The sequence below is a fragment of the Hippoglossus hippoglossus genome, chromosome 15, assembly GCF_009819705.1.
Source record: "Hippoglossus hippoglossus isolate fHipHip1 chromosome 15, fHipHip1.pri, whole genome shotgun sequence".
NCBI classification, from domain to species: domain Eukaryota; kingdom Metazoa; phylum Chordata; class Actinopteri; order Pleuronectiformes; family Pleuronectidae; genus Hippoglossus; species Hippoglossus hippoglossus.
In genome coordinates this window covers 8729139-8845678 of record NC_047165.1, presented here as the reverse complement: position 1 = coordinate 8845678, position 116540 = coordinate 8729139, and the positions used below count along the sequence as shown (strand labels likewise).

General features: G+C 44.0%; 4 protein-coding genes and 1 long non-coding RNA gene across 15 annotated transcripts in view; 2 read left to right on the top strand and 3 right to left on the bottom strand.

The window, feature by feature from the left end:
- The window catches only part of bnip4 (BCL2 interacting protein 4), a 4012-nt gene extending 3413 nt beyond the window's left edge, over positions 1-599 (top strand). Inside the window, exon 6 of the mRNA XM_034608464.1 lies at positions 36-599. Coding sequence (XP_034464355.1) covers positions 36-78 — 43 coding nt within the window. The 3' untranslated portion in view covers positions 79-599. The remainder of the gene's footprint in view (positions 1-35) is intronic.
- A 74-nt stretch (positions 600-673) lies between these two features.
- On the bottom strand, positions 674-5555 carry ppp2r2d (protein phosphatase 2, regulatory subunit B, delta). Its single transcript, XM_034608463.1, has 10 exons — positions 5275-5555; positions 4979-5053; positions 4388-4485; positions 4108-4273; positions 3895-4007; positions 3632-3809; positions 3357-3521; positions 3031-3200; positions 2475-2566; positions 674-2380 (listed from the first exon to the last, which is right to left on the bottom strand). Exons 1-10 carry the CDS (start codon positions 5279-5281, stop codon positions 2101-2103), a joined length of 1344 nt encoding a protein of 447 aa, XP_034464354.1. The 5' UTR covers positions 5282-5555; the 3' UTR covers positions 674-2100.
- Positions 5556-18148: 12593 nt separating this feature from the next.
- Positions 18149-87246, top strand: LOC117775111 (transcription factor COE3). 8 transcript variants are annotated; one of them, XM_034607970.1, is made up of 16 exons: positions 18149-18943; positions 19275-19431; positions 19765-19828; positions 20167-20222; positions 22078-22151; positions 24055-24123; positions 58767-58848; positions 60992-61133; positions 65834-65964; positions 66134-66260; positions 77218-77306; positions 82325-82390; positions 82611-82782; positions 83173-83358; positions 83797-83964; positions 85331-87246. In XM_034607970.1, the coding sequence occupies exons 1-16, from the start codon at positions 18813-18815 to the stop codon at positions 85360-85362; spliced, it is 1746 nt and encodes a 581-aa protein (XP_034463861.1). In that variant the 5' UTR covers positions 18149-18812; the 3' UTR covers positions 85363-87246. The 8 variants fall into 8 exon arrangements, with proteins under 8 accessions (XP_034463861.1, XP_034463863.1, XP_034463860.1 ...); XM_034607972.1 differs by having other exon boundaries at positions 18150-18943; positions 60992-61109; XM_034607969.1 differs by having other exon boundaries at positions 18150-18943; positions 65831-65964.
- LOC117775113 lies at positions 22387-24111 on the bottom strand. Its single transcript, XR_004616183.1, has 3 exons — positions 24019-24111; positions 22535-22540; positions 22387-22414 (listed from the first exon to the last, which is right to left on the bottom strand). It is a non-coding gene; the product is annotated as an uncharacterized LOC117775113 (long non-coding RNA).
- A 7912-nt stretch (positions 87247-95158) lies between the features above and the next one.
- On the bottom strand, positions 95159-115357 carry mgmt (O-6-methylguanine-DNA methyltransferase). 4 transcript variants are annotated; one of them, XM_034608858.1, is made up of 6 exons: positions 115216-115357; positions 112452-112600; positions 103458-103618; positions 98910-99049; positions 95841-96001; positions 95159-95808 (listed from the first exon to the last, which is right to left on the bottom strand). In XM_034608858.1, the coding sequence occupies exons 1-5, from the start codon at positions 115261-115263 to the stop codon at positions 95873-95875; spliced, it is 627 nt and encodes a 208-aa protein (XP_034464749.1). In that variant the 5' UTR covers positions 115264-115357; the 3' UTR covers positions 95159-95808; positions 95841-95872. The 4 variants fall into 4 exon arrangements, with proteins under 4 accessions (XP_034464749.1, XP_034464745.1, XP_034464747.1 ...); XM_034608854.1 differs by having other exon boundaries at positions 95159-95802; XM_034608856.1 differs by having other exon boundaries at positions 95159-95798.
- Between the last annotated feature and the right edge of the window lie 1183 nt (positions 115358-116540).

The following is a 116540-nucleotide window of genomic DNA, read 5'->3' as shown; positions in this document are numbered from 1 at the left end:
CATTTAATTCTCTGCGTTTATGTTTCCTTTTTCAGGATATACATTGGGAAGCGTATAACCTCCCACAACACCTACTAAGTAGAAGTGTGGTGTCACCTTGATGTGACCATCTTGGCATGCCTTAAAATGGGAGCTTTTGGAAGATCTAGGGAGATGTGGCCATGTGATTTGAGAGCCTCATGCGGCCCCTAGGAGAGGAAAGGATCTGTCTTTGCTGTCTGTGGCTTCTGACACCTGAACACAACACTGACCAATCATCTGCCGCTTGCTGGTCGTCCCGGCCTGGAGACGACTGCTGCTTCCTGCTCCTTAAATCTGCAAATTAGGGAGCTGATATATATTGTTCGCCATTGTCTTTTTTTTTTTTCTTATTGCAATGAGAATTCACTTGAGGAGGAATTTTCATTTTATTTGTAAATTTTCAGATCAGGGTGTGGATAAACATTTTTTAATTAGCTCAGAGTTTGAGAGACAGAGCTTTTATCAACGATTTCCCAATCCATGCAACTGTAAACTGCAGAAAATCAAATGTTAACTTTCTATGCACAACTGTGGTCCATTTTGTTCAACGTTCACAATAAAAGCTGGAAACACACGTACTCAGTGGCCGCTGATGACTGTTACGCACACAACATGGAACTGACTTGTCAAAGGAGAGGATCACATGCAGATGAACACAATTAAAATTTTATTGAACTTTGGTCAAAAATAATAAACAAGTGAATACATTGCCACCATGTTAGGAATCAATGGACAAAGACAATGCATTATTATGTGTTTGTTTTTAATGTCATCAGTATATGTTTCGTGTAGTCAACTTTCATTTCGGCATTCACAACTACGGAGATAAGATCCACATTTGCAATACGCGGCTCAAATTTTGGGTGACATCCCTAATAATAAATGAATAAGGGCACATGTATGAGGCCTGTCTGAATTTTCCTACTCGTTACATGATTCGGAGGCACTCTGTCACAAACTGTACAGTGTGCAATTTTTCCTCTGTGTTTTTCATAGACAGCCACCTATAGCAGCAGTATATGAGGACATAACTATAAAATAGGATTTACAAATAATGCACATGAGGTTTGTAAAACGTTTGGGGACATAAACTTGTAGCTGTCACTGATCGAAGTAGGTATTAAGGCTGCAGATTCCCTTTGTCCTGGGCCCCATCTTGTGCCATGACGTTTCCGGCCTGCATCCTAAAACATGGTCAAAAACTAGAAAATGAATCTCTCGACACAAACACCTCATTGGTTGTCTCCAACAGTGGTTCTGAAACTGGCAGCCCCCCCAAAAGCGTATTTCCGTCACAAGTTTGCTTGAGATCTGCTCCAAAAAAATTAAAAGACAGTGGTCTGACTGAACATTTGTCCACCTCTCTACAACATAAAAACATGCAAAGCAATAAACATGTTTTAATACATCTAAATTTAAAAACACATCTGTAGTTTTAGTTTCTTTTATTATGTGGATGACAAGGTGTACTTGAGTAGATACAGTGAGTGAAATTATGTCACCGTATTGACAGGGGAGGGGGTAAAGTAAGAGGAGGGAGGGGGGGAGAAAAGAAACAAGTCCACTTTCCAAATTCAGGGCCTCTTCCACCAGTAGTTTGGCCTGAATACATGACCAATGGGGGAATGTTACAGTTAGGCTTATTGGCCATTAATCCGTGCTTCAGAGGGCCCGAAATCTTTGAAATGATGTTACAACTCTGACAAGACGTCATTTTAAGGGCTTCCGAGAGTTCTGCTGTTAAATCATGAAATGAAGGCTTAAAATGTCAACACAAACACCAACGTTCAAGAGTTTGACCTCTAGGGAGTGCCATTCCGTCAATTAGACCCGAATTGGGCTTTCTGGGTCAGGGGGGCATGTTGATTGCCCTGGTGCCGAAGGCAAAAACAACCTAAGCTCAGACTCAAAATAAAACAGGCCTATGGATCAACCTCCTGTGGCAAAAAAAGTAGACACGTGCTTTCGAATTCTTCACCAGGAGGACAACGAGGCTGTTTCTTCTTATACAGATAGACAAGTAGTAGGCTTAACTACACAGGTACGGTAAAAGCCCTATCCTCGGGAGCCCCAAATCTTCTAGTTGATTTTGTCCTGGAAAATGTACAAGTTGTTGGTGGCTGCCACAGCTATCACGTTATCTTTGGGGTGCCAGGCAGTGTGGAGGATCTTCTTGTTGAAGTCCAGGCTGTCCACGCTGATCTCATCCTTCTTCCTCTTGCCGCCGGTGGACACTTTGCGGGGTTTGAGCGTGGCCCGCGGTTTGCTGCTCTCCCGGGACGCCTCCAGTGTGATGTCCCGCCTGGTGTTGCGGTCAAACATTCTGAAGAAATTGTTGTAGGAGCCGGTCATGATGGCACTGATGGACAAAAGAGGACACTGATTAACATGACATGCTATAAAAGTGCCATATATCAGATGTATCATAGTGAGGGAAATACAAGAACACAGACCTGTCACTGCCATTCCAGCAGCACTCAAACTTGTCGAAGATGCAGTCGTTTTCATACAAGGAGCAGAGCTTACTGCGAAGGTATTCATGGACCTGAAAGAAAGCAAAGGACTTGAGCCTCATGTCTCGAATCACTAAATAAATAGACACACACAAACACAGGAAATGCTCTGGTTTAACACAACTGCTCTTAGATTAAACAAACACACCTGAGGTGACTATTTTTGTGAGTCACTAGGAGCATGCATGTCATTCATCAATTGGATCATATTTACTTCTGTATCTTTTCATTTCATAGATGTGAATTTAAATATATTTGAAATTAGGAATAAACATTAACAGCTACAGCTACACAGCAGCACACCAGACATTATTATATTCTTTGGGGGAAATACTAACATGTAGTCGAAATGACACTGTTAAAAAGGCTTGAACACAGAACGACCATTTCGTGTTTTTCCACTCATATAAGATAAATATTGCATTAAGGAGAGCTTCTCTTAGTTGTCACTTGAACAGTTGCATTTGAAAGTCACTGTATAAAAATGTCTATGCACCTGATACGTCTCCACTGGCCTGTTCTCCATGTTGAGGTCCCAAACTTTGACGGAGAGGTAGTCACGTGTCATCATGTAGCGTCCGCTGTGACTGAACTTCACGTCCGAGATGGAGGAGATTATCTCAGAGAAAAAGGATCGGCTGCTCGGATCCTCTGGCTCCTCAAAGACTTCAAAAGAAAAACAAAACAAATCAAATGTTATTTCAAATAAATCCTCAGGATGGGGATTAAAAAAACCTGAACGCAATCCGTAAACAAATTGCTTTACCACCAATCAAATAGTTAATTGATTAAACACTGCAGTGTCCCAGTTGAGCTACTCACACTTTGAGTGCCGATCGCAGAGTGCCGCCGCTCGCATGTCACACAGGCGGATGGTGCCTTTGCTACTGCTGTACACAAAAACATTGCATTGGTGTGGATGGCACTCAGCAGCTGTGATTACTTCTGTCAGTTCCTCCATGTTGGCAGGCTTGATGTCTACAATATCTGGGAACACGCTGTTAAGGAACTTCCAGGCTTATGTTTCACCACGACACTGTGCAAAGACATATTGACAACATATCTACTGTCTCCTTTCTGGAGAGGGAAAAGGATACTAAAACTTCTGTCTGTGATTTCCATGTGCCATAGATTTATTCTTAGGTCGTCTGCGGAGAGGTACGTTTCATGATCACTATTTACAGAAATGGAATTAATGTGATAGGTGTGCGCATTTGCAAAGATCCTCCGTGGGCTTGCTTCTACCATGAGATCCATTGGCATCAGCACTGGTACCTGGAGACATGCAACACGCACCGTTAGGACGAGATTTTATAAAACCCTCTAAAAGCCATGTTCATATGCAAGACAGGTTACGTACCCGTAAGGAGCTGATTCTAAAGGGGTCTCTGAGTCGTCCATCTTCATCTTTCAGGTTGTAACCTTCTGCCCGTTTATCTCTTTCACTTATTTTCCACAATTTGATAGTTTTATCTGACAGGAACAAAGTTGGGAATTTTACAGGTTAAACAACGTGATGGAGAGACACTTTGAAACTCTGATGTCACGTCAAGAAAACAAATCGAACTCTTACCATTTGTCGAAAGTAGAAAGTGAGCAGCATTTTGTTGGGGTAGCCATCTAATTTTATTAATCTTTTCCTCGATTTCTAAACTTTTCAAGTAGTCAAATTCTGGCTCGTGACTCTGAAAAGTGCTATAGACGTTGTACTCCCCGCGCAGGTGCGGACGATTCTTGGACTGAAAGAAGAAAACACATGGAAAACAAAGTGTCAACATCATGCTGCAGACACACAGAGTCCGGACGTGACTTGTGACACGAAGGTGAACCTTGTGTGTCGTGTGGGATCTCACCTCCTGTTCATGTTGAAATATCACTACTCTGCCTCCTTTGTCTCCAGTCGCGAGCAGCTCTCCAGAGTAGTTGAACTCCACAGTAGAGATAATGTCAGCTGGAAATGGACACACATGAGTCAGACCTCACAGCTCAGCTTCCTCCATGATGCTTCTTTCACATGATGCTGAATCCAGCTAATTCATTTTGAGTTCATGGGGAACGTGACAAGCACACGCACGACACACAACAAACAACACGCACCCGTTCATGTGTGAATGAATGAAAACACGCATGATGTCACTCGGACAATTTATGGACGCAGCACATTGACGTCATGGACACGGTCGCTCCCCTTTAATAGCTTAGCCGCCAGCTAGCATACAGTGCTAGCTAGCGGTGCAGTCACTTACAGGGGGAAAGGGCGTTTTGTGCAGCCGATCCACAAACACACTCACGACAGCCGTACTCGTACTCAATCACACCCGAGCATCCAGCTAACGTGCATCTCATGTGAAGCGCACACACAGCATCATCACCATCACACCACCTAGCTAGCTTGCCCCAGCGATGTAGCCCCTTAGCCTGCCAAGCTAGCGTTAGCCACGTACCTTCCGCAACATCCTCATCTATCGCTCCTTTCACTTGAGAGAAACACCACTGGAAATCATTACCTCCTGCAACCCCTGTGGAGGAGAGAGAGCACAGCGTCAGTTCGGGGTGCGCGGCTCGGGCTTCGCTCGGCGGCGGCAGCGACCCCCGCGACAGCGACACAGTTTGACAACTAGCACCGTTAGCTCGCCAGCGCTAGCCTCGGCTAGGCTAACTTGCAGTATTCAGGGCCATCACACACACCAAGTGAGGTGGATCCTTCTTCTCCCCTCTCCCCCTTCACAAAGCAGCTTACCCGCCATTGCTTCATTTAGCAGCTCTGGCTGAACACCGCGTCCAACAGCCCGATCGCACAGCGCAGCTCTCCGCGGAGGGGGACAGATAGCATCCACAATCAGTGTGAGGACTCGGATCTGTCAGGGACCACGGAAATTATCCGTGATTTTTTTTTTTTTTTTTTGCTTCCAAAATGGCGCACGGTACATGGAGAAATGACGTCATGCACGCATGCCACATCCTGGCTGCCTCCATCCTCCCGAGCATCGTTTCATCAGATCTGCATCCAGCGCCTGCTCGTCCTGTTTACACCTTTTAACTCTGCTGCTTTACGTGTTTAAAAAAAAAAACCCGACATGTTTAGCCTGTTTAGAGTCAGGCCAGCTGTGCTTTGATGGGGGGGTGGTGGTGGTGGCACATGTGACACATCTGGGTGCAGGCATAACAGCTGAAGCACAATAAATCCAGGACAAACAAAAACACACATGCAATGGAACCTCCTGTTTTTCTCGTGTTTATAGGTCAGTTAAGTGTCATACATGGGATTTGTATCATATGGATGACTGATGAGGTCTTTGTAGGGATGAACTTATGTTTACTACAATTTACAGGCTTGATCAAACTTAATTTTGTCTTTTTAAAAATGGTTTTGTTATTGTGGCTATTAGAAGTGAAGTGCGTCTTAACCCCTTTAAAATATAGAGGCACCCAAGCTTTGTTTTGTGTGGTCGTAGGGTGACATCTAGTGGAGAGAGCGGTGAAGATCAATATTGTTATATGTGTCGTTGGCTCATGTTCACTGTGTGTTGCTCTTCTGTGAGAAACAGGCTGAACTTCCTGCTTAGATCACAGTTTAAAGACAGAATCCAAAACATAAAACACATCACAAAGGATAGAAAACACATATGTATATGTCATATTTAAAGAAAACATTGGGGAGACGACAAGGCGCTCACCCCTGAAACTCCTAAAGTGTCTTAAGTCTCAAACACTTCACCCACCCCTCCATCAGCATAGTGTCGAGTAGATAATGAGTGCTTTTACATTTTTGGGTGAACTATCCCTTTAAAACTATAAGAAAAATCTGTAATGAAGAAGGATTGGATGAAAACATGTCTGACCAAAACCTTTCTGTTTGAGAACAGTTCCATAACAAATGTGAAACATTTTCATCTGAATTGTTACAAAAAGAACAGTTGGATTAAATATGTGGTTTAAATCTTCGATGGAAAGATCGTACAGGGTAGAACCTATGAATTAATTTAAACAAAAAATATTCCGGGTTAAGGACTAAACTTTACTCCAGGGCACATTCTCTATTGTACCATTCCAAAATGGGATAATGTAAGGGATTGTCACTATTTCTTTTTGGACATTTCACAGTGCTGCCAGATGCTTGTTGTAGTTTCTACCCAATTTGTCAATTTGTCTATAAAGTCTGATTCATCACAAGTATCGTATAAAAGTTAAAATACAACTATTTAGTTTCAGAGTTTGGATTTTGACATGTAAGGAATAACACTTCAACAGCAATTCATTTCTTTAACCCTGTATCCTGTATAAGTCTATAAGAGGAACGTCCTGCATATAAAATAACTTATTCATTGGTCATCTGAGACCTCTTTTAATTGAGATAGAATGTAATGGGTTTTAACCCTTTTCTATCTATCTATCTATCTATCTATCTATCTATCTATCTATCTATCTATCTATCTATCTGTCTGTCTATTTCTCTTGTTTTCATTACATGTTGAGTATTATTAAATTAGAAAACAAACTTTGAAGAATGCGCTGCTCACAATTTCTTTTTAAATAGTATGCATACTACACGTACACATACTTTTTCGGCACAAAATAAACATACAAAAATAGATGTTAATGCCGTGGTAGCTGCTTTAAGTCTTGTGCTTATTTTTGTGTAAACAGCGCTCCCTGAAGGGGGGGAGTTGTCAAGAACTGGGAGGAGATGGATAACCCACAGGGGCCGATTGTGCAAATAAATAAAGTCACATTGCAAAAATAATAAAAAAGCAAATTCTGATGAAGTGTGAGAATGTTTAATATCTGGGGCACATTTCAGTAAATGAACTAAAATAAGCAGGAATGCTGCACTGCATGTTCTTGAAGAGGCTGTTACTTCCAACGTAAAAAGTCAAATTACATCCTATATTTGTGCAGCTGCTTTTATCATCTTATTCTACTCTATCTTTTAACACCACAGTGACCTGAAAAGCGTTCATCAACAAATAATACTTTAAACCAGGCTCTGGATCAATACCTCGTACCGATGGTGTTATGTACATTGTTCTTTTATTTGTTCTCTGAGTCTGCAGATTGTCCTGGAGGTGGCAAATAAAGAGAATAAGGATGTTGTTTGAAAGAGCGGGACCAAATCTCACCAAAACCTTCTCTCCGGTATCTCCCAGGCTCCACATCCCCCTCATCACTCACTCAGCGTCCCTTGGGGAGAAGCAGAGCAGAGGCCTGGAGGTGAGCAAGACTACAGTATATCTATAGATCTATACTCTCTGTGTATATACTGTATATATATAAAGGTGGGTAACTTGTGCCTGCAGTATTGGTACGTACTGTAAGTTGTTTGGTGTAGGACTATTCATAGATAAGAACAAGCATGCAGAGGAATATGTTATAAAATTATTGATAGTGTTGAATTGTGACTTTAAACGCCCTAATAAGCTTGTATATTGATCCAATTTGTAGTTAAATACGTGGAAATGTAACCTTAAATTAAAATCGATGGTTTACAAGTGTTTTGTGAAACCGTCATTATTGTAAGAGCCCTTTAAAACACCATTGACTTCTACATGAGTGTATTTACACACAGCGACAAATGGGTTTACAGTGGTTTATACTTTGGAGCTTCAGCCTGTAAGTGGAACAAAATGATGAGACAGTATAGATGTTATTTGTCGGATTAACAAAGTAGGAAATGGACATGGTGTTTGTCAATTTTTTGTTTTATTCAACGATATGTTATTGTACATTTCTGTGTAAACTAATAGTATACAATCAAAAACAAAAGGAACTGTGTTCACCCTGATAATGTGAAGGAGAAACCTGAGTCTTAGGCCTAATTTGTGATTTAATAAACTACACAGCCAAATGGTTGTATACATTCCATTTTTCATATTTTACACAAGTGTGTGTAGAGTGAGTGTGTGTGGTGCTTTGCCGTAGCTTCATCAGGTATAAGGAGAGGTGTTGACTTTATTCCGAGCCTCCAGTAACACCACTGACTCTGATAGTTCCCCATCCCTGTGGGAATTCATTATAAGACAGCTAGAGGCTGCTTGTGGATGGTTACTGTGCTGCCCGTATGTTAACTTGTCGCTATCGCGCAAGGCAAACATGTGGTGCAGCTGCTTTCTCTGGCTGTGGGCAACCTGGAGAGATTGATTGGTGAGCCTTCTGTTTTATCCAGGATCAGGGCCACATTCAGTAGACACGGTGCCTCCGGAGAAGCAGCCATTTCCCCCAGAAAACATGGCTCATTACCAGCACAGACAAAATCAAGGTATATTGACTTTTTAACATCTTACAGCACACCTATTCCTCAGCCATTAAACAACAAGCGTTTGTTATCCTGGAAATCTTTCCTTTGTTTCACTCTCATGCAACTAAAGTCTGATTTTTACCGTGAGCTCATCACGTTCAAGTTTCTGTTTGATAATGACCTCATCTACGTGTTTCAGGTTGGATTTACACACAGAGGCGTGCACATAAATACACCCCCTGCAAACACAAACACACACACACACACACACACACACACACACACACACACACACACACACACACAAACATACCCTACCCCCCATCAGACAGCTTTTAACACAAACCATTGGCCAGTGGATGTGTCTGCTCTGCTCAGGGGCATAAGCTCTGTCCAGACCCTCGGTCTTAACTCACACAAACAAACAAACACTCACACACACACACACACACACACACACACACACACACACACACACACACACACACACACACACACACACACACACACACACACACAAACAGCAAAGACAAACACAATCAATTATTCAAGACTCTTGTTTTGGCCTATGTGTTTTTTTTCTTATTATTTCTGTTCTGTTGTTTCTATAGCATCCTCTGGCAAATTAAGCGCCAGGAGCCCCGATGAGTGAGATATGAGGCCCGATGACTTCAGGTCTGTGTATGTCTTTGTAATTTAGATGGCACGGCATAATTTGCATGCACAGCCTTCGACGTTGTGTGAGGGAGATTATCCTTGCGGCTTCCCACAGCCGAGGGTTGTCAGAGACCTGCTTGGAAGACAAACCTTTGCCTCCTTGTTTATTTCCCCCTTGAGTGGACATTTTCCGTGTGGTCATCCGGTGTAGTTAAACCTCACACTGAAGTGCACAAGTGATGAGTGTAAATAGTACACTGTCCTTTACTGGTTTTTTTATTACTTCTATGTCAGTTGTAGCTCTCTAGTAAGACCCCCGTATACCCTCATATGTAAGACACAGTGTATATCTGATATACAGGAGGCTGCTTCTTCAGTGTGCATATGTGTGCACTAGATGGCACTATGGCACTTATTATTCAATGCCAGTGGATGATTTCAATTTTGGAGGATGAGTGTGTGCTGCTGACAGAAGGGATGATCACAAACAGCTTGTTTTCCCCGAGCTGATGTCGATGGCATCATGAGGAACTCCATATGCATTTATTAATTAACTATTTTGACCTTTAAATACAAAGCAATTGTTTCAACTTCTGCAATGGGAGGTGAAACGTATATGAAAACAGAATGGGAGTAGTGCGGATTACCAACGTTTTCACTTTATCTCCATGAATTCTCTGACTTGACAGATGCACAGAATTTCCTTTAAAGGCTTAAGTGAACTTCGGAGAAAAAAAACCCCGTACCCTCCAGAATCAATGGAAACAGAGAGGAATCACATTGAGGGGATATACTGTATTAGAAGTGACTCCTCGCAGCGATGATGTCCTTGTAACGGATCATATTGTAAATAAGATGGGTTAAATTGCACTTGTAGCTTCCCTTCAAACAGTCAGGCTATTGTCTCGGGGGGGAAACGAGAGAGTGCCGCAGACTCTTCCTCTAATAACGACAATGAGATCCCAGCTCATAACATAGGCCTCCACTATATAGAACAAGTATTGGGGGCTTAGCAGCTAATAAAGTGGCAAGTCTTCAAATCCGTGTCAGAAGAGCACAGTGCCACAGGGACCCTTCATAACACTTGTATGTGCAGGTTCAACTGCAGTGTAAAGGTTACACATCCACATTGTACTGATCTAACCTGATGAGTTGCCGTAAGCCTCACAAATTTCAAGGCTGCGTTTCTTATTTAAAGAAGCAGAACTGAATAATTCTCTGGCTCTCTGAAGGATGACAGGCGCAGACGAGAGCGCGGAATGAATGTTTGAGACAAAATCTATTGTGTTATCCTGTGCGTGCGCGGAGCAATCGACACGTTTTTTAAATCTATTTGTTCAATTTTTTAAATGAACTTTCGCTTTGATTTGCTTCGTATATGATGAGCCTTTTTTTTTTCCAGAGGTTTTTTCGTCAAGGTGATTTTATTTATAATATGAACAAAAGTGGAAACACATATCAGTTGGGTTAATTGAATCACACTGCCATTTGAGTTCACAAAACACAGTCTCAGTAATTAGCCCTGATTGCCTCGTCTGTTCCATAAATGGTCTCCCCTGCTTTCTCTCAAGTGAACCTGTCCTTCACTCGAGCACAGACACTCCTCCAGCATTTCCACCCACTTTGTTTGTGGGTCTTTGATCCACCGTATTCCAGTTAAAGTTACACCCATGTGCTGCAAGTTGAAACTTTCAGCATTGTTGCTCAGGGGAACCTTATACCCGTGGCGCCTTGTGCTTTTGTCCTTCCCTTTAGCAACAGAACTCTCCTATGGTCCCGGACAAAAGACTACTCACGACACCATTTTATGATCTCTGTGATGATACCGTTTCCTTCTCTTGACTCGCATGTTACCTCCGTCTGCTCATCTAATCTGAAATGTTAACGTCAAAAAAAAAAGAAAAAAAGAATCATTAAATGCTCTCTCCGGAGACACAAAGGACGATGGAGTAAGAGAGGAGACCTCCTTTATTCTGAGATGCATTTTAACGGCAAACAACACAATCTAAATCGGCACCTTTTCCAATACATGCATAAGACAATAAAAGTGTAAAAAAAGTATTGTGTCGATAATTGAATCATAAAATCAAAAGTCTAATTTCATCTTTTTTCCAATTATATTGATGTGCACCATCAGGTGGACCGCACTCATAATGCTCTTTGTGTACAGTGGATGATTGTGTTTGTGCACACGTGTAAATTTGCTTGTATGTGTACTAGAGTTACACACGCATGTTGAGTCTAATTGCAGCAACATTACAAACCATTTCCTACGACAACAACGTACGAAACACTTAAAGGCGAGAGCAACAAATACGATATATTAAAGCAGAGTGTAAAGTGCTGCGATGTCTTGCCTCTCCAGTCTGTCTAATCACTATGTGAGTGAAACATTCATGGTACACTAGATCAGTTCAATATTTAATTTCTCAACAAAGACTACATGATGGAACAGATGCTCAAACTTTGTATGTTTCTCAGGAGAGCAAAACTCCCTTTCGTGGAAGCTATCGGGTACAGCGATTCTGATTGTGTACAAGCTTTGTGTTGACTTCTCTGGGCTCTTCACCTATGCACCAAACACACAGTCACGGATGAAAAACATGTTCAAACGCACTAAGTGTGCACTGTGAGTCACTTCTCAAGCCTCGGACTGAATACATCAATTGTTTACATCCAGGGGCACTGAAAAAAAAAAACAACCCCACATTAGTGATGCACCAAGTTGCCCTTTGCCTCCACGTCACATTTCAAGTGAAAATTTGACTTGACGTGTTTGCATAGGATTTCTTCATCTCCCCTTTAAACCCCTATGGGTGAGCTGAAGGTGAGGGGAACTAAGATTATTATCCCCCCGTTTCTCTGAGGAGCTTTTCTTTATGCACACCCTCACAGATGTCGACATTTGGTTAGGCGGTGTACATAGAAGCCCCAGATTATCTGCGGCTTCAGGAAGTCTGTTTAGCTAAAGTTAGGAGCGGTTACTTTCGTGCACCTTCCTAATTACCCTGGAGTTTTGTGACATGTGCTTAGTCATACATCTGCATTAACGAGCGTGTGAGAGAACCAATATTGGTGATTGAATATCGCCGTCCATTCAGAGCCACAGTCGTAATGATATTCACGTCAATAGGCTCCACTTGTGTAGACGCAGACCTAGTCACAGGAAGGGTAACAGATGGTGCACTATATGTCATAATGCTATAAAATCCAACAGGAATTGACAATTGAAATCCCACCCTGGAGTTTGCCTCTTTTAGCTTTGGCATAATCTTCTCAGGATTTCAATTGCAAAGTCAAAGAGAATAGTCTAGCACATGGGGACTAGTTATCTGGGGCAAATGCGGTCTAAGGTTGACAATGCAAAGGCTATGTTTATGTGCATCACACTTGCTATACTGAATGTTTCCCAGCGTGCAGGAACATCCTCCCCTGAATTCTACTCCTCTTCCCACGTCCCAGCGCTGCCGTGGAAAGTAGGCCAAGTGAGCACCAGGGCGTTGCTTTTTTAAGATGATCAGTTTGTCAGTGTGTTTTTGTGTGTGCTCGGGACGGCTATTCATGTGGCTTGACTCTGTAGAACAAAGAGCAGCATTATACAATTTGCAGCACTTCCAATGGCAAGGAAAAGAGGGAGAGGTTGGAAAAAATAGGGACAGGACAAGCGTGGATGAAACAAAGACAAAATCTGGCTTGTACTCTAATTCATTTACTTCCTCTTTTCCACCTCTTTGTTGCAGCAAAAAGGTCCCCTGCCAGTAACACTCCTCTGCAGGATCACACTGTACCGGAGCTGGCGTGGATTATTTTTAGCGATTGCTGTGCAGCTTTCACCTTGACTCTCTCCGTCTTGACATCATAATTAACATTTCTGTTAATAGTAGCACAGTTCAACATTAATAAGGATCTCTGGCTAAAATCAAAATTCAGAGTTGGAACTGGATTGCTCTTGCACTGCTCACATTCAGCACGAGACACCTTGCCAGGAAATCTGCATCTCCTTGACGATGGTGTAATCCCTGTGGAAGGAAATTAGAGGCACTGATGCAACATGTTGGAAATATACATTTTAATGTGACTTGAGAGTTTCCCTGCAGGTGGGGCAGTGTGGCTTCATACAGTTCAGCTGGCATCACTGGGGTCAACGGGCAAATTGAAGTTCTCCTGAGTGCTGAGGCAAAAAAAAGGCTGCAGCCCTCGTGCACACGCACACGCACGCCCTCCGCCGGACCCAAGGTTAAAGCTGATGACTCCGGTTTTTTTTTTTTTTGGAGGCCACGTCTTCGCAGGATGCAACATGTGCCCGCATCATGCCCACTGATGAGATGTGTAAATGACCTTTCGGAGACAGATATTTTCTTTCCTTCTCTTTGGAGTCTGGGCGTCCACATTATAAGTTAATATGCTGCGATTCAGGGCTGAATAATCAAATTCACCTCGCTTCCATCAGCGCCACTGAGAAATGTGCAGGCGGCGCGATAACTTTCTCTTAAATACAGAATTTCTGATGGGCCCACAAAACAGTGATGGACACAATCGAGACGGGGGGCTGCTGCTGCATGGGAGCGAAAGGTACCCTGGGTATTTGGTCATGTGTATTTTGGTCTAAATTTCCAGGGGATATTTTAGATGTTAATAGCCCTGAAGTGGTCTCGGTTTCTTATTTAATTTCTCTCGCCTTCTTTAAATGTAATTCGCCCACAGACTGCGCCGCGAGGCTCTAAACCGGCGCAGAAACTCTCTCATCATTTCCACAGCAGAATGGAAATGCAAATTGTGCGCACGGGCAATGCCCTTGACAGAACTCACCACTGCACACAATTAACATGAGCACTCAGAAGTTAGTGACGAAATGTGAGGTCACAGCAGCTGCGTGTCGTATATTATGGCTGGGCTGAATTGTTATTCTATTTATCATGCAGCCCACAATAAACGCTCCAAAAAGAGTGGACTCCAAACAAGAATGATAATAACAATATTATTAATAATAATTATAATTATAATAAATGTATTTATTTTGTGCATGTGAATGTAAAACACCAACGTGCACTCCTGCCCCTTAATATTTCATCTCGATAAATATGTATTTTTATGAAATCTAATTTAATTTTCTATTCCTGTGTGCGCTTTTTTTTTTTTTTTTTAGAACACCCCTTGCAAAAATGTATTTTAATTATTTGAGATAATTAATTCTGCAAATACAAACAATAGGAAAATATTTTTTTTCGGTGGGGCTTCATGGGGGTAAAGGGTGTATTCAGTGGGTGTTGGACAAACCCTATGCTGTGATTTAGCCATGTTTAGCCACAGCTGCCTCACATCGCCACAATGATCTCAAGTGTAACCAACGAGGGGCGCTGTCCGTCTATCAGCTCCACAACCAGGAGCTGACACGAGCAGCCCACATGATTGATCTCATCACTCGTGGCCGTTTGTGTTTTACTCCTATAATTAAAAAAATGAAGTGTTAAGTGTGTTTTAATGTGATATTTGAACGTGTCATATCGAATTCCGGACGTGCATTTATTAGGCCCAATAATGTATAAAGCAGCGCGTGGAAACAAAAGTTTGTAAGGTGGGCTTTTATTGGAAAAGGGAGACAATTTTCACATTAATTTAATTTCAGAAAATCCAACAAATTTTTTAATATTTTCTATTTCATCCAACTTATAAGAAAAACCATAGAAAATATTAAAACACAACTATATGTTTTCTTTATAAATGCAGCTACAAGTGACAAGAATTTTGAAACAATGGCTGTTTTCTCTCACATCGTATTTTTCTGCACGTTATTGCACATGTCACATAAACAAAAAACACACATGAATAAATAACATTTTAAGTTCAGCCACCTTCTCCCAAGTTTTAAAGGTATACAAACAATAGAATTTACAACGTTGCGTGAGTCGCAGTAAACAATAAGTGGGCTGTCTGCCTATTTGTTCCATATGGAATTTGAAATGATGCGTAACTGTAGGCGTATTTGATTAATATTTCATCGAAAAAAGATCACTTTAAAACAAGCCTCTGTGATAAAGCCGTGAGCGAATAAACTTGCGAGGTGGCTGCTAATAAGGTTTATGCTCCTTTTTCTTTATTCTTTTCTTTTTTTGCCAATCAATCCATTAGGAAACAATGCAGGTGAGCATATAATGAAAGTGTTTGTCCCAGCAAAGTGCATCGATGGACAGCTGGGCAGCGGCCGGCTGATTGACTTTGCCTTGACATCTGGGAGGCCCGCTGGCCCCTGGCACGCGTGTAGGCTGATGTCGCCATTTACATGCAAATTTAAGGAGATCATGAGGGCCTCGCCCCGTAAATTCACACAAAAAAGAAGACGTCACCCTCAATACGGAGGAGGCTCGTTCCGTCGAGACGGGAGGTCTTTAAGTCACCGTGTACTACATTTTTATTGGGAGCCACGCGTCCCGAGGAGTTTGGGTTTTTATATCACTGGACAGACCCAAATCTTTGGGGGTTCAGTCATTGTGGCCACTGAATAGAGGCATGAGATAACAGGCCCCTGTGTCATCAACCGGTCATTTAAACGAGCACTGAGCTCAGTGCGCACTGCGCGTAAAGACGCACAGATCAGGCAAAAACAGTTTGCACTTGTTTCCCTGCCTGTCACCCATCACTTACCTCCTGAGAAACACGGTTTTCATGAAAAAAAAAAGTGATAAATGAGAAAATGTGACTATGAGATCCCCCTAATTCCGTGCGCGTGCGAAGTCCCCACGCACGCGGCCACTAAAACCAACGGGGATCAGCGTCTCCTTTTATTTTGATGCTAACATTTCACCTAATGATGGAGAGCGCATTTTCCACGGTGTAAGCCCACCACGCAGATGATCCCACAGAATGAGCTGAGACGGATTCAGGCTCCGCGCCTCAGTGTGCGCAGCAGCTGACTCCCTCTCTCCACGTCCAGATGGCCCCTGCACACAGATTTGCATTCATTTTCCCTCTAATATCTTCTGAAATAGCGGGGCAGCTGCATTTGTTGTCAAATACGGTTTAAAACTCCCTTTCAGGACAGCATCGTTACCTACGTGACGGGTGTGGAGATCCATTTTCCCTCTCCAGTCAACAGTATCAGATCTAAGAGGATTTGTCTCAAAGTCTCCTAATTTGATAATCAGATTTAAATCGCCTTGGTGCGTGTAATCAGGGGTTAAGTTCTAATAAGCGACTTGAAACAGTGCAAAAAAAAAAAAAGCAGGTTGCAGTTCTGTGCAAAAAAGATATTTGCAATCTGTGCAGAACAGACAAAAACATTTAAAACATGAATGTCCACTGCTTTTATATAAAAAATGAAAAAGATAATTATTTAACAGAGGCCTATTTTGAGTTTTGCCTCTTATTTGTTTATTTCCCACGAATTAAAACTTTTATTTTTCTTAAAATATAAAAAAAAAGTTAAAAAATAATCCTCACCCTCATTTTGTGACTGGGCAATTTGGCAATAGATTGTGTAGAGGTGAAAGCAACAGCTTATAATTCACTTATCTTTGGCAGCAGCTATTAACCCTCAGCACCAGCTAGATAGATTGCTCAGGATATAGCACACATCTCTCTTCCTCGCACCCTCCTCCCCTCTCTCCCTCCATCCTCTCCTCCTTTTCACCACTAATGAACCGGATTGCCTGCTTGTCCCTCTCGGACAGAGTCGGACATGTAAGGCATCAGTTGGCTCTTTAAAAATGATTAAGATGTTTCTGATTATTGCAGATTTTTTTTTATATGTATACACAGGACGTGCATGAAATAAAGAAGACACACAAGCTTTTCCTGCAAGTTTGTTTAATGTCATGATAGACATGTAATGACTCTGTTGTTTAAAGAGGTCAGAAGATGTGACTTCATGTTCTGTGAGTGACTGATCACTCCTCACGTCAATAATATGGACGCCGCGAAATTAAACCCCCTGATTCCTCCAACTCTTTATATTTCATGCAGCACATAAATAAAACGAGCAGCTCCGCGGTTTCACAGCCACAGAACAAGTGGAAGTCATTGATAAATGCCCGGTGCAAAGTTGATGGGAATTAACAGATGAATAATCACGTCTGATGGCAGAAATCAGCCTGATGTGAATCACATTTTAATCACAGAAAAAAAAAATGAAGAGGCTTCAGCGTGCATGGAGTTAAAAGTGCACAATATAAAAAAATATATCTAAAAACAAAAATGAAGATGTGCCGTTATTGAAATGTGATTTATGGCGTGTGTGCCAAGTGATGCTTTCGATACATGAGTGAACAAACAAGTAATAACAGATGTAATCGAATAAATATATCAACACAGCTAATCACGGAAATTGCAAATCATCAGGCCAGCTAAAAAAAAAAACCAATCAGCAATAATCTTTGAATTTTAAATTATTATTACTCTCATGTATATTATTCTTTTTTTTTCTTTCCTTCCTCGTTATGTGCGATGGTTACAGGCGATTTTCCATATTGTTAAAAAAAATCAAAACTCACCACATATAGGGCCTAAGCAAGAGGGAAAGTGGAGCGAGTGAGTGCAGCCGAGCTGCGGCTGTTTGGGGCTGAGCGCGCACCGCGGAGCAGCGCTGCCCGACAGGAAGCGTCAGCGCGCCAAATATGGGCAAAGCCACGCCCCCGGCCGCGTCACACTCTGACAGCGCCTCTCCCGTGGGTCTAGAGTTTTGGCTCCCGGGAAAGATTTCAGTCCTCGGGGAAAGAGGGCTTAGTTTTGCATGTTCCCATCCATCCTGCACGACGCGAAAGGGCCCCTTATCCACCTCTCCTGTGTACGAGGAACACCTCCACTGGTGATCAGCCTTCGCCCGTGTTTGTCTTGCGGAGAAGCAGCAGCAGCGGCAAGCAGCAGCACCTTTTTTCTGCAGGAGTGGGGTTTTTTTTTTTAAACTCAACAAGAAGTCCTGAAGGTTTTGGATGCGGGTGCTTCAGGGATGTGGGCACTTTGAGAGCAGCAGCATCATCACCCGCGCACACAAACAACTGCCATCGATTTTTCTGTGAATAGCACGAAAAAAGAAAGAAGAGAAAAGACCTTTTAAAAAAAAAAACAAAGAGGAACACTAGCAAGAAAAAAAAAAAAAAAAAAAGGGGAAAGAACCTTGTCTATTGAACAATTCACTTTTGCAGTCTGTGGATATCGCTCTAACTAAGTGCAGCACTTTGAGAATTGTTCACATCGGACGGACTGAAGAGGGAGGCAAGACCTGTGGACCGGGTTTGTCCCTCGCAAGTGTGATTCGGCTTCTTATCCCGTGACAACAGCGACGCGCACCACACAAAAAAAGAAGAAGCAGCCCTGAAGGATAAACACGCTTGGACGTTTATTTTCCGCTAATTTTCGCAGGAGGCTCCCCTTTTCCACGCAAATTGTCCTAAATGTTTGGGATTCAGGAAACTATACCGCGCGGTGGGACGACGATGAAGGAGGAACCGCTGGGTGGACTGAACTCGGTCCGCTCCTGGATGCACACAGCTGGGGTGGTGGACGCAAACACAGCCGCCCAAAGGTACGCATGCCAAAAGCATCTGATTTTTCTCACGCATTCCCTCCTCATCATATCGACCCCTCAATCCCCTGAATACTCTGTATCAATTACGGTCTCCCAATAAATGCCCCCCCTTCGGCTTTTCCCCTTCTTTCATTACATGAGATTACCCATTATTGTGACAAATCAAGAAATCTCTTCTTCTCCTCTTCCCACCCGCCCCCCCCACCCCACCCCGACAACGTGCTTTCTGCATCTGCAATGTTTTCCTTCAGCTTCTCTCCCATCATCTCAGCTGCTATCCCCGGTGTCCGGTGCTTAACCGAGATGGTCTCTTGTTTTCTCCCCGCAGCGGTGTCGGCTTGGCACGGGCACATTATGAAAAGCAGCCCCCTTCCAACCTCAGAAAATCCAATTTTTTCCATTTCGTCCTGGCGCTGTATGACAGGCAGGGTCAGCCCGTGGAGATCGAAAGGACAGCTTTTGTGGACTTTGTGGAGAAGGACAAAGTAAGCGGGGCATTTTTTTTTGAAAACACACGCGAGCCTTTCCTGCAAAAAACATAATCAGCACATGCATCCAAATTGTAAAGCTCAGTGAAATGGCAACGGGTTATTGAGGGGGAGTCACGTGTAATATTGATTTATTTAAAGAAGAAGAAAAAAAGAGAGAGAGAAAACAGTCAATTCGTTGATGACACAGTCGTTTTAAACAGCTAAAGGTGTTCCTCGTCTTTTGCAACAATAAATATAAATATACATTTCCAAACACTCCAGACACGTGCTAATGACACACACAGTTGTTGATGTTGATTTTTTTTACAAACTGTTTGTCTTCTGCAGGAACCAACCAGTGAAAAAACTAACAATGGGATTCATTACAAACTACAGTTATTGTACAGCAATGGTGAGTTCAAGTGTCCATAATATTTCCTGCAAACCGTATTAGTTTACCTGCATGCACAACGCCACCTTTAATAAATATGTATATACTCATAATAATATTGCCACTGAAAAATATTATTATTATATTAATAGCACCGTCTGATAATTCTGCAAATGCAATAAGACTATACTCTATATTTTGTATTATGTGTTCCCAAACTTTTTTTCTTTCTTCCGAGGACTTTCTCTGCTATTTTAATTCATTGCCTGTAATTCCTCAAAATTCACAAGTGCTCCTGTTTTCTATTTTCTCTCCTCCTCTCTCTCTCTCTCTCTCCCTCTCTCTCTCTCTCTCTCCAGGCGTCAGAACAGAACAGGATCTTTACATACGGTTAATCGATTCCATGACGAAGCAGGTAAGCTGCTGTTGTGCACTTTAAACGCACCGTGCAACTCTGCTCACATGCACGATTCACTTGTGGGAAAAAAAGCTAAACTCCAAACACACGCCCGTTGCAAAAATTGTCATCACACCCCTGAGCTGCAAACACAAAACAGACAGGCAAATAAAAATAAAAATAAATAATCTGCAGTTGTTGCACAGACTAAAACTGTAATTATCGCTGAGACACGGAAGAGACAGGCTCCGGTGCTGCTGTTTACGTTGGGTCATATCAAATTGCAAGTCTCCAAAGTCAATTCTGCTCTGCTCGAGTTGGGGCTTCTTTGTAAGCTCAGTTTGTCCAACATTAAAAATTAAACGCTACGTCTGCTCCATATGATCTGATTTGACTTTTTCCTGCAAAGAGTCAGAGGTCAGCGACGCTCTAAAGATGATTTTGAAAATTATGCGTAAAAATGTAATATATAAATATGAATATTAATGTTTTTTTTAAGCAGAGGTGCATTTCTCTCACCTTCCTCACAAACATGCAAACTGACCTCAGAGCCCATGCTAATATATTTTTTATTGTTGCTTTTTAATAATAAACATTTAAAGTGAATTCTAACGAGGGGGAAATAGGAATTTATTCCAGCGGAGGGTTTGGGCAGAGGCTCCCCGGGATAGAGCCGTGCAGCCTGGGCCACTGGTCACATTCCTGTGCGAATGATCCGAGTCAATGATGCAGAACAAGCAATTTATGGATTTCTGTTTCTACAGCTGCAAATGGCGACATAAATCAAACCAATATAGATAATCGCCCTGTTCCTAGAAAAAATAGAAAAAAGAAAAAGGAAATAAAAAAAAACACACAACGGTTCAAGTGGAACAGATTTTTTTTTTTTTTTTAATAGGAGCAATTGCGACCTGGTTCAGATGTGTCACTTTTTCATCCCACATTGGCCTGAAGCGTGCCAGGAACCAAAAAAATAAAATAAAATAATTAGAGGATTTATTAGTGGCAGCGAAAACACAAACAAACGCCCCAGTTTATTTGTTTATTTGTTATTTGTCGCTGTTTTTATTTCCTTAAGTATTTAGTCAATACTGGGAGGCTGTGCTTGGTGCCGGCTCAGTGCGAGGGGAGGTAAAGAGTCTATCCTTAGACATGGGAGAAGGAGGGAGGGATCGAGGGAGGGAGAGAAGAGCGGCAGAACTGATAGCTCCACGCCATCTGTTTCAGCCAATGCTCAAAAATTACTCAACCGTACCGCCAGACACCGCTTTTTATCCACAGAAAGATCATTGTTAGCGGCTCAAAATAAACAACAGATTGCCCATTAACACTTTCCCCCAAATATCCCCAGATTATAAGCATATTGATGACACTTCTATTGGATCTCTCCTTATGAAAACCTCCCTGTCTGTCTGTGTGAGCCACGGGATATTATCCAGATTAATAAAAAAAAAAAAATTACAATTTATAATTATTATAAGCAATGCCATCACAATTCATTTTATACTCGTGATAATTTTTTAATACACATTTTTTTTTATTATCAGTGCCACACAAATTATTGCTGCTGCTGTTACAATTATAATTATTGTTGTAATTGTTTATTTGAGGAGATAATTGATGTGGGTATAAATTAATATAATGATCTTAACCACATTCTTACTCAGGACTCATCTAATATATTATGTTGTCCTAACATCATGTTTATTCCTGCTCTGATTTATCATTCTTTTTTTTGTGGTGTTCAGAAACAGCAGCTGTGTTCGACTAATTATTTGTGAATTCATGGGAACTAACATGTGTTTAAGAGATGACTGTGTTCTCACTTGATTTATTTTTATTTTTTTTATCCCCTTCTCATTTCCTTTCAAAGGCCATCATTTATGAGGGCCAAGACAAGAATCCAGAAATGTGCAGAGTTCTTCTTACCCATGAAATTATGTGCAGGTAAGAGTTTTTTATTTATTTTTATTCTATCTTTTTTTTTTGTGGTCTGTCCATTTTGCACATCCAGGCTAAAAGTAATTCCATCCCATTCAATAAGTAGAAGTTTTGACACTCATGATGTGATGCAGCAATCCAGGCTGTCCTGTGGTCCACCCACACACACACACTTAACACACACACATAGACACACACACACACACACACACACACACACACACACACACACACACACACACACACACACACACACACACACACACACACTGACAGACAGAGAGAGAGAGAGGGAGAGAGAGAGAGAGAGCTGCTGTCATTTCTAACTTTTGATATGCTGAGATTCAACTTTGATATGAATCTGAATGTGACAGTGAGAACGTGCTGACTGTCTCCTCCAGTGAAGGGACACTGCATGTATAATAAACAGTCAGTGACACAGTACATAAGTTATGTTTTTAAATTTTCACTGCATTTATCTCTCGTACATTTCAAGAACTGCATGTCGTCATTGATGCCTGCCAGAGACAATGTGCTCTCTGTTAAGTTATGCATAGACGTTGCATGTCATGTATCAGCTTTTCTTTTTTTAATTTGAGAGTCAGTTCTCGGTTGATCCCACCTGTCAACAATGATCAGCGAGCCTTTTAGCGTCATTTAACCACATAAATCTCAACCTCTCGTATTGCGCTGCTATTCAGCGGTGTCATTGATACTAAAAGGAAAAACGCCTTTTGTTGTTATTGTCGAGCTCAGCATGAGCTTTGTGAACATTGAATTCGGATACTGTCGGTTAACCTCTCCTTTGTTGCACCGGTGCATTGTTCAAGTTACTGGCTGAGAGCAAGTGCAGCATGAGAGCTGAGAATGATTTGTCTTTTTCCATGCATAAACTCATCACTCACGCTCAATTTATACATGCATCCATCACTTATTTGTGACACGTTGAATATGCTTGTGCTCTGGAGGTAATATATATATTTTTTTGCCGAGAGGAAGTGTGTTTTGCTGCTGAATAAAGAAGTACTTTAACTGCTGCCTATTATCAGATAAGTGGATATACATAATAAGGGCAGTTATAATAAGAATAATCATTTAATCTTATCTTGTTTTTTTCCTGCTTGTACAACAGCAGGCTTTGAATTATATATTTGCTCTAATACTTTGCAGCACCTTCGGTGTAAAACACATCTTTATTGCTGCTGCTGGAAAGTCATGTAAATCACACATATTTAAATAGCATGCGGTTGACTGACAGTAGCTTTGCACAAAAATCTTTGTTTTTCTTTCTGCACCATATGGCATAAATCAGTCATATTCTCACATGTTTATATGTTTTCATTTCACGTGGAAGCCGAGATGATGTATTTGTTTATTTTTTTGTGCGGTTTTGACTCAAGTTCTAATCAAAGAAGGGAAAAGGCAGCTAGCTATAGGCTCGGGGAGGAGATGCTTGAAACATGTGCTGGAAGATAGATTAGTGCTTTTGAGGCCATAATTGATAAATGCCCCGCAGAAATATTGGTTGAGGGTGGCACCTTGCATCTCCCTCAGAAATAGCAGCTTGGCAATTAGAGGTAAACAAAAGCTGAAGCTGTGAAAAGTGACTCCCCTGCCTCCTGGCCCAATCCCCACTCCCCTCCCCTCCAACACTAAGCCAAACAACACAACATGTTGTTTTCACCATTTTTATCAGCCATCAGCATCAATGGAATGGATAGATTGAGTGAAGGAAATCTCATGGCAATTTTGTTCCCGATATCAAAAACCACTCCGAGCCACTTCATAAATGTATGTGGTTTTGCGTGCATTATTTATTTATTTTTATTTATTTAGCAAAGTATTGCCTGTTCTCCCTCACACACACACGCACACACACGACTCACACATATGTCTTGTCTTCCTATAGCCGATGCTGTGACAAGAAAAGCTGTGGAAACAGGAACGAGACTCCATCAGACCCTGTGATCATTGACAGGTAAGGCGGCTCGTGAGCAGCTCCTTCTTCTGTGTTTGTGAACGAGGGGATGAGTAGATGAATGAGTGAGCGTGTGAATGACTCCGAGCGGGCACATGGGTGAGCTGGTGAACAAATGCTTCCCCTCCCGGTGTGCCAGACGGCCCAGTTGGGCTGACTTGCGTCCTCCGCGGCCCGCAGTGTGGGAACCGAGGGGTGAGCCTGTGTGAGCGGCTGAGGGGCGTCGTTCCCAGGTACCTGTGCACTGAGGGGCGGTCACCACCTGGATAGGGTTTGTTCAATCACAGGTGGCTCAATCACTGGAGGATCATGCTGGGAATACACCTAATTAGCTTAGGCAACTTCAGATTTATTTGGCTGGCTTCCTCTCTTTGTTTACGACAGTGATGCTTTACACTGTCAATACTTGTTTTCCATTGACTGTTTCCTTCGCTCAAGTTCGCTGTGAGCTTGACGCCATTAAAGTTGCGCTTTAGAGGGGATAAACATTTTATGTGGGCTGTTTTGTTCTGCACCTTCAGGAAAGTTACATCTGCCACGTTTATATTACCTTCATCACTTTCTAAAGAGGGAGAATAAATGGTTTTTCTTTCCGGCATTGGCATTTTTCTCACACCATGAAACTATATGTCCGGGTCAGTGTGAATATATTTAGGTGGGCATGCATGTGCGCGCACGTGTGTGTGTGGTGGATATAAGGGCGAGGTAGGGGGCTTCGTTTGAGCCTCGATCTCAATGTAACTCTCACCACGTAGTAGGGAGAGACAGCAATGCTAATGTTTGACTAGCCGGAATCACTGTTTGCTTAGTGGAGAATGCCTGGTATCTGACAGAGGGGACAACTCTCTTATTAGTAATCAAATAGGGCTGAGCAGTTGTTGCTGCCACTCCACTCCAGCGGCTTCTCATGCATCAGGAAGTAGGAGCTGGCTGCCCTGGGAGCCTGGATGGATTACCAGAGCTACTGCTGTCTGAACTCAAACTCACACAGACACACACGTAGATAAATGCAGATACACACACACGGGCGAGGGCACAAACACGCAGACAGACTGACGCACACGCATGCACGTCCTCATGCATGCTGCTTGTATTTTGCTCGTGCTGCTGCTCCGGCTGACTGTTTTTATTCCTCATGACAGTCACAGTGCCTGTAAGGAAAAAAAGTACTGATGTGTTCAGACCATGTAAGGTTAGAGGATTCTTTGTTTGTTTTATCTGGTGCCAAGTGGGCTGCTTAATTTATCAGTCAGGTGCATTTATCAGTGAAGTGCGAATATTAACATATAACTTGAGATGCCTAATTTCCGCTGCTTTCATGTTTGCTTTGTGTCGCTTGGCTGCCTTGTGCTGCTCAGGGTTTCGCACACCATTGTTCTTCAATCTGCCGCACAATACATGTAACATAAGTACAATAAGCAAAATGAATGCACGGAGAATTAAAGTCAAGAAGAGGGGTGGGAAAAAAAAAAAGTGCAGGGGAAAAAAGAAGCGGATGGATATTGTAAGCTCAACTGGCTCAGGGAGGGCTCGGATTTTCATTGTGATGAGTCTGAATAGGAGTGGAGTATCCCTTTCCTTGCACAATGAGCGGCTCTGTTGAAACACAAAAGCATATGTTCCTCATTAGACCCTCCCATTGTCTCCATGTCGTAACTATGAGCCCGTCAGCTCACCCTAACAGACCCACACAGGTTCCCAGTGGCTGGAGGGGGCTCGCGGAGAAGGGGTGCCTGTGAGAGGTTGCAGGGTTTAGCGTGAGTTACGGACGCGACCAGAGCACGGTGCAGGTTTTGCTGCGTAAGATTATTTACTGCAATTACCCGAGTGTGTCCCGCTGTGCACACGGGTACGCTTTTAGTTAAAGCTTCCATGTTTTACAGCCATTTCTGTTACATCTGTCATTTTCTCATGCACATCATTACAGGCACCTGTGCTGCGGTCACTGCTGGCAGAAACTGATTATTTCCAATTGAGTAGAACATAGTTGAGTGACATAAACCTCGAGGAGAGGTTTGATTGTTGAATCAGGCACGTCTCATCTGTCTACAATTACAGTATGAGAACCAGGGCTAGCACTGCCACATTTCCTGGAGAAACAGTAGCATGGTCGAACCTTAAGAAACAGATTTGGAGTGAATCATTGATGGCGTTCGTTCGCTGCAACATTTTCCCAGATGGCAAGAGGGGAGAGCGCGCACAGCTAGCTGGCATCTAGCGAGACATTAACTGGCGTTCCCATGGATCTGGCATATCCAACGGAGTTTGGGAAACTTATCATTCCAAATGTGTCCTATTTTCCTGCGGTCAAGCCAGACATCTGTTTACCCTATTTTCTCTCAGAGTTTTGATACAGATTTTCACTCAGATTTTTTGAAGAGGAAGGATTCGCTTAAAAAAAAAAAAAAAAAGTAAAAAAAAGAGAAAGTTGGTTAGATATAGGCCCAACAGCTGTCACAAAGTTTCAGCACTGCTTGGTCTTTAAATATTTCAGCACTTACATTTGATGTCCCTGCATTATTCATTCTCATTTTTTGGACGCAGAAAGTCCCTATTTTTGCTGCATTTTGGGCGCCTTTATATGTGTTGTGACTCAAATTTCAGTATCTGTTAAGGAAGTCAGTGTATTTTGCATTAAGTGCATTTGCATGAAAGTAAATCGTCCTCAGTAGCGTGAGCGTACGCTATTCTCTCTTCCCACATCAAACCCGATTAAAAATGTCAAAGTCTATTGCCGCTCACATTAGTAAAAGGAAGCAGTAATTTTTTTGCGACTGTTGCTATGACCGCAGCACTTTGCAGTTCAGTGTAATCATCTCTCCCCCTGTATAAATCCAGCAGTGCTACAGATGTCACATTTATAACTTAATGGTGCCTTAAAGTAAGTGGGGGGTGCAGGTTTATTCAGTCGGTATATTTGAGTCTTTAGAATTATAGTAATGAGGCACCGATATCTGATTAGACGGTTTCCCCATTTACAGTGCATGTAGTGTGTATAGTCAAACATAACTCAATTTCTGATGACTCTACTTGTCTGGTATCTGTCTTCACTCTCTCGCATATTGACTTTGTCTTCTCCAGTGTGAAAGATTAGATACATCGTCCGGGCTCGCGCATGGATTTTGTAATAAGACGGCACATGTTGTTGGAAGTGGAGGGAAAATGACTCGTTCTGTGCGTTGGGGGGTTCAGAGGTCACATTTTGCTCTGGGAAGCCGGGGCAAATTTATGCAAGCAGAACTGAGACGGACACACGGAGGGAATGAGTTATCAGTGTGTGCATTCTTCCCCGTGTATGAATTTTGAATTTAATGTATGTTCATGCAGTTTAACATCCCGTGTCAATTTACCCACGCCATTCAGATTCTGGACCAGATCTAAACATGTCAGCTCCATTTATTCCAGCGGCTGCGGCGCTCCCTTTCACTTCCTGTCACAAAGGTCAAAGAGCACTGACCTTTGGAGTGCAGCCCAGCCACTGAATAATTCATGACATTGACTTGTTTTTCCCCTTATTTTTTTCCCCTTGTCTCTTTTTTTGGTCAGCACACATGGCTGTGCTGTGGGAGGCTTTTATTCATTTAGCTCATTTATAAAGGCCTCACCACACCTGTTCGTGTGTTAATGCAATTAAATTTTGGCCTAATGTAAATTTTGCTTAGCTTTCCGTTATGTCCCTCATTAGCGAGCCTGTATTTTCTAAACGACCGCGCGTTATCGTTCATTTGCGGAACACCTACGAGGTCATTTCCCAGAGTGCACTTGACTTGTTGTCAAGTTGTTTACCAGAAACAAAAGGCTGCAGCCTTAGAACGCCTCGCGTGCGGTTCCCCCGGCCTTCTAAGAAACAAATCGGAAAATTTGTGCGCTCCCATCTGGTTTTTGCAAAACCGTGATTACCTCCAAAAGCTGAACAAATGCCAGTATTTATAAGGTCAGCCCTTTATGTGGAAATGTGATGTAAATGAGAATCAGTGAAAGGGGACATTAAACAAAATTAAATTCATTGTCTCCTTTAATGTCATTTACATTTTTGGCTAAGCCCTGGACTGTCAAAGAGGATTTCTGAAACCATTTTAATTGCACATCAACATTGGAAAAGAGGGTGTGTTTCTCGCTGAGCGGCTGTCTCGATAACCTGCGAGGAGAAGTCTGTTTATGAAGTACGTAAATGACATGTTTTCACTGCATCTGCAGAGGGGCAATTAAGATGGCACTCAGTAGGTAGTGTTAATCTAGCATTGTGCTCTCGCCATCCATAATGAAAATGATGCAGTGGATGGGGCCACTGTTGTTGTGATTGAGAGTTGATTGCTGCAGGTGTTTCTTCTGGATTTTTTTCGCGTTACGTTCCGCTGAGGGACCGGCGCTGCAGTGTTTTTCTAGGCTTTAGTGAGTCAATTAAAGCTGGTAACTTGAATAGGAAATGTTTTTTCCCCCCGTATTTACCCATGCGTGTACCACACCTTTAATTCGTGGCTCAACAATATGTCAATCGTGGCGTTTCCACTTCCCCCGGCCTCTGTAATTCACAAGACAGATGTGAGTTTTTTTGACGCCCATTGAGAAATGGGAGAATAAACTGGCCACCCCTGCCTAAATCGACATGATGTTTGAGTGAAGCCTGTCTCCTCCTGAGCCAGAGTAGGAAGAGCAGGAAGTGTTGAGAGCGAAAGCTGTACTTGGCAGCTCTCCTTTGGCTTGCACTTGCTGAAAAATGAAACCCAGACCCTCTCTGCAGCCTCGGAGCCAGAACCTCCTTCCCAGTGCTCCAACATCCAGCGTTGGGTAATACTGTTCACTAAGCAAAACATTACCTCAAATTATTCTCGCCCTGTTTTCTATTCCCTCCTCCCTCATGTCGGTTTTATCGCAGTTTGTAAATGTCAAGACACGTACAAAGACGCACAGTATAAATGATATTTTCCAAATTATGCTCACATGTTTGGGTTCACATGAGTGGCGGCTGAACGTAACGTGGTGCCTGACGTTCCCGAGGGAGACCCACCTCACTAGGGTAGGATTCCCCAGTGGCATCAGCTAATGGCAAGACTTGACAACAGCAGAGAAGCCGGGGGTGTTGTGTTTTACTAGCGCTGAGCAGGGGTGATGACTTTAACATGTGTGCAGAGAAAGACGGAGATGTTTGTGTGGTGTGTGTGTGCGCGTGTGTTTTCTGTGTGTGTGTGTTGGCGCGCTCCTGTGTGTGTGTGTGTGTGTGTGTGTGCTTTGCTAAAGAGAGAGGTGTGCAGTACGAAAGAGTGGCGCGGGCCAACAGAGCGACGGATTCGGCTCCAGCTTGACGGCAGTGAAAGACGAAACATGGTTCCACATGTGTTGAGAAAGAGCAGTCCATCTGTCCATGGAGACAACCCCTCCCCCCTTCACCACCCCCTTCTCTTTCCCTCTTTTTTCCTTCTCTTCCTCTCCTTCTCCTCTCCCCCCACCACTCTTTTACTCCCCTGGTTCACTGCTGACAGAAACAAGGCCAGAGCTGGGGTGATGGGATGAATGCTGGGCCAAGAGCAACACTGGACCTTGTATATATACACACAGTTGCACACACACACACACACAGTTGCACACACACACACACACATACCGAAGAGAAATAAGCGAAGGTTATGAAATTTGTTTTTTTTGGGGTATGTTTTTATGTGTTGCTGAAGTTTACTATCTTCAGTCCTAGTCACACTTGGGTTTAGCGCTGCGTTAATGTGACTGAAATGTGGCTGTGGGGCAATGCAAGTGATTTATTTTGATATTATGAAAGAAAACAATCTTTTAAGATTTATTCACTTTCCCCGACACGCTGCTGCAATAAGCCACCGCCGAGCAAACCTTACATTATTGAAATTAAATCTGAGGTAAATAAAACATGCCACTCTTTCTCAAATATTTAGCAGCTCTCTTTTATAATTAAACTTTGTAGCTGTTTTGAAGACGCTGTTTGGTTTCGTGAAGCATTAATGACGCGAGAGCTTTGTCGAATGGCTCCTGATTCTGTGAATCACATTTAGGTCACTCAGACCCGTGTTTTTTTAGCCATTTCTTCTGGTGAAAAAGGGTCTCCTTTCTTTCTCTTGGCATGTTCTCACTCCCATTCAATCCTTATTAGGTTTCCCCTAATTGTCAAACAAACTGTTGGGTCAACCTCAGTCGTATCTGGCCGTAAAACAGCACATTAGGCCCTGGTGAGGGATATATGTGGTATTTCATCGGAGACGGAGTAATGCTGGGGTTTTATGGTTAAGTACCAGTTCACGCCCACGCCATTTGTTTCACATTAGAGTGGAGGTTTTGTAAATCAGATCAATATGTTCGCTGAGATGTGATTCCTTGTCGGGATCTCCCGAGTCGTTCTTTCCTCAAGTATTTTTCTTAGGGGACTGGATGTCGATGCACACTCCTCCACTCCCCCTTCCCATCCTTCCCTTTCTCCCCACCTCGGTCAGTCCCTCCCTCCATCTCCACCTCCATCTATTTCCATTTTCTGAATGTAGCAATTTGTAGTGTGACACGGGCGAGATTAGGATGGGAAGCAGTCTGAAGATTTCATCGGACATGGTCCTGCTCCCACTGGTGTGAGGTCACAGGACAAAGATGCGGGAATTCGGGGAGAGGGTCATCAGTTACCTCGGGGAAACGAGCTGGTCTGCTGGCTGCTCTGTTGGCCCCAGGGGTGCCTGGGATGTAGCGGACGAGAAGCCCCAGAGAAAGAGCCCTGAACCAGTGTCATTTATTAAAAGTGACAAGTTATTTCTAACTATAGCTCTGTTTTTATTGTTTTACAATGCTGTCATTTGGAACAGTGCCCCTCTGTTCAGGAATCACAAACAAGTGATGAATGAACGAGGCGACCTGAGTTATTTTTTTTTTTTTAACATATACACATGCTCGATGCACTTTGGCGACGTGTGTGCCCTTAAATTATATTATGAATGTTGTCGGGCTGCTTGCATTAAACCAAATGTGCGAGTTTAATAAAGACAGACTGCATGATAAGCGTAATAAAAATATTTCACCATTCACCGGTTTTCTCCAGGACATTTGTTCAGCAAATGAATAACAGCTTTTACAGTATGAATCTGGAGCTGACCTCCGCATAATCAGTTCCAGAGGTTCTGCAGAACATGACCACACCACGGTGCATGTGTGCGGAGACAGCGCAGCCTCAGCGTCTATTTCAGTGTTTGTGTTGGTTTGACTTTTTTTATTCTGGAGGGGTTTTTTTTACATTTAAAAAAAAAACACAAGACTCACGCTAATAATGGAGTATTTATTCAATGTTTGACCATTGCTCTTCATTGAGGGTCACTGAGGTACTCTGCTCCCCCTCTTTTTTTTTTACTGCCTGCCCCAACTGTGTTAATGATATATGACAGAAATTTCCTTGTGCTGGTTCAGTGGCAAGAAAGGTCCTGGCTAGTCTATATCAATCCATCTGACTTATGTTCCCATGTCTTGAATTACCGCTTGATGGAAACCTGCTGTGGGCTTCTTTTGCCAATTGAAATCAGATCTCCTCCACTGCCTGGTGTGATATTGATCCATATTCAACACCCAGGCTGCCGATCGATCAGTATTGATTTACAATAAAAAACACTCCTCTGCTTGTTCAGCACCGCGATCGATACTTTAAAGCAAAAGCGAGAAAAAAAAAATTATAAAGAAGAGGAGAAAAAAGGTTGTTTTCCTAACCACACAGTGACCAGCTGCAATGTATAAAAAACATGTGAGGAGATGCTTCATTTCATTAGAGGACAGCGAGTTTAAGTGACCAAACCTTGACCACAGCGGCAAACCAGCGACCACGTCCGCAGTGAGCAATGATCCTCTCCCGCCATGTGAGACAAACCAATAAAAATGGTTTAACGGGATGACACTTCTATAAGGACTCATTTATTGAAGGAGGTGTGTCTGTTTCTGAATTAGTGGCACATCTGCACTGCAATGGGGAGTGCTAAAGCTGTCATATCAAATCTGTCTGAAAATTGAAATTGAATGCTAAAAGTGGTGGATCAAGCCCGAGCACTTCAGCTTGATTTCGCCGTGTTAACACGATGACATGATTTCCTGTGTTTTTGATATTAATTTGTGTCGCTTGCACACACACACAGGCACACATGCACACACTTGCCGCGCCTGTGCCTCCCACACGGCCATTATCGGGGCCCGGTACGACCGCCGAACACGCTGAAAAAAAAGAATAAGGCGACCCATTCAAGCTCCTGTCCAGATCCACTTTTCTCTCCGTCACATCTTAGTCTTAATCTCTCAGACTTCCTCCCCTCTGCCAAATAACCGTTCCCATCCAGCAGGTCCCAGCTTTGGCCTGGACTGCCAACATCTGAAAGTTATTATCCCCAATCTCTGACATCCAGGAGTTTACAGTTATATAATGATGGGGAAAACCACATGTCCCCAGAGGCAGAGAACATTTTTGAGATGCCTCCCCATCTGTTTTAGGGGGAGCTGCCCATTTTGGGCCAAACTCACAATGGCAGGCAGGCAGATTTTTTTTGGTAATCTTTTATTTTCTACCACTGGAACACACCAGTCTGGGAGTCATTATATGGGGTGATAAAGCAAATCCAATTGGGTCAGGTTCCCCTCCGCACAGTGCTGGTGGCACCGGCTCTCCCTGCCTCACTGCTCGTCCCTGACTGTGTAAGTGGTGGTTGTTTGTTTGTCCTAGAGAGGCTGGGCTGGGGGACTAATGCAAGCCCGGGGGCCAGCCAGGTCGGAGGCGACGGTAAACCCGAGCTGCCTGGTGTAGCAGTGCTCCCTCGCTGCTGGCTTGGCCTTGTTTGGACTGCAGCTCCGGTTTGCTTTCTTAGAGGGAAGCTGAGCCTCCGTAATCATTGAGCCTTTCGCTCGGGTGGGGAGCACTGCCGAGACCAGAGGGAGTGATGACATAGGTCCGCAGAGGCCTGGCCCGGTCCACCCTTGCTGCTCTTAGCATATTTATTTTCTCTTCTCATTGTATGGTTTGAATCACACCATATTATGTTCGGACCCTATGCACGTGCATAGGCACTCAGATGTGATGAGGTGGATGGCGTAAAGCTGTAGGTTTTGTTTTTACTAATAATGCCGGGGATTAGTGACTCGCTGACCTCAGTGTAATCTTTATTAGCCTGTTAACCATATACTCTCGTTATGAATAACTGATGTCGGAGCAGTGAATCAGACATGCAGATCAAAATAACACAGAGGGGGAACCTAACCAAATTGCATGCCTTTATTAAATCATCGCTAAACAGATTATTTAATATTATGTCTGGATAGATGCACGTTTCTGCTAAAATGCTCCAAAAATCTTACACCTTTAGATAATTGAAGATACCCATCTCTCTCCCTGGGCACTCCTCAAAAATGTTTTATTCAACATCACCACTCTGTTCTGTTTTGTTACGTTATTGAAATGGGTTGTCGATTCGAATAGAGTCAACCTGGTGGGCCAATCTCATTGTAGCCAGTGGAGAGTGAAAGCCATCTCTGCAGTGTAGGATCACCAGAACACACACAGAGATTGGACGAGGGGGGCAGTGAGAGCGCGAGTGCCTTCTCCAGATGGAGATCCCAGATATGGGGGGAAATGTCCGGGCCATTTTCCAGGGTTTCCATAATGGGAATCTACCCCTTGCTTGCTTATTAAGTTGTGCACACAAGGAGGAGTGAGGGGAGCGATGGAGAAGAGAGGAGATAAGGGCAGGCGAGGCGAGAGATGGACAACCTGTGCGCCGTCACCTCTCTGTTGTAAGTGTCAAGCAGACCCTGTCGGAGAAATCACAGGTCATGTGGATAGATGATTGTCAAAGCACCACATTGATATAAGGGCTTTCTTTTCCCCCCCCTCAGAGCCGTGGAGGCGCATGATAAGATTTGTTTTTGTTTTCTGTTGGAGAGGGAGAAAGTATGACATTCAGGTCAGGGAGGTCGGCGCTGGGGGTCACGGGGTCGCAGCCTTTGTGGTACCTGAGTAACCTCACATGGCTAAGCCATTTCTCAGGCTCCCTGAAATGACGGTAGGGTGCAGAGGGGAGGAGTGGTGGTGGCGGTGGTGGGGGTGAGGTTGAAGAGGTAGGCAGGAGAGTGATCTATCAGCGGCAGCAGCAGACATGCAGACAGCATGGCAGCTACTGCAGCTAAACAGAGTGAGACAGATAGGCAGAAGTCTCTCATACGTAACACCAGGAGCTTTAAGAAGACACTGCTGAGTGTTATAGATGCTTGACATTGACCCCTCAGACGGAGATGGTGTATTTATCAAGGTTGTAGGACAATGGTGTATTTGTTTGTAAATTATTTAGTTCACTGGGTGAAATGCTACTTTCCTCGCCACTTTTGTAAGATAAGAACCGACTCTTTCTTTTGTGCCTCGTGTCATCTGTTTTCTACAAGGCTTAGATTTTAGGTGATCATATTTTTGAACACTGTCAGTTCTATCAAGTCAAATCTGCTTTAAAAAGGAGAAGAGGGAAAAAAAATCTCTGAAGCTTACATTTTTCTCGAAGAGAAATATTTGTGTACAGATAGGCCTGTCATTCTGTGAAACAACATTCATGATTCTTTTATTGGTGCTCAGCCATCACCCCCTTCTCTTCCTCTGTGGGAAAAAAAAGGGCTAGTCTACAAAGTGGCTTTTTGTCGTTTGAGAGAAGTAAACTTCATCAGGTCGACGGCGAGGTGTGCTTCACATGTCACTCAGTCGAGCTCCCTCCTAATGAAATGCTGCATACAGATTTCTGCCTGCGGGCTCAGGGGGATAAGACCGTGGTAACAGAATGAAACAAACCCCTTCCCATTCACTTCACTCACACACAAACCCACACATACACATGCAAACACACACACACTCACACTCACACACACACTCTCTCTCTTGCTGGAGAGCATCCATGTGAGGAGATCCAAATCTGCAATTTATTCAAATATTGATATTTCTACTTGTCAGGAGAAAGGTGCCTTGAAATTTCCTCTGAGTACTGCTGTCAAAAAAATAGCAGGAAATATGTCAGATAATTCATAAATGGAGTTCAGCGCTGCAAAGTCAGTTGGGAACAGCAAAAATATATATGCTTGTCAATGAAGAATAGGAGCAATATTACAGAGCCTGCTACTCATTCTTCCATCATGTCAAGCAAACAGCTTTTGCAGGCCCGTAAGTGTATGTTTCTCAGCCTGTGTGTATTTGTGTATGTGCGTGTATATTTGTGTATGTCCTCGTGTATGTACATGTGTATGTATATTTATGCATGTGAATGTGTGTGTGCTTTGGCTGTGTTGTGACTCCTACTTAGATGTGTTTGTTATCTTTTTCCATCAAGACACCCCATTTCCCATCCCAGAGCAGCCAATGGGAACGTGTCCTTCCTTTTTTTTTTTAGCAGAGGTCCGTAACCGGACGCTGGCCTCCATGTGGTTTGAATTAGGGCCCCTGAAACTGTGAAGGACGCCTCGAATGACGTGAGGCACTTGCAGACCAAATTCCATTCTGCTGAATGGTGGAGAAAAGAGCTCTTCGGAATCCTCTGAGATTTTTTGGCTCGGGCCCGCCAGCGATTAAAATAGGGCGGAAACCAATAACTCAATGATTCATGGGGCAACGTCCCATGAAATCTCTTACCCCTTAGTCACACCCTTGTGCAAACCCAAACTAACTCGAACTCTGCTGATTAGTCTTTTTTCCAAAGTGAGAAAACGGGAAATTGGACAAGAGTCTTGTTCCCTTCTCCTGTTTATTGAACAGAACTTTCAACACCCGGAGCAGAACAGCCACTCCTCTCTCCCTCTCCCCTCTCGGCTAGGTACCTCCATTTTGACAAAGTGCGGCGCTTCCTGATGATGCATCGCTTGACCATGTTGTGCCAAGGCGAGACAGAATAGGACTCCACATATCTTGTGCGGTCATGTGATGCCATAGTTCATAGCAGCTGATGAGATGCAGTTTGGCACAGCTTGGGACCCATCTGGGAGATGCAGATACGCAGACAGAAGTATTTTACAGCAATGCATCTGCGTGCTTGAAGAGCTATTTAGCATATGCTGCTATACGAGAGAATTTTATTTGCTGTTGCCAGCTGCAGATTAGTCTTAATTTCTCAAATATCCGACAGAGCAGCTGATCCACAGGCGACGACGGCCAACTTTGACCAAAAGCTGTTTTATTTTATTATGATGTTGCAGCATGTTATTTAATATTTTACTTAATAACAGGGTGTATTTCCAATTTTTTCCGGCACCAACGATAACATTGTCAAGCAGAGCAGTACAGGGCTGCTGCCAGCGCCGGTTTGTTTCTGTTAGCTCCAGCAGAAGTCAAAGCCCATGCTGCTGCTCTAACTCAAGTGGCTGATATGTTAGGCCATCTAGGGCATGGCAGGCGGTTGACAGTCCATGCAGCCTGTCTACCCACAGGACATCTCCACACAGTGTGTCCACAGCGGGGCCAGTGCTGTCATCTGGGCCCACTATGGACCACTGCTCTGCTGACAGTGAGAGGGTAAACGTTTACCACCTCAATCCCCCATTAACTCGGTGAAGGCGCTTCGATCCTCTGTGAAAATAATGATATTGATTGGAGCTCGGCTCTACAAACGAAACGGTTGCAACTAAAAGAGGGATGGGCCCCTGCATTAGAATATGGGATTTTCAAGGATAAAAGAGTGTTTGGATCTTGTTATATTTTTCCTCTCCTCCATCTCCCTCCAGCTTTCCCCCACCTCCTTGTCTCCTCGCTCTCTGCATTTTTATGTGTGTGCATGTAGTGTGAGAGCCCGGGTGTCTCCTAAGATTACCCTCCGCTATCCCCGCAATCAAACAACAAATGACAACATCATTGCTCAGGCCTTTCAAAATACGACACAAAAAGTGTGTTGTAGCTACATTAACTTGCAACAACCCCCTAATAGACCCTTGTGGGTTTTGTATATCTCCCCCCGTCTCTCTCTCCTCTCTTCTCTCTGCTTGGCTGTCACATATCCACCCCCCTCACAGTGCGAGCCTCCGAGCCTCGGTGGAGATCAGGAGCTCCCTGTCGGAGGTGCTTTGTCACGTAGCCCAGGGAGCGTGGAACTCACCCAGAGCTGTTGAACAAACACAAGCACAGGGGCTGTCAATAGCAGCTCCGCAAACTAATTGCCTGTCAAATGAACCACCCTCGTTAAGCTGCCCTCACACAAACACACACACACTCTCACACACACACACACACACGTGCACTGTGACATTCATACGCTCACACATACACACAGAGCCGTTTTGATTCAAAGAGTAGTGATACCTTGTTAGAAGAAAAGACACGCGAGTGGCACTTCTCTGTTTGCCGTCTTGTTTCTGCAAGCGTTACCGGCGTGTGTAGTGCAGTCACCGTGAGATTGCCTTTTTGTTATTATTAAGGGGAACATAGCATCGTATAGTGAAGTTGATGTAATCCAAACACATCCCACACACACCCTACACCAAATCAGCTGGCGTAATATTTCAGTTTTTAAAAACCACTCATTAGATGGTAGCATAGCTCCATACGCCAAATGTTATTGTTTTTGTTTTGCTTTTTTTTTTTTTTTTTCTTCTGTAGTCATTAGGCGGTAGCAGTGGAGTGCCCAGCGCCTTGTCTGGGTGCCTGTAACAGTGCTGTCGGATTGACACAGCTGGGGAGAGCAGCTTGAGGCTGCACGCTCAGGAATACACAGGGGTGTTCAAAGCCCCTCTCTGAATCCTGATCAGAGCGCTGCCCCGGCCAACTGATGGCCTATTAAATATACATGCGCAGAGGTCAGAGCTGGAGGTCCCGGCTTCCTCCCAGCCATGTGCACTTAAGCGGAAGGGCTGGGCAACAATAAAACCTCCTCTCGCTCCAGCGAGCTCTCCCCTGACACCCTCACCTCCAGTGTGTACGTCAAGTACAGTGCTCACCTAGCGCTATATTACAACTGCCTTTGTGAAAAGGCCAAATGATGCATTTTTTACATGGTTATTATATATTTATATTCAATAACACCAAGGACCACTCTTGCGTCTGTCTGTCTCCAGTTTTTTTTCTATTGTCACTGATAAATAGCCTTGCTCGATACAAGCGTACACAGAGTTTGAAGTGAGTCCCTCGTCTTTGTAGTTCACCAGCGATTGAGACAAGAAGGTAGAGGGAAGAGCCCCATAATGGCCAGTCATGATTAACATATTCAGAGTGACACTCTCTCTGTGTTCGTTCGTTAAGCCCGGTCTGTCTGACTAATGAAGTGGAGCGGCAGTTTATCAATTAACCCAGCACTGAGCCATTTGTGCTGGGGATAATGCTCGCGCCGGGTGTCACGGTGATCCAGTTTGGTGCCCTTTAACCTCCGCGAGTGTCCAACGAGGCAGGACTGTGTGACAATGACAGCAAGACACGCACAAAGTCCACAAGCGGAGATGCTCTAAACAGGATTTGCGCCTGCTGCTCTCCAGCAGAATGCAGACAAAAGGGTGTGGATTGATTGGGTAATAGGATCATGAAAAAAGATCTCCACAAACTAACATTGGGGGTTTTCAGCATTCTCCGACTTCGCATAGATCATAGCAAACAACTTAGTGCTGTCTCTATTAAAACAAGCCCTCCCCTGCCATTATCTTTCCCCCCACTGCTCCTTCCTCCATTTCACATTGTTTGTGTTCATTAAGACATGGGCGACCTGCCTTATCCACACATCAGACCCAGCTCTCAAGAGTAATTGCGATGGTCTCGCAGAGGATAATGTGGTTTAAACTCAGTATAGCCTGTCTATTAGGAGAGACATGATGGCAACCACAAATAATAAAGAACTATTTATTCCTCTCTCTGTGACGCTAACTAGGTAACATATCAAGCCAGCCCCGCTAAGGGTCTCTCTTACTGTCAGATATGGCACCCTTCATCCATTCCCAATGGCCCTTGCCTCGACATCTCTGCTCTTCATTTTCTACATGAGCCTGGTCATAAATGCACACACACCTCATATATATTTGATAGTTAATATTTATCCTCGCCAGGGAAGTGCACTTTACATGTGGTAACATACGATTACCTGCAATTCTTATAGCAAAGAAACAAAATCGATATGGATATATAATTCATGACGGAGGGGCTATCAGTTTTTATGGCTCTCTATCCAGCCTCATTAAAGTTTTATCGTAATTGACTGCAAGCAGGAGTTTTTAAGGCATGTTTCTCCCTCACTTTCTACCTTTAATAATTAAGTAAAGTTTAATTGGTTGTATTTTGAAGCACCGAGTGGATGATAGGAGTCTCCCAAATTCAGAAGCATGAATTATATAGTGCTATGTTATGCATTAACCTGTCAGTTTGTTCATTTGTTAAGGCGGAAAAATATGGTCCCCCGCCCCCTCAGACACACACACAACCAGAAATCGAATAACTGACCGGCCTCTTCAAAAAAATTCCTTTTTACGTCTTTCATTGCCGTGTTAATGTAGTGACATGACGCTGTCACTCAGAGGGCTCCCATCCACCGCCAGGGCCCGAATCGACTCCGCTGATTGGTGGTCAACTTGTTCTCTTGAAGGGAGATTGACAGACGGAAAATTGCACTCTCAGATTTCACCCTTCATTCGTTGCAGTTGTTCTTCCACTCGTCAACTCTCCGCCATGCCTGAGACAGACAGAGGCTTTATCCATTAGCTGCTGGCTTGGCGGGTGGGTGGGCAGATTGAGGCGGGATGGAGGAGGAGATGGGGGTAGGAAGACAATCCTACATTTGAGCACTCTGAGGGAAAATCAATCATGTCATCATAAGTGAGAAGTATGGATGAATTTCATCAGCTGGTTCCTGTCCTGTTCACGCCGCTGGCTTTCTGACTGGCCTGTCCCTCTGATTGGCTTTCTCAATGACCCTTAAATCCGGAAAAGAGGGTAGATTTTGAAAACACTTTAATAAGGGAAATCGGACAGTAGTAGTCTCAGGGTTACTATTTCCCACTTTGTCTGCTGCTACACTGTGGGAAACCTCAAGTGGTTTCTCTTGACAAAGTGGTAATAGATTTACCATATGATTTTTGCGCCAAACCCGGCGTCAGGCAGTTTTCGTAAGAAAATGTGTCTCAACTATTTTCTGCCCACTGCAGATATGATGAAGTGTTATAAAGGGCATCGGCACTCTGCCACCGAAAATGTATTTTATAATTTTCCCCATCGTCTCACAAGGTCACAGATGAGCACTAAAAGCATCATAGGTAAAGGGTGTGAAGCAATCAAAAATGGATGAAAGTGAAGACATGGAAATCACAGATGAGAAACTGACAGCCGTTTACAGCCTTGTTGTTGAAGTGAGTGACAGAGCGAGGGAGAAAGTGAGAAGGAGAGGGGTGGGAAAAAAAGGGGAGAGTTAAAGTGGTGATAAATTTAATGGAAAAATCAAATACAAAACAAATTCATTCCTCTAAACTTGATGCTTCAGTCGTTCTTTTCTTGGCCCGTGCTAAGCCTTAGAATAAACTGTCACTCCTTATCGATCGCATCTGAATTGTTACCGAGATTTCTGAAAAGTAGTCCTGACACACACCCAGCGAATAGTAATCTTGGGAGATGAGAACATCCAGACTGAACAGCTAACACCGCCGACTTCAAATAAAAGAGGCTTTTCTTTCCTGCCCCTTCTTCAAATCCAAGCTAATACACTTTGGTGAATTACAAATTCAGCGATAAATATGTTGCTGTGAGAGATCGTCGGATTTTATCGTTCTCACTGAAAACTGTGAATGAAGGCGGGTGGGGGGGAGGGGGGGGGGCTTTCTATTTTGTCATGGGGAATGTTTTATAAACAGCGACTGAGCATGAAATGTTTGTACACGATTAGACTGCCATTTGTGATGGAGATGACATGATCAAGAAATCAATTCACTTTGGGTTTGATTTTGCAGAAAGCTGTGAAATGACTGCTGTCGACTAGAATTCATGTATCATGGTATGGCTCATTATATTCCGATGGTGTATTAATTATGGCTATAGATAGAGAGCTCTGCTGTGAGCTGTAGCCCGGCTGCTGTGTGCCAGGGGGAGCTAGCCTGAGGAGGAAAGCTCTGCTTGTATCCACTCATCCCTCAGCTGACAGGCCTGCTCCAGGAGAAAAGGATTTCTCCGGATTGAGTGCCATTTTCTCTTCTTTAACAAGGAAATTAGTGTGTAAAGGAGATCTGTCAGGATAAAGTGCAGCTTGACTGCTGCCGCCCTCCCCTCCTCTCTGTCTTTCTTTCCCGCCCTTCCCTCCTTTCCCCATCCTGTAACTCGCTCTCCACCTCTCCTCCACTTTCTCTCCCTCTATCTGCCTCTCTCCTTTCTCTCCCTTCTCCCCCACTCAATGGCTCCCTCAGGGGATCTTCCTTGAGCATTAGCAGAACACATCCAATGTCCCAGCTACATGATTTCATGATATGATTTGTACCGGGGATTTGCAATAATCCGCAAATAAAGTTGAAAGTGAATGACTCTCAATAAGAGACGCAGACAAGCAAAACCAAACCTTTTAAGATTTTCTTTATCTTTAATGGCATGAAAAATGAATTTGTTTTGCATTAGATCACAACAATTTTGCAGGGGCCTGAGTATGTTGTTCTGTCGTTGGCTTTTATGATCATGATTAATTCCTGCACAGGAACCTCGCTGATATACATAATGCATCATTCGCTCATTTAAATGTTCAGTTCCTCTGCAGTTGCACAGAGCTCGGTAGCTCATTACACATTACCCATGTGTGCCTGGGAGTTGGAGTGTGCCAGCCACTTACTTGTAGTCACAGATACAGTATCTGCTGCTTTGGCAGGATGTCGTCGATTGACATTGCGATTAAACTCAGGTATCACCCGGACCACTCTTCATTCCCTCCGTGTTACTCCCTTGATTTTTGCATCTCAACATCAGTGAGAACTAACTTTCTTTCTACCTGGTGGAGATGGACAGGGATGAGCCCCTACTGGCACATTTTAATAAGTCTGCTTCAAAGGTGTCGGGTGAGGGAGAAAAAAAATAAAATCAAAACAGCCTGGGTTAATTTGAAATGTACTCTGCATCTGTGATGGGAAACAGCCTCACAGGTAAGTAAGGGAGACAATTAGGGAATATCCGTAAGTGCAGGAGCTGCATACTAAAAAACGCAAATCACTATTTCCCCATCTGGCCCCTACAGTGCCGAGAACTGCAGCTGAGGTCCGATTTCACCCGTCAATCACGGCCGCCTCGCTGTGGGGTGTGTGTCCTGGTGAGAGAACCTACCCCCAAGTCATTAGCACACACAGTCAAACTGTACTGAGAACTGCCCCGCGCCGCTCCGCTCTACACCACGGTTTAAATATCCCCAGCCTGTGACAGGATCAGTTTAGCGATCTGTAGGATTGATCTCCTCTTTAAAGTTTTGCCTGAGGCGACTCTAATTGGGAACGAGGCTGCCTCCCACTCCCCTCTCTCCCTTAACTGTCAGTCTTGGCTTTGTTTACTGAGGACATGCCCAAACCTATTTACTCAATAATGAGGAGACGTGGTGGGGATGCTGCTGATCACATTGAGGCCCCCAGCGGGACTTCTGCATGCTGCGAAGGGCGGGAACATCATTTTAGACTTTTTGAGCTGGTGAAAGTTGGCCTACGTCGTCGCTATGATGTAGAACGTGGAAATGTGTTCATGCTTGTTTTCACGTACGACTCTTATTCCTCGATTTGCAGAGCACTTGTCTACGTCGGGGAATTGATTGTGTCTTTTTTTTTCTGTGTCAAACCATGCAGTTCACTAAAATCTGAAATAGAATAACGAAATACTTGAGTACAAGTTGACAAAGCACTTAAGAGCCATTTTACTCTTGTAAAATACCTTCTACGCGTCAATGCCATTCAGGAAGAATTACAATGAACCATTACCCCACTCTGAACACGTGAGGCATCACTGTGAAGTGGACTATTCATGACTGGAGTGCTCGGGCCTATTGGGCCTTCGAGCGAATTCCTCTGATTCTCACTCTCATTTAGGTTGTTTTCATTTGCGCTGAATGACAAAGCCTTTGGTGTGGATGGCAAGGCTATAGAGTCCATTGATGCCCATTGGGATTATGAATGATGAAGTGGAGAGGCTGCCGCTATCACAGGGACACAACACTGCTCTTAATAGAAAAGCATTTAGAAAGGCAGCGGGGAGGAGGTGGCGGTGCTGGGGGCTCTCTGACACTCGACTGATAAGAGGCAGCTCTTCAGAGGTGGTAGTGTGTACAATGAAACACGCTGATGGGGATACAATGACACACATGTTGCGTCTGACAGGCGGTGATTTAGACGTGGGGGTGAAAAAGAAGAAAAAAAACTGGATTAGAAAAAAAAACTGAATTTCATGATGCGATACCCCCGGTAGAGAATTGTCTCGCGACGCTGCTGGAGGATATTTCTACTTATTGGTTTGATTTGAGGGAAAATGCATTGTCATTGCTCATATTTGGCCCTGACAGATTGAAGAGGGACAGGGAGGAGGGAGAGAGAGAGAGTTAGCAGTGTAGTGGCACGGGGAGTGAAAGAGAGATATGCAGAAAGGGAGAGCTGTCAGTTTGAGGAATGAGTCTGATAAGAGGAAGGGACTCAGCAGATGGGCAGAAGAAACCGGCAGCACACTTCTCAATTAAACATGTAAATACCAAAAGGAGGCAGCGATGGAGACGAGGAAGTTAAATAAACACAACACCGTGCTGTGATTACAAGCTGGAAACACCAGCACCTTTGCCACTTTAATTTTTTTTAGTTCCTGAAACTCTTTACTCGATCTAAACTTCTGCTTTACAATATTATATATTCCATTTCCCCCCTTTTGGTTATTTCTTTTGTCATCTCCTGTGGCTAAATTGATTCATGAAGAGTCAGATTCTTTGGGAAGTCGCACGCCCACCAGGAAATATTATGATGGATCTAATTGAGCCATTAATCCATTTACACTTATCCTTTGTTGTTATTCTTTCATTTTTAATATTTTTTCTAATAATTGTTGTCCATCATTTTTACATACATGCCCCCCCACACGCCTCCCCTCCGACGCTCACCCTGCTGTGAACTACAGGGAGTATCTTAAATACTTCTGTAGGCAGTGTCCCTGACATTAATAACAATGAGCTTGGCATAACCACAGTACATTCTAGGGAAGATTCACAGTTTGACATTCAGCCCAGATGCTATCGCGGAGCCTCGGCGTTTAGACCGCGGCGAAGACAGACATCTGTCACTTGTTACCTTTTGAAGTGAATGAGAGAGGGACGCAGGGAAAAACACAGTGGACAAAAGGCCATTCTGACCACAGACCCTCAGTGTTTACAAACGGAAAGAGAGAGTGACAGGAGAAACTCAAGATGAATGGATCGCTGCTGTTGATCTCGCCTCCTCATTCCATGTGCTAAGTTATTCCGTGGCTGCTGCCCCAGTGGGGGGTGCAGGGAAACAGGAAGTTGAGAGAGGCAGGCAGAGGCAGACAGAACGCCTCAAGGACTCTGGAGGAGCAGAGCGCTGCAGCCTGCATGGGAAAATAAAACTTACTGTACACTTCTCTGTCCTGAGGTATCAAAAATTACAAATGTGAACATAATCCACATTTTAATGAGTGGATGATGCTATATTAAGGCAATATTTGCAATAGTGTTGATTTGTCACGTCGAGGCAAGAGTATAGTAGGAGAATAAAGGTCTTTGCGCACCAAGTCCATACTTTTCACGTTTACACAGGTTTACACACTTTCGTCCGTCATTCAAGTTTTCGGAACGGGTTTGATTGGCTGCGTTTTTTCGCATCTGTCAAAGATCTTCCAGAGAGTTGTCTGAACTGTCCGGGATCAGTTGGATCACAGAAATTTGTTTTCGTCTTTTTGATACGTGGTCTCAGTGCCGGTAGCTTCTCAACCTGGACCGCTGACATCCTGAAATAGACTAGGGAAGCGATCGGGATAATTTCGCTGCTCGTTGATCAGAAGATGAAATTCTCCTTGTTCCTGACGGCTTCTCAGGTTTGGATGGACCCAATGCAAGAAGTGAGAGGACCACGAAATCCTCCTCGTTGCTCAAGTCCATTTTATCTCCTACTGAGAATTTTCGGACAGAACAAAAATAATACGACGGTCCGGACCTAGTGTGCGAAGTCTCTGTTTGTGACGATATTTATCGGATGATCGATTAAAAAAAGGCGTACGAAAAATACGGACTTGGTGCGCAAGGACCTTAAGTGTAAAGAAGTGCATTTTGATATAATTACTAGAACAATGGCCGTATTCATTTATCTTCTGTCATGTCTCCTCAGACCTGTTTCTATTTCAGGTTGCACGTCAAGTGAGAGCAGCTATATCTGGCTGGCAATTAAGCTGGTCCTGCCTCCCCTTGATGCTTGATTAGTCCGATTGATGGAGGAGGCCATATGTGGCGGTGTCAAAACTTGGCAGCCAGGCTCCATCCTCTCAAATGAGAGGCAGGCAATAAAGAGGCAGGCTGCCCAGAGTGGGTGCACGTACACGAGGCCTACATGCGCCATGATTTTGGGCTCCCTGATATGTTGCATTTTCTCTGGGGGTCTCCGGGGCACTGACCACTCCAGCCAAGTTCTCGTCGGGGGCAGAGGTGGCCACCGGCTAGGGGTGTCACTGTGCTGAACCCTCTGGGGCACGAGCTCCAGGCAAGACGTGGGGGGTGTGTGTGTGTGTGTGTCGGGGGGGGGGGGGGGGTTGTGTTGGAGTGGTATGGGGGGGGTTGGGAGGTTTAGAAAGCTGAAAGATATGGCCCCCTTCCCAATCTCGCTCGGAGACAACAAAAAGGGAATGCTTGAGAAGGGGAAGCAGCGGGAGGAGAGCACAAAGACAAAGGCGCGGGCAAGGTCAGTCTAGCTAATGGGCCTGAGCCGTAGGCTGCCTGGGGCTAGGCACACTTCTGTTCTCTCTCGCACACTGGGCCTTCAAAGACCCTTCAGTCCACCCCTCTCCTTCTTTCCTCTCTTCCTCCATCTCTTCCACTCCTCTGTTACTCTTTTCCCCACTTCCACTGGTGACACTTCCTCCCTTCAAAAGGTTCAGCACAGAGGCCTTTCAAAAAACACATTTTTCCATGAATCACTTCCCCAATACTCACTAGTATCAACAATTGTGATGCTAATGAATGATTATTCCTCCAAAACACAGCGTTTCCAAAATTATGGAGAGGTGTATTTTTAAATTTAACCACGAGGAAGCAGAATTCTTCAGGGTTATCGGCTGTCAGCGACCATCATTAGGTCCAAGGTGGGTCCCTGGAAGTGCTAAGAGGAACTGTTGGAAATGAGGAGGAGGAGGAGTGTTGTTGTCAGGTTGGCTGGCTGGCGTTGCTTGGCTCCACTCGAGGGCTCCTTTAATGTGCAGCGGAGTAGAATAAGTGAGTGGCTGTGGGCACCAGCTGAGCTCACTCTCGTCTTCGCCTGGTAGCTGAGGGGTGAGCCGCTGCCACCTGACACTGGGCACACGGCTCAGGGCTCCTCTTGGCAACGTGGCACAGCACACATGTCCCCTCATTTGGATGGAGATTCAGACACAACACACAAAAGCTTTACCCCCCCGGTCCTCCTCTGCCTCCTCCTCCCTTCCCTCACTCAGTCTCTCTTTTCCCCCTCCTGTTTTTTTTCTCTCCCCTTCCTTTAGTTTTTGATGGCATCATAATAATCTGGGTATCTTCTTGATCATGCCCCATGTTTTTTCTTTTTCTTTTTTTTCCCTCATCTTCTAGGAGACGAGTTTGAAATTGCCTGCGTCAGGACTTTGCTAATTAAAGTCATACTTTCAAAAATGCCATAATAACTGTTAATTAGCTTGATGCTATTTTCAGCATAATTTGCTAATTAGTGGAAAACCTGTACAGCGTTTCTCTCTAATTACAGTATGGCTCCGCACGGCGCATCTGTGCCTTGACTCCAAATGATACCATTACAAAGTCCCGTATTACGCATTCTCTCAAAACAGTTAATTGCCTCCACAGATAGTGAGATACTTCAGTCAGCTGATTTTTATGGTAATAAATGGACAGGCACAGACACAAACCTCCCTGGTTCATATTTATGAAATATGAAAAAGGAAAACAACCTCCTTATGAGATGCATGGAGTTAGTTTGGAATATAATCTGGTTGGTTCTGTGATGATTTTGTGTGCTCATGCGTTGAGTCGCCGGGACCTTTAATGAAGTTTGATCTATTATATGTTATAACCTTGTGAGCGACGAAGCCGTAACGTTGTAATTAAAGCGAGAGACGCAGACGGTAACGACATCTGCGTTATTAAAAGGTAAAAGCGAAGCTCTGATGGATTGTATCTTCTGGGGTGGTTGCCATGTAAATACAAGTAGCTACATAATGTGGCCATGCCACAGCTTATTACTGGGAATGTAACTACCTTGTCGCCCCTCCAGTTATTTTCATGTAGTCTAGCAGGGGGGAGAGAAATATGGACATGACCACAGGTTGACCCTAATACATGTGTATACGAGACACAAATTATGAGTCATTAAGTGTGGTGAGGAGCGTGATTGGCATGACCTCTGACCCAGGGACAGCAGCTGTGCCCATCCTCCGCCTTGCCCCGCTTTTTGACAGCCACCAGTCTGACAGGGCTAGCATCGGCGCCGGCTAATTAATGCACCACTTCAGAGACCCTTTCATTTATGGCTTCTGAAAGGCATTATTAAATTAATTAAACCACCAAGAGTTAGTCATTATGAAATCAGGAGGTTTACATGGATGACAGCGTTTATGAATTAAACATCCCCAAAGTTCCTCGCAGGAGATACCCCGAGCTGCGTGCGGGTACCTAGCGCGACAGATGTTTGGCCCCCCCCCTCCTCCAGCTAACCTGTATTGCAAGCGATTTAGGTCTCATTTGGGGGTTTGGAAACTGAAAGCAGGAGAGAAAGAGGTTCAGGGTAGCTAATGAGCAGAGAAAGAGAGGGGGAAAGGAGGTCACCAGCTCTGTTCATCTGTAGACAGTGCAGATGGTTCTGTTTTATACAGTACAACAATGGCGTTACATCAATTTGTTGATCGCTAATAGATAGCTACTCTCAGATGAATTGCAGACTGGGATCAGTTGTCTGTGGGTTTTAGCGGAGAACTCTACATTTATAGCCTCGAAACATTTAGAAAAGCTGTGTGCTGTTTTTAACTCATCATGTGATGTGAGAACTACAAATGGTTCACGAGATAAATCCCATAAAGTTGGGCTTAGCTGGAGAGCAGAGGGCAGAGATGAGTAGCTCACTCAGGAGCCTCGACGATAGACTCCTTTTCATCTGCGGACTGAGATTCACAGATTATCTCAAGAGGCTCTCTATCTCTGTCCTCGTCTCCAGTTCTCCTTTTCTGTTTCTCCACCCTCCCTCCCTCGCCCCTCGATTCAGGAAGTTTGCCAGCTACTGTCTTTGTTTACAATGCCAAGGGAAAATGTCAGAGCCGTTGAGAAAAATATCCTTAGAATCTTTTTTTTTTCATCTTCTTAATCTAACAGTTTACTGAACTTGATAAGTGTCCTATCAACATGCTAATCAAATTACTTCGGAACCAAAATTGACAGTTTTCATTAATTATACAAGATTATTCTAATTGCAATTCAAATTTATTCATTCCGAACAGAAGGTATTCAGTAATATTTTACAAAATTTGCATATTAAATGGAGGGAGTTGTGCATTATGCATGGTAATGTATGCACAGTTTCTTATTTTTAACTTCACGGCCATATGTGGTGTCGTTGTAGGAGCAGGTGAAAAGTCTAAGTGTGTTTAATTTGCTTGACAAACATTCGGCTGGAGCTTGTCAAGGGGAGTATTGTGAATGCCAATCTTTATTCCCTCTTTATTGATTACCCCAAACTCTCAACATCTGGAGGTAAATGGCACTGAGAGAGATGAACTGAATCATGGGATTAGTACCTTCAATGACTGAATCACTATCAATTACTTCAATAGCATAATTCAAGTGCGCCGCATAAAAGCTACAGTACCTCGGTTTGAGCCAGGATTAATATTGCAATTTAACGTAACAATGGAAGCATGGGAACGATATGGATGGTGTCCAACTTTTCCACATTGATGTCATAAAGCTAATGCCGTTATCTAAATACGAATGTATTTAATTCCTAATTTAGGCTTTGTTTGTAAAATGAAAAGGCTCAACGCATTAGGCACATGTTTTAAAAGGTAATGGATTCTGTGAGTAAAACAACCTTATTTATTCACTGAGACGCAAAACCCCCAATTTGCTCTTTGTTTTTATTTCCTAGAGCGGGCAGTGAAGTGCAAACAGCTTACTGGGAAGCTGTTTACTACTGTATATGACAAAGGGTGTGCGCGAATGCATGTGTGCGTGCGCGTGTATGTGTGTGTGTTTATAGGGGAAGGGGGCGGAGGGGGGGTGGCTCTTCCAGCTCCACAGGCAAGGTCTTGTGTTGTAATGTAAGCGTAATAATTATCAAACAGCATCGGGGGCTCTGGGTACGGGCTTTAACAGGGGGAGAGCATGTTTGATATGTAGAATCAGCCCATAGTGCATCCATAGAGGGTGACTAAATCGCACGGTTCATGGATCACATTAGTATTGCTCTGCATCCACCCTCACACTATAGGTGATTTCCATTTAGACACACATTTCCACATGAAGATAAATATGACTTGAATCGTAATTTCCCTGAAGTAAATATAATACAAATACAACATAATACAGTGTCAGGCCGGGCAGGCTAATAGATTACTAGCGTGTTTTCCATTTGTATGGTAAGTGGTGAACCTAGGTGGTAGTCTGGCGAGTAACAAATTGAATGTTTAATCCATCTCAGTGCAGATTGAGGGTATCAGAAAGATCGGTGGTCGTATGAGTTCTCTTGTGACTTGTAGTATATTAGATATTTTTGCTCTTTAGGGGTTTGAGAAAATGTTGGATTAACAGGAGGTGCAAAGTGGTAGATAAATGCAACGTCTTATCTGTTCTGAAGTTGTCTGTTATTTTTCAAAAAGGTGTTTGGGTTTGACGTGGAGTATTTCCAGTCACTCAGCGGCGTTATCGCTGATGTCGGATTAAAAAAACACGAGCTCTGTTTGACTTAGATAGTCACACACTAATTTATAACTTTTAATCATAGAATTATACATTGTATTTTATATTACAATACTGAATTATTAACTTGACGCTTGCGCACCAATTAAGTCATTAACTTCTCCCATCTATGTTAGAGCTGTAATTGTGCATAATAGGTAAAATATTTATATACGCTTATATAAGATATACATCCTAGACTGTTACCAAACATTCCCCAAGTACATATTTAATTCTTCAATAAATGTTTGCTCTGGCATTTTGGAGAGGCAAGATTAGCGTCCGCCACACAGCATCTCATATAAAGTGTGACAAATTGATATTTTTATATAGCTTAATCTGTTTACTATGATGTTTATGCGAGGAATTATTACAAACTAATTAAAGAAATCACTTTGATATAATTAGTCAGATTTCAGGAAGCTCATTAGTAGTAATTTGCATGAAAAATAAGCCCTGTAGTGGTGCTTAGACCCAGCTATTCGATCTGCGCTTTATCTGGTTACACATCAACCCCCATTGTTTGTTGTTTGAGGCTGTCTGAAGTGGCCCACAATATTTTCAGTCATTGCCCCGAGAAGCGGTGGGGCGTCTTTCAACAGATACCTCCCCTAAAGCAAGTCAACCTGTATGTGGAGGCAGACACACGCTCCTGTGTACATAAGGCAGGAGGAGCGAGCGGCAAAACACTGTCTATTTATCTGTCAGGTTCCTGACAAAGAACTGAGCTGACAAGTCAGGGTTTCCCTCAGCAGAGCAGGGGGGCTTTATTCACCGTACTTACATGCCCAGTCTATGCCCAGAGACTCATGTTATTTGCAAATCACACTCTTTGAAAACGCACAAACGGGGCGAGACATGCCACGCTACGGGTTTGTCAGCTGCCTTCACAACAGCTAGCTGTATCGCTAACAGTGTGCGGTTCGGTAAGGAAGCAGCTTTCTCTTAGCATTTGCCTCGCTGTCACTTTTTCCAACACATGTGATCTGTGTCTTCATGCTTGGGGTCTCTCCCTCTCCCTCAGAGGGTTGCCATCTTCCCTTTGGACTGACAAATAAAACACCTAGACTCCTGCTGAAATAAAGAAAAAGGAAGAAAAAAAAACAGGGAATAAATTACATCAGTCTCTGCAGAGGAAGATCTTCCAGAGACGAGTATATATATTATCTTCATATAATAAAATAAGGAGCAGTGATGATTTAGAATAAAACCGCTTTTTTTAAACACATTTTTTTTCTCAGGCTACCTCAGTAAGAGGGGTTCAAAAAGCTGCTACAAAAACAGGACCTGTTTATTCTCGGTACCCGTTTCCCACCGCGGACGAAATCCTTCCCTAAACATCCGGACAGAGAGGCACTTGTGTGGCGCTGATGTCACAGACCTACCTGGCCTCCCTCGCACAAAAGCTAAGGTATCATTAGCTTGGCGCACACAATGGCCATTCAACCGAGCCACAGCGCTCCTCAGGACCAGGGAACAATGTTATTTTTTGTCTCAGAATTATAAAGACAGAGTTTTTGCAGGAAACCTGACAGACAAAACCCTTTAGAGGTAAATGCTCCAGGCGGCTTTTGGGTTTAATCTTTTCCCATTAGCATTTTGCCCCCACCCTCCTTGCTCCCACACAAAGACCATATTTACAGGGTCAAAAGTAAAGCTCCAAGTCTCTGGGGACTTCTTTTTGTGAAAATCTTTACTATATTTTGACAACACTTTTTCTGCTTTTAATTTTATTTTCTCCTGATGTATCTCATATGGTCTACTTAATAGTTAAATAAGATCATATGTGGGTTTATTTGTTAAATGTATTATGAAATGCATCCCCCCCCCCCCCACAAGAGAATAACAAAACGGAACAAGACATCGTACACACTCGCTCACCCTTAACCAAATATTGTGAGGAACTGCACATGCAAGCATATTAAAAATTATTAACCCACAATGCAGGGGTTTATATAATAGTTATATTGTCAACAATACAACAGCAATGCTAAGGGTTCATATGTGCTACCTTTGTGTGTGTGTGTGCACACATTCACTTATGCTTGTGTGTGTGTGTGTGTGTGTGAGAGTGTGTGTGTATGTGTGTGTGACTCCATGTGTGTGATTCATTCCAGGGCAGTTTTAGTCCTTATAAAATATTCATTTTGGTTGTGCAGGGCCCTGTAATTGCCATCTCTCACCCTGAATTATTTATACCTCGCACAGACTGACAAAGCTTTGCCATACGGCCCCAGATGAATCAGAAAGCAGCCATCTCTGCTGCCAACAGCACTGGGCTTTCACACAAATATGGCAGCCACGTCTCTCTGCCTGGCCTCTCTTAATTTGACATTTTCTTTTTCCCCCTGCCTTTGTCCTAGGTGCACAGAAAGGTTACCTGTTAGCTTTAAGCACCGACCTGCTCTCTGTCTTTCTGTCTCTATCCCCCCCTGCCTACATGACAGTCCACAGTGGGTGTTTTTTTTTTCACCCTTTCTCCCCCCTCTTCTGAGAACACGTTAATGTGGCGGCCATGTCAGAGTGGCCGCCTCATGTTTTATGATGACTGACCAGTCCTGACAGCCACTTTAGATGTATGTATTATACATTAGTAATAATATGATGTAGAAATACACACATACATTTGAGCATGCATGGACAGAGAGCAAAACCACTGACTCACAGACCTATGTGTAACACACACACATGCAAATAAGCCCCCACCGGCCTGCTAGATCCAGCATGGCTGTCGGTAAACGGTCAAAGCCCCCCTGCTGGCCTTCCCTGAACAGCTGCGTTCCTTTGCGTCCTGCCTGGGTCTGATCACTCCAAGGTGCCACAGGAGTGAGACAGCGCTGTATGGCTCTCATTGTAGCTCTGGGGCCTTCCAGAACCCCACGTCCAACACCCTAAATACAACTATTCACACACGCCAGTAACTCCAACATATGCTTATCTTCCATCTCACTAGTGCAGGGAGGTGCTGACTGGTATTTCCTCAAGGCCCCAAGCTCCAATGCTGACCAGTAATCAAAGCACCATATTTCTCCTCCTGCGCAAAAACAACCTGGAGATACCCCTCTGCCGTCCAGCTGGCGAGCAGAGTAAATATTCCCGAGAACCGTATTGTTGATGTACGTGATTATTTTTGTAATGTCAGCAGCCCTCATGACTGACATCGTTGAGACTGTCATGGCCATTATCAGCAATCATCATCATATGAGTTTTATGGTGCCGCTGATGATTCAATAATATTTATGAACTCCAGTTTGGATGTAGATGATGTTGGCTCTACAGCGGCAACCCCCGTGTTTGATTCGCTCTTTACAACGGGGCTGCGCAAGACAAAACAACGCAGAATTATTTATGTTTGGTGTCTTATTATATTGTGTTCAAAGTCCTGGTAGAGAAAAGCCGTATTCGGAGTAAAACAAAGAACAGCGTGCAACAGCACACAGCCTCAGCAGTATCTGGATGTGAGGGGATGGGAGAGGCAGAGAGAAAGCTCGGGGCTAAACATGCAGTATGTGGCGGGCTGGAGCTAAAAGCTGCATAACGCATACAGCCTTAGTCCACCGTTAGCAAGTGATGGATAGTTAGCAGGAGCTCAGAGTCTTCGTCTAATCTGTTACAGTAAACCTGTGCCAAAGCCTGAAGGGAATCAGTGGGGGCTAGCTAGGAGTGGGTTTGACGTGAAACCATTTGTGAAGACGAGCGATTCTCTTAAGTAAGAAACTAACAGTGTCCGGAGAGAGAGAGAGAGGGAGGGAGCGAGCGAGACAGGAGGTGAGGAGAATGAGTGAGAGTACAAGAGAGAGGAGGAGGAGGAGGAAGAGATACCATAATGAGTCCTGTAGCCATGGAGTAAATGAAGAGGGATTGACAGAGTGAGGGATCCTCAAGTGAAATAATGTCAATGCCACTCTGCCCATTAGAGAGAAAGGGGGGATGGTGGAGGAGAGGGTAAAGAGGGATGAATGGAGGGACACAGCTACATCTTAGGGTGCAGAGGAAGCACATAAATTATTTGTGACACCTCCGCAACACACACACACACCACTAACAAAAATATGAAATATGAAACAACAAAATGAAGTGACAATGGCAGCTGGAAAAATAAAGAAATAAAAACAAAATATAGGCCTTGGAAATACTCAATAAATTCTGCCAGACATGTAGTTGGGATATTTGATGTCGAACACTAATAATCACAGTGACATCTGCCTTGCTTGCTCTCGGAGGAAATGGGCAGGAGCCCGTGAGTGGAAGGGGTTAATCTCCCAAACCCAATAAGGTTGGATAGTGAGGCACTTGTTCCCTGATAAAGAAGTGATAGGATCTGTGGGTCTGGTCCCTCGGTGCTTGTACAGGGGTAGAGCAAATATTGTTAATGTGCTGTGGTTTACTTCAGCTAAGGCGAGAAAAACAGCTCTGCTTGACGAGAGAAGACAGCGGCGAACCAGAATACGGCGGGAGCGGCCGGGCAGCTCGGCTCGGCCTCCCAGGGACTTCACTGGCACGTATATGCGAGCCCACTCAGTTGCATAAATAAGTGTACGTGGAAGATTAAGATCTATAAGTGTCTCTATTTCTCTTTTTACCTGCTCCGCCTTGTCACAACAGGGATCTGAATGCAGTTCAGTGGAGTGCCTAATAACTGGAGCAGTAGGTAGGGAAGGCAGGAGGCTTGACATTAAGACCCCGGCGTTTTGGAAATCCGATATGCTATTGACCCGTGTACTACTATCTCAGCGTAGAGATCTGGTGTCAGCAGATTGTAGTCTGGTGTTGGGAGCCGTTTCTTACAGGGCTCCTATAACAGGGGCCCATTGAGTCTGGGAGGCAGCTGGGGCCTGATGGGCTGGAGCTGGTTGGTGATCGATACTCACCGCCCTGCAACGGATGACCTCACTGTCATGGCTGCCGGCTGTGGACACTGCATGCTAGTCATTAGTGCCGGGGCACCAATCAGGAGCTTAGACTTGTCAATACCTGACTCTTCCAGATACTGTGGCCATCTGTCAGTGTATTGTGTAACGGCCTAAACAAATGTTGGGGAGCCCTTCTGTACAATACGAACAAGGTGTGCTATTAAGGAGAAAAAAAATACACCCACATGAAGGTATTTCAAAAAGTTCAATTTTAACTTTTATATAACAAGTCATTAAAAATAATAAAAATCTGAAAATGAATAGATAAAAACAGGAGTGGAATTGACAGGCCAGCTAGCCTCCAGTGTCGATGGAGCCTTCTTAATAATACAACATTATCCTTATTTGCCCTCTTCACTCAAATCAAAGGGATGGACATTTATGCATGAGTGACATCAACCCGGCAATTAAGTTGGCCATTTAAATGAGAGAGGGCCTTCCTCACCTCGTCTGTTTGTTTTTTTCCCTCTCTCTCTTCTTTTTTTCCTGTTCCCCCTCCGTTTGATGATGGGAGAGGGTGAGCTAGAATTAGGGCGATGGGTCTTCCTTTGAGTGTCAGCCTAAAATGATCAGAGTAAAGATAAGAGGGTCTAGCAGCCCTCAAATCAGTCAAAGTGCCAAAGTCGGCCTTTTTCTCCTCAATTACCGGGTCTGTGAAGCCAGGGAGTGGAAGGCGCAGAGCCTGCTGCATTACTAAAGAGACAATCTATTTCCCCTTTGACCAGAGGGAGAGAAATCATTATGGCATGATTAGTAGCTTCGGCAGTGGGCGAGCATGGAGGTACTACGGCAGAATCGTATTAATTGCCACGGACTGAGGCAAGAGCAGGATTGTTTTAGCGTTGATTTGTGGACCTGTATGACGAGCTGTCGGAGATAAAAGCCGATGTCAGGTCTTAGTTATACTGGCAGACTTCGGGCACGCAGACAGAAAGAGTTGATGTCAAAATGAGCTTCCGTGGCTGCCCTGGAAGTCTTTCTCTATATGCCTGTCGATGTCTTCCTCTTTGTCTTTCTTCACACTTCATAGTTTTCCTTTACGCCTCCTACTATCCCTCCCTCCACTCCCCCATTCCCTCAGATGGACTACACCCCACCCCTCCCTCACCCTCCTTTCTCTCCCACTCTCTCTCTCTCTCTCTCCTCCAACTGATAGCTGCCTTGGCCGATTATTTCATCCAGTGCGGTCCACTGAGAGCCTCCTCTCCCGGCTTTGGAAGAGCTTTAATTAGCCATGTTAATATCCCCTTCATTGGCCTTAATATCACTCAACACCTTCCTCCATCTCAGCGGCCACCAGGGTCCCCCTGTCCTGTCAGAACAGCTGATTATTGAGAAGGATAGCTTTAATCAAACCTAATTGCAGTTCATTCTTTCTCTCTATCCCCCTTTGCCCTCCATTGCCAACATCTAATGGCAGCGACGACTTGATATCCCATTAAAAAACAATTAAACAACCTCCTTTTGTCTCCGTGCGTGCCAAAACACCAGCGCAAACTTCTGTAGATATTTAAGAAGTAAAACAGAGAGAGAGGGGCCTTGTCTTAATTGCTCTCCTTTTCACCAAGGACCAATTTGCACCGTGCTCATGGAGAATCTTAACCAACTCAAATGTAATGGATGCTATAGCACCGCCACTGTTGTGGACTATGAAAATTAAGCTTATCCTTTTAGCGGAGAAAGTGTGCGTAATTGCTTTCATAACAGTAAACATAAAGGAGCTGCTTTATGATGGCGTGGGCACTCGGCTTCTCGTGTTTATTGTTTCTTAACTTTTGGTTTCACTGTGGTGGGAGCAGTATGTAAAAGCTTTGAAGTGTCTGAGAAGAGACACAAGACTAACTCTGGGAGTAATGTGTTTCTTTTATGAAGTCCACGTACTGCCTGGGAAATGTATTCTATCTCTTGTTTTGACATACAGTAAATTGTCTACCAATGGGCGATGCATGTACATACACAGGCTCACACACGCGCGCACGCCCCCCCAGTGTGTGGACGCACGTGCACACACACACACACTGGCCTTACCCAATCTGTATGAGAGGCGACAGACAAATAAAAGTCGTATTTCAGGTCTGCTTTCCGCAGATGTCTGCTGCTCTACATTATGACTCTTTGGGGAAATAAAAACAGGGTCAGGGAATTAGAGTACATAATGGTCATTTTGATGATCAGCCAACAGATGCAACCCGAAAACACAGTGAACACAATCAAGCGAAATGCACTAATGACAAGTCAGGTTTTTTATGGCCTCACCGCACACCGACAGGCAATCAGCATTCTGGCATGGGTTAAAACGCCTTTTATTGATGTCCGAGCCAAAGCTCCTTGGATGTGGAGTGAAAATATTTTCTCACCTCTCCTCTCCCTCCTGGGCCCTCGGTGAAGCACAAGGTATAGGAGTCTATCGAAGAACGCTTCCAAATGACCAGTGCATGTGTTAATGTGGCCGGGGTTAGAGGGGTCGGTTCAGACTCTGATTTATGGCCTGGCCAGGATCCCACTGGGTGAACGAGAAGTCTTAAGTGTTGTGAGAGCGTCCTCGCAGGCAGGCCACACAAGCCACTGTATTTAGCTGAATGAAATGGCCGTGCAATCTATGGTGCAATCTATGGTAATCCAATGAGCTGCTGTGATTCGGCGAGCCAAGTTCGCCTTACAATGGAAACCACAGTGTTGCATATAGTAATGCTAGTGCAATGTGATGAAAAATAAATATAACTGCGTGGTATTTATAATGAATCAGAGAAAGCAAAGGAACAATCAGTCATGATTCTGTGGGGAGAATTTGCAGAAACAACAAGTCGATTTCATTGTTTATTCTGGGTGGTTGTGTAAGATTTTACACAATAGGCAACATCTGAGACAATTTTTCTTTCGGGCCTTGTTGTTAATCTTCCTCTCTTTAACTATTTTATGTCTGCGAGACCACAGCTCACACGTGCAGCCCTCAATCCGGGGGTTTTATCGGTAAATTTAGCGAGACCTGGGAGAAAGCGGCTGAGAAAGGCAGCTTACAAACTAACCAAGCCCAGATCTCACTCAGACGTGACATTTGTTCAGAGACGATTAGCCAGGTTGTAATTTGTGGCATAATTGCCTCACCCACCCACAAGTGCATGGGTGTGTGTATGCGTGTCTGTGTGTGTGTGGCATACGGCAGTCCCAGGAGTGTCCGCCTAATTGCCTGACAGGACTATAAGTTTTGTGGCGCGCTCTCACCTTGTTAGGTCCTTTATCCCTGATGCTCTTCAAACAAGACCTGGTCACAGGTGGGCCTCATTTGCTTCCCTATTGAACAGGAGAACTTTAATTGCACAGGGGGTGTCCTGGGATTAAAGAGGTGGGTGGAATATCAAGTGACTTCCTGTATGTTAGTGGCAGATGGGTGTTGGGAAAGACCCGTGAACTCAGGTGAGGGGATGAGATGACAAAGAGACTGATGCTCCTGATTTTGAAGGAATATTAAACAGCGCGACGTCCCCAAACTGAAGCGGTGTAACGTCACGTTTGTTTCTGACTGAGTGCGTGGATGGATCAGACGTGCGAGTGTTGAGGAGATGTTATTTGAATATTCTGTCTATAACAATTAAGCTTTAAAAGGTGTAATTAACGTGATTTTTTTCTTTTGTTTTGTGCTCTCTTCCAGATTCTTCCTAAAGTTCTTCCTCAAGTGCAATCAGAACTGTCTGAAGAATGCAGGGAATCCACGAGATATGCGCAGATTCCAGGTGACTGAAATCTATTTCACACATCTGTCTTTTTATGTCTCTTTCTTGCAGAAACACACACACACACATGCACAGGTGTATAAATGCACAACTGCACTTCACTAAGTCAGCTCAACGCACATTCACATATGTATACGATTGTATTATTGGCACGTAAGGAGGCAAAAACCGGGGAAAGTGAGAAAGCGAGGGATTTTTTTTTCTCCTGTGCGCTCTGGACAGAATATTTATTAGGGAGTAGCATCTGACACAAATAAGGATATAGGATTTAAGAGTGCCATCAATTGTGTTCCTGACAGCTTTCCGAGCCTGAGCGCAGAGGGGAGGACGATCCAACCACATGTAACAACAGTGTTAACTCAGAATCTGTCTGGCAGCGGAAACGCATACCTTCTTATACACACATATGCGCCGGCACGCACACACACGGACACACACACATATGGATGCATGCACATACACGCTAGCGGCGCATATATTTGCTTTGTCTATATCCCTCACTCATTCTTACCCACATATGCATACACTTAAAGTCACACACGCATTTCTCTGTATAGCCAGGGAAAACCCATTGTAAGCCATCTGAAAACCATCATTACTGCGGGCTCACAAAATTCTGCAGTTTACACTGAGAGGACATGACCGTTGAAGACTTTTACTGCTTCTTTAACCCTCTCGCTTCTAATGTGTCAAGTAGTTGAGCCTTGAAATTATTGACCCCCCCCCCCCCCCCCGGCTGATCCATTTATCCAACCATCCATCCAGCCCGCCCCAGACATTTTCACCGCAAGTGGCCCGCTAGGTCAAGGTGAGAGAGTGAGAGTTTAGTGTGATTTGTCCTATCAGGATACCGACAAACTATAGGAGGGCGTCCGTCACTGACAGCGCTGCTCTGTGATAGACACGCGAGCCGGCCTCCTCCACCAGGAGGAAGCCCAGACATGAAACAGACAAGACAGGGGTGTCCCCTCCTGATGTCACCACCATCAGACCTCCCCTGCCTCCACACATCTCCCCCTCAGGGTGAATGTGGACTGATGCGTGACAGCCACCAAGAGGCTCTCACCTCTCACTCCCGTGTGTCAAAAGGAATGCCAGAACTAAGTTGTAGCATCTGACTTTTTTCCCCCCACCGTTGTTTAGCTAAAACATTCACATTAAAACAACCAGTTTTTTACTTTCTGCTGACGATCATCCCTTGTCTGCAGTCCAACAGTTAGTAAGCCGTTTTTCTCCAAATAGATTTCCCAGATGCTCCAGCATAGGTGTTTCTCTGGCCAGAGCTGTGTATTCTGCATGCCTTCCACTCCACTTATTACCCCCAAAAACCAGCTGGAGGCCAGAGAGGGCCCAATCCATCATCCTCAGCTTGGCCCAGCTCTGAACCTGCTCACAAGAATGGAGCTCTTTCACTTCCCCTTCCCTACCCCCCGACAGCCCCCCCCCCCCACAGCCTTCCCAAACCAACCAAAGAAAAAAAAAAAGCGCCCCCCTAAATTCCACTGCTACACCGAGGTCACTTACCGGCGAAGCAAACCTGAGAGGGGCTCTCTGTTTCCGGCTCTGAAACACTTTGGCCATTCACACGCGGCTCACTGTTTGGAGATGTGGTGGCCGCAAAAACAACAACAAAAATAAGCATTATGAAATATGGAGTGTGGCTTGGAATCGGATCCTGGTAAAATGTTTGTTGAGTGATGGGGATGGAATACGGCGCAGCTGGTAATGACTCCAGTAATATTTTAAAAGGGAGGCCTTCCGTCCTCAAATAGATGGACGAGCCTGATCAATAATTCTGAGACTCAGCGAGGACGACAGTTGGTAGAGTGGGTGAACGGAAATGGTATTTTAGCGATTGAAAAGTCAATTAGCTGTACACAAATGCGCAACGCTAAAAAGCAAAAACAAAATGGCCGAGAAGCAGGGTAACTGTAATGCGATACGTCCAAAGAGAACAACCACTCCACGAGGTTTGACAATAGCGATCGATACTGCACAGACGCATCTGGACACAACCGCACAGACTCCTCTGTACCCCTGCACACCAGTTGGGATATCTGTGAAACTATATGTCTGGCATGTTGTGTGTTTTCTCTTTTTACGACATGCTTAATCACACGCTTCACCTTCACTCTTGTTGCAGGTTGTCGTATCGACGACCGTCAATGTGGACGGCCACGTCTTGGCTGTCTCCGACAACATGTTCGTACACAACAATTCCAAGCACGGGCGAAGGGCTCGCAGACTCGACCCTTCAGAAGGTACGCCTCCTTATCTGGTGCATGGTAGGCACATTTTTACATCTTATGATTTGCTACGCTCCTTTTCTTTTAGTTCCTCTCAGACATCCCATATTTTTAACTTTAAAAAAAAACAAACTACATGCCTACCATAGCTGCCTCTAGTTCCTTCAACTCTTTTGTTCCTCCATCACGCTCATTTTTTAAAAACTTTTTAAGTTGCTTTTTGCCTCTCTCATACTTGCTGCCTTTTTTCTTGACTGGAAAAAGTATGCATTACTCAGTATCATTTCGATATCACTAATGATGGTGATGATAACGCTCTGATTTGTGATTTAAAAAAATATATAAACTACTTCCAGCCTGCTAATGCACCTACATTTGTCCTAAAAGCCGCTGTGAAACATGATCAAATTGCTTAAGAATTTGGCTGTGAGGTCAATTTCCTGTCATTGGGCTCTGCAGTGTTAGCTGTGAGAGAGCTGAAACAGGGGGAGGAAGGAGAACGAGAGACAGGGAGGAGGGGGGTGGAGTGTGGAAGGGTGGGTTGATGGTGTGTGTGTGTGTGTGTGTGTGTGTAGGTGGGGGGGGGGGGGGGTGCACTATGAGAAAAACAGAACTTACTGTTTTTCCTCCAACTGATTCCATATGATAGACTGATTGCCTGCTCAGCCAAAAAAGAGAGAAAAGACGGACCACCAAACCATGGGAAATCCAAAAAGTAAAATGCACGAAACATAACCTTGTGACCCTGGTGGCCTCCGCTCACAGATGGGAGCACACGCAGCTGAAAGATTGTTAGAAAAAAGAGAAAGAAAAAGAAGGAAAGAACTGACTTGGGCCAATTGTGCAAATTGCTTATCTTCAGATTTCAAGAGCCAATTATGGCTGGGCAAACAGTTTATATACACCACTGACTAAAACAAGCTTCTCTACACATTAATGGGCATTAATGGTTCTATCACCAAAAGCAAATGTAATGTTTAATACAACAACGACTAATAAAAAAAAAAGAAAAAAAAAATACACGACTAGACAATTAATATATCTCAGTGCTCTCTAGTCCTAGTGGGGGAAAAGCTAATCTATTTGTTTTTGTCTTTATTAATGACTCCTCTACTGGAGAACAAAATCAAATAATTAAAGTCCTGCCCGGAGCACCAAAGTCATTATGTTCGCTGACGTTCTGTTTGTGTGTTTCACGTTTATGACACGATAGGTGTGGATCGCCTAGCAACCAGTTTCTTAATGAGGAGAGCAATTAAAGAGGTTGAGCCCTCGCCTCCATGTTCCCCCACTCCCACGAGACCGCCAGTGTTTGGTGTATGTGTGTGTCAATGTATGTGTGTGTGTGTGCCTGTGTTCTTTACAGGTTACCCCAACCCATCCTTTTCTTCCTCTCTTCACCACACTCTTCAAAGCAGCCGAGTGACGCCCCGTAAAGCAAGAAAAAGACGCTATTGTCAACCGCCCAGTTGAACATGTCTTTGTCTAATAACTTTAAAACACCTTCCCTCTGCTAAAGCGTTTTTTTTTTTTCCTCCCCTGCCTCCCTCCGTGACTCCAGCTCCGTAACTAATTTAACATGCATCAACAGCGATCACTCGCTTTGTTTGATTCACCTTTTGATAAACAGAGGTGTGACACACGAGAAAGGCCGCTCACTAAAAAAAAAGTAATAGCAGCCTTTTCCTGCGTGTAGCGCTCTGACAACTTGCAGGCAGACGGACGGCGTGCTTTAAATTAGCAACACATTCTTCCTCAGGAGTTCACTGGGCGAGAAGCCTCAGATATGTGACTGACTGACTGAGGCATCCTTCCTCTCAGCTTTCACTGCACTTGCAGCCCCCGCTGCCTTGCATTGATCAAGACGTGCTGCCCCCTATTGGTGCACAGGCGGGACAGCCCCCCTCGGATGACAGACCGAATCCCCACCATGTGACATTTTTGTTCACTTGTGTGGATTGTCACACAACAAGCATATTATGCATTCAGACACGAACGTGCTTTGTGGCTGCCTGTCACTCAAACATGTATAGATTCAGGCTCAAAGGTGCATAAACATGCTCACAAATAGTCGGGTCTTTCACACACATGCAGCATCACCCCCCACACACACAAACGGCACAGCACCGGCACACACACGCCTCTCTCTCCCTCTCTTTTTCTCACTGTCACACACACACACACACGTTCCTTAGCTCAGTTCCACCATTATAGAGCCCCAGACAATATAGGAGACTCAGCATAGAGCCTGCAGCGCCTGCCTCATTTGCATGCCAAGTGGCTGTAATGCTGTTAGGGTTTATGCAATAAAGACAAGTGAATCCAGACTGCTGGGCCTAAGAGGAAGAAAGAGAGGGAGGAGAGAAGGGGGGAAAAGGAGAGGAGGAAAGGAGAAAGAGAAGGAGAGAATATGAGCGAGAGAGGTTGAGAGCGAGGGAGAGGCAGTGAGAGCGAGAGAGAGAGAGTCAAAGGGAACAGATGGCCCAGGGAGAGGTAAAAGGTATAATCCCATCAGCTGCACTATCAACCGACCATCTGGACATCCCACAGCACAATTACAACACATTTCAGCAGGCAGAACAAAGGACGGCTTCGCGGGGCCACATCAGACCTGTTTGAGTGTCACAATACTAGAGCTGGGACCTCCTCTGCTCAGATCTCAGATCAGTTTTGACGTCCTCTACAACCAACACTAACCAGAGAGGAGAAAGATTAGGACAGATCACAGATCAGCTGCCCCGGGTCATTACACGGCATTGACGACCGAGAGATAAACTCAAGCCCGCAGACAAATAGATAAGGCGACACGTCATCACAGTAGAGAAACATGACATATGAATCCCAAATCGTGCGATTCTCCTCCTCTGTGGACCCAAAGTTTGCGTAGACTCAGTGATGCAACACTCGGAGCGGTCGGGCCGACTCTTTGCATCCTCATCCGTCCTCATGATGCCTATCATCTGCTGAGGGGGCATTGTGCGTGTCTGTCATCAGATCGCCTGTGCTGACTGTGTAATCCACTTCTCCACGGTCCCCATTCAGCACATGCTCCCCTCTCTGTCTGTGCATTGAGACATATGCAAATTTCCAGGCAGAAGGGTGGACGGCTTAGGGCCTCAGTTGCTGCCTCTCCATGGGTCTTTCTGTGTGTGGGAGGGGGCACTGGGATTTCCGAGGTGGTGTATGTGTGTGTGTGTGTGTGTGTGTGTGTGTGTGTGTGTGTGTGTGTGTGTGCGCCCGTGTGTGATTGTGGATGCTTGTCGGAGGTTTCAGGCCGCAGCTGCCCCCCAACAGTCGCCGACGCCATCAGGCCCTCTTCTTGCCTCCTCCTCCTCCTCCTTCCTGCCCCCCTCGTTCTCTCATCCCCAAAGTCAATTTGTTTACAGTAATTTTGAAGGGTGAATTATTTGCTGTAATCGTCCGCACTGATGAAGGTCAGGCCCTCAGAGGGGGCCCAGCATGCCCATAGAGGGTTGGTCCTCTTTCAGACGCTCTGCTTCGCAATTAAGGAAAGCAAATGTCACTCCTCCAGGCCTCACAAATGAAAATCTGTACGAGGTGATTAGCATGAAGTCAACAGCGCCTGTTAAAGTCAGATTCCCTGTAGTACCAATGTGTGTGTGTGAGTGTGTGCGTGTGTGCGTGTGTGCACTTTATGGGCAGGGAGAGAGAGCAAACATGACCTGAACAGACCCAACAGCAAGGCAAACAAAGGGAGATGTCTTGTCTGAGGTGATTCATACAACAATGGCCCACTGTGATTTACTTACTGGATGGAAAGGATAATAGAGGTTTAGAAGTGAGCTTGTAAGGTGAAAAGGAACTTGCCAGAATAGTTGCTCACATTTTGCCGGAGCAGGGAAAACATGCACAATTCATAGTGTGTTAAAAGATATTGATGGAAATAGATTAAATTTGATATTGCTATTTTATGGCGGGCTGTCATGCTATTTCTGTTGTAAACACGGTGTTGTGCTGAACACCATATTAAGGTAATGCATCAAATGACAGTGAACGTGAGGCACCAGATCACTCAAATTAGATTATAATAACAACCCAGACTGTTGATGAATGGCAGAGCGACGTTGCAGAAGTCATGCCAGATGAAAAGCATTGTAATAAACAATACGAAATGGATTGAATCGATCACAAAAAGAAAGAAAAAAAAGCCCCAACAAACTGAATAATTCATGAGTGCATTTCACGTTATGAAACCTGAGACTACAGTCGCTGTGCCGGCACTGTACAGCATATGCAGAACAAAGGTAATGAAATAACATGAACCAGCAAAGCTTTAGCTTGTCATTTCCACTTTAACAGCCTGTATCCTTGACTCATTTAAGATGTGTTCAACTTTGAAATTTTACTGTACATGCCGGTGCATGCTTAATCAATTCTGATAGCTACATTTGCCCTGACACATAATTTGCTCCATCAAATCATTTTCCTGGCGAGCCCGGCGTTTAGCCTTTGTGAAGTGGACCATTTGAAGGGTCTGCTTAACTACACCACTCCAGCGCGCTGATAAATGATTTTGATTCTCATGCCTTAAAGGACAAATCCATCATATTTTTTTTTTTACCAGGGGGCAATTTCCATGATATGACTTTGTGAGAGAGACATGGTGGGCTGAATGTGGAGGTGATGCAGCAATGTGTCTGTGTGGAAAGAGACATGGGCCCCGAATGTTGAAGTCTGGGTGCTGAATTGGCTCTTCTCTCTTTGTCTTGGATAAGCAGCCACCCCGTGCATCAAGGCAATCAGCCCTAGCGAGGGATGGACCACTGGAGGAGCCACTGTCATCATCATAGGGGACAACTTCTTTGATGGCCTACAAGTCGTGTTCGGCACCATGCTCGTATGGAGTGAGGTATGATGACTTTTTTTTTTTTACAGGTTCTAATAAAACCCCGTCGGAAAAATTAGAGATTCAAAAAAACTGTCAAAACTGCGGAGACAAACTTTTTTAGCCAACATAGATAACGGCTCACTCTTTGCAGAAGGCTCATTATTTCTCTGCTCTCTCCTCTGTAATCCAGCTCATAACTCCCCACGCCATCCGCGTCCAGACTCCACCTCGGCACATCCCCGGTGTTGTGGAAGTCACGCTGTCCTACAAGTCCAAGCAGTTCTGCAAAGGTGCCCCTGGGAGATTTGTCTACACTGGTGAGTCAAAAAAAAACAACCTTTCTCTTTCTACAGGCCCCCCCCCCGTCTGATGGAGCCCTCAGCCCCAAGTCCAGCCACTATTAATGGACTAACCAGCGCCTTGCTTGCTGAATGCTAAATGTGTGAGATCTGCACGGCTAGCGAGAGAGGTGTTTTCGCGGAGGGGCTCCTACAAGTGCAACTCGATCCCCCTCTGACCTGCCATCGTACAAGGGCGCTGCCAAGCTCTGTTAAACTCAAGCTGTCAGGATAACTCGTTCTGCCAAGTTTCTTAATCTGCCCTGTTGTGAGATAGATAATGCTTTCTGCTAATTTGCAGATTTTCTGAGGCAACATGTGGTTTCGTTTTTTTTATGAATCAGATTAGAAAAGTAATACCTAAGTTAAGTGGCACGAGTGCGGGCAAAGTTATTCAAAGGAAAGAAAAGTGGAGGCGACAAAGATGTGTATGTGGGTTGAGGGAGGGTGTGTGTGTCACACTATAAGTAAGGGATCTGATTATCTTGGCTAACAGAAGGAAGTGGTGGTCTTATCTGTCATCATTGGTGAGGAGACAGAGGTTGCGGGGGTCAGAGCCTGTCTGACCTGGAAGCCTCTGTCTGTTCCAGCTCTGATGGGCAGAATGAAACGGGGCCGCGTCGAAGCACTCTCACTTCCCCCAGGCCTCCAGCGCAGCCGTGGCCTTGAGCACCTCAGAATTGCAAAGTGAGGGCTCAACCCCCCCAACCCCAGCCCTACAAAAAAAAAAAAAAGTCCAGACCCCTCCATCCTGGGGCAGCTGTTTCTCATCAAGTCCCCCCTTTCTCTTGCTCCCCAAACCTCCACCGCTACCACCCCCAGCCATCCGTCCCCTTCTCCTCCAACCGTGCAGTCTGGCCCAGCTCTCCTGCATTTAACCTCCCTTGCAGGAGCGGAGCAGAGGCCAACAAGGCACCGGGATAATGAAACAGGAGTGTAGTGTGGCTGCGTTAAGTGCATGTGTGTCTGTTTGTGTGAGCGAGCGAGAGGGAGAGACGTGTGTGTGCGCTCAGCCTGCGTGCGTGTGTGTGTGAGTACATGTGTTACTGCACAGCCCAGAGAAGGTGTATAAGTTAAGACATTAATGGCTTCTATAGCACCCTGGTGAAAGTGCCAGGTCCCTTAAGAACAGACCCCATTAGTCACAGAGGCTAAGCGGATTGGGATGATTACCATCAGGTTTTTACTGGGGAAACGTGTCCCCTTCTCTCTATCTCTGCTGATCCCACCCCCCAATTCTTCCTCTCTGTCTTCCCCGGGTTCCTACTCACTTCCAGTTAGTATAAAGATACAATTACCCCTGGAGGCAACGGTGGTACAATTGATTAGTGCGGTGAATTAAAAGAGAAAGTCACCAATAGACAGGTCCGTCTCCTCTGCTCTGCTATTCCCTGTGTGGCTCACCCTGATTGTACGAGGGTTGACGCTCGAGAGAAAGAGGCCGTTAAAGAGAGCAGAATGCATAACGGCAGAATTGGGTATCACTGAGTTCCATATGTACAGTAATTGCTACGTGAAAGGATGTTAGCTACTTCTCTCACACATTAAAAAAGGGAATGGGCTGAAGCATTGAGTGCAGACATTGAGTGGATCAGGTATTTAAGAGTGAAACAGCTCATTTCCAACCGTAGCGTTTCTGCCTGTGATACAGCACTTGAACAAATGGCATTTGAAAATGACCTGGAGTTACAATAGCAAATTACATGGGCTGGAAAAAGGGCATGCAGCGACATGGTGCCGCCTGCAAGGCACCGAGTGTCATATTGGAGAGCAACATGTGCATATCAAAGGTTTAGTTATCAAAGCTCATGGCTTCAAGCGTGTCTTGAGAGCGCGGCTTGAGAGGAGGGCCTTTTTAGACCCCACTTTTTTTTTTTTTTTTCATGTTGACTCTTCTTGCACCACCACCCTAATTGTGGAGATTTACCTCGCTCAATTTAAGAAATTATCACAAATTACCAAGAGTCAACACAGAGGAGACTGCAGTCGATTCGAACAGCGGTGGGACACGTCCTCATTCGGGTTAGTACCCTGGAACGGCTCCAAAACTCACAATCCATTCTCAGAAAGAGAGGCGGACGTCAAATAATCCTGTAGCCATTGAGTATTGAACGTTTAAAACAGTAATGAGACAAACAGATATAACATATAAAACTTTACTAGGCTGTACTTTACTGACTGCTTCAAGCAGCTTATATCTGTACTTTAATTGCCACATTTTTTAAAGGAATGACATGTCAGCTATTTTTTTGCTATTTTTACAGGCTTTACCTTTTACCTTCTAACAAAGTGCTGTCCCTTGGAGGTTGCTAGCTTGTCCTCTGTCTAATCCATGTATTGGTTATCCATTGGTCCGGACAGGACTGGTAGAACCAACTGTCAGCAAGGTTGTAGAAAATCAAAGGAAGAAAGTCCAGGCTGAACTGAGTCAATACTTTATTATACTTTATGCTTTATTAAGCCCTGCAAACAGCACATGCCGGATTTATCAGATATTCTTTAAGGGGAAAGTCTCCATTTTCACCCTCATTTGCAGCCTCCTAACCTTTTTTTGCTGCATAGTCACAGCACTCTATGAAAGAGTAAATCATAAATAAAAACTTTGACCGTACAATTTATCCAATTTAAGCTCCTAATTGCATCAGAGCTGTTGGTTTCCTAGTTTCCACGAGAGCTCCCCTCCAGGGGCAACGATGCAGGCCCTTGGTAATATGGTTCTGCAAGCAGTCCTAACACACTCAGCCACTATTTATCCTAATCAGTGACATCCACATAACCAGGATTGCTTAAAATGAACCCCTTCCGCGCCCCAGAAAACGCACATTCACCGGGACCCCATTTGTCATGGGTAAATTGAGGGTCAGTAAACTTCGCCTGTATCCTCCAGTGGGGATCCAGGACATGCATCATAACGTTAGGAGAGAATGATTGGCGAAGGCGAGCTGTCACACATTTGTCAGGGGGAAGGGAACATTATTTGCTAATTTCCCAAGCTGGGCACTGACAGGGTGCTTCGTCTTCAGACCTTTGTTGACCAGCATGGCTTCTCGGCTATTAGTACAAGTCAAGTGTTTTTCCTTTTTTTTTTCCTGTCCTCACTGTAAAGCGGCAGTAATAAGAGCCATTCGTTCGACCTCACACGAGCAGCAGCACACTGGGTGAAGGATTTTGGACGGTGCAGATGCCCCATACAGTGAGCTGCTCTTGCCAGGCCGTAGTTGAGGCCAGACAGCCTTGAGGGCTGATGGATCACAAAGTTTCCCCCGTCAAGGTGACGCTATCGACTCCACTGCACCAAAATCTGACAAAATGGGTATGAGGCAGTCATTCATCAACATAAGGACAAAGAGGTCATGTGTGCTTCACTCAATACTGGTGGAGATCAAGAAATGTCAGTCCTGTAAGGGATGGAAAAGGAAGATGATGATAGGGCAGAAGTAAGGTTTCTTTTTTTAGTTAAGCCTCAACTACAATTACTTATTTTGTAGATGTATCTGTCTTTGTACAAATCCAAACTGGAAACTGTTTTTTTACAGCAAAACATGGATATGAGTAGTGGTAATTCCCAGATGGAAAATTAAACTCACTTCCGGTCCCACTGTTAGAAAGAGGAAAAACATGTTTTGTAGTTTTGGACCCTCCTCTTCCAAAGAAAGAATTTAAAAATAAAATAAACAAACACAGACGTCTTTATCGGGTCACATCAGATCGGGCCCTGCGCTGCTCGGCCTGTGAATCGGCCTGTACCAAGGTCTACTCCCCGCCCTGCCGTCACTTTGAAGTCCCAGACTCAGAAGCAGATCAGATGGAAAGCTTCCTTTTCATTTCCTGTCCTGCAGGGTTGGGTGTGGTACTCCACTGGTCGCTGGTCAGTGATGGGGTGTGGCCAACAGCAAAGATAGGCTATAATGAAAGGCATTCAAGGAGGTATGTAAACAGATCATAGAGGAGGACTCCTAAAGACAAACCAGATACTGTACACAAGCTGAAAATCCCTTAAAGTTCGAAACACAGCAATTCAGATTTAGGCCCCTTTTCCAAAAAACTCACTAACACTCGCTAATATCTGGCTTTGATGTGTAATGGGAATGGACACGATCTGCGTTCAATTCCGGGTCAAATTACTCAACAGTAGGCAACAGGTTATAATCCACTTCTGGTCCAATTCGGAAAAGACACCTGGGTGAATGCGTAAATTTGGCCAGACAGTAAAGTGCATACAACAGAACCGACTGGCAATGGGAAAGAGGTCGACCGCATTTTTTTTTTTAGAGATTTTACCTGTGTTTAAAAAACTCTCATACACCCACTAATTTTGGTGTAAAAGAGGTTTTCGAAACCAATTTTACTTTATCTGCAGATTTGAAATAGAGAATCCCCCCGCAGTATGAAGTGCTACAACAAGAAGAGATGACATAGGCATTTATAAATGTCATCGCCACAGTCAAGTGGGTTGTAACCAGTTGGCACAACAGTTTTAGCATGTGTCAAGGCATGTTATCCACTCGCCATATCCTCATACCTGCCTGTCTCATTACAACCCTGGTATTTAGCACCAGCTCCGCAGGAGTGGGAGCAGACACTCGTTGCCAAGTTAGATGGGCCTGGTTTGAAGGCCTTGCGAGCGAGTGTGGAGCGCGACAAGGTTCCACGGAGGAAGGTCCTTGTGTCCAATTAGAGGGCTGACGTGACACGTGCTCGCACTCCCCCACTGTCAGGCAGCTTGTCAGGTAGGCTTTGAGAAGCACACTGTGGCATTATTCCACAGCGTGTTATCAGCAAGTGACCTGTGAAATCCAGCTCCAGGAAATTGATTGAAATAAGTACTTGCAGTTGAGCATGTATTCCCCCCCCCCCCCCATTACATATCTCTGTGAAATATATTGTGGGTATCTTTCAAGAGAAAAATGAAAGTACGCAAGTGTTTTTTTTTCTTTCTTCCTCTCCCAGTAAGGAATGGTATTCATTGATTTAATTTTAATTGGACCCCCTTTTTTGTCCCACAGTATTGTTAGAGGTCTGTTTTGTAATAGCTCTTAAAATGGATTGTCCCCACTAAGTCACAGCATCAGTCCTCTGCCACAGGAAAGATAGACACAGGCGGCAGGGAGGTGGGGGGCTCTTGATAGACGAGTATTTTCCCCTCCTCCTCTTTTCCCTTCCTCCTCTTCTTGCCCCATTTTCAGTATGATCCACATCCAACAGGCTCTAAAAGAATTCCACCCCCCCCCCCACCCGCCCCCCCGCGCTGCCGCATTTTGATTGAAATTCATCGGCAAGTTTATTGAGAAATGAATGAGGGAGGCAGCGCGGTATTGACTTTGAGAGGAAAACACAACTCATCTTGAATGAGGGGGAAAACGTGGCCGTAATTTAGCCGTCATCGATCTGTGCCCCGTCCATGTATTGATCTTCATTTTACAATATTAATTTGCGCTTGCAATCAGCTGTGAAGGGAACCCATTTGATTTCTGTTGGCTGGTAATGTGTGAAAGTCCGCCGGCGTCCTTCGAGAAGTGGCACACATACTTTAGATGTCATCTAAGAGGATTGAACAGGTGTCTCTGGCCCTTTCTAATAATACAGCCCATATGAAGGGAGGCTGAAATTATGGATCCGCAATCTGTAACATTGCTCCCTTTTAACCGTGTTAATTACATTTTATCTGTTGCAGGAGCAATATCTGCCGGAGACTGTAACTGTCTCGATTTTTTTTTTTTCCATCTGTATTGGCTCAAAGTTCATGAAATTTCAATGATCATTGATCTGTCTCCATTGATTTATCTTAACTGCAAATTTTAATTTCCTGTTCATCTTGAGACTGCTGGAGATGGAATCACTCAGTGGTAACTGGCTGCAGTGGATGGAGATGATATGGTCAGTGTTGAAGCAGATGAGGTTTGCTTTGCGTGGGTTTGCTGTGAAAATTCCAATTTGGCTTGGTTTGTTTTTTTTTTTTCTCCTGTAAAGATGGTCTCTACATCTGCATGCATGTTTTCTATTCTCTCAGCAACAACTGGAACATTTCCATACTGCGCAGCTGTAGCATGACTTCCGAGTATTTCACCTTTCAGTCTGCACAGTTTTCAGTTTTAACCCCTTGCGGTGACAGAGATTTGCTCTTTCTGTGTCTCCAGTACTGAGCAGCAGCCAGATGAGGTCATTACGTGTGTTGATACTGCTCTGAACCGCATCCATCTAACCGACTGCAGGTGCCTAGGAGGCTTCAGTTAGACTGTTTGACAAGTCACAAATGCAATAACACTTAAATGAACTTCTGCCTGTGCTGTTTATCTGTCTCCCCCTTTCCAACTCCCACTCCACCTCTAATTTGTGTTAAGGGGGAAGAAAAAAATAACTGCTCAATGGTGTAGGAGGAGTGGAGATAAGCTCGAAGCAGTTAAGTATAATTAGCGAAAGTAATAGCTGGCAAATGGCAACAAGGCTAGGTTTTTATCTCCTGGAAAGATAGAGTTATCGTAATAAGCTGTAATGGCTGGCAGGAATGCTAGTACTCTGTGCAAGCCTCCATTCAGCCTCATAGACTTAACAAGGAACAATTTCCCTTAAATTTACTGCTTTGCTCAAACATTTCCCCATGTTTATACCCCGATACTGTAAGTCAATACACGAGTTCAATCCACTTCCATATAGACCCAGGGCACACAGCAGTGTATTGCCGTGTAAGCACTTCTGGCTGCCAACGTCGGCCATGTTACACTGTTCCTGTAGAGCGGTTACTCATGTCCTATTTCTAGAGAACACGGAGAAGGAGCAACAGACCACACTCAGATGCCATGTACACGCCATCCACTCTACATTTTAAGTAAAGTGGCTGGACTGAGGCGGCTAAAGGGGCTCTCACAGAAAATGTGTGAGGGGCATGAAAGGCCGGGCAGATTAAGGCATCAGATCAAAATAAGACTGGGAAGTGCACATTCCAGGTCGAGGAATTCCACTGAAGCCCTGCCACGAGCGCTCGAGCGCATGCGCGATATTCAAAATTGGAAGTGATACGGTCACAGCTGCACACCGAGGCATGCATTACATTTCTTCATATTCTGAAACATGATCATTCACTCTCCAGAGTGAGAAAATTACTGAAATATTCATAAAATCTTTTTTCCCCCCTCATTCTTTCATGGAAAAAAAAAAGCGTCCGACTCTCCAGCAGGTCTGTTTCTTTGTCACCTATCGTGTTAATTCCGCTCATATGTGGAAACAATTCTTTTGCTGTTTAAATCTGGAACATATGTGCTGCCACTTTGTTGTCTCGTCGCTTTTGTTAAATTCTAATCATCTCGGAAATCAGACCACGGAAACAAATCTATGGGCGATTACGTCTCTGTGAATGTAACACAAGCAGGGGGAAAGAGATATAATAATAACGTAATTGAACAAAACATGTAACCTGTCTAAATCTGAGCAGAAGATGAGAGAAAATGAAAATTCTATTAGTCCGTAATGTTCCCTCTGCTCCCCCCCCTCCTCGCATGTGCTCTTCATCTCCCCTGCAAAGTATTCAAATGCAAGCCCTGCCTTACCTCCCTGTGTCTCTTTTTCTCTAATTATCCATGAGGTCAGTAAGCAAAATGGGGAAGAAGCCAGGAGATCAATACAAATTATCCCTGAGCAAACCAGTGCTGACAGTTTGAATTGCAGCATATGTTTACCCAAAATCAGGCAATTTATCTTAATATCAGGCGAGTAATGCAGCAGGGGTGAGAGGTCACACAATCTCTCCACCTCATAATTACCCGCCTCTAAAACAGGAAAGTGGTATTGATTGGCCGCGGGCCGGGAAGCGGGCGTGACTGGAACGTGCCAGCGACCCCCCACCCCCATCATACCTCCTCCCAGTCACCCCCCCCCCCCCCCACCCCCCCCCCACCCCCCACCCCCCCCCACCCCCCTTCACTCCACCTTCCCCTGTCCCTCTTCCCTCCCCTCGGCTAGACTCCCCACCCTGCGCAGGATTTATGGGATGTGTGTGGAGGGTTTCATGTTACCATGCAGCGTCTGAGAACCCTTACAGGAGGGGTAATGTGAGGGGAGAGGGGGGGGGTGTACACTCCCTCCACACCCTCACTCCCCCCTCCCCTCTCTCCCTCTCTCCCTTTCACCGTATTGTGTCGGGAGGACGAGGAGAGGGCCAAACTAATTTTGGCGTGCAAGTGCATCGCAGAGCTGGATTTGCCCGTTACATCTTTAGAGGAGAGTAAAGTTTACGACAGAGTGTGAAGTTGGGACATAATGATGTGGCAAAGATTAAAAAAGACACGGGGCGAGGAGGTGAGAGTGAAATAAAAAAAGTGTGTGGGTGTGGGTGGGCCGGGGGGGGGGGGACTGTCACTGTGTGTGGTGTAAGAGGAGTCGTCCCAATGATTCTTGTAAAAGCTCCGAGGGTGAAAGAAAATCTTTGCTCGCGAGGAAAAATGTGCGGAGCAATGCGATGAATACACACATAACGCATTTATTGTCCAGATTGAATATAAGTGCTCAGTATATATCATCAGCGGCTCTTACAGGATTATTGACATTGTCTGTGTCCGTCTGCACCAGTGTACATGCTATGACTACAAAACTGTCAACTCATCAACTGACAGCACCGTTTAGCGCTAATGCAAGTCTCCATCAGCTGTCAAAAGCATTTGCATGAAATCAATAGCAGATGGCGGTCTGTGTCACCAATTTCATTACGCCGGGGTTGTTACAAAGATCATCTCCATGATAGATGAGACGGCGACATGTCGACATGTGGGGATCATGCCTGACGCTTGGACGGCGGCTGCAGAACCCCGAGCCGTGTTTTAAAACCCAGCTCGAGTGGGAATAACATATTTGTTCACGTGGTCGCATTTAATTTCCCACATGCAAACATTGAATACAACATATGAACTTCACAAACACTGATGAATTAAATCCCTAAACTTTTAAGACGACGGGATATCCCACCCTCCAAATCACGTTGATCATAATTTCTCAGCGTCATTATCATTGGCGAGGCCCATCAAACACGGCACCTCTCCCAACCTCGGTGTCGTCCTGTACTGTACGCCTCTCCGGCTGTGTTCCCAGCATGCCTGGCGGGTTGTGTAGGCCCCAGCTGAGGCAGAGGACAGGAGAGCGTGATGTATCACCCTAAGAGAGCCCACTGACAGCCTCTGATGATGGATGGCCTGATTATGGAGTGCTTTTTACACATACACAATTTACATCACACTGAGCAGCGGGGTCTGGCAGGGCTGACATGCACATACACTCTCGCAGCCGGGCACGTGCACTTACACACACAGACGCCGATATGCATGCTCCGGTGTGTACACATGTATGAGTCTACCACAGTGCATAGATAAGAAAGGAGGTGGAAATAACAAAAGAAAGGGGGCAAATTCCTCGCTACAGCCTTGTCATGTACGATCAATACGGCAGATCAATCCTTTATTAAGGAGAAGATGGCGTCCCCCCCCCCCCCACCCCACCACATTCCGAAGCAGACCTTTTGTCGTTTCGGGACGCATGATGACATGTCAAATCAGATTTCCAGCAGTGTATGTTGTGGCGTGGTGTGTATTCAGGTGTGCTGGGAGTAACAGGGCTGGATACCACTGTATTTGCGAGCTAGATCCTCAGTATCGATTAGCACCCTGCATTGTCCATGCTTGAACACATAATTGCTCCATTTGATCACGGTCGAGCTGGCAATTACTGTATTCAGGTTTTGGCAAAAGTGGTGCACGTGTACAGTGTGTGTGCTGCATGCATGCGTGAGTAGGTACAGTGTGTGTGTGTGTGTGTGTGAGCATGCCGGAGTGTGTATTTAGATGAGAGGGAACAAAAGAAAGACTGAGAAACGTAAATGTTCATTTTCCTGCTGCGACTGCCCGGCTTGTGCTTCAGTGGCCCTGCCTGGGTGCGCGTGCGGGGGGGCGTTCGCTTGCTTTCACATTCTCTGGTGTTCAGCAGGTTCAGCGAGCTGTGCGGTGTTAATGCTGAAATTACATGCTGAGTAATGAGTGATGGGCCAAATTACAGGCTGAACAATGAATAGAGGCAGGCAGCTCTTATTAGTCTCCATAGAAAGCCATTGATTTATGAAGCGCCTTGCTCGGCGGAGTTACTCTCCTGAAAATGATATCTACATTGAGAAGTGATGTTCTCTATTAAGTCGTTCCTTCCCCCTTTACACTGCTCTCTCCTCCTCCCCTCCGTCTCTCCCCTGCCCTCCCTCCATCCCTCCCGCCCTCGCCTCGTCCTGCCTATGAGTGTACACATGATTGTTTAGAATCAGGCGGAGCTGTAAGGAAGCCTTCAATTACCCATTAGGACTGTCAGACATAAAATGCCCCTGCTCTCACCAAAGTCTGGGTTATGATTCATTTACTTTGTGCCTCTGATTCATCGCCCAATATGCCTCGTGCCCCAGATTACTATTTGAGGGGTGGGAGAGATTAATGGCTGCATGGGATCTGTTGCCGTATTTCACGGGCCCAGTGTTGCAGTACAGTTGGTGCAGACGGGTGAAATGACAGCAACCTACACTAGATCAATGTGTGGACAGCCTTTCACAGATTATTAAAGCTCTGTTAGATTAAAAGACCCCTGCTATGTAGTTTGCTTTTAGTCAATATTCCCAAGCAGATAAAAAGGGGGAGGGTCCCTGTGAAACGATTCTCAGACCGATGTAGGCCATCATGGCTGTTAATGGAATAACACTTGGTGACACAAGTGTCAGAGGATCCCGTGTCATTTTCTATCGCCTGCCCCCCCGCGGAGCCACCGATGTTTCATAAAACCTTGTCTCATCCCTGAGGATTCTTTGAAATGAGGCATCCAGAAATGACTTCTCTCCTGCAAAGTCAGATCTCTCAATTAGTTTCTTCCAAAATAATCCGGAAACGTTTCCAATTCTCATCCTCCTTTCACTTTCTTTCAGCCCTGAATGAGCCGACCATCGACTACGGCTTCCAGAGGCTGCAGAAGGTCATCCCCAGACACCCCGGCGATCCTGAGAGGTTACCAAAGGTGGGTACACTGTCTCCGCAGCAGAGAGAGAGAAAGAAAGAAAAAAAAAAAGAAAGAGAGAGAGACAGAGCTGTCTGAGGCTTTAATACTCTCAATGTGACAAATACACAAAACATTACCATCGACACGGAGCACTGTGACCCCAAACCGTAACAGCTTTGCTTCACATATGTGGCTTACCCGCTAACCGGCGTGGTAATGGTATTGGTATTGTGTGCAGGGAGAGGCGTAAACTCTCTGTGTGGTAAAATAGCTCAATCAGGCGTTTTCCTCTCCAGTAGTCTGTGGAGATGGTAATCTGGTCAGAAACGACGTCTGCGCCCTCATTACCCCACTCATGTTTTCCTTTCATTTTCTGCAGCTCGATTTGGTTTAATCTTTTGTTTACAGAACCCTGTGCCGTAAACCCCCTAGTCTTACTGCAGCTAATAGACAAAGACTGCATGTTATTATGCTTTGGCTTTCTCATTGTTTTCTTTTGAACCTGGGTGAAGGAGTTGAAAGCCTCATCAGTTTGAGACACACTGGTGTGGCACACAAATAGGCTGCCACATTGAAAGACTGGAGCATGAAAATAAGGTGCACAGGTTTTTTTTTTTTCTTCTTCTTCTTCTTTTCCATTATTATTATTTCCTTCCACTGCAGAAACTCTTTGATTCTTTGACTCTTTTCATCATTCCCTTTGATTCCCTCGCTCTTTTCATTTCCTATTGATAAAATCTATCTGTGTGTTTTCACTAATTGCCACCCTGCCAGTAACCATTTTGGTGAGTGACATTCCAGATGTGTGAGGTGTAATAATATGACTGATTAGTGCGTTCGGAACCCCTCGGCATGTAGTAAAGTGGCGGCCACCTCGGAGTTTTAATAATATTGTAAAACCTTTAAAGACCTTATCTATTAAATCCCAGCATGCAACACAGCAATATCATTAAGGTCCAATGGACAATTTAATAAAGAACAGACTGTGTGGTGGCTATAGATGTTTGACCAAGGCAACGTGGAGAAATGGAACATCACAGCTAGTCCCTGGTTCAGTATATGAAGTGTTTCAATTAGACTCAATCCCCGTGGAGACAGGAAACAACACCCAGACATGAAATGTTACTCTAATTTCAACTGAGTACACTTACCTTTAATATCCACATGACTCCCTCTATCTCCGCGGGCATCACTGGTCAATCTAGGCGCACTATTTCTACGTTATAAAGTCACAGCGTCTTTGCGGAAAATCCACATCTGTGAAACAAAGAGAACAACAATGTTAAACACGGCTCTATTGCGAGAGAAAGCCCCGACTTTTTTTTCCTCGGGTACGCAGCGGCGTTGGCTGCGAGACAGATTTTGACACCGAACCCAAGATTAGTTTCCTGGGTGTGCGTATACTTAATATAGCACGGTCTCCCAGCCTTTGCATGAAACAATCACAGAGTGAGATGAAACCCTGCACTTCCAATAAACAACATAAATATTTGATTTGCTCTCTAATGGACCCAAATATGGGGTTCAGGGGGCATGTAAATGATCCCACCAAGTGATTCGTCATTGTTAAGCTTGCCATCTGAGGGTCAGCTCTCGGGGTCAAAAGCACATTCCCAATAAAACAGCCCGCGGCGTGCAGCGGCTGGCATGTACATTTGGAATGAGAACAGAAAACAGCATATAGAGAACAGCCATTACAGGGTGCAGGTGAGGTAGGGAGACTCTATAAAAAGAAGATAAAGCTGGAGGACGCGCGGTGTGCATTAGCGGAAAGGCAAATCGACACCAGGCCCACTCACCGCCTCTGCCCCCCCCCCCCCCTGACTTCACCCTTCAGTTGATAATATTACTGCGCTATTGATTTCCACCAGCCTTCTCCCTGGGACCAGTAAGACACGTGGTAATTGTGAGGAGACAGAAAGCCAATATGGGAGTGCTCATGGATAGCAAGGGATGCACGCTAATATTGTTGCTACACAGAGAAAAAAAGGGGGGAAGCTGCCTCTGATTGAAGTTTACCTCGTAATTCTAAGACAACATCGCAGATGACAGTCTGACCCTGTGGGAGGAGTGGAGATATAAAAATTCAATGCAAAGTCCAGGGTGAATATGAAAGTAATAAGTGTGAGCAGTCAAGTGATGAGAAGGGAGATTGGTTTGCGGGCATCGCGTTAAGTGAAGAGAGACTTTGGAATTCACCCTCCTTTTTAAGATCTTGTTATAAAACAATTTTCTATTCATAATATAAAAAAGACAATTTATAATACCATTTTGTGCCCTCTGGCAGTAATGGACAAATAGACTGGATATCACATTATATCACACTCAATTTCTCTCTTCTGTAACAAATTAGATTCATTATGAAATTAAAAGTGGAAACTCAATATTGTTTTATTATTAAGCTGATTGCTTTGGATTCTTTTCTTGGCCCCCAAAATGAGCATAAGCCCATTCTTTTCCAATTCTTTGTGTAATCCACAAGGAGAAAATATTACAAATGTGTTCATGTCAAGCAATTACCCATGTATTTAAATGAATCTCTCTTCCTGTGCTCTTTGAAGTACCTTCATCTAATGGCCCTATGCTTCTAAATGCATTCATTACCTCGGGCTAGAGCTAACAGAGTAATTGCCTTACAGTTTTAAAATGGCATTAGCACTCCAAGCTACATAACCTAGGCCCTCTTTTATTAACTGTGATAATATAAATACCACATCCATGTTAATCTAGTGCTTGAAGAATCACAGTCAGGCCACGTCGGTATTATTGTTAGATATTTTTTCATAACACGTCATTTGTTACGTTTTTTTTTTCTTTTCTTTTCTCTCCCCCCCCGTTTGCAATAACGTAACACGGCGTCTAAATCTGAGGTGATCTGTCATCTGAGCGGCGCCGTTTAAACAGTTGTTGAACACGGGACCTTTATGCAAAGCGAGCCAAACAATAGCAGAAAATCTGTCACGCATTTGTCACAGAACAACAGAAATCATTTGAGGCCTTTAATTGTTTCAATTTAACATGGTGCGTTCTGATATGTCTCCATGACAAGAAAGCCAATTACACTTATGCTAGAGTAGTATTGAGATTTACATGGAAATGCCCTCAGAACACTATTCCGTGTTAATCGTATTCACAGCATGAGCTGATACGCATGAAAGCATTTCGTCAGAAGAAAACAAACTTCTTCCTTGATTGGGTGCAGCACTTCTCATCATCCTCGGATATGACTAGGTTGCCACTTAAGCATAGCCCTGCGAGTCAGCTTGGTTAGTTAAGACACCACGCGGTAAACGACAGATTAAGGATGAGAGGCAATATCGTTTTCTCTCCTCCTTTTTCCAAGCTGTCCTTATGTCACTGCTGCAAAGTACCATATGGACAAGGAGGGAGAGGACGTTTTAAAGAGAATGAAACATGGCTTGCGAATGCGACAGTCTTAATTGCTTTAATTGTTGTTTAAAATTGAGAGCCATGTAGGAGATCTTGAAATATGATAGAATAGATTATTGGTAATTATTAACTGCAGACAAAAAGAAAGAAAACCACTTTATCTCACTCAGCAAGAGAGAGAGAAATCTGTTCTGCCTGATGAGAACACATCAAGACAGCTGGTCCTCTCATTTAGTCTACCTGCCTCACGACAACCATAATTCTTTATTTGTATGCAAACTAGATGCATGCAACGTTGAGCATACACACCAATTTCAGAGGTAAATGCCCATTCTAAGAGCCACCCATCCGGTAACGTGGGGTGGATTAAGCGATATGTTTCTATAAGAGAGCATGGCATACGCTGGAAGTGGCTTCTACAGTGATTCATCTTGATAAATCAAGGGCTGTGGTAGATATGCTCCTCAGGATGAAAGGGCCCATACACACGCTCCGTACACACTACATACGCCGTGCCTTGGAAATGCAGGCCAAGTCTTGGAGGCCGCTGTTTGAAGGCGCGAAGGCTGTGTTTACATTCATTTACGGCAGCTGCCGTCTTAATCCCACACTGCTATTGCCAAGTGATGGAACACTTCAGACAAATTACCGAGGCCCGCAAAAGAAAACATAGCGAATGTGGGAAGAAAACAAGCGCCATCTGAGATGTTTCTGGTGACAGATTTGCATTGCTTTTAACCAGGGTTCTAACAGCACAGTCGACAAATCTCTGCTCTACAGCAGGTGACAAGCAAGCATTTTAAAAAACACACGCAAAAGCCATGTCTGCAACTTGCCTTTGTCAGATTAAATGCACTCTAAAAGGAAGAGAGGGTTTTCATAGAGCATATTGCCTTCTGTATTATAGAAAACAAAGAGAGCAGTCTGCTTGCTTGAGAGGGATTTAATTGTAAGTGCTGAATTCAAAGAGCAGATAAAGACACACAAACGGGCCAAACCCCACCTAGCCGAGAGCCTGAAACAGAGTGGGGGGAACAGGATCTGGGGCCAACTCATTTTCAGTGTTAAGAGCCAAAGCAACACAGCTAATCCGCATTGTCAAGCGGGGGCAAGCATGCAGACATGGATAAGACCACATCCTGAGCATCCGTGTCCCCAAGGCACAAGCACCCAGCTCTTGCTGGATGGGAAGTCATTTGTGAAGTCCTTTGCAACATCCAGTCAAAGAGGTTAATTGAAAAATTCCTTAATGTCATTACAACAGAACTAGATTAACCCAGAGCTAATTCACTTTATTGTTCTGAAGAGAGGGGGACTCGGCGCTGAACTCCGGAGCAAACGTGAAGCCTAGAATCAGGGGTGAGGTGTTGTTTTTAAAGGACTATGCCAGTTTAATTAAGATAGGGAACATTATTCACTGCTCTGCATGGTTGGAAGGAGCAAAGTGGTGCCGCTGTAAAAATGCAGCCTCTAAAATCCGGGTGGCTTCTCATTCAGGCGGTTGAATTTATAAACATTTCGGAATATCGCCGCGGCCCTGCTGTGTAATGTTGTTTTGATATTTGTTTGTTACCGTAACAACAACTGGGGTCACAAACGTAATGCGGTCGGGTCTTAACATTTACTCTCCCTGTTTTGCTCATCAGGAGGTGTTACTGAAGAGGGCGGCCGATCTTGTTGAAGCCCTGTATGGAATGCCCCACAACAATCAGGTATGTGTCCACACAGCTGCTGCTCCGTGCAACGTACACCTCTGCTAAACAAGAAACCATTGAAAATTCACTGATACCATCACCAAAGGGTCTTTTCACCACTATATCTGGAACAATGCAGGCTACGTGCGCTGTGAGTTAACCATATAGCCATGAACCATGCATCAAAGCAAAGAAACATAAATAACAAAACCTCTGCTTTTCTCTTCTTGCACCTCAGGAGATCATTCTGAAGAGGGCAGCTGACATCGCCGAGGCCCTGTACAGCGTTCCTCGCAACCACAACCAGATCCCCTCGCTCGCTAACACAGCCTCCCACGGCATGATGGGAGTCAACTCCTTCAGCAGCCAGCTAGCAGTCAATGTGTCTGAGTCACAAGGGAACGACCAAGGTATGTGATTTTAGAGGTATATGGCTCCATAACTCAGTGGTTCTCAAAAGTGGGGTCCAGGGACCTGCGGGGGTTCCTTCAGGGGGTTTGAAGCAAAATGAGAAATAGTTAAATTTCACTCATTAAAATGGGAAAAAAAGAGAAAAAGATTGAAATATTGTTTTTGAACATTAGCCCCCATCCTCATTGGCAATATAGGGAGTTTAAGGGTCCAATTAAGTGCCAAAATCTTTTATTATTAAACTGGTATCATGTGCCGATTGGAAAATGTCCCGATTTGCAGCAGTAAAATGTCCATGATCATTTACTGAATATTTCTCTGGTAAACACTGTGCAGAGAGAATGGTATGAATGAGTTTCCCTCTCCATCTTTTCTTCCGTGTTATTCAGTGGGCTACAGCCGGAACACCAGCAGCGTGTCCCCCCGGGGCTACATCTCCAGCAGCACCCCGCAGCAGTCGAGCTACAACACCGTCAGCAACAGCATGAATGGCTACGGCAATGCCGGTATGAACCTGGGAGTGCCAAGCTCCCCTGGGTTCCTCAACGGATCCTCTGCCAACTCCCCATATGGAAGTGAGTAGCTTGCCACTATCACACGCTGTAGTAGCACTAAGCTGCTGCTGATTTAATTCCAGCTCCACACATTCGTTTTCACTTCTATGAATCACTTGTGACAGAGTTATAACGTTATTGATGGAGATAATATATTACTATTCATTCGCCGGGGCTTGTTGGGTTTTTAGTACTTCGGAGGACACGCATGTAGCCCGGGATGGAAGTTGTATTCGTTTTTATGTGTATTTCAACGTGTGCCACCTGTATTTGTTGAACCGGACAAGATGTTGACGGTAGGGGCCTGTGAGTACTGATCGTGTATCCCCCCCCCCATCTGACAGAAATACTATCCCAGCCTTACCTTAACTGCCCTCTCCCTCCTGAGCACCATACTCACAGCACGTTCTCACTCTCTCCCTCCCTCCTTCTCTCTTCCCTCCCCTGTCGTCTCCGCAGTTAAACAAAAGAGCGCCTTCGCCCCTGTGGTCCGACCCCAGGCCTCCCCACCCCCCTCCTGCACCAGCGCCAACGGCAACGGACTGCAAGGTGAGCCCCCCTCACCCCCTCATCCCTTCCCCACGGACTACTGGTCAGATACCGCTGCTCAGGCCTCTGTCCGGTTTGGTGAGGGATTAATCATTACAAATATATGCATTTTGACAGGCCAATTTACACCTTTCACTTCACACTCACACACACACACACACACACACACTGCACCACATACAGAGCATGTCTTCACACAACACACACACACACACACACACACACACACACACACACACACACACACACACACACACACACACAAATACAGCACTGCAAGCCTGGTCTCACATCTGTGCAAACACACATGCATCCTTGTTGCCCTTTCGTACAAATGATCTCTGATGTCGCAGGAAAAGACCTTCCCAGAATTGTTTTAGTAATTATGTTTATTAGGTTTTGTGCATGTGTCATGACCAACATGATTGCTTTGAAAACAAGCTTAGCCGTAGTGTGTGCCCCAAGATTAATAACATTGGGCTTAATGAAGTGGGAAATTAAAGTTCATCTTGCTACACGTTCATACTTATTAATACATGTTGTGCAGAAATTAATGAGCAATGCCTTTGCCATCATCTGCGCTGGCAAACTTAAAAGCATTTCAACCATGACTCTACAAATATACTCAGAGCAATATAATAATATATCATCCCAGCACTTCACTAGTCGCCTAATTGTTAAAACGTGTGAAAATACTGAATATATAAACTCTCGGGGTGAGGTACAGTTGCTAATGATATCCGAAGCAGATGGTCCTGGTAAAATAAGGGAAGCTACCTTTTGATCTCGCCTAATCTCTCTCGGATAATGACACGTCTTAGGGAAAGGGAAAGTGTGGGACTAATGCGCTGTGTAGTGCTGGGAGAGCGGAGGATGAGGAGAGACGAGGGGAGGAACAGGCAGCGAGAGGAGGAATCTGAGGAGCGCCTAGTGCTGTAGCATTGTGGCATTGTGGGAAGTGACCGTGTTGTTGCTCTGCCGTCACCACGGCCGCATCTCCAGGGAGTCTGGGCCACTGTTTGCCATTACCCCAACGCCAGGAGAAATATCACACATGGCAAGAGTGGCGTGCTGGGGGCTGAAATGTCAGAGCAGGAGGGAGGTTTTCAAACTCTGCCTGTTAGGGAGGATGTGCAGCAGCAGGCTGGTGGACACGGCAAACACTCACAGGCACATACGCAAACAGCCACATTAAGGCATGCATTCACGCACTTGGTGCACTGTCAGATGGCTGGACTTGCACACACATAGCCACACACACACACACCAACACACACACACACACACACACACACACACACACACACACACACACACACACACACACACACACACACATGCAACAGCACATCCATGCATGCAGTAAAATTTTCAAATTATTATCCAAACCTTGCTTTTAAGCCCAATAAGTTAACGTTGCTTCTCTTTCTCTCTTTCTCCGCAGCCATGTCCGGCCTGGTTGTCCCTCCAATGTAAATGCACTTTCATCATCTCAAGCACCAGTCTACCACTTCAGAGGACAACCCCCCCCCCCCCCCCCCCCCCCCCCCCCGCCCCTGTCCTCTGAACACACCACAAAAACGCTGGTGTAATGTATAGTCAACCGCTCGTTCTGTTTTTTTTTTAAAGATGAAGAACAAAAAAAAAAGAGAAGAATTTTTTGGTTTCTTTTAAATGACTTTCACCCCACCTACAGAACTAAAGGATTTCACAAGGAACAATACTTTTTCTGTGGGATGCTTTTTTTTTTTGTCGTCTGTATTCCCCCCCCCCCCCCCTCCCCTCAATTTTATCACCCTTGAAGAGGACGCGGGATGAAGAAGGGTTTATTTTGTATACCTGTCGGGTCGCGCCTCGGCCTCGGATCTGTCCAATCATCCAACACATTCAATACTGGAAGGGACTCTGTGGACTCACCATCTGGTTGTAAAGTAAAAACACTGATGTACAGTACATTTGCCAATGGACTTGTTTGCCTCAGAAATTGTTTTTGTTTTTCCCTTTTTTTCTGTTTCAACTCTCTTTTAATAGATTCACAGCAGTTGTGTGTCTTTATAATGTGACTTTTTTGTATTTTTACGTGTGAGGAAAAATTCACAGGGGCCAAGACAGTTTGAATTACAACTGGAAAAATATATGAGATATATAATGTAGAAAAATTGATCATAAAAGTACAACAAATGCGAGTAAAAAAAAAAAAGAAGAAAAAACGGGGTGGGGCCTGGGCGGGTAAGGATGTGTCATGTTTCATTCCTGCATTTTAACTTAAATTTTGTAATTTATTGTAGCTAGAAATCATCTTCAAAAGTAAAAAAAAAAAAAATCCACTTTGATTCAACAAGCACACTGACGTGTACAAAACACTGCTCTGTTGATGAATATGATGTACTTCCATGTCTAGAGCTTCCTTTTAAGCAAGTGTGTTTTGCCATGTTTTTCAACTTTTTTGCTAGCACTGTATATTAATGCATTCCTAGGCTACTGTGAAGTCTGTTTCTTGTTGATGAGGAGCAGTCTCCCCCTTCTAGCTCCAACTCCCTTATGTGTTTTATATGTGGTTAAAAATTGTAGACTATTGTGATATTGCCAAACTTGTGCTAAATATTTATACATCTGTCTTTTTCATGTTCTTTTAGATCGACAAAAAAACATTTGAAAAACAAAAATTAAAATCCATCGAGAATGTAGGAGTGTAGTAATTCATTGTCATATTTCTGTTCCAACACACACTTGCGCTCACTGAGGGAAATTTTGTAACATATCAACTATAAATAATGTATTTATCTCTGAAATTTTGTATATTGCTTTTCATTATGTATGTATTAATCGTCATGCCCTTAATATAGTGATGCAGCACAGATAATTCAGCCAAGAACTGTTGCCTTCATTTGTTTTCTTTTTGTATTTGATGAAATGCAATGTGCATATATTTCACGTGTATCCTCAAAAAATTTGTGTTACTCCGTCAAGACTCTCTGTCCATTTTTTTAAAGGGGAAGTCAAACTTCATTGTTTATTTTTATATTGATTTTAAATTATCTATACAGACCATTTTGGAGAAAACTTTGTTGGTTGTATTGTCAAATAAATTGTTTGTGACCCATATGATAGTTGTTAAGATCCAATAGAGACTAATGTGCATGAGGGACAACCTTGGAGATAAAAAAAACACTCCATTTGTGGTTGTACTTTTTTTCTGTTTTGTAGAATGTATAGAAGTCATTTTTACTCACCACTTATGACTCTGCCACATAGCTTACATGTGTTTACAGGGAAGAAAATTTAAAAATGTCAACATTTGGAATGGAAACAGAAATGAATAAGTGATGTTTTATTAAAATTTTCAGTAAAAACACACTAGCTCATCAACTGTGGACTTCTTCAGTTTCCAGTGCAGTTTGGCCGGCAGACAAACTGACGAGCAGGACAGAGAAGGTAGAAACTTGGGAGGACAAACCTGTGATTCGCCTGTAAGTTGTCGTGTTTGCCATGACTTTGCCATAGAGATAATTGTTTGATAACCTGTGGAAACGTGTAACATCCATAAAAGATGAAAACTGCTCTTCACTCACATTATTTCAACAAAGCACTCTGACACTGTTGCATATTCCTCCCGGTCTCTGTATCAGCATATCTGTGGCGCTTCAAAGCGTCATTGCAGTCATTCATAAACATTGCCAGCGTTTTATTCAAAGCACCCCAAATGGGGCTCATTCAAATCCCTCATTTTATTGCATTAAGCCACCTAGTTAATAAGGAATCAATACATTGAAAGAGCAAGGTTATCCTTTGTCTATAAGGGCTGGTATCGTTTTGAACCTCTTATAGTTTGAGCGCTGAAAGGGGGGCCACAGTGAAATCTATACTCATCAAGTGGGTCAAACCGAAGGAGAGAAGTGTTTGAGGGAAGAATAGTGGTTCCCCTTAAAAACAACTGAGCATCTTATCTGGCATCCTGAGCAGGTCACAAAATGTCAATTTCTCATCAAGGCAACATTGTCCGAGGCCACCTCTGCCTTTAATGCACAATTAAACGGCAGCCGATCCGAGTGGCAATCAACATATCACAGCTTATTATGTCAGCCGGCATGCACGGATCTCGCGGCGCGGGAGATAGTCGGCGAGTCGCTGATAGCGCAAAGGACAGATACACTCAAAAGAGCGATTTAATTTTCAGCTGCAATCGCCTCGTGCTTGAAATCATTCCCTCGATAATCCAATGTGTCTGATAACAATAGCCACACATCTGCTTCCTGACATTGTATTATCTGTTCAGATGCACATACACGGGTTCGGCTCTCTCGCCTTTGCTTACTGCTCTTTCCTCGCCATTATTCAATGACAAACCGCAGTTTATTTTAGTCCTAACTGCGGCAGCAAATGAAACCAAGGAAACTGTCTCTCGTCGCGGAAACAACAAAAACAGACACTGAGAGAGAGAGAGAGAAAAAAAAAGACGATATAATATTCTGAGGGTAAAAGTACAATAAAAAAATGACAAGTTTGCTCAGTTGTTGCCAGGTTTAAGAGCTCTGAAGCCTGGCAGGCAGGCTGGAGGTACAGTTTATCGTCTCAGCAAGTTTCACTGTACCCGACGAGCAGCCCCCGAGCTCTGCCACACCACTCAATCATCGTGAGAGCCTCTTTATTGGAGAACTCTAATGGCCACCCTCCACCATGATCTTAATGTGTGCATTAAATATTTATAAATCCTGGGTCAATAATGCCCCATAACCAGAGCCTGACAGACCCCCACCGTACCATGTGGCTGCCTCCCTCTCCGACACAGGCAAAGGTCAGGGGGTCACGCAATCAAAAGAGAGCGAGGCTTGCCACATCCATATGTTGCCACTCTTATCAAGACTTCCCTCAGTACTGGTTATCTGTCAAAGGAAAGAAATATTGAAAGCAATATCGATCTTAACTAGCCTTGTGTAGCCGAGGGCCACGCTTCAAACATCTGCTCGTGCATTGTTATATTTCAAAAAAACCCTCCTCTCAAAAAAATATAAGCCCGAGCGCTAATATTGAACATCTCGCCGTCTGCCAGAGCATGACTAATATCCCCGTTATTGAGAAGCATCAGCCAATGTTTTTTTTTAAAAAGTTGATATATATATTTATGCAATAAAAACATTAGTGCCGTGTTAATTGCGTGACCTGGCATCTGCGGGGGCGAATCAGTGGCTTTTACATGAGCATGTCCAGGGCTGCGCTCCTGTGCTGTTCAGGTGAAAGATTGTGCTCCGGTGATAGCGCGCACAAAAGAGCAGCCGGACAATGAGCCAGTCAATGGAGAGCTCCAGTTGAAAGAGCCACAATGGCCGTGCATGCTGGGAATTGGGCTGGATGATATAAAGGAATGAAACCTTCATTGAGGCCATGGAGGACAAGCATTCAGAAAAGAGGTTTTGTTTGCTCTTTATCAATCTGCCGTTTCCCATGAGGAAAAACAATTCAAACTGACCTTAAAAGGGGAATATTACCTTACGCGCATCCACTCCCTATGTAACTCTCGTCGGGGGGGACTTATACATTCACACTTAATTGATGCTCGTGCGATAATACCTTCGTGCCAGCGTGTGTACAGTATTAAGACGGGCCGTAAAACTAAAAGGTGGATCGTGGTTTGTCTTGTGGGCTCGATGGGCAGTGCTGAGAAGTACTTTTTAAGGATTTGCTCTCGGACAGACAGGATTTGTGTAACCGCTGAGCGATGTGTTTTGTGCAGGAGAAGAAGAAGAAAGAAAAAAAAAAGAGGCAGCTGCAACTCCCGTGAAGTTTACACACGAGTAGGATACTGCTGCTGTGACTCATAAAAACTTCACTGGCAACCAGAGATCATAACTTTGGGTTCACGATGAATCAATATAGGGAATCTGACCTTTTTTGAACAATTTCACATTTGAATCAAAAACAGGGAATCTGACCTTTTTTTTTTTTTCCCAAAAAAAAGGAGAAGTCCCAGATTAGTCTCCTGTCTGTGAATTGGTACATCAGATAAGAGGCGGCTCCCCTGCTACCGTACACTGGGAGTCTGCAGTGCAACGAGACCTCCAGAACCTTGGAAAGATTTCCACTTCACTCACCGCAGTAGAGGAGGATGAGCAACGTATCTCGGTGCTTTAAAATCCATTAAACTTGTATTTGGGTGTCATCTGATACTTCATCAATGTTTCAGTGCACCTCAAACCCACAAATACGGGATTCACCCCTGGTGGAAATACAGTATTCACCGTATTTCCCCTCTATGAACTTCGCTTTGTCCAAAGAACACTACACTGTGAAGATTGCCTAGTCAGAGAGTGTTAGTCCACAGCGATAAAATAATATCACCAGAACTGTATTTTCTGCCACAGTCTCCACCACATAGAGCTCCTTTCATAGCACCGCTCTGTAGTGCTTTGTCCAGTAGTTCTGGATATGATATCATCTATTAATAATGTATTGGCAATGGATTACATAAAAAGGGAGCAGAAATAACATCCAATATTCATGCCCCCTGAGCTTGACTGTGTCCAATCCGTTTGGCCCATAAAACCTTAGCCCCATTTCCATATCCGCTGTGGGTCACGACAGGTCTGCCGCACAAAGGCGCACAGAACAGCTCAACTCAGGAAAAGGGCAGTAAAAATCGGGTGGATTTCTGAACCCTTATGAAACAGGCCCCCCTTTGGAAAAAAAAAAAAAGTGAAAAAGCCCTTTTCCGATTTCAGCGCCTGTGAAAAACCTGGTACTGTATTTCCCTCTTTAATTGTGCCACTTGAGAAATTGACGTGCCTCTGAAACATGGCATGAATCTCACAGTTATTGCAGTCCCCTTGGCAGGGAATGTTGATACAACATCTGCATGCTATAGAAAGTAATGGAAGTAGCAGAGGTGGCAGCTGCAACTCTACAGGAAGTGTGCCATTTTCAGGCAGTGCTGCTGTGAGAACCACTAACTGCCAGCCTGGTCTTGCAGGCGGCTCTGATTGCCAGGACACTATGACAAACACGCAGGGGCTGGGAGTGTTGCATCCTGGGGGATGACAGCTTCTGTTTGATTGTCAATAAGGCTCATTAGCAGAAAAAATTGAGAATGTGAAAAGAGATTAAATGGCTTGAGACAGGGTCCCCCTCATGTTTCATTACAGAGGATTTATCAGAGCTTTTATTTCATCCATTCCGCACAAAAAGGACAAATAATCACTTATTGCTTCCCCCTTAAAAAAAAAAGTGAAAAGCTGCAGCGAAATGTACATGTTTTAAAAAAAATGTACACATTCCATATATTGTAATTCCAGCGATGCCGTCCAACAAATGCTAATCGAGCCCTTTGGACACCGTCCACACCTCGCGTGGAACCTCTCCGCTCCTCCTCTGGATTCCGAGCGACTCTCATCTTAAGAACAGTGGCGGATGTTTCCCTCCATCTTAGGGAGGAATGGCCAACAAAGCAGCGTGTAAGGGCCTTTCCCTGAAGAGTCCTTGTCACGCCGCGCCAAACCTCTGTGATTATCGTTGTTTTTGCAGAGAGTGTCCATGCCTGCCAATACCGCTGTTCCATAAATGAATTTGGCCCCTCGTCAACGAATTACCTAACACGCAGAACTGTGTATGTGTCACATCCAATTCCAACTCACCGGCTTTGGTGGTGTGTGTCAGCTGGAGGACTTAATCATCAATCGTCAATCATAATAAGCGAAGCACATTGATAGGGCTTCTTTTTTCTCCCCTCCCCTACACAGTTAAATAAAGTGTAAAGGGAGAAGTTAAGACTGACCTTGTTAAATTGGGACCACAATTTATATTCCTAATTTAGTGTATGGATTAATTAGTGTTGGCAAGTGTGCGGATCGGTTTCCGTGTGGTAGCGCTCGATCAAATCATTTTCGTAAAGGAAACTCTGGAATGATATCTGTCCGTCCAATCTTGATGTTTTCGCTCAGAACCGGCTTTGCATATTTTTAGCCTCACACTTTTAATTAATGCTTAATTGAAGACTTTATAGAGAGAGTTCTTCCAACGTTAGTCGCTAATCAATAACCCGCCATCTTCCATCATGCAAAATTAATCACTATGACCTGTTATCAGGCCTTAATACAACCAGACACACACATGCACACGTGAAATATGCGAACTGGCAAAGCATGCATTTGCACAAGGCAGGCAGAGGAATCTGGCTCATATTTTCCCCTCTCCCTGATCCAATCCACTCCTCTCCCCCGTCATATAGATCGGAGTCTGCGGGGGCCAGAGGCGCTGACAGAGCCCAGATGCTCCCAGTCTGTCTGGGGGACTGGGGAGACTGGTGCCATGGGGTCCTGGAGCCTCTGAAGTGCCGCCCCTCCGTCAACATGACCAAGGCTAGACCTGCACTTTCTCCACGCTGAGACACTCTCCTACCTCGCTGACAACCGGCGCACATAGTCACAGATTGATACACGCAGGGATACACAATCACAGGCAACCCCCCCCCCCCCTCCCCTCTCACGTAATGTATGGCCGTTCATCAGCCGTTCCTAATTAGAGACCCCCAGACCAGCACTCGAGTTCATAAGGTTACAATGACACACTGATACAAGGTTGCTAAAGCACACACACCCACATGCTGATACCTCTCGGTGTTTCTCTTACTTTCTCATTTAATCCTGCTCCGTCTCATTGCCACTGTCCTAAACTTGCTTATGCGGAGGGGGGGGGGGGGGGGGGGAGGGTCCCTTTGTTCTTAAGAAACAAAACATAAAAAAGGCACCGCGAGATCCCTCCATCCTCCCGCTTTATTCTCTCAAAACACAAAGATCATTACAGGAGCATCAAAGTATGCCATGTTTGAAATGATATTCCTCTTTGTAGTTGTGGCGTAGCGTGGAGTGTGTTGGTATTAGATGCTGCTGTGGCAGCTGTCGCGGCTGGCTGCGTGGTGCCTCGGTGTCAGGGCCTCCGAGGCCAGGCTGTCCCGGCAGAGAGACAGAGGGGGAGGAAACCTGATAGCGCAGCCAAGCCCCACTCTAATGTCTGTCTATCCAGCTATCTATCCCCGTGTCTATCTGACTGTTGGACACTGCCTATCTGCATGCCGGATACTCCTCTGCCTTCCCAGCAGCCGTGCATGGCTTGCAGCTGAGTTCATATGCTCCAAAAAGTTTTACCCTTATTGTTTTTTCTTGCAAACTTTTTAAAGAAGCAGCTATTTATGAATCACTGGTGTGACTGCGGGATTAACTTATGCAGGGTCCCCACTAAGCTTGAGACCCGTACCGAGGGGCGCAGGTGATGATAACAGGAGAGTTATGAGCCGACATGTATGAGGAGCACGAGATGGAAGCTCGCAGAGTGTTTGTATTTGATGCGGGGGCAGAAAATTGCTCTGTAATGAGGAGGGGTGCCAGGATATGAGATGGGAAGTGGGGAGTTGTAGACAGGATATAAGTTACGAGAGGGAAACTAATGTTAGGAAATGCGGAGGTTGTTGTTGTGGCTGCACGAGCTAAAATGTATCTTACTGCTGTTTCTCTCTATGATTAATACGGCCCGGCCAGGTCAAAGCCCCGCACTAACGCTGCCAATGCCACCAACCACATCCTCGCTCTTTCTGGGGCTCAAATGAGTGTGTATAGTACGTGAGAGAAAGTGTGTGTGTGTGTGTGTGAGGGGGTTAATAAATGTTGAATCAAACGCCGCACGAGACACTCACACTCCTTAAGGGTTGCCCATTAGCGGTGTGTGGGTGCATGGGGAGTTTATCAGTGTCTGGGTGATTTATGAAGTCAGACTCAATATCATCCACTTCACCCACACACATATGGACATACACATGTGCACACACCAACACGCATGGCCACATGCTCGCTCTCACACTCACACACGCACGCGCACACGCACTCGTGTACTCCCTCTCCTTGAAATGGAGGCTGATATTAGGCCAAAATTAAAGGTTTCACAGAGATTAACAGTGCGGATGATGAGATCGTCTCAGCCTCTTTTCATCTAATTCCTTTTTATCTCTGAGCCGGCATGATACGGAAGTGGTACACACGGTAAAATTACAGCCACAAAATAATACAGACATAACAATAACACAGCGACTAATACAGATAAATACCAAAATACCATGAAATTGTAAAAGAAAAACAAAATTGAGAAAATAAAAAGTGTGAGTTATTATTTGAAAGACTTTCCGTGGGTACCTATGCAATTACACGGCCAATTACTGGCAGCACGTCTGACGCTTTGATGCCGGACTTGTTTTTTAACGTCAGCTGCACAACTCCACAGACATCAGTAGTCTAGTTGCTAAATTCGCAGCATTCCATAGAATTTACTTAGCCACGAGCAAAAAAAAAGGAGGGTGCTTACAGTGCACTTCAGAGTGCGCCCGGCTTAAATGGGACCCCTTGTGGCTGTGTCACAGCTCCCTTCGTTAGGGGGCTGACTGTAGCCTGTAGTCACCACAGGCATCATTAGCCCTCTGTGAAACCACAGACTGAGTCTCATTCTTCATCTGCCTGTCTGCTGCCTCCACATCCACGCTGGAATGGTGCTCCGATGGCAGAGTAAGTGAGTCCAGCTGCACGGCGAGGACAGCCACACGGAGCTGATCGGATAAGAAATTCAAAAATGCAGCAAAGTTCAAATGTATTCAGCGAGTGGGCCACTTGAATTGGTTCGGTAAAGGTTAGAGCCGGGGTTATTTTTGGAGGGCGGATTATTAGGCTACCTGGGCTGAACAGAGGAGGAATAACTATGGGCAAGTAAGGGTCACTCTGGAGCTGCACTCGACAGTGAGGAGAATGGAGAATTTAGGGGGAAGAAAAAACTAAACTGTCAATTTACACCAGATAATTGTGAGAAAATGAAGAACATGAAAAAACAGGACACACTCAATTAAAGTGAGTGATTTTTCTAAACACACGCTCCCACTGCTGACCTCTCCATATGGTCTCTTTAGGAACGAATAATTTATCCCAGAGGGATTTTTTTTTTTTAAAGCATCTGTGATGGAAATAACATAACATAATAAACATTTAAGTTACAGATTTAATGTGCAGGATGAATTCAAGGTTGAAATGTTGATTTCTGTTTCCCGTTCTGTACTGCCCTCTAATGGAAAACACCACTCAGAAATAAAAGAAGGAGCTCTGACATCCAGAGCTGCAGCGGGGAGGGAGAGAGAGAGAGAGAGAGAGAGAGAAGACATACAGCATAATTAATTATGAGCGGAAGTGAGGGAACGCTACATGAAATCAATTTTTAAATTAAATACAATTAAAATGATGAAAAGCCAAGATTTGTCATTTTGAGATGTATTTATTTAAGCATGTCTGTTGTATCACAAGCACAGTATATAATGCATAGAAGACATCTCTTCTCTAGGTGGTTTATAAGGCGAGAGCAAACAATGAGATCTAAATGAAGACAAAACAAATGCCTCACTACAAAGCTTTGTAGCAGTAAAATTCAGAGCCTTTATCACTGGATGTTGAACAAAGCATTCACTTGGCAGGAAATTAAAAAACCAACGAGAGGTACAAAGACTAATTCTGCTTAGGAAAAAAAAAACAACAACAACAACAATGCAAGAGACATATTTTTAAGGGAATAATAATTCTTTAGAAAAACCATTCCAGCACTATCTGGCAAACGGCAACAGAGACCCACGGGAGCATATGTTTGTAATTCCTACTGTTCTCTGTTTAAGTTATTTTTGTACATTCTAATTCTGCAACAACTCTGTATCACATTAACAATGCAGCATCTCTATTCTTAGATTTAAAAAAAAGGAGTATAAAATGAATATTTACAAGAAGCTCCAGTTGTTCCATAGTGTGTGCCAAGCACGCTAAACTTTATGGCCCTGTTTTGTGTTCCTAAAAAAAAAAATACTGGCCTTGTGTGAGAGCGTGTGTGTGTGTGTGTGTGTGTGTGTGTGTGTGTGTGTGTGTGTGTGTGTGTGTGTGTGTGTGTGTGTGGACTGAATGAAGGACAGTTGGCCTGTCATGCTTTAGCCTTCCCCTCTCTGCCTCTCATGGGTGAGCAGCCATTGTTTGAGATGGTCGCCCTTGCCGCTCATGTACGGCCCACTCTGTCCACTGCTCGAAATGACTCTGTGGCAGGGAATGAGGAGAGGAACCTGGCACACGCACAAACAGACAGGGAGAGGAATTCAACTCGGAGGAAATAAACATGTGCAACTTTAGCAAATATTATGCAAGAACGTTTTCGGACACACTTTCAAAATGTTTGATTTTGCTTTTATTATAACAACCATTTTCCAATTTATGCAATTGTTTCAGAATGCAAAAAGCTTTTTTTAGTATATACACATTTAAATATGTTATGATGCCTCAGTAGAAAAATAAAAATAGAATAAAATATTATTGGAACTCTAAAAATCAACTGCCGTCTTATTCTCTGGTTGACGTTTATTGTCACTGCACCACAGCAGCTGGAGATGCTGGCAGCAGATACACACACGTATGACAATATCTCTGATTTATCACATAAACGATGTGACTTAAAAGTAACTAACATGCAGAAAATATGAATCTGCACTTTTTTCTTTGCTTTTTATGTTCATGCGCTGCATGAAAACAAAGTGCCACACCAGAGGTGTCTAGTTTGATCCTGCACAAATCCACATTCAGGGTGATGGCTCAGTCTTTGGGTATAAATGTTTTTTACTCTTTAATAGTGTAAAGCAAAGAAGCAATCAAAAATTAATGGGCAAAAACACCAGCAGGATGAATATTCAATCGAGAGGGTGTCAACATTAAGATCTGATAACCCTGTGATCATTAAAAAGAGGAAGTCGGTGGAGCGTTTACTCTTGTTGCAGACGAATGCCAGGGGGGTCCCGAGTTCTTTGTAAACTAAATGGCTGGAGAAAGATTAAACAAGCAAGCCTAAAACACTTCGATCATTGTGAATCCAGAACAAGGAGAGTGGCAACGGTTGGAAAGAATCACAGCAAATGCTTCTTGTAAAATGTTCTTAATGTTTCCCTCATTTTGTTCCTGTGCATTGTGACGATATTTCTCCAATTTAAATGAGTTATCCTGACTCGATGGCTGCACCTCCAGCCTTTTAGAGAAAAAAGTTGGGGCGTGCAGTGTGTTTCAGTTCAAATCCATCATTAAACCCGCTCCCATATCAACAGCAATAAAACTTTCCGAGCCCCAGATTAACCTTGCAGACAGAGAAATACTGCTCCAGTATTCGAATCAATACTGTTCCCCGGGTTTGGAGGGAGAGCTGGGTACCCTCAAGGCCTTCGGATCTGCCTCTTCACTTGGGGGGAAAAGAGCACTACACCAGGCTTATCAATACTCAAATCCTGGTGAAGAAGAAGTGCCACAGAGAGGAGAGGATCGATTGAACACACTGAGCTTTTCACAGCTGAAGCCCGAACGGAGCAGCGCTTCTGACAAGTAATTGACACTGACAATCTGACTCTGGATCTGTATCAGGAGCTGAGGGCTCAGGCTCCCAGCCTCCCTGACGAAAGGAAAGAAATGTCTGTAAAACACAAGACTGAGAAGTATTCGACAGCCATCCAGAAGCAATGCCAATGGCTAACGTAATGCATAAAGTAGGTAGAGAAACTAGTGTGAAAAACATGCAGAAAATTGCTATTTTTCTGGTTTGTCTGTATCTACTCTGTGTTATAAACCTGCTTTGTCATTATAAATTACTTCCCTTCTTTAATCGCAAAAACGGTGTCGGAGGGGAAACACAGGGCTGAGTGTGAGGTTGTACACAAGATATTTCACTGCACATATGAGAGAGAACATCTCACTGGCTGCATTTCTGTACAAGAAGACTCCTCTGCCTCACAGAGCACACCGGTGGTGCCCACAGCACTACATGGGCAGAGCTAAACGGGCTTTGATCAAAGGGTTTGATCAAAAGAAGACACACCACTTGCCCTCTAGCCCTCCATTTTGTACACAGTGGATTCACGGGCAAAATGATGCGGGCCAGGTTTCCTGCAAGAATCGGAGATTTGCAGTGAACATCTACAGTAAAGACTTTGAGAGGACGGGAACAAAAGGTGTGGGCTTAAAATCGCGCTGGAGGTAGAGTTTTACTTCTCAGCGGGAGGCGGCTGTTTCGTCATCGCACGTATTCGAACACCTACACTTCACAACACATGTAATGCACCAAGGAGGACTCTTAAAAACGCATTTTAATGGGAAATGTCAGTGGTAAACACAACTTGTCTTTTGCAATTAGTGCCTCTCTTCTATATAATATCATGTTTTTTATGTAGTTTCAATGTTGAGTAATTATTTGATGACAGAAAGTATAGATTTCATAACTATTTATTTGTTTCTGTGCTTGTTTATTTATATATTCATGTATTTGTTCAATTAACCATTTTCAAAACTTATATGAATTTAAAGCAGAAAATATTTGACATAAAACATTTAAATCTATAACAACTTGTGCGTCTTGCTCGCAAATGATCAAAATTACATTTAAAATTTACATCGCAGGAATATTTCATATGAGCTGTAACTGACGACTATTTTCATACTCAATTAACTGTTAGGTTTATAAAACATAAAAAAATTGTTTAAAAAAAATACCTATCAGTTTCGAAGGTGATAATCTGAAACGTTCTTCTTTTTATCACCAACAAATTGAAATCAAAAGATTCCGTTTACTTGCATAAAACAGAGAAAAGCAGCAAATCCTCACATTTTTGAGTACTTGCTCATATTATTAATATAAAAAATACCAGTAGATTAATTTTCAGCCATTCATTAAATTGTTGGAGCTCCATGTTTAATACTGTAGGTGAGTCATTCATGGTGTCTCCTGTGCGTCTTATTAAATTCCTTATTTATTATGCATATTAAATTACTAATTAACTTCTGACTATAGGCAGCTCCACTGTTTGTCCACTAATGCACACAACCCATAAAGACGCAGTAACCATTAAAATCAAATTAAACTAAAACATAATCACTCTCCCTGTCCAACATAAGGCAAGTACGTAACAGAGAAGCCTGTCAATCAATGTCAAGCACACTCACCGGGTTCCTCCTCATGGCCCCTCCCACCGCTCGCACCGCTCTGGGGTTTCCCGCCATCTCGGCGAGGCGTTTGTACGAGACTGTCTCTCCAAACTTCACATCCCTCTGAAGTACGTGCAGCACGCGGCTGGTGAACGCGTCTTCCCCACAAAGCAGAGGACAGAGGGGAAGAGCGGGAGACAGGAGGAGAGAAGAGAAAAGGCGAGAGCCCCTGGTTTAATCAAACGGAGACGGCTGACTGACAAGAGTTTAGTGCGAGGTGGATTATACACGTCTGAAATAAACCAGTGTTTTGACTTTAAATCAAAAAGTTTGACACATCTCTACATTTTGATCCACTTCATAATTTTCCATTATGCACAAACACGTGTTTGAGGTGCAGGGCTTCTTCAGAGGTGATCTGCACGAGTGCCGTTTTTTCTTCTTTACAATACTCATTAAACAACCAAATGCACCCAAGTCCCTCCGGTTGACCTCGGAACCAGTATTAGCATGCTACAGAAGCTGATGTGAGAAAATTATTTCTATGGCAGAAAAATCTAGGTTATGCTTTGAAAAGGTCACAGCTAAAATTAAAAAAGTTCGCTCCTTCATTTAAAAGGATTAAGAGAGGCCAAAAAGACTGCAAATCTGCTCCAGATTTTTAATAATAATAATTTGAATGTTGCACACCATTTGTGGCAGTGGGATGACTTTGAGGTTAATCAGACCAATTTGTCCTTTTAATTGCTTTCTATTCAGAGTAGATTCATTATATCATCTTCACTTAAATGGCAGAATTCTTCAAATCATCCGCAGCTTAACCGACCACATTAACGGCTTTGATTTCATTAGCACTTTAGCACTAGCATTATCTTTTTTTTCTGGATTACCAGGCAGTGACTGAGAGGCATGTTTGTTCTGTCTCTGATTGCTAAAGAAAAGGGGAAAAGTGTTTGAAGCATCTCGAAACCTTAAGACACCGATGCACCGAGCTCATGTAGCGAGCGAACAACATCCTTTTTTTTTTTTTTTAAGCACAGAGAGCAAGATGAGGAACAATAGTCTCGTTATCAAGAGGGGGTGAATTTCTTCCAGTATATACATGTACTCAGTCATGAAAATTCAATTAGTGATCTCCCATTCTCTCTCATTTATATGGTCTAAGAGAGCACATGACAAGTGATCTATGAGAAATCCCTCTAAATTGGCATTGTGTGAAAACATGTCACACCCCTGTCTCTCTTCTACAGAGTGAACATCCTTTGCTCCCCAGGCTCCCTCGCTACCTTATAGTCACTCTCCGCTACACAAAGCCACGCGAACAAGGCAATTTGCCTAAACTGGGGGGAATAAGTGTAAAACCTAAAGGGGATACATTTGATTGATGCACACCCATGTGAGTTCTTTGTCTTGAACAGGGCCCGTAGGTACTGTTTAATAATTTTTCAGGTAATAATCACGCTGTCAACGAGATGACGGGCTCTTACGCAGACAGACTTAATGTTATGAGGAGATAAGATACACCCCTGAAATTTCTTTTATGCATTATTCACCCTCATAAAGCCCTGATTTGGCCACATGATGTGCAGCGGTACACATTGATATCGCTTTGTCACGGGTGGGTTGGCGACAACTTGCCCAGACGATGGCTGAAGACAAATCCCCGCTGATGGGAACGTTATTGACAAACAACCAGAGTCGGTCTCACGGCAGCAGACCGAGCAACAAGCTGCGGTGCTGTTTGCACCTTCTACAAATCCCGAGCAGCCGTTTCTCCTGGAAGATTTCACATCTCCAACAGTTCTGGACAAATCAAGTGTCTGCGCTTTCATCTGCTGGCGCAGAGGTTAAAGAACTTTGCCCTCATCAGCGTTAGTGACAGAGACTTCATGTGGGTCACTCGAGGTGACCAGCAATGATTTGGAGAGCAGTCCCCGAGCCCCATACTTCATAAAGAGCCTAATATGGTGTGTCTGGGGTCAGGACCCTCTTTAGATCGGGGTGCAGTGATGTCAATTGTTTAAATAAAAGTTGAGAGGAACCACTTACATGTTTACAGACATCCCGTAATTGTGTCACAGACCATTACCTACCAGGCAGCCAGGTGATTGGGCCACTGCAGCGGCAGAGACAGATTGACCCGGAGTAAAATCGAACGGTTCTAGCGATTATGAAATATTGACATGTATGATGGATTTGCTCATAATTTTGTATATGAGGGCAATTTGAGAGAGAGAGAGAGAGAGAAAAAACTGTGAACTGAATTCCATCAGCCCTGCTAATGATAGATTTGGAGAGATGACTTCCAGCTGACAGTCACCTCATACATGGCTGTGAGAATAAAAAGACAATAGTGGAAATACAGCTACCTCATTATCCTTTGTGTCTAATGGGAGGGAAGACTTTGACTCCCAGTCAAAGTGTCTCTTGAGTCTTGAGGGATCCATACTTTTGAAGGCTGACGGGGTGCTGATGATTCTCTGATTATTCGATATTCTGAAAACGTTCATTTCCCTAATTCCTCTCCACATCACAGGGGCGAGTCCTGGTGAGTGTCTCATCTCGCCCTGTGCTGTGCACAGGGGGAGGTTCAGGCTCCTGCAGGAACACAGTCATTTGGGCTTTGAAGAGCGCCCTTCCCCCCCTTTGCCTGGCCCCCTCCCCGCACATTCCCTGTGCCGCTTACCGAGACTAAGATCCTCTCGTCTGTTACATATGGATGTATAATTAATGAGATAAGAATATGCATCGTTTTAAGAACTCACGATGGTGTCTGTGTTTTTCTGAAGGGGGGGGTTAACGTGAGTGCACGCACACGCACACACACACAAACATACACATGTTCACGGAGCACGACACTCGCCATCCCTCTACCCGTCGACCAAACTTGCGTGTGATGTCGCGCATGACAATCAGTCAGACAGTATAGAAAACTGCAACTCGCGTCTCCTTTCATGTCACCTCTGTTGCTCAGGTATATTGTGACAGCTAATATGAAAAGTGGCTTGTTTTGTCAGAAATGTGTAAATAAACATGGCAACACTTCAAGTGAAGGTCACAACTCAATATAACATGACAAGTGCTGCGAGAGCGCTGTCGCGTTCAGCTTCTCCCACAAGATAACTGAGCAAACAAAAGTTGGTTGTCACAGATTGTAATGACCTGATTAAACTTGTATTTTGTTCCCAGGCAAGTGGCGGCGGCGGAGACTAGATCGAGTAGGAATTTGTACAGAAAAAAAAAACTAATCCTTAATATTTGTGAATCAACAAGCAAAAAAATAAATAAAAAAACTCTATTTTCCTCTCTCAAAAGACAAATACTCTTGATGCTCACATTTAACATTTTTATACTGGCATGGCCTATGGTTCTGACTACTGAGAGCAATCGAAGCCTAAACCCTGTATTTACTGAGCCCCAAAACAACAGGCGAGGGAGAGAGGTGGAACACAGCACAATCACCTATTCAGATCAGGTACTAATGAAGAATTCCATCTATCCTGAAATTTAATTAAAACCCCAAAGACTTCAGATGAGATGCGATTTGAAAGAGCCTGGGGCTGGTACACAAGCACTTGGTGGCGAAGGGAATCACACTGAAAGTTGATATCGTAATTGGTCCTGATGTATTTCTGCATTGCCTTTGCGGGAGCGTGGGACTCATAGCTGTATACAGGGTCTCGATGGAGTACCTGCTCATTGAAAATGCCATCACTCAAGCACTGCAGATCTGCATGAAATTAGAGAGCAGCTAAGGCCTGATTGCAGAGGAAGAGAAGCACAATTGTTAAATGCATATATTAGAGTTATTTTCTTTCCCGTGTAGGTGTGCTTCTGACTTTAAATGAGCACTCGTGAAAAATCTTTAAGTTAAGATGCGATGAACATCTCGGCGTGACAAAGAAACTGCCTGGAATTGTTTGGGAAACGGCACAAGCGTGATAAGTTTATGATTTGAAAAAATAGAAAAAAAGTTGTCGGGCTGCGAGTATTGTTTGTCTCCCGAAAAAAAACAAAAAAACTGGAGGGATAATTAAATCCTCGTTTCTTTCCTCAGCGCCCTCAATCACTCACTCCGCAGCCACAGCTTCCAGTTGAAAGGACACTAATTGTCCATTTTTGGGGTGCTTTCATTTTACTCGCCCTAGGTGACTGGTCAAGCCAACAATAAGCTCATTCAAACTTTACCACCATTCACATGTTCTCATTAGAAAAAAAAAGAGCTTCCTGTCTGAAAATGTCAAGAGTGGAATTCGATCAGTTTCAAAGAATGTGCCAAGAATCATGGAAAAGCTTGCCAAGACTAACACGCGTGGTAAGAGCTGCCACAGATTACTGAACCAAGTTACAGCTCTGTGTTCTGTTCTCTCTCCTTCTCTCACCCACTCACTCGCTTTCCCTCTCACTCTCGCTCTCCCTCCCTCGCTCTCTCTCCCTCTCTCTCTCTCAGCCATAAAATACTTCATTATAACACAGTGAGCCAGTGAGTGTAAGTGATGTAACTGACAATTAAGAGTGAAAGCCTGATCCCAGTCATGGCTCTGCAAATATTTATCCATGACAGACCTCCTTGCAGGGCGGGGTGGTGAAAGGCAGGGAGCGGGAGTCTCCCAGTGGTCTGCGGCTCACTGAAGTACGCCTGGAGCCATTCAACGCAGCGCTGCAACTCGGGGCTCGTTTCTGCCGGGCTATCGTTGACCACACAGCTCAGGGGGGCCCCGTCGCTCCTGTGAGGGATATAAGGCAGGATGGGGAGGTGAGGTGGGGATCAGAGGAGCAATCATAATACCCGATTCTTGGTTGAACAGCGCTAAAATGTGCCACGAGAGTGTAATAACACGCCACGGGTGACACAGATGCAAGATGACATAATTTGCTGAGTGAAACAAAAGTTGTTAATCAAGACGTGCTTAAAATCTAAAGTTACGCACTTTGGCTTCGCTCCTGTCACTCAGTGGTGACAAATGCAAGAGCTATGAAAGACAGAAAGAAGTTCAAGAAAATAGACACTAATCCAGACATTTTTTTTACAGTAGATATATATATATACCAAGTGCAGCGTGATAGAATATGAAAGAAAACATTGTCGAGTCGTACGAACCAGCGCGAACACTTTATTTCAACCAACTTAAAACAAGCGGAACCAGTTCCTGGAAAAACAAGAGTGAGAGACTTTTCAAAAGTCTTGCAGCTGTTTCCAGAAAAGAAAAAAAAAAAAAGTTAAGAGCACGGCGTTAACAACAGTTTCAACTCTGCTTGAGTCTAGTTTATAGTTCATGACAAGAATAAATGGATTTTTTTGGCCAGAGTGATGCTGGCCAGCAAAGCTCTGCACTTGGACGCGCATCTTAGCAAGAGTAGATGCTTGGAGGAATTTGCCGATGGTTGAGTTGGCATCACTTAACAGCTGAATTTCTCTCCGCTGCTGACCACCCCCCAGGTCAATGCAAGCAGACTGACCCATATTTGACACTTAAAGACCCAACAGGGAAGGTCTTCTCTTAGCATGTGCATTACTGCAAAGTGGACCTCAAGCTGTGTTGTGGATCTAAAGCAGGCCGCCAATTCCATTAACTGGTGTACAGGACTTATAAATAAATAATATCACCATTTAAGTGCCCCTTTTTCAAAATTGGCTTATCCTGTATGGTATTAATAATGGACATTTACTTTGTTAAACACACAGACCGTCTCTCTCTTGCCCGCCGTAACAACACGGCCCTGAAGTGTTTTTACACTTCTGCAGGTCACAGTTTGAGCAGCGTTTTATATTGGACATGTGAAGTTGAGGTTTACTGGAGTGTTATGACTGAGCAGGTCAGTTTTTCAGAGAGCCGCTCTGCCCGCTAGTTTGTAGCGGCACGATGGAAGTCTCCCGGGTGCCGTTTAACAGTGGGTGTAAATACAGTAAAAGGTGTAAATACTCTCATTTCTAAATAAACCCGCGCAGCAGTTTAGAGTTGAGTGGTGAAAACTCGGAAACCCACTGGCGGGTCCTGCGCTGAGACCGGCTCAAACAATGGCCATGGCTCATGGCAATCTCTGTCGGCATGGGTGAGTGCCCAGCCAGCCCCTACTTGTCATTGTCTCTCCTTTTCCATCCCTCCCCTCCTCTTCCTCCCCCCCCTCTCTATTTCTCTATCCTCCCACTCCAGCTCTTTTGGCTCCCCACCACCGACACCCCCGACACACACCCACCATCCCCCCATCCCTCTTTCTCTCAGCAAGGATCTTCAGGCCACTGTTCCCTCTCTGCCCCCCCCTCCCCACTACCACCACCCCATCCACCCCAATGCGCCTCCTCCCTCCTCTTCCTCCCGCTACCCCCCACCCCCCCCCCACCCCCTCTTTCTCTCTGAGAGGATGTTCCAGCCGCTGCACACTGACAGCTCGGGGATATTGTGTGTGGAAATGTTCCTGTTGGACCCGCAGGCCCTTACAATCTACCGGACAAAGGCTAGAGCACCTTTGCTTAAGGCTTGGCACCTTTGACCTCCAGCTCACACTTCAGACTTGTCACCATGGCTAATTTTCCCCTCACCCCCCTCAGCCCCCGCCCCATATGGATGCGCCTGCTTTAAAGGTGTTTTGAGTGATACAACATTGACAGTAGTAAAAGTTAATGCAATGCAGTACATGTTATGGCCAGTAAACAACACCGAAATAAATAAATAAAAGTGGAACAACATCAGTCGAGCTGAAGTCTGTCACCTCTAGGTGCGATGGGGGATTGTTTTTAAAGAGCATGCAGGGCAGTGGAGATGTAGCTCCTGCACTGGCAACATTTCCAGTCGCTTCAGGCTTCAGTGAATCACAAATCAAGCAGCATCACATGATCTTCGCAGAGTCCAGACTGGCACATTAGAAAGTCTGCCCTTCAAATGAGAGATTAGAGATGTGTAATAAATGTGGAGCTAATTACAAAGAAACTCTCAGAGGAGGCACGATCTTTATATTGTCTTAAAGTAACTGCCATCCCCTGTATAAAATCTAAGAATTATAATTAGCAGAGACTATAAACATGATTTTAATAACAATGTGGAACAAGAGGTTTTAAGTTTGAATAAACAATTTCTTTATTCTTTATTTTTCTTTGACTGGTTAAAAATCATACTTTCTTTTTTCCATGTCCTTCAGACGTTCATCACGTTTCATCACAAGTAAGGAAATAAGAAACTAATTTCAAAGTAGCCAGGACCTGCTGCACTAAAAAGAATATTTCCCTTGATAGAAGATTGTGATTTGAGAAAATTTCTAATATTGTGCTCCTGTCACAATCAATTTCCAATTACCATAAATCATTGCAGCGTAAAGTGGGAGTCATTTGGAGTCCTACTTATTTTCCAACTCTAATATAAAGAATGAATTGAGCATTTATATAACGTTGGAGGTTATTTCATTCAACCTGGAAGAAACAATCAAAGGAGACAAAGGGGGAAAAAAAGGAAGAGCTGACATTAAATTTGTCAATTTTCTTTAACATATTGTGTATCTGTGCTTGCACAAGACTTCAGTGAGACTTTTTCTATCAGCTGCAGTCGTAAGAATGGAACAGGTTAACCACAGGATCTAATTGAAAGGAATCTGGCGAAGGGTGTAATGGTATATTGCACAAAAAGGGGGAAAAACTCAGAACTCATGCCTCCATCCTGTGAAGCGTGATGGCGCTCATCCTGACTCGATCGGCTGTCACTTTTGACACAGCCTGCCAGAGTTCTCCTTCACCGATCATGGGTAACATGGCGGGTCAGAGGATGAAATAGAAAAGGCCAAGAGCAGTCCAATATTTTCCTCAGCCTTATAGCTCCAGATACTTAACTCGCAGACGTCAAAGACTCAAGAGAGCATGAAAAAAGCCTAAAATGACTGTCTAAAAAGGGAAAAAAATACAGCATGTCTCTATGAATGTCAAGATCCTGATGGTCTCTGAGCCAAAGGCTGTGATACAATTGTAAGCCACTTGCTCAATGCAGCTTGTTCAACCGTTTGAAGATCATTCAGATGCCTATCTAGCTACTGCAGCAGTAAAGTCGAGAGCTTTCCGAGTGGTAAGCTGTAAGGAATGCTTCTCATTTTGTTGTGGGGCGCACGTTTTTGTGCTCTGCAGTTTCAAAATAAAAACAACTGGGCCGTATAAACTGCTCTCCAGATATCCAACAACTCTTATTAGCGAATGTCCACCGAAGAGGCCACAACACTCACTCCGATACATAAAGGTGGTGGTAAAACACAGTACAGGAGGCAACAAAGCACACAACAATTAGGTCTTCTCCCAACTGGCTAGCCACAGGAGTCAGTGAAGGCATGTATTACTAGAGCCTTAACTCTTACTCCATTATGTAGTGTATCCACACCCCGACGCAGCAATGTTTATCTACAACAGACTACTGAGCAGTTTCAAATAGCGTTTTTAGCCTCTATTCTCAAGTGCCACAGTAAGAGATTCCAATTACCCGAATGGTAAGGAGCCAGTGAGGGAGGCACAAAGTACATTAGGGATCCCCTGTAACTGCAGGGACCTTTTAGAGCCTCAACTGAAGAGGGCCGAGAGACTGGGGGGACAGTGACCCTGCATGGATAGCCTCTGTCAAAATTTGACCACGTCAAGCACAAAGGCATTATGGGAATCCAGTGTCACCAAGTCCTAATTACTGTCTGTGTTCAGAGCAAATTACTGCCTTGTTCCTCTGATTAGCGAGGAGGCTAATCTTCACCTGTGTACGCCAGCACTGCTGAGGGCCCTTGAGTGTTAGCGCTTCGTCTTCTGTAATTTATTTTTAAATCAGTGCCCGCTCCCAGGAGTTTTGAGTGTTTTGTTGTGAACCGCTTACCATGATCCCCACCACCGCCCCCTCACCCCTAAATCCTTGACTAAATCCTTGTTTGGTGCCGCAGGAAGATAAGCAAGAACAACACTTGGGCATAATTGACTCGTACTCCCCTCCAAGATGTCAGAGCAGAATCATCTCTCTGCATATTGCGTTAGTATGTCACACACTGTACACTTCTGCATGTTGCAGATATAGAATCCAATCAAGTTCTAAAACAAACTAGCACAACCCTCGTGCTTGAAAAACTTCCCGGTCGACAGCAGGGAGGGAGGGAAAAAAAAAAATTTAAAACAACAACAACAGAAAAAAAAGAAAGTGCAGGAGCTGCTTTTGGCTGCAGCTCGACAGTGAGAGCTAACTCTCGCTCGGCTCCTGTCCTGACCCTGGAGGGTCTGCTTTGGAAACCACAACATTTGCAGATTTTCATCTGAGTGAATGTCAGTGTCTCGTCTACATGGGCGGTTTACAGGTAGTGTGTTACACAGGTGTTGGTTTACACAGGAAATGGCACATGCAGGCTGATTGGGATGGTCCCGAGAGACGGAGGCATAAACATAGAGCACAGATGGGTCCAAGGGCCAGTGGGAGCAGCACCTTAATGAATACGCAGCTGAGTACTACACTTCACAACATGCAAAACAATATTCTAAGGCCGCAGTAAAAAATAGAACAAAAATCATCTGAATATCATTACACAATGAATTATTCATACCATTTCTAAAGGGACTACGTCAAAACGTCTCTCCCTGCCTTATTGATGATTTCATTCAATATCTCAGCAGAGCACCGTTTGTATGACAAAGCATTTTAGTTACAAATGCAAGCAGTTTCTTAAGCACATGGTTGTGTCTATATATCTGGAAAAACAATCATTTAAATTGATTAAAATTACATGTTAGACTAAATATAAACACACCCACTGAGCGAGAACGGCTGAGAGACGGAGAGGAAGACAGAGGGAAATTATAATGGTGGAAAAAAAAAAAGTTGTTGTTTCCTGGTGTGTGAGCACATCATGTAAACAGGCCCCAAACAGGGAACACATTTACCATTCCGCTATTCAGTGTGAACCAGGACATTGATTCACAACACTACACAAGTGTGAGAAAAACGATAAATGCATCACCTCAGATATTTCACACCAGCGCTGGTAGTAGTGTGTAAAAGCTGTTGTGACAGCTTGGGTATTAGGGCTGGATATATGGAAAATGTCTGGCTGCTTATGAATGCCAGTGCGACTGGGGTGACAGGTTCGACACGAAAACACTCCACCTCAGAACAATTAGGCTGTTCTCAGGCCCCCATCCAGTGTTGTCGGTGATAATGGAAAGCTGTGAGGATAACTGGTGATAAATAGACTTTAACACCCTCCTCCTTAAGAGCAATGCAGTCCTGCAGTCCTCTCATATCCTTAACTAATCATGACCATGGCCAGCAAATTCATACAAAAGACTAATTACTGTTGTACTTCACTTCAGTCTCAAAGGCCTCTTATATAAGGACTTGGGGGTTCTCTTGCCTCCTTTCTCCTCTTGATGGGTATTTTTTTACAAGTAGGCCTCGTGCTAGACAAAAGCGTTTAAAAATTGGTGATTGCTTTCATCCGCTTTAATTACATTCAGAAATGGCATTTCTGCCACATAATACGCCCCTATTGTTTCAGAATTATCTGGCTTGAGGAGTCAAATCTACAATATTTGACGATGCTCCCGAGCTAAATCGCCTCTTGAAATTGAAATATGCAGCTGAAATACAAAATAAAACGCCATGCCTTGCTGCCGAGATACTGAAAGCTCCTTGGCTTTCTGCAGAATGCTATTATTATGCATATCCAGGTAGAAAGTTAATTAACCCAAAGCTTAAGCTAATTATGGTAGCAGAATGCTATCAACCAAACACTTTCAGTCAGACAGCTGTCCAGAATTTCATTTGCTAATCATTTGTCTTTTGCCGGAGCATATGGTACATTTCCCCGCTATCACAGCAACAACAAACAGATGAAAATCATTAACTAAAAACAATGTGCACTGTGAAAAATCAGACACAGATTTATAAGGCTTTGTGTCAGAGAAAAAAAGGGGGGATTTATGGCCTGGGAAATATAATGATAATTTTTGGTTTTAGCCACTTAGGATTTTAGGCAGCTCACGTGACTCGAGTGTGCTGGGAATTCAGATGCACAAATATATTGTTTATATTTATATGCAAATGAGACAGAATGCTTATCCGTGTAAAATTAATTACAATTTTCTATAGGAGCATATGCAAAGAGTCTGTTCTTAACAATTTTTAGCTTCTAGCACATTTTGGGCACGTTTTTTCTTTCTTTTTTCTCCCCACAACACAATATTTTTATGTTGTTAAAAGTAGAAATCCCTCTGCTCAGAATTAAATCAATTATTTTCCAAGAAATGCTGCATGCATTTTTTTTTTCTTTTCATAAAAACACATCTGGCTGTTAAAGGGTGATTGATATCAGCATTGCCTCGCGACATTATCAGGCAATAAAGGCTAGTCAGGTTCTAATGCAACATGTCATACACAGGCTCCTGTAGTACATTTCTATTGAGGACCTCACAAGCTAAATTGCTTTTTTCCTGCTCCCCCACATCTCAGCCAGCTTGACAGACAAATTGATCAAAGCATTGTAAAATAATATGCTCACAAAATGTCTTGGGGCAGGAGTCCAGCCCTTTTTTTCATTTTTCACCCTAATAAAAAAGTGCTCTATGATTTCCTCTGTATTATGTGTCTGTGCTCTGTATGAAGGAGGCGAGAAGCATCATATTTCAGATAATAGTAATCTCCTGTAAACAAAATGCGTATCATTTTTCTGTGAACGCTGAGGCCATGCTAAAAACTAAAGAGGGGGAAAGGCGGTTAACAGGGAGGCTGGTGCGTAGGGCCCCAACAGGGGTTGTTGAGATGTAATGAATTTGTTCATCTGATGGTGCCTTCAGGGCTGTCGTTAGACTGGCAGAGGAGGTTGATTTCAGGAAATGTTCCTAAGATCAGTTAGGAAGCAAAAGGGGCTTGAGACGTTTCTATTAGAAAGAGCTGACGGTCATGGTGCGTAAGCAATACTTCAAGGGCGTTTATGTAGCTATAATGGTGTTTATCAATAACTATCTATCAATGCCTCAAATGCTTTTGTTGCTGCTTCGGCTGTTCAACACCAACCAATAGTGAATTGTGAAAAACAAACACGGCCACACGAGCCTGTAAAGCTTTGGCTCGGTCACAAATATCTACTGCGGGTCTCATGTTACGTTATGCGTGGCATGGACGTTATCTATCTCCCTTATCCAAAATATGCTCTTAGAGATCATTTATCACACTGACTTCCTAAGCCTGTGCCACCCCACATCCAAAGCTGAAAAGAGCCTTGTTTAGTATGTCATAAATAAATCAATGGAAATGGCTGATCTGAACTATTACCGCTACAGGCAGGCTTTTGTGAGATCTACATGTAAAGCCAGTTGCAAAGATAAGCCTATATTTTGTCACTTTATCTCGCCTCCCTTAATGCCTGTTTACATTGCGTTGCTCCGTATATCTGAGGTGGCTCTAGTTCCCCTGTCCTACAACAATGACACTGTATTCAACTGGTTGTGATAAAAAATATCTAAACATCTGGTTCAGTAATTTCCCGCTCACACCTTCGAGAACGTACAGGCCGCGATGTGATCGAGGCTTCATTTATGACCGACACCGCAAATGATATTAAACTGAGAAATGATCTAGTGATGCGAATCATTAAATTCATTTGCATATTCCTACTGAACCTGAACACACAAATTAAACCCTGTTCACGAGGAGACGGAAAAAGGTGCTTGCGCATGGTTACAGGACATCTTCCATAATCAAAATTCCATATTATTAATTTTCAGACTTCAACTCATTAACAACAAGTGGAATGTTTTTACTGCTTGATGAATTTTAGGAAATAGCAGACAGTCAGGGAGGAAACACATGTTGAGGTATAATATACAAGGTCATTAATGGGTTTACATAAATTAGAATTTGAACATACATTTTCAAAAGGATAACTTCCTATCCGGCTGCATTTGAAAATGGTTTAATTTCCCAAACCATTCAAGGTTATCAAATGCAAATCTGCGATACATGGATATTTAATTTCAATCTAATCAAAACTAATCTGAGATGTAGGATGTGGACCTGTAAAAATAAGGAATAAGTACTTATTAATGCCGGGTTTAATCAGTTTCAATCGCTTCAGTAAGACTGTCAGCATTCTAACAATTTTGAGGGATGGGCAGGGCATGAAATGCAATCACATATTACATTTCTGAGTGTCGCTTGACACTCAAGACTACTGCATTCAACTTTGAGGCAACATAAATAAACAGGAGGGAACAGTCCATGCTCCCCATGGCCTTTGCTGACCCTACAGACATCAGCTCTAATCAACTCCCTTGTGGGTAATAAACAAGTTATTTTTCTGAAATTTCAAATATACTGCAGGAAGAATCACAACCACATGCCATCAGAAATCTAATTTCCAGCCCAACTGTATTCTAGTGCCCCTCATATTTCTAGTGCCTGCTCATATTTGCCCAACTTTCTCCAGGATATTTCTTGTGGGATCTACAAAAATGCCCTGCTTCCAATGAGGAATGGTGGCACTCCATCACAGGAGTGGATTCTGTCTGCCTGTAAATTTCACACCTTTGTTTATCACGTCACCAGCCCGGCTGTTGTACAGTACCTTTCAGCAGGTGCGACATCCATTAGGATCTGGATGGCGTGCACACCATTCTCACATCCACTGACTTGGATCGTCCCCAGGGGGCTCAGCAATGAGATGGTCTTCTGAGTGCACTGGCTCTCCCTCTGCTTCTTCATCTCGCTGCCCTGCTAAGGAAGCACAAATTACACGGTGTTCATTGACATATTCATGTGGCAACTTTCACAATTTCCCACACACATTTGCATTGAATGATCTATTGGAAACCTAGCAGCCCACCAACGGATGATGACTTACATATTTGAACACCTAGCCTCCAAACAATGTCATGATGTGACTTGATCCCTACATTACTATCCAATATTTCTTTTGTGCATGGAAAAGAATACGCCTATCTAACCAATAAATCGCCCATTTTTTCCCCTCTTTCTGTTCTATATATCACATAAATGAGAAAAACAATGCAGTCTGTTCCCTTGTCTGGTGGGGGATTCCCAAGATAGCTCGACATTATTTTCAATCCGTCATTTTTGGTTGATGGCCGGGATGTTTTTCTAGCATTAAATTTGTTCCTTAGGGTGCAACTCCGATGGGATTCTGGTTTCCAGCCCTTAACAACAGCAAAAACGTGCAGCTTTTCTGACGACTGAGATGGATACTGGCAATAACCAGACAGCAGTTCCTTTTTTATTTTTACTTTGAGGGAAGGAGAGATGATTGACTATGTTATATGTGAGTTTTTGAGAGATGGGGGTTATAATAAATAAAGGTCACATTGATTGTAAGTTTCAACCGAGGAAACCTTTCCTTCATGGAACCTTGATCTGAAAAGTGTCCAAAGGGTACAAACACAATATCTCTCTTTTTTTATTATTTTTAATAGTGCTTGTAATCCACATTCATGAATTTTTTAACACATGTTTGTACATTAATTGAGACATATGAAGAGCCACAACTAACCATTATTTTTCATTATTAATTAAGCTGCACATTGTTTTCGTGATTAATCATTTAATTCTTTACTATAGGAAATATCACAAAATAGTGAAAAATGTCGAACAGTTTCCCCAGCTCCAAACTGATCTTTTTAAATATGCTGTTATGTACTATCAACATAACACATGCAGTTTTAAATTAGATGAAAACGATTTAAGTATTAAATCCATAATTTGACAAGTTTTGCTTACAAAAGCTACACATTTGAAACAATACTCCAGCTCCAGTTTATTGACAGACTTCACAGTAATTCTTCCCTAATATTGATAATTTATGCCTAAAAGATTCTTGAGGCAAAACTTCCTGTGGTTATCCACATGAGGAAAACACCTCAGAAAGAAATTGACAATGTACTTCAACATGCAGCACTCATTAGACGCAGTCCTGGAGATTTGTTACACCTGAAACAATTAATCAGTTTACTAATCAACACATCTATTTGCTTGTATTTTTTTTCGAGAGTTTATACTAAACATTTCCTTTTCCAAGCATCGCCAGCGTGAGGATTCACTCTTTGTCTCATGAGTAATTTTTTTGGGGGGGGGGGGGGGGGGGGGGGATATCAACCCAAAATAAATATAACAAGTCATTTGTTTGTGATTTAAAGATATCATATTAAGCTTTAGGAAATTGTCCTGGACATGTCTGTATCAGCGTGCCTTTTTAAATAACAACCTATAATTAAGAATAATTTTGTTAGAAAGATAAAACAACAAATAAAAATAAAAATGCTCCATTGAACAATGTGGTCTTGTGGACCCTTTTTTAATTTAAGAATGGATACACTTATTTTTAGATTAAACAAAGGGGTTGTGTGATAAAATGGTAGTCATGCATTTACAGTGTTTCATTTAGACTTTCAGTTGCTACCCCCCACCTCCACCACTTCTTCTTCTCTCTCCCTCACACACACACACACACACACCACATCTGTCATGGTGTGCGATCACAAATGCGTCTCCTTCAACTTTCTTGTTTCTAGTCTTGCAGCTCTCTCACTGTATTCATCGGGGGTTTGCCTGAACTGACAATAAAGGCGAGAAAATTTCTGAGCCAAACAATGGTACAGTGCACTTTGGATAAGCGCTCAACACACTGCCTGCCATTTAGCAAGCTGGTAATAGACTCATACGTGGAATAATGGACTTTGGCAATAATGGCCCCGGCTAATAGCCTCTGCACTGATTAAAAATAATGCCATCATGGTTTGTTTTGGTGCAGTTTCCCCGGTAAACTAGTGCAAAGTGTCTAGTTCAGGGCCCGAGCCGGCTCCTCTTCACGCTGAGGATCAACAAACAATAAGCAGCTCCTGCGTTGTTTAAAACACACAACAACAACAACAAAAACACAACAACACACACACACTGGCAGCGGCCTCGTGCTCGTCAATCATGTGACTCGTTTCTCGTCAGACTAGTTCCTGGTCAAACCTGCGGGATTAATGGAGCAGGAAGCGCAGGTGTGGAGAGAAACGCAACATGTGTCATCGTCGTGTTGGGTTTTTTTTTTTTTTTTTTTACACGGAGGACATTTTAAGCCGAAGCGCAGACAAGCGTTGGTAAAAAACCCTTTGGAGCGTGTGAGTGTTTTGAAGCGAGTTAAAAACGAGTGTTAATGTTGAGAGTGTGGGTGAAAGTACGGAAACACACGACAGGGGGTTCGTGTCTGAAGGAGAACACCAACTTCCGCCTCGGGATTTTAACGCGGTTACGGGTCGTTTTTTAGTTTTTAGTTCAAGGTAACTGTAGTTAGAGGAACTTTAAAACCACATATTAGCTCTGTAGCTTACAACGAAGTCCTTCACATCACGTCTGTGTCCGTGCGATGCGCGTTTCATCTTCCAGCGAAAACAAACGTGACCGGAGTCTCTTCCTGTTTCCACACACACAGCGTGGTCGCGGCGGCCAATCGCGAGAGAGAAAAGTCCGCTCTCGCTCTGCCATTGGTCAGTAGAGAGTCTCCGCCCCGCCCCCTGTTGGGGACAGACCCTGAAGACTTGTCTCCTGGGTGTCATGTTGGGATGTGGGGTCCATCAGGGGGAGCTCCACCAAACACTGGTAAAGATGGGGATGTAGATATTTGTTTTATTTCATATTTCTACAACAGTCACAAAAAAATACAAGAATGCAGATTGTGATACATTTGTCCAATTCTGTATCTCCATGGTGACGACATCTCAGCGAAAGAGTCCCAGGCATAATGTTAGTGAATAAAAAAACCTAGTGACCCTAACATTTTATCAGCTAATACAGTCAGTGTGTTATTATGAGTCAGTGCACAATCCATTCATTAGAGTTGTTTGCAGTTTACAGGAGAGGGAGTTGCCTTGTTTTTGCCTGGAGCTGCCATAGATTCAGTTGAAGCCCATATTTCAGTCATTATGACCAAGTGTGTGGCCTCATTTGTATTGTTTAAAAGTATCTGTTGTCCTCTGCTGCTTTATTTTTATTTCTGCGGTGCCTTCAGCTCTCTGCATGCCTCCGTTTGGAATGTGTAGGCCGGCGTGGGCCTGTGGCCCACACCCCATCTCAGCGGTGAGGGTGGGAGAGGGGGAGAAAACGCCACCCCTGCAGAGACCATTTTGAAATCTGTGAGGATTTCCGTGCCATCTGGACCCGCTGCCAGTCTGCCCCAGATAGTAAGGGTTGGCAACGGTACCCGACGGTGCAATATGGCTCTCTCTTTAATGAACTACTAACTGTCCCCCGTTTTAATTGATGTGACATTTGAGCCATTTATCTCTGACATTTCAATGAAGAATGATTCTCAGCCTTGCCATTTACTTTTTTTGTGCTATTTTCTAAGAGTCATTTGCATTTTTCCGCTCTAAACCTGCTTTTTGTCTCTCATTAGCTAATTAGAGAGCAACATGCACAATTAATAAAAATGAACATAACCTAGTTTGATATAGGCTTGATGAGGGATAATCAGAAAATCACTGTTTTCTTAATATTCATCAAAAATGATGTGAAGGGCTACCTGTGGTAAAAGGTGACTTCGATAAAGCCGCGTAACCTTTACCCACATACCAACATGTAGCCTACAGTGTGGGACAACTTATGTTCCCAGCATGGGGAGAATCAAGCTCAATTAATCAGCATATGATTGCAGTAA

What these genes read in the sequence shown, in the direction of transcription:
- ppp2r2d (XM_034608463.1), bottom strand. An exon ending in TTAGAATCAGCTCCTTACGG is followed by an intron (nt 3,810 to 3,894) that starts GTACGTAACCTG and finishes GCATGTCTCCAG; the next exon opens with GTACCAGTGCTGATGCCAAT. An exon ending in GGCCAGTGGAGACGTATCAG is followed by an intron (nt 2,567 to 3,030) that starts GTGCATAGACAT and finishes GCTTTCTTTCAG; the next exon opens with GTCCATGAATACCTTCGCAG.
- LOC117775111 (XM_034607969.1), top strand. Translation starts at nt 18,813, where the DNA reads ATGTTTGGGATTCAGGAAACTATACCGCGCGGTGGGACGACGATGAAG. An exon ending in ACTTTGTGGAGAAGGACAAA is followed by an intron (nt 19,432 to 19,764) that starts GTAAGCGGGGCA and finishes TGTCTTCTGCAG; the next exon opens with GAACCAACCAGTGAAAAAAC. An exon ending in TGGGAGATTTGTCTACACTG is followed by an intron (nt 66,261 to 77,217) that starts GTGAGTCAAAAA and finishes ACTTTCTTTCAG; the next exon opens with CCCTGAATGAGCCGACCATC.
- mgmt (XM_034608858.1), bottom strand. Translation starts at nt 115,263, where the DNA reads ATGAAACGCGCATCGCACGGACACAGACGTGATGTGAAGGACTTCGTT. An exon ending in GTGATGTGAAGGACTTCGTT is followed by an intron (nt 112,601 to 115,215) that starts GTAAGCTACAGA and finishes GTGCTTCCTTAG; the next exon opens with CAGGGCAGCGAGATGAAGAA. An exon ending in CCACCCCGCCCTGCAAGGAG is followed by an intron (nt 99,050 to 103,457) that starts GTCTGTCATGGA and finishes TTTGTGGGGAAG; the next exon opens with ACGCGTTCACCAGCCGCGTG.